A 126,495-nucleotide genomic window follows, 5' to 3' on the forward strand; every position below is an offset into this window, starting at 1 on the left:
GGTTTGCAGCCAGAGTATGGACTGTCTGTACTGATTTACCACACTAGCATTTATAGCATATAATCTATGAAATGCAGCCATAATATTAACTCATAAATGTCAACAAGAATTATCAAAGCTGTTCCTACCATGTTAAATCTAGTGCTCAATAACTCTAGTGTTTCCACGTATTTTAGTTCCTTCTCTGTACCTGAGGGGATACATGTCTCAAGTTGTAACAAACAGCACTATCTCACCCTGAAACTACTGCCTTTAAGACCCCCAAAATACTTGAATCTGTATCTTCTGTCCCCATGTCACAAATTTCAAATGTCTTTCTGCTAACCAAGAAGAATATTTGACTTCTACAGTATCTTCCTCCCACAACAGAACCCTGGGAATCACTGTGTATTTCTGGTCTAAACACCAGCTATGAGGAGCTCATCATTACCTCAGAAATTCCCTTCTGAAAAACATAGCCTGGTATTTGAAGAGCTGGGCTATTTTATTCACCACTGTGTGCTGCAAAAAAGGTACCTTCTTGCCAATCACAGAGCATCTCTTGTGCTTTTAAACCTTAGGGGCTGTCCCTGGGAGTATAGACTCACACTATTAGCTGTAAGTGAAAATCTTGCTTCAGCAGGTTTAATCAGTTTAATAAAGGGCTTATATTTGCTGTAATGCAACTTCAGGCTGCAAACTTTAAACAGACTTTTGTCCAAATAGCATTAAATGCAATTCAAGTCCTTATTCATTGCAATTATTTGGAACAAGAACTTTTAGCAAAAGAATATTTCACATACACATAAGTCCTATCTTGAAAACTCTTTTCTCAAACAGATCTCCCTGAAAGCAATGCTAGCACAGCAACTGTGGTGTTGCTTAGAGGGTGGTTTCTTGATTTGGAAGAATATTGCAGCATCAGCAAGTAACTTATATGTGGATTTAAGCAGTTTCCAAAGAAGCAGATACATTCTGCTGAGTTTGCTCAGTGCCATCCTGGCCACAAATTGGATTCCACATTGTCACCATAGTCACATTTAGCCACAGCAGCCACCATAGGAGGTGAAGGTACAGGTAGCATTGCTCTGTGCCCATCTGCCCTTGTAACAAAGCGGTTTATCAAATAACAGCTGAGAGGTGAAGAACTGTTAATCCAGAAATTACAGTAAAAAAAGATGAGGAAGCATGCAAAATCCAGTCATCACCACTGTTTCCTGTGGCACTTTCAGGATATAAAGCCAAGAAGATTTACAAGACCAAATGAGGGCTAAATTCCTGGAAGCCTAAGGAATGACTGCCTGTATGCTCACTGGGGCAGTCTTCCACAGCTCATGAAAAACAAAGTTATTTACTTCATGGAGAATTACAGTATTAGAGTCTCCATGCTAAAAATCTGATTTGAAGTTTCAGAATGCAGTAACATATCTACTCAACAAGAAGACAGCTCACAACATGCACATTTTCTGCTGTGTACACAATGTTTTAACATTAAATCTTTCTAATAGTGTTTCCATTATATTAGTTTTTTCTGTTCCCAGAAATTATCAGTTCCATCACCTAGTGACTTTATTACTTAAAAAACAGAATTACCAGCTTTTTTCTCTTCAGTTCATCTGTGGAACTAAAGGTACATTATGTCAATATGAAATATTGCATTCTCTGAATTTCTTAATGGTTTTGCAATAAATGGTGTCATGACAACAAATTGCATTTCTACACAGAAGCCTGTTCTTCCTCTTCTGAGTATTGAAAAGAAACTCATCAACTGAACAAAATCTTCCTTTACTCTCACATGAAAGATGTAAGTGTGTCTTTCTGAGCCAGTACTGTGGCTCCAGCTGTTCCATCAGCTCTCATCTGTGTCACAAGCATGGGCAAGGCCACTCAGCTGCTGCAGGCTGATACATCTAGACTGGAGTAACACCATAATAAATTGTGTCTGACATTTTCCATACTCAGCCCCCCAACCAGTTGCACAGACTTCTGCCAAAGGCCAGAATGCTACAGATTTTCCATCCATGCTTATAAAGGTTGAATTTCTGGGAATATTGAAGAAAATCAGTTTGGCTGTCTCCAAGAGAGCCCTGTGTGAGCCAGCTGTCCTGGGTTCCTCCTGCAGCCAGTGGTAAAGCAGGTATTTTAGAAAGGGGAGTCATTTTAGAAAGTGGAGTCACCCAAATCTATTGAATGGTTTTATCTTGGAAAACATTTCTTTTTTCTTTGTGTACGTGTGCATGGAGTATCTGTGACTAACTTTGCATCGAAGATGTCACTCTGCTAAACCCATCCATGAAAATAATAGGAGAGTGGGTCTGTGGCATTCACATTCTCTGAACAGAGAGATAATTCTCTCTCCCATATTTTTTCCTAGAGAAGCAGAGAGAGAAGAAGAGAAAACAATTCTTATCTCTACTTGCTGCTTCTGTTGTTTTTGCACATGTAGAATGTGTTAGAAGATTGTTTACCTGAAGTGAGTTCCTAATTAGATTCTGGTGATAGTTGTTTATATTAATTAGCCTATTGGGTCAAAGCTGTATCCTGGCTGTCTCAAGACAGTCACGGGTTTTTCTTTAATATTCTTTGTAGTATAGTATTATTTAATATAGTATAGTGTAATGTAATATAATATAGTTTTAATAAAATTATGTTGTTCAGCATTCTGAATCAATGGTGTCAGATGCCAATCATTCCCGGGGTCAGAGGCACCTGCTTTTACTATAATGGGTCAGCTTCTTTCTTGCAGGGTCACATGCTGTTATCCAGGTAGTCAAAACTAACACTGGAGCTGAAACAAGCAGCCTGTCTGCTCTGTGCAATGTGTCAGCTATTCTCAAAGTACTGTTCTCATCCTCGACTAATCTAGGATGATTGGTCTGACCAGAAGAGTCTAACTGAAGAGGGTCTTTGCGTGAAGAAGTAGATAAGACTGTCATCTCCTAATGAATTCCACGTTGGTAATGACAGCATGCATGGAAATTGTATTCTGTGTTTTACTGATGCATGGGATTTGCTTTTAAGTTTGCAATAGAAAATGCTTTCTTAAACGTATAAAAATCATGTCTTATAGTTAGATGTCAAACTGCATATGATAGTCTGATTTTTAACAAAAATACTTTTTAAAATACTCTGGAATTTGTGGAATTGTCTTACTAATACATATATAAAATTAAATTTGTCTCTCTGGGCACTTCTTTCAAAACGGGGGGGTTGGTCTTCCCTGAGAGCATGAAGGGTGGTCTAGAGGGATGTGAAGGGCAAATTAGGAGATGAGTCACAGGCTTCTGAATTGATTGGGGTTTTTTCCACTAGGCTCTATTTAATGTGGTAGTGTCACACATTACCCAAGATTTGAACTGATGAAGATTATCAAATCCATCTGCCAATGGATTTCACAGAATCACAGCAGCTTGGCAGAGATCTCCAGAAGCCATCTGGACTAACTCCCTGCTCAAACCAGAACACACAGAACCTGGTGCCAGGACCATGTCTAAAAGACTTTTGAATACCTTCAAGGATGGAGACTCATAACCTCCTCAGGCAATCTGTGCCAGTGCTTGGTCATCCTCACAAAAAAAAGTGTTTTCTGGTGTTCAGAGGGAACCTCTCATGCTTCAGTCTGCACCTGTTACCTCTGGTTTTGTCACTGGGCACCAGTGGGGCCTGGCTCTGCCCCCTTTGCACCCTCCCCTCATAAATTTATATGAACTAATAAGATGCCCCTGAGCCTCCTTCTCTCCTGAACAATCCCAGCTGCCACATCTTTCCTTACATGTGAGGTGCTCTAGTCCCTTCATCATCCAAACAGCCTCACGTGTCTGAATAATTTTGCTGTAGCTTTCCAAGGGTCTTGCAAAATGTATGTCTTGTTTTTTTACTAATGTCACCATTTCTTATAATTGGCTCTGAGGTCACAGGTGCAAACACTGAGTAGCAGAGTCAGGATTACATTCCACCAGTACCATAGGAACAGCCTGTTGAGTAAGGCTTAATCTGTTGACTTAATCTGTCTTAATCTGTTGACTACATTAAGTAAAACTTTTACATGGGTCCATTTACGATACGGCATTTTTACTTTACAGTGAAAATCAATGTTTGATGCACTTGTCAGGGATGACTGAAAGAAGCCATTATCAGTAACATTCCCACTATCAACTGAATGCCTACATCTCTGGAGTGTTATCTGAAGCAGGAAACACATGTTGGCTTCATGAGATCCTGGGGTTTGGCTGGCTGGCCCTGGGGCCGAGGCAGATCAGCTGGGACCATGGGGAAAAGGCTCCCAGAGGCACAGTGGGGAGGCCATGGCCACAGCCAGCCCTGGTCTCGGGCCCTGGCAGAGCTTTGGCCACTGCCGTGTCATAGTCCTGCCACAGGCTGGCTGTGGCCCCTGATCCAGGTGCAGAACACGCCTCCAGGCCAATATGGATGTTATCAGGTGTTTTATGATCCAGGCAAAACCAGAAACAGACACTGGTTTACTTGCAGGATAATGCATTTATTAGTTCAGCCTGCAAGGTCTTGTTATGCAACAGGACAATGTTTTGATGAAGCAATGTTTTGTGCCTAAGCAAAAAGTCCATCCACGAGCACATTTTCCGAAGAAACATTAGGGCTTTGTGCCATTAATTTTGTATTTGTGTTGCTTCTGTTTAGAACATATCTGACTAATTGCATTTACGGTTGTACTCAGAGAAGGGGAGCCAGGTGTTTTAGCAGTTTGTCCAAATGTCATATCACTTCAGGCTCTGCCTGGAAAAATTAATAGTTTTTCAAGTATTGTCCCAGTGTCACATTTATCTGATTACTGAATAAGCATCCTGTTAATGGGATCCTTCCTCTAATGACAGCATTGAGAGTTTGGACACTGAGGGCTCAGAATCATTAAAAATACCCCTATGTAGTTAACTATCTGAGATTAATTGCAAACACCAAAGAACATTGTCACTAAAAGCCTTTTGTTAAACACAGATACAGATTTATTTTTTTTCCCCCACAAGTAATTTATCTAAGTACAATTCAGGTTATGAGAAGACCATCATTTTTTCAGGAGGAAGTAGCAGTACAGGTCTCTGCAATCAGGTTTGACAGCTGATGAAGAAAAAAAAACCTTTTAAATCTATTTAAAATAAATTGGCTGAACACCAGATCCCAGAGGCGATAATCAGTGGCACCGGGTGTAGCTGGAGGCCTGTCACTACTGGGGCCCCCCAGGGTTCAATACCAGGCTCAGTATTGTTTAACTTATTCATCAATGGCTCGAACGAAGGGGCAGAGGCCTCTTCTGTTCCAGCAAGTTCACAAAGCTGGCAGGAGTGGCCCATACCCCAGAGGGCTGTGCAACCCTTCAGAGGGGCCTTGACAGGTTGGAGAGATGGACAGAGAAGAATAGCCTGAAATTCAACAAGGGCAAGTGCAGGGTCCTATGGGGTTCGGCTGTCTGTCTCTGCTCCCACACACGCTTAGGATGGTTCTTGCACGCTGCGCCTCAAAAGATGAGTCTGGACTCTAGGTTTTTTCGGTCTTCAGAATTGTTTATTCTTTCTTATCTACAAAGTCCCTTCTCTGCCCGAAGGATCTGACAAGCATGGCAGCCAAAGGCACTCTGCCCACCCCCAAGGCGGTAGCATCTTTTATAACAAAAACTACGTATATCATATTTACTTTTTATCCCCAATACCTATCACCCTCATCACCAAGTACACTCTCACCCTAGACCAATCCACAAGTGCCAACACCACAACAGAAGATGGAAGACAGGAAGAAGAAAGAAGAGCCTGGTGACACGCCCTGATTCCTCCATCTTGTCTCCATAACGCCCCCTGTACCAAAACCCCAAAATCTGTGATTTACCCTATAATGATGTCTTCCCTTCACCATTCACACCCGAGTGATTCTCACAGGTTCCATCTCCTCATACATCAGTGGCACATCCCTAGATGGATCAAAATCAAGCCACCAAGTGCTTTTGGCAACTTTGCAAGACTCCCGAGCCCCCCAAGGATTCTCTCGGTAGCTCTGGACATCATGAGTGATGTGCTGAGCTCCCACAGGTCCTGCACCAGGGGAGGAATAACCCCCTGCACCAGGACAGGTTGGGGCTCAACCTGCTGGAAAGCAGCTCTTTGAAGGAGGACCTGGGGGTTCTGGAGGACAAGAAGTTGTCCTTCAGCTGTCCATCAAGAATGTGTCCTGAGGTCCAAGAAGGCCAATGCTACCCTGGGCTGTATTAGAAAAAGCATTGCCAGCTGCAAAGGGCTGTTTACCTGTTCCATTTATGATGTTTGGTAGGACAGAACAGGACTCAGGACTTCTCACTGCTCTTACAGTACTGCAGGCTCTTTCTGGTTTTGCCCTCCATTCTGTTGCTTGTTGATATCTTTGCCTTCTCCTTCAGCTAGTTGCTGCCTTCAGGACATCAGTCATATCTCTGAGCTATTTTGTCATCTGTGTGGATTTTCTGGGCTATTTTTCTGGTGATATGCTCTATATATTTATCAGGCACAAATGAAAGAGTAGTCAGTGCTCTGCCATTGCTGCCTTACCCTATGTTACAAACTGCTAATTCTAATTGCCCTGGCTGCAGCTGAAAAAGCTTTGCCAGAGCGTATTTTGAGCTTAGGTTTCTCATTGTGTTTCTGGAGGCTGGCAATGATCTTGTTTTTGTTCAACCATTCTGACCTTTGGAATATTTATGGCAGATTCACAGAAGCAGTCAAAAGCAAAACATACAGAAGAGATAAGAGAGATTTCACAGTTCTGACAGAGCAGTGATTGCTTTGGTGAGAGAAAACCAAAGAACTGCAGCCAGCCAAAGTTGGTGCTTCAATCTTTTAGAATGAGACCTGTCCGTATAAAGGCTGGAATCAATAGATTCAGTCATAACGTGCAATGTGGACATCCATGAGAGATTGTCATACAACTAACATCTTTCTAACATACCTTTATCTACTCCTGCTGTGCAAAGCAGCCCTGTTGGATTACTGCTTTGACCTTGACATCAGTGCTACAAGGTTCTTGTGTTTTTGCACAGGGAACAGCACAGAAAATGAGTACAACAAATGTGTTGCAGAGAACAAATTCTCTGCTTTGTAATTTGCCTGGCTGTTGGTCAGGTTATGCCACACCAGAACCACTATGAATTTGAAATCCTCCCTGTGCCTTTCTGCATATGTATATACATGTATACAGTTAACTGCTCCTCACTTCATTACCACGTTTCCCTCCAAAATGTTTGGGCAAGGTCGCAAGGATCTCTGCCCATACAGAACCATAAACTCAGAAGGACTCAGGTAGTAGGGGACATGAGCAAAAAAGTGGTTAGGAACAGCCATCATGGATTTTCCACAGAGATATGGGGGCTGACTAGCCTGATTACCTTGAAGAATGAAAACACTGAGGAGAGGGAGATTTCATGCACCTTGATTCCATAAAGACTTTCAGCAGTGTCCCAATGCATCCTTGTAGCCAAACTGATGCCAGGTAGATTGAAAAAGACAACTATAAGATAGGTGGAGTATTCACTGGCCTGCTAGGTCTAAGGGGTGATATCAGCTGTGCCAAGTCCATCTGGCAGTGAGTCAGTAGCAGCCCCCTGCAGGCTCTTTATTAACAGCCAAGCCAACAAGTCAGGTGAGAGCATTTGGCACATTGAAAGGGAGGGCCACTATTCACAAGGACAAACAGCTTTACAGAATCTTCATTATTTCCAACCATAGTGAATGCAAGGCCTTGCTCCTGGGATGGCTTAGCCTCTTGCACCTATTCTGCATGTGAGACAGGCAAAGCACCACAGCATTACAGTGCAGGCGCTGACTGGCTGCAGAGCAGCCTGGGTGAAGTGGACTGAACACGAGTTCACTGCACACTGACAGCAATGCAAGCCAACAGCCAGCTGGGCAGGGAACTCTGCATCATACTGGTGTAACACGCACCACCAGTACACCACACTTGACTCATTACATCCCATCCTGAACCCTGCTCCAGCTCTGGGCCCTCTACCATGAGAAAGATATAGATAAGCCTGAACACTTTTAGCATAAAACCACCAAGATCTTTGGGGTTGGCGCACGAGAGCTAAGAGAGACTAAGGGAACTTTTCAGCCTGGAGATCAGATTATTTCATAGACCATGGATACTCCAGACACTGGAGAATATAATCAGATCTGCAAGGGACAACTCACCAGAATTAGGGAGAAAAGGGAGAAATGATACCATACCCTATTCCTATGTTAAAAGACTAAAAACAAAGTGTTCTTCAGTGTCTTTGCAGAAAAGTCTGTTTTTTCTCACTGGAACAAAAGCAGGGCAGATATTAGGCTTACAAAAATTTGAAGTAGGAGAGCACATAAAGGGTAAAAATTAAAATAGGATAAAAATACACATTGGGGTTTTTTAAAAACCATTTTAGTACTCTTGTTTATTTAGGCTTTCATAAAAATTTGTTAATTCATACTAAAAAACATTTGCTTTTATGTATGCTTCACAAGTGGTAACACTTGGTAAATTTTTAATATTTTTGAAGACATCAGACTTTCAAAAATATGCCTATATTTAAAAATATTTGGTAATATTAAAAAATAATTATATATTAACAATATAGTATGACAAAAATGCTGATAAACTTAGGCAGCTTTATGTGTATATTTACTGTTTAGAGGTGCAAATATACAGATTTCATCAAAACTTGAATACAATTTTAAAAATGCAATGTGCAATAAAATGTGTACGAAATTACCCACTTATTTCCAGTAAAAACTATTGAAAATTAAGGTAAAATACATTGAAAGTAAAAAGTCAAACAACTGACTGAAATTAACACAGCTAGCAGAATAATGGCAGAAAAACCTGGTGCGGGTTTTTCTGAGTCAGTGCAGACGAGTACATTCAGCATCACCAGACGTTCTGCAATTACACATTCTGACATGCTGCAAAAGGACTGAGTATTGCCAAAGTTACACAATTCCTGATTGGGAAGATTCCTATAGCCAGCTCCCATTTTCTGCACTTTCAACCACAGCATTCTTCTTTTCAACTGTTCCATTTGCATCGCTTGTTTCTTCTAACACCACCACTAAACTTGACAGAGTTGTGTGAGGATCAAGCAGTTTCACAATGGGAATGTCCACCTTTCGCTCCCGAAAGACACGGTTCTGAACTGTCATGGCTAACATAGAGTCCATGCCCAAAGACGAAAGTGGCGTATTCATGGTTAGTTCATCTGCGTTCACTCCTGTGAGGTCACTCACCAGTGAGGTGATGTAATCCTCAGATTTGAGAAAGGTGGTCTCTGGGACTTCAGTTTCCTCAGACGTTTCAATCTTGTTCTTGAAATCTTCTGACATAAGTGATATGAAGCGACTTTTGAGAGAAGTAATCTGACTAAAAACATGATGATACAAAGTTTGAAAGTTCAATTTGACCACAGCTTGCTGCGGGCTGTTTATAAGTAAGGTCTTCCTGAGACAGTCATGAATTTCATGCACTTGCAGAATGTCTATGCCCTTGGATCCCAGAATGCTCTGAATGTGGTTTTGGTTGAGCAGAATGCCAAGGTTCAAAGCACCCCAGTTAATGGCCTGGCCTGAGAGCCCACAGTTCCTCCTGTAGAGGCAGAAGACATCCTGGAAAGAGTTTGCAGCTGCATAGTTTGTTTGGGTGGCATTGCCCAGAAAGGAAGTAACAGAGGAGTAGCACACAAAGTAGTCAAGCTCCTGGTCTCTGGTAGCCCAGTGAAGATTGAGGGTCCCTGCTACTTTTGGGCTCAGCACTTTGTGGAAGTCAGCCAGCTTCAGCACTTCAAGGTGGCCGTCATGTAAAGCAACAGCACTTTGGAACACCCCTTTGATCGGACTCCCCACAAAGGTGTTGGCAATGGACTGGAAAGCTTTCTCAACATCATTGCTCGAAGCCACATCACACTGCACAGACACTACTTTGCTCCCTTTGTACTGCTGCTGCAAAGCCCTTAACTCTTCTTGCTTCTCACTGCTGGGAATTCTCCTGGACAGAATTGCAATACACCGTCCCCCGTTCTCGGCTATGAATTTCACCGTTTCAAAGCCAAGTCCAGTGAGCCCTCCAGCGACTACATAAACGGCATTCTGCTTGAACAGCTGCTTCTGGGGCTCGTACAGCGGGATATCTGAAAGCACACTGATGTCCTTCTGCCTTCCCAGGACAGCAAGCAGGACAGAAGGGCAGGTGAAATAGGACATCACAGAATTTAGCCCTTCAAAGTTCTCAGTCTGCTGAAAAACAGAACCTGAAAGATTTCTAAACCGTTTCATATCCACGGAACTGATCCAGGCATGTACAGTCTTCTGCACTTCCTTTAGAGGCGCTTTCCGGAAAAGGCTGGCAACAGCCAGGATATGAAAGCTGACGTTTTCATGATCAATTTCACTGACATTCTGGATGCATTCCGACTGTTGACTGCCACACACGATCACCACATCTTTAAGAAAGGACATTTGGGCCAGGTCCTCCTGAGACAGTCTGTTGACTGGAGGAAGAATAACAAGGGCACTGCACAAGTTGATATACTGGAACAGGTTAGGAGTGGGCTTTGCAAGGACTGTTCTCCAACCCATCTCTTCGGCTGCTGCAGAAAGAACGTGGCACAAAACCGAGGATGGCTCTGTAGTAATAATACCCAATGTTCTGCCATGTTTTCCTTTGGGTAACCTCTGAGTGAAGATTTCCCATGCAATGATGAAGTATGACACACAAGGGACATTCTGGAGGAATGGGAATTTCCTTGCATGGAAACAAACTGTTCCTGGAATCTGGACTCTGGATGATGCAGCAGTGGGATAACATGAAACCACATGATCTCCCACTTTCACTTTTTTCACATCACTGCCTGTTGCAGTGACTGTGCCACTGAAATCAAGAGCTAGAAGCCTGTGTTTGTCTCCTGCCTGGGAGTTCCAATACAGTGTATTACCAAAGTTGCAGCTGGAAACACTAACGGGAAAATAATCTTCTGAGTGCAGACAAATTTTATCCACTTGAATTTCAACACTCTGTTTGTCAAGGTGAGTAGCCGGACTGATGGATAATTCTCCAGACAAGTCTTTTGCTGTGTATGGATCAGAAGTGTACAAAGTGAATGACTGTGATTTCTGGAGTGATCTTATGGGTTGGATATAATCTGCATCTACAAAAGGTGTGCGTCTGATTTCGGACACGTAAATTCTTCCCTGGCTGATGCAGACCTCTGGATAGTCCCCACCTTTGTATCTGACAAGAACATCTGCTAACACTGAGATGTCCAGGGAAGTGGAAGAACCGAGGTCAATCAACTGAAAGGTGATTTCTGGAACTTCAACAGTACAGGTTCTGGTCATGCCATACAATGCAAACCCACAGTTAACGTGGTCCACATATCTCTCTGTTGTTCTGTAGGTGATCACTCTGACAGAACCGCGAGACATCTTCTCTCTTAGTGCCACCACTACCTGGCGAAAGGCTTCGCAGCACTTTGCCAACTGATCTACTGCTTTCCTTGGGGAATCTTCATTTACCTTTTGAATTCCCCACAGGAAGAGAATTTCATCATAATCCTTAACCTCTGCTCTCATTTTATTCTGTGTTTCGCCTTCCACGAGGCATTCCCAGCCTTCATACATGACATATCTCGAAGCAGGGTGCAAGTGTTTCTTGAGCTGCTCAGCTATCCCAAATTTGTCTGCAAACACAAGGACTCTGGGCTTAAACCCCAGATGTCCAATTGTCTGTGAAAGAGAGACTTCTTTCCATTTGTTTTGAAACAGAAACTCATTGTCTCTGGAAGACGATTCCTTCATGAAAGTGATGGCAACACGCTTGAGCTCAGCCAACACAGAGCCGTGTTTGTCCACAAAACATCCACAGACCTCAAGGCAGTTCCCAGTGGATTTGCTCATTCTCATGTATATCATCATTTCCTCCTGCAGCGGGCGGAGCACCACCAGGCTTCCTATCCCTGAAGGAAAGCCTGCTCTGGAGTGGAGTGTCCTTGAGGTCAGGACAGCAGTCATCTGCAGAAAACAGTCGAGCAGCACTGGGTGGATACAGTAGCTGTACATGTCTCCGGCCGTCTCCTCATTCACCTTTATACTTGTTATAGCTTCCTTTAGCTCCTGGCAATAATGCACATCACTGAGCTGCCTGAATATGGAGCCATACTGAAAGCCAACCTGAGACAGTGCTTCATAAAGCTCCTCTCTGCTAATCACTGACTTGCATCTTCGATAGATGGCTTGGAAGGAGATGCTGCTTTCTTCCACCACACCTTCAAGCCCCTTTACCACTTGGCCAGAAGCATAAACTGCGTTGGAGGAAGAGAGAACCTCAAAGGTTGTCATGGCTTTTTGTGGACTCAGCTTGACACCCAGCATTTGGGAATTCTGTGTAAGAACACATGGTGCAGAAAAACTGATACTCAGCTGGCAGGTGCTCAGAGGCACTTTAGGTTCTAAGCTGCTGATCACAGAGGCCAGAGCAAGCTCCACATAGAAAGCACCAGGGACTAAGGCCACCCCATTGTTCTTGTGCTCATATAAGTACGGTGTCGTTTCCTGGGACACCAGGCAGCCAAAGTCCAAGCTGTCACTGTTTATGCCATAAATCAAAGGATGACTGGCTCTGACACCTCTTTGGTTTGCTTGCTGATGGATATCCAGGCAACTCATGAGTTTTTGGCGATCAAATTGATATCGAGGAATGGCCACAGGAACACTTTGATACCCGTTATAAAAGTGCTGCCAGTTGGGATTAAATCCCAATTCAAACAGATTTCCTACCAGGGTGAAGAGTGTCTGATATTCTGCATCTGTTTGCAAAGAGGAGAACACCTTTGTGCCTTTCCCTAGTGTTTCTTTTATGCTTCGCTGCAGGGCTCGGTGAGGACTTATTTCCACAAACACCACGTTTTCCCTGCCTCTGGCTGCAGTTTGGATGGCTTGTGTGAAAGCAACAGGCTCACGAGTATGCTGAGCCCAGAATTTGCCCTGAGCAAAGTCATTTCCAGATGCAGCCATGCCAGTCAATGTTGAAATCACTTCCATTTCCCCCTTCTGCTTTTCTAAAGGCTCTATCTGCTTCTCCAGCTCCCTGAGTATCATATCCATGCTGGGGCTGTGGTACGCAGCTGGAACATTTAAAACATGAAGAAAGATGTTTCTCTGTCTGAAAGCTTCAGCTAACTCTCTCTGGACAGCTTCCACAGCCTCTACACTCCCAGACAAGGTGCAGGAAATGGGGCTGTTGAAAGCGGCAATGCACACCTTTCCTGAGTAGGGATGCAGGCGTTCAGCAATCTCTTCAACGGGGATGTTTCCAACCACCAGCATTCTGCCGCTGGGAGTCTTTGCCTGCAGCCTGCTCCGGTGATAAATCACTTTGACCGCATCTGCCAGGGACAGGTACCCAGCAATGTGTGCAGCAGCAACTTCCCCCACCGAGTGGCCAACAACAGCAACGGGCTTAATACCCCAGTGCTTCAGGAGGGAAGCTACAGCAACCTGCAGGGCAAACAGCAAGGGCTGAGAAAGCTCTGGATTCAACAAGTCCTTTGGGCTATGATTCCTTGCCGGCAGGAGGCTGATGGCAGCGTGCTGCTGAAAAAGGTCTTCTATTTCCTTACACTTGTCTCTGAACACCGGCTCTGAGCTCAGCAGTGCCTCACTGAGCTCCTTCAGCGTTACGCCGTTGCCGCAGAACACAAACACCAGCTGTGGTTCCACTTTGGACATGGCAGGTTCTGCACTCGCTGCCAGCTTCAGCTCTTGCTGCAAGTGTTGGAGGGAATTTGTGACAAATGCTTTTCGGTACCTGTAGCTGGCGTGGCTTCTTCTGCAGGCAGAAGTATAGGCCAGGCTTGGGAGACTTACAGAGTTCCTTGTGCTCAGCTGCTCAGCTGTGTCGGCCATTGTCATCTGAAGAGACTTAGGGGATGCTGCTGACAGCAGAACTAACTCCAGAGGCTTCTTAAAGGCAGGAAGAGGCTCTGGCTGCTTCACCTGCCTGACCACAACATGAGCATTGGTTCCTCCAAATCCAAAGCAGTTGATGCCAGCTACTCTTCCATACTCACTGGATTCTTCCCAGGGCTCTACAGCTGTGGCAACTGCAAGCTTTAATTTCTCTGTATCGATGCTGCTCATCTCCTTTGAGTAATGCAAGGATGGAACAATCTTTCCATGATGCATCATCAGGAGCACTTTGATTAACCCGGCTGCTCCAGCAGCTGATTCAGTGTGTCCAATATTTCCTTTCACTGAACCGATTTTCAGAATGGAGACTCGAGAAGACCTGTTTTTGCTAATGACACTCCCCAGGCTCTCAGCTTCTGTAGGATCTCCAGCAGCAGTTCCTGTGCCATGGGCTTCAATGTACTGCACAACTGAGGGATCAACATGACGTTCATAAATGCTGCGCAGCAACTTCTCTTGCTCTATTTGAGATGGTCTCGTGATTGGAGTTGTGGACCTGCCATTCTGATTGACTGCACTGACGTTTATCACACCCCAGATTTTGCTGTAATCTTCCTTTGCCTGTCCCATGAAAAATTAAATTATCTTTAATAAACTCATGCTTTCTCTGCAAAGAAGAGAACAAAACAACACAATACAGCCAAGAACAACCAGAATATGATGCTAACTTTTAAATGTGAGATCCTTTCCCTGTGTTAGGGAAAGTTGATAAATTCTAAAGAAATGCTTCATTAATCTAAAACTTGAATTGGAAAAATTTGTCTGGAATAGTCATTATTAGAGCTGAAGACACAAAATTCAGGCAAGCAATCAGTACAGCAGGCTGCTTCACAAGCAATCTTACCTTTTTCAGTGGTTTAAGGAAAACAACACCGCAGCCTTCTCCCCTTCCATAGCCATCTGCTTTTTTGGAGAAGGGTTTGCTTATGCCCTCCGGAGAGATCATTTTGGCTTTACTGAGAGATACAAAGGTCCGGGGATCAATGATGCAGTTCACCCCACCACAGATTGCTGCCTCACAGTCTCCTGGAGTCAAACAGACACATATTCATGTGGTGATAGACAGAAACAGTAGGAATTCCCATTTCATTGTCCAGCACCTCTTCAGTCCCATTACCTGATTTAATGGCTTGCAAGGCGTAGTGCAGGGCAAAAAGGAAAGACGAACACGCAGTGTCGACAGTCAGAGACGGTCCAGTAAGATTAAAGGTGAAAGACACCCTGTTGGCAGCAATGCTCATTGCTGTTCCAGTACCATCATAATGATTTATTTCACTCACAGCTCTGCTGGTTATGATTTCATAGTCTCGATTCATGAGACCTGGAAAACATCCGATACGTGTCAAGTTAACCCAAGTCAACCATAGGCTTGTACAGCTCAAAACCTGGTGGTGTGGTTTGCTTTTCAGTGTTAAGATGGAACCATAGGGCATCAGGGCTCCTGTCACAAAGCTTTGCTCCAACACAAGTCAAAGGGAGAAGTCACAGCAATTTCCCCTGGACTCAGCAGACACAAACATACATAACACTGGAAATTCCTACCTGCCCAAGAAATGACAGGAAATTCCTACCTGCCCAGGAAATGCCCTTTCTGATGGCTCAGCTCACTGTATCATGCAGCTAAGTTCTCTGTAAGTCTGCTTAGACATGTGTATCTCACTTTGAGACTGAGATATATTTTTGAGACTAACTTGTTTTAGTTTAGCTGTGAGAACATTTAACATCAACAAGTTATAAAGAGGGTAATTCAGACATAAATGTACAAGACATTAGCTTCAGTTCCTCAGATGTACCAAGTGAAAGGTCACAGCACAAACTACATCCAATACTTTGTATTTATCTTTTTTTTCATACTTGCAAGCAATAAGAAATAGTAAAGAAGAGCAGGGCCTGTGAGAGCACTCATGTCCTCCTTCTGAGAACACTACGCTTGAAATATGGTGGATCCCCAAGTCCATGAGCACGTGTGGAAAGTGCAGTAGCTCTATTCAGAGAGCAAGGACTAGTGCCCTCCATGGAAGAAGAGCATCTCTCAGGCTAAAAGGTAATCTAAAGCATTTCCCCTTTAGGTAGATCAGCCAAACTGCCCCAGAAAACTCCTTTTTAAAGAGACACAGATTACACAAGCAATAATGTGCTGATACTCTACTATTGTCTTTTAAATTTCTTTTAACAGCATCTGGTATCATCTCCTCCGTAACTTTTTGGCTACTGACAAAGGCAGTTGGACAAGTGCACTTTGGTACCCTTCTAATGTCCACAGGAGGATTTCTGCTGCTTTAAAATTATATTAATCTGCAGAACACCTTAACTAAAATTATACTGGAAAATAGCATATTGGAGGGAAAGTGTAGGCCTGTGTGGAAGCCCAGAAAATAAGGGGCTAATGTGTACATGTCAAACACTAATTGCCAGATTGCCAGGGAGCAACAACGGATTGTGAGTAATAACCAAGAAATGTTAAAAAAACCAAAATGAGTCGAGACCATGGGGAGGTAGGGCAGCACATCTCTGGGATAAACATCCTTGTTCTGCTCCACAGAGACACAATCACAAAATCACATAATCAGTTAGATTGGGAAAGACCACTGATGTCATTGAATCCACCCTGTGCTCAAATTACACATTGTTGACTAGACAATGGCATGAAGTGCCACATCCGGTCTTTCCTCAAACACCTCCAAGGATGGAAACTCCATCAGCTCTCTGGGCAACTGATTCTCATATCCAATTACCCCTTTCTGTGAAGAATTTCTTCCTAATGTTCAGCCTGAAAATCCCCTGGCACAGCCTGAATCCATGACCTCTCATCCTGTCTCCAGCTGCCTGTGAAAGAGGTTGATCCCCACATCACTACACCCTCATTTCAAGCAGTTGTAGAGGGCAATAAAATCACCACTGAGCCTCCTCTTCTCAGGCTTTATACCCCCAGCTCCCTCAGGTGTTCCTCACAGGACTTGTGCTCCTGGCCCTTCCCCAGCTCTGATGCCCTTCTCTGGACTTACTCCAGCACCTCAGTGTCCCTCCTGAATTGAGGGGAGAGATACAAGAATTGTACCATGAACTTCTAGAGTAGCCTGGTAATTCTTACCAAAAGTAACCACTAGTGCCATAGCAGAGTAGCCTTAGATCTCCAGTGCTAGATAGGTTATGAAGGATTGCTCCAATCTTTGTGAGGTTCAAACACACTTTTTTTGCCATGAAATTTTCATCTTACCAATAAAAACACCTGTTTTGGAGCCACTGATAGATTCCACAGGGACTCCTGCATCCTCCAGGGCTTTATATGTGCACTCTATCAGTAATTTCTGTTGCGGATCCATGCGTTCTGCTTCCATATTATTAATACCAAACAGGTGGTTGTCAAATGAATTAAATCTGAAATACACAGACCAGAATAAAATATGACATGTGTATATAAGATCCACTTACTTCTAGACTCACAATAAATATTTTTTTGGAACTTCATAAAAAGCCAAGGAGTAACTGGTGTTTAGGCCATAGTTCCCATTTATGAAATTCAGAAGAAAATGTTTATAAGCTAAAGATGTTTCATGTATATATCACTTTATGAATGCTTCTGCATTTCAGAGTTAAGAGCCCACTCCTACCCATTTTTATTCTAATGGTTATTGCACTACTACCAACTGGATTTCTCAAACTATGAGATGTGCAGCAAGAGACTCCCTCTGCAGTAATGTGGTCATAGCTTCAACAAGTTATAAACAAAATGAGAATCTCTCCTCACTGCAAAGAATCCCCTACGGAACCTTGGTTTCTACAAAAATTTCAGATTACTTTTAGCAAATACAGGCCAATGCTCTAAATTTAAAACCAATAAATAGAGGATCAGCTGAGATGTTTTCAACCGATACCCATGCTTCTCTAACAACACATTCATAAATACTTTGTGTTTATATTTAAAAACGTCTTCAAACTAGGCCCATGTTTACAAAAGACAAAGTCCAACTTTAATCTTGGATCCCAAGATCAGATTTATATGGCCTTCTATCATTTCTTGATTTCAGAGCAGGGTTCTATATCTAACATGGGACTAAGCACTAAAGTGATTCTGGGTCCTATGGTTCAACCCTGCCAAGTATACATTTCAGGAGGCAAAAAGATTTCTTCTGTGCATGTCAACTTCTCCTTTGAATGAAGTTCTACAGCCAGAGGATTTTAGGTGAATGTGGAATTCAAATAAAAGACACTTACTTTGACCTTACTGAAATTTGCTATTCTTCACCCTAGCACAGCCCCTGAGCAGCTGTACCCATAGTCTAAGTCCTACAAAAGTCAGTGGTGCAGCAGGGTACCAGACTCACTCATCGAGAAGAGCAGCTCGTGTTGTGCATATTTTTCCTGGCTTGTTACCATCTGCATCATACCACTCCTTGGCATCAAATCTCTCGGGGGGGATTTCTACGGTGCAGTTTTTGCCTTCCTCCAGGACTTTCCAGAAATTGTCAATTCCATCTCCTGTTGTACAAAGTTTTTAAAACACATTAAATGATGCACTCCCCCTCCCCACGCAGACTCAGAAATGCACAATCAGCAACAAGGACCTCCCACCTGTAAATCTGGGCTGCTCAAGCAGATCTGCCACAGAAAGAAGTGATCATTCTTTGGTGAGAGGAAAATGAAAAAGCATGACTGATCCCCTCACTGCTTGTCTAAAAGCAAAGGAACCCCACCAAATCCTTAACCACCTTCTCTCCCCATTTCCTGACCATCTCAGTGCATCTACTCCACCTACTCTAATAAAGCAAGAAGCTTTCTTTTAGCAAAACCCAACCTGTTTATTTATCAGCATTGCTGATAAGAATGTCCAGCCCTTCATCTACCTTGTTCCTATGGATGCAGAGTCTTGTAACAATGCACAAACACCCAGCCAGTGAACACACAGAAAGTTCAAATCATCCCAGACCCATCCTGCTCACTTGTATGAGTTTGACCTGCAGCTCAATGCCCTGCCCACAGCCAGCACTGCTGCCTCTTTTGTCTGTCTGTTTGTCTCTTTGTCTGTCTGCAAACAAATTCAAGCCAAGTAGTTTCCACCACAGCACCACCTTTCAAAAAGATCCCACCAGCAGTAAAGTAACAAATTTAACTAAGGTACAAACCAACAATTGTTGGTTTCCTCCATTTCAACATTAATAAAAGTCTCTGCTTTTCAATGTTCACTCACAGCCTGCTTTGCTTTCACCCCAAAGTTACCTCCAGGAAAGTTGCATCCTATTCCAACAATAGCAACTTCATCTGCAGTATCGATCTCCATCTCATGGGCTGCACCAGACAGAAGCACTGTCAGTCCAGTCCTACAATTATGCATTTAACATTGAATAAATATGAGGTTAAAAGATGAACTTCCCACAAACGCACAAACTTGTTCAAAACTTAGTTAATCTGGAATGATCTACTGTTGGTTGTGATGACAAATGACACTGCCCACAAGTGAGCAGAGCTCTGTACTACATTCTTCCTCTTGTCTCTACTTCCAGAGGGAATTCCCCACTTAATTCCCCAAACTCTCTCATGAACAGACACTTCCTTTTTACTGTTTAACCTCTGCTAACAAAAGGTGAATCTTTTCAACAAATTAGATGGCAAAGACAAGAATTCTCTTTGGGGTCAAATCACATACCCTGGGATCGAATTGACTGATGATTTCCTTTTCCTTGATTCTGAGAAAGGAACTTGTCAGATGCGAATCAATTCAATTGAACTAATTAGAACTCACTAGGATGCCCCACTCTAAGCCCTGCACTCCTCCTGGACTTCTCACAAGGAGGAAGAGACTCCTCTAGAAAGGTTTTGTGGGGGATTCTTGGCAGTGGGAAAAGTTTTCTATCCCAGGGATAACACAGCAGGTCCCAACGAGCCTTTCTCAGTCACTGACTGACAGTAGTGAAGCAATGATGAGGCTGTTTCACAGCCCCACACATCGCTCAGAGTTATCACTTCTTGGAGGTTTGCTTTGAAAGGTGAAATTAGGAATAACTGCTCAGATTCACACTTTGAAAAATTTACTTCTAGGTTCCATTAAGAACAGAAAAGGCAGAAACTGTTAAAAAGCCACCCAGCAAAAATATGGAGATGAGAATCTGGCTTTCTAGGAGTAAGTTCTATTTTGCTAATAATGTAAATTCAAAATTGACACAAGAATTGTTTCCTTTACATTCTTTCCAAATTGTCTATGATTTCTATGATTCTATAATTTCTTATTTTAAGATAACTACTAAACTAAAGCTGCAAATTCCAACAAAATATTTTATCACAAAAGTACTTTTAAGTATTTTTCCTAAGTTATTACTTAAATAGCAAGTAATAGAAAATTAATGACTTCCAATCATAACGTAAAATATATCTTTGGCATCCCTAGATCTATGTAACTCTTACCTTATATCATCCCAGTGGGTTGGAGCAATAGCCTGAATCTGTGGAAGTCGTTTATATAGGATTCTGTGTGGTTTCTTTTTTAAATGGGCATGCTAAAATGTTCACGCCTTCCAAAGGAAAAATGGAAATGAGTCATGTGATTAGTCAGCAAACCAGACTAAAGTTCAAAACTAATTCCCTGAAGTAGTAAATTCTTGATGTCATAAGTTTTCACACCAAAGAGCAGTAAAACCTCTGTCTTATCTAACTTTTTACAGTTAGCAAAACAGTTAATTTGAGATATCTTGCCATGAAATAGCTCATAAAATCTTTACGATCCCAAGACTAGGTTTTAAAATACTGTCTTTGAAGTAACAACTCAGTTTGGTTTACTCTTAATATCAATAAATATGAACTAGTTTTAAAGCCCTTTCTCTTTGTTGGAGGCATCATTTGTGAAAATGAAAAATAAACTCTCTAAATTTAAAACCTGAATCTCATGTTTGATTCCTCAGCTGCTTTCTTTTACTGAGCACAACCATTTAAATGTAGAAGCACAAAAGTCTTGCCATAAGACAAATGTCCCAAAGTATTTCTGAGTCTGCCACAACATTAAAGACAGTATTGAACTTTTTTCTAAAAACTGCGACCTACTTAAAAGCCAAACACCACTGGAATATCCAGAAATAACCTCTGAGGGGATCAAGTCCAGTCACTGCTAAATTCCTTTTTCACTCTCCCTCATCTGAATTCATCCCAGCCACCTAAACTCATCTTTCTCCTCTTCTGACTTTGTAATGGATTACATTCCCTTATGATTTAAGCTTTCCTTGATGGTGGGACTCAAGTCTTTCCACAAAGAAAGCAAAAAAAGCATTGTGCTGTGAATAAAGAGTTTATTCTGTTGTATTTTGCCACCAAGAAGCTTCATAACCTGCTCTGAAAAGTTTTAAATTCTGCTCTCCATTTCATAGCTGAATATCTCAGTCACTCACCTGTCTCAGTTCTGAGGGTTTTGGGAGTTATTTAATGATTTTTAAACTTAATTAACCTACTTCCTCGATATCATTACAAGGCTTATTAACAAGATGACTAGTCTGAAAGTGACTTGAGAGTCTCCATAGGTTACAGATCTCTAAAGAGCACTCTTGTTAGTGCTGGTACCACTAACATTCCCTGGCAGAACAGAATGTGGATTCATGAAGTGAAGTAGGAACTCACTGTGGAACCTCTGTTACAGTTTCACAATCAGCACCTGAAAGAAGTGGTTGTTAAGCCATATTTTGAGGTATTGGCTAGGTATTGGTAGAATATTGAAATGAATCCTGCACGCCTGTGGTCATTACTTTCAATGCAAGTTAAACCATTCTGAACCCCAGTGATCCAAACACAATATAAACAGTGTGAACACCAGTGAAGGACTAAGAAAGAGTGTTCACATCATTCGTTCTGAACATTTTTGTTTACAGTTTAGCAGTGTGTTGCCTGAGTGCTTATGACTTGCACTAGTCTCATCATAGTTGGAATATATTGATAAACCCAAGTGCTTGCCCAATCCTTTTGAGCAATGACAGAAACAGAAGTAGGAACTAAGTATGGAAGAAAATGTAGCAATAATGGATTGAGTCTGTTACTAACGTAGGCAGTCTATTTATAACTGAATTGCATGTTGGTTTGTCATCAAGTTGCATGTTGATTTGTCATGCATTTCATCTAAATTTAAAAGTAAAAAGTTGAAAAAGGAAACAAAGACCTGTCAAATGGGAGGCACTACACTTGTTTTGTCTCCCATGCCATTACAGTGTTCACCTCTGAACAAAACCTTTGGTTTCTTCTATCCAGACCTATGAAAAAGAAAAACAAAATACACATGTATTTCCCCAAACAATTACATCCAGCTGACTCAAATACAGGAAAATGGCTATTTATTTTCCTAGTCTTTATTATTTTAATCAAGTTTTTATTGTCTTCTGGTGGGAAAACATGCATGAGTGAAGTATCTGTGGGACTGCATGTCTTTCAAAAACAACACAGACAAAAAATTGAATGCTTTTTGATTTCAAGTAGATATTAAGACTAAAATACATGTGGGTTCCCTGTTTCCATGAGGGAACAACACAGACAATTTTGAATGCTTTTTGATTTCAAGTAGATATTAAGACTAAAATACATGTGGGTTCCCTGTTTCCATGAGGACACAAGAAAAATTACTACACAAATCACTAGATATTATTTCTTCTCTGAAGCAGTGCTCTGACAAGATAGGAGGTTGTGCCACAATTGTGTCATTCTGCATTGTCATGAAAACCTAGTAAGAAAAGGCATCAGCTCTTGGGCAAAACAATTTCCAATCAGTCAGATCTCAAAAATTAGCTTTATATATAATTATAATCAATAATAATTAATTAATGTATCATTGAATAAGGGAGCAGTTTTTACTTTTTTATTTCTACAGGTATAAAGTTTTCCAGTACACTTATTATCATTGTTGTTTTTATTTTTATAGAAGTTTTAATAACACCAAGCACAGCAGGGTTCTGCTATGCCAGGAGCTAAACTGATCCATAGGGTGAAAAAGGACCCCACCACAAAGAGTAATATGTGTGACAACTCCTAGTCCTTTTTATTGGCTCTGCACTATGGGGCTACTCAGGAGGAACAGAGGTAAAAAGAAGAGCAGCTTCTGGCCTCTAAATTATTTTTCTTGGATTTTTTTTCCCCAGTTTAACAGTAATCTCATGTATGATTGCAAAACCAAGCTTTTTATGTGCCAGAAAATGATGCAAAACTGTCTGCATGCATTTGCTGAAAGCCTGAAAAAATATCCAGGCCTTGCCTCATTCAGACCAGCTGTAGATAGTCTGGTGCCATTGCCAATAGTTTGAGCATGGACAGAAGCAACAACTTTCCTGATGATCAACAAGTAAAAGAGAAGACATGACATCACAGTATGAAGATGTTTGCAAAATTTTCCTAAAATTTTAATGATATGGAAAGGATGGAGCACAAGAGGATTTCTCTTAACTTCCTAGAGGTGGAATCTGGAATCTGCATGCCTTGTGTAAACTCCCAACATTGCTGGGACATGGATAGGGCTCCCCCCATTTAACCTGAGCTATGCAAAAGTTATGCACATAGTCTATGGTAACCATCTAGCTTTCTTCTCCAAAGACAACAGAGAAAGACCTGCAGTGGAAAATCAGATCAATTTAGAGAGTTAAAGTTTTATAAAACCACTTTCACTGGAAAATGCAGTAGAATAATCATTTCCCTATACCTATTCAATATTCCTTTTTGTCTATGCAGGGATGGCATTAATTGTTTTCTCTATACACTTCGTCTGAGATGTGAAATAAGATCATTAGTTATCAGGACTCCCAGTTTCCTTTTCAGAATTGCAGCTTCTCAGAAGGAAATAACATATCCTGTCAAATCCCCACTTGCTCTATTCCTGATACATGACATAGCATTCAGCTTTCTCAAAAAGTTCCCCTGAAAATTCTACTATTGAGTAACTGCATCTGGTATCAGGGCTTACATTTAGATGTTTTAGATGCTATTTTTTATAAAAGATGGAACATAACTGGTCAGAAATAGGTACACCAGGGGAAAAAAAAAAAAAAAAAAGTAAAACTAGCCTTGAGCCATATGTAACTTTTATAGTCAATACAAACAAGCATTTTCATAGAATCATAGAATACCAGGTTGGAAGGGACCACAAGGATCACCTGCTGCAATCTTTTAGGAAAAGAACCAGATGGCCGGCACCTTCTCCAGCTGAATCTTAAAAGTGTCAAAATTGGGGAATTCCACTTCCCTGGTGAGATTATTCCAATAACTTCTTGCTCCTGTTGTGAAAAATGTTCATCTTCTGTCCAACTAGAATCTCAGATGCTGTAGTTGACCTCTACATATTCCAGTTTCCCTTATCATCCAGCATGACTCATTTTTCCTCCTCATCCCTACCGGTCTTTACAAAACAGTCTTTTGCCATCCATCATAATTCTTCAGTTACGTGAGCTGTCCCACCATGGCTCAGTTATTCCTGTGATATCATAACTTTCTGACTGATGCATGAAGTTCCAGTTCCTCCTGTTTGCTCCCCAGACAGTGTGCATTAATCAACACACACTTGCTGTGTCAGGTGGGTGCCTCCTGGCCAGGCAAATAAGGAAAATTTGTCACTACTCTGTTGGCTGGACATATTCCACAGTTTGTTGCAATGGTGTAAGTTTTGCCAGTTTGGACCCCACCCTCTGAGTCCTCCTGTTTAAAGCCAAGCTCACTAAGTTGTCCAGCATGCTACTGAAGATGACCCTTCTGCTTCCAGAGAGGTGGATTCCACCCCTCCTGAATAGGCCACTGTCATCAAAGAATATCCTGTTCTCAGGCCAGCAGATGGGTGCCTCAATACCCCTTAGCAGCACATCACCTACTACAAGCATTTGTCATTACCTTCTGTGGCATCCACTGCCTGCTGCTGGTATTGTTTCTCCTCACAGACCTTGTTCATGGGTGTCTACAGCAATTAAACCTTCATATCTGGTTTTGGTTGCAATGCTGGAGAGTGGGGAATGAAGCAGAGTCAGGCTTTTGTGGGTCAAGGGGTCAAAGATGTCACATTCTCTGTGCTGTCTGCCAGAGGTGTATGGTTCTGAAACCGCTTATCTATCTCCATCTCAGCTTCTCTAGTACTGCACAGCCTTTTTACTGTTTCCTGCTACTCAGCCAGCTGATGCAACACCCTGTGCACATCTTCTGCAGACATTTACCCTTTTTCCAGAAGAGTGTGGTCACTCGTTGCAGCCTACTGCTTCTACTGAAGTCTCCTTTCTTACCAGTCCCATCCTCATGGAAGCCTCAAACATATCAGAGGCTTTCTCTGTAGAATCACTGGGTTTATATCTGAGGCATGTGCCGACCATTATGGCAGAGACTTAGAGCACTTCCCTGGGCTGTGGGCCCAAAGGCAGGGTGCACAGCCCTTCTCACATGCCCTTCTGTGCAAACAGCTGCACTCTCTCAACCCCTGTTTGCCCCCTTGATCCCCATCTGCCCATCCAGGTCACATTGCTCCCTAGGGCCATTTCAGTCTCCCGCAGTTGATCCTGGCAAGATTTGAACTGCAGAATCTCTCTCAGGAGAGCTGCTAGCTGCAGGCAGGAGCTCCCTGCCCTGCCTTGGGTGTCCCTGACACCAGGAACCCCCTGGACCCCTTGATCTAAGCTCAGCTATACACCTTACCATTGCCACCCCTGACTTCCCCTAATATTCAAGAGCAAATAATTTCTACTTCTCTCCAGTATTAAATTATTGAACAATTAAGAATTTTAATGGAAAAATAAATGGTGTATATTTTAATCTAGCCTGCAACCAAAACAATTATAAATAAGGTAGAAGCTCTCTATTTGACAGCTGATAAATTGCAGCCTGAGGCCTCAAATAACAGCTCAATCAACTCAAAACTGTTCCTTTAAGAAAAGCTGGTTTTCTTCCTGGTCCCCATAAGCCTGTCAGCAGCCCCCAACTAGAGAACATGTATCAGCCTTTGCAGATTGGCAGGCTGTTACAGAATTACAGACAGCAAACAAGTTTTCACAGTAATTGCATCTTCTAGCAATTCACAAGGGTCTTATGCAAGTGGTGAAACAACCATAGAACTCTGTTTAAATATATAAAGGTATTACTGAAGGGAGCCTCTAGCTGGCCAAATGTACAGGTCACTTTGTCACTCATGTAGGCAGCAATAACATATTTAACTGTTTTAATAAACTTCACATACATTGACACAAGACATGCACACCTCCCAAACATATACCAGGTCACAAAGTGCAAATGGCTAAAGTTAGCCAACAGAGAGATAAGTAAAGTCTAAGGAATTAAATAATCCTTGCTAAAGACAAAAGAATTTTAAAAGCCTTGCAGGATCTCAGATATAGAAATTAAACACATTCATACAGTGAAGAAAAGCAGTCAACATACACCTGGTCATGCAGATAAGTACTGCACTGTAGAGATACCTCTGGGACTAAGAAATGGGCAGACTAAGAAACAGAGCTTCTCACAAACAAAAATATTCCTAAGATGTAATATGTGTTGTAGGCTCCTAGCAAAGTAAACTTAGATCCACCTCAGACATTTGCAGTTCAGAGTACAGTTCCAGTATTTATTAATATTTTTTTACAGCAAAATCACCAACACAGGGAACAACAGGTGAACAACAACCCAGCAGAAAGACTATTGGTGACTCTTCTGTCCACCTGTGTGCTTGCTTCTCTGCAGGTGTGATTAATTGGCATGCCAACAAAAGTTGTGGGAAATGCAAGTTTTCATAGAATCACGGAATGGTTTGTGTGGGAAGGGACCTACAGAGATCATCTGATTCAAATCCGCTGTTCAAACAGGAACTTAAAACTTGTCAGCAGAGTTCTGTGAAAACTTGTAAGTTGAAGTGAGGCTCCAAACCACACTAGTAATGGAAGTAGAAAAAAATTACTAAATAAGGGAAACTGTGCTGTAGATGCCAGCATGCAATGATACCTTTTATTTTCTGTACTCCATGCTGCACTCCAACAAAGATTTTTGTTCTCTCATTAAAAACATCTTACAAAACATGTTTATCTACCACTGTCAACAGGAAGGCAATATGGACTATATCCAAATAAAGATTTCAAGAACTACCTCAGGATTTCAGTGAGTGTTTCGGACTTAATGGACAAATTTGATTAAAAATAAAACCAAATCAGCAAAAAAGACCCCCAAACTTGTTCACCCAGAAGACCAGAATGTGAACTGACAAGATACCTCTATCTTCAACTTAGAAGAACCCTGAACTTCTGCTGTTGCCATCCTGTTAACACCCAATATTTCTGTGCACTGAAAAAGTAACCATCCTGTTCAAGCCTATGAGATTCCAGAGACACAGTAGGCACTCCTGCAAATTCAATCTGGTCTAACAGGCTCAGAGCACAACCAACACATGTAGATTATTTCAAAACATAACTCTGATGACATTAATTTCATTTAGCTTTGTGGGCACTGGAAATGGTGACACATTTTCAGCCTTTAGCCAGAGCTAATAAATTCTTCACTATAATGAGATTCTCTGTCATCTACGCACCTAATCACTAGAGAATCACCAGGAAGACTTTGAACCATCTACACTGAATTATTTTGCTAGTGGAGGCAGTAGCTCTTTCAGATAAAACCCTTAGTCTTGATTCAGAAGCAGAATCAGTCATTTTCACTGTTTCCCAAATGAGCTCCCTATCTACTAGGTTGCGGAGCCAAGCTCCATTATGCTTGCCCTCTTGGCAACCTCTTTAACATCCTCATGCAGCCACTCAGCTAAAGGCTCAACCCTCATCAACCCTTCCTGGACAGTGGTTGCAGGGAATAAGAGGTTATTGAAGAAGTTGGCACCTCTTTACCTGGTTGCTATTTGCTTCTTTTTAACTCCAGGTACACAAAATTATCCATCTGCAGCCTGTAAAACATGGGATGATCAATGTCACCCAGAGTGTTCATTTCCTTTTTTACTGGTAGTAGAGCTTCTTCCCTCCTTAACCTCTGCATTTGTTATTGTTCCGTCTCCTGAGTCTCCCATTTCCTCATCCCACTGGGGGATTACAGCCACCTACCTTTGGCTTCTGGATTCACTGTAAAATTTGTAAGCCTATCAGCTGAGTGTCCACCATCAAAGTCTTAAAGTCTTACCCACCAAATGAGTTTATCCTTTTTGGCTACAGTCTTCCTTATAAATCCACAGCTGATTTCTTCTGAAGGTTGTTGAAAAGTTTCAAAGTGTCAAGTGAGATGACATTTCTTGACAAGGTTGACAACAACCTATGTCATAGAAAATTAGCCTAAAAAGACACATGAACTAATCTTCATCTTCCACATATTTTCTCAAATGACAAAAAAACCCAAAACAAAACAAACAAAAAGCCCAATAAAAACCAACCAACAAACCAAAATAAAAAAACCAAAATAAAAAAACCACCAAAACCTACAGACACACCAAAACAAGCAATGAACCAAGAGGAAGATCCCAGTCAGAGACAAGTATTATGCTCCAAATGAAAGCATCAAGAATATGATGCACACTTGACCCAATTATCCTTTAGCAGATAATTACCCTGCTTATTCCTGAGCAGGGCACTCCCTACCAGGATTATGTTCTCTTGTTTATCTTGCATGACAAGAGCTCTCTGTAAGAGCAATAACAAAACAGAGGAAGGAAGACAGGTAAGTACTGTTGTTCAAGGTGGCTTTGGGAGAGGAACAGCAGTGTTCTGCTGTGCCAAAAATAATTGCTCATTTGGTCTGCCTCTCTGCAAGAGGTTCTGTTCCACATCACCTAACAGACCTCCCAATAATGGTTTCTTGGTCTTCTGCTTATTGAATTTTTTAACTCAAGCCATTCCCATTAAGCAAGAGATCTCAAAGTAATTTGAAATATAATAGTTTGGGTTGGAAGGAACCTTTAAAGGTCATCTAGTCAAAGTCCCCTGCGATGAGATCTCTTCAATTAAACCAGGTTGCTGAGAGCCCTGTCCAGACAGATCTTGAATGTTTCCAGGGATGGAGTACCTAACACCCCACTGGGCAACCTGTTCCTGTGTTTCACTATTCTCATTGTAAAAAATTTCTTCCTTATATCTACTCTGAATCTACCCTCTTTTATTTTAAAACAATGAGACCTTGTCCTATTACTACAAACCCTATTAAAAAGTCTATCCTAATCTTGTTTTTAAGCCTCCTTTAAGTATTGAAAGGACTTCCTGGAGCCTTTTCTTCTCCAGGCTGAACAAACCTAGCTCTCTCAGAGCTGTTTCATTGCTTTGACCTTTTTTGTGGCCTTCCTCTGTACCCACTCCATGTCTCTCCTGTGCTGAGGACTCCAGAGGTGAATGCAGTACTCCAGGACAGTATCACAGATTAAGTGTTACTTGCTTCTCACTTCACCTGTAAGAGAGAAGTAGCAATATGTTTACTGATATAAACAAGCAACTTAATAAAGTCTGTGACAGAGGTTTAACAAGATTTAATTCAAGGTACACTTAGTTTTTGCTGCATAAAGGTCAGAGTCAGACAAAACTGTCAGGGACACCCTCCTGTTGAGTCATGAGGTTTAGGGAAAAAGTTCCTGCTCAAGGGGAGATCCTGGCAATTCACTCCCATACAGGACAGCTCAATGGGCCCAGGCTGTCCACTATTCATGGAATAAGAAGATTGACTTAGAGTCATACTTACATACCAGATGTATTTTGGGTTGTTGCATGCTCAACTAGCCCTGAGCTGTTGGCAGAACTACCCTTGGTTGTTGAGCAAGATTTAGGGCCCTTAGCTATTGGGTTGATATCTGTAAGTCAGACACAGCCCTCACAACCACCATTCGTGGCTATTACTTAAGCAGAAAAAGGCAAGGTGGGGACCACAGTGTCACAATGGTGTCCCACAAGAGGAAAGCAGAGGGACAGAATCACCTTTCTCGATCTACTGGCCACACATCTTTTGATGCAGCCCAGAATGAAGTTGTCTTTCTGGGCTGTGTGGGCATTGCTGTCTAAGTCCACTGCTCACCCACCAGTCAATCCTGAAGTTGTCTCAGCAGGGCTGCTCCCATTCCCTTCATCCCCTAGCCTGCTCTGGTATCAGAGATTGTCCCAAGCCAGGTAGAGAACCTTGTACTTGGCCTTGTTGACCCTCATGACATTCCCATGGGACTACTTCTCGATCTTGTCCAGCTCCCTCTGGATGGCATCCTGTCCCTCCAGGCTCTCACCATACCACTGAGCTTGGTGTAATCAACAAATTTTCTGAGGGTGCACTCAACCCCACTGTCTATGCCATTGATAAAGGCATTAAATACTACTGATCACAATTTGGAAGCCTGATGACACCACTGATCACTTATCTCCAATTGGATATGGAACCATTCAGCACTAGTCTCTGGTTGTGGAAATCTGGCTCTTCCTAAAAATTTGTTTTGGTAACCATGTAGCTTTAGAATGAGCCAGAAGAAACTGAAGAGCTGATCTTTTGCTTTACTGACAGAAAAGTTCTTAAGAAGACATTATTCTTCTGAACAGACCTCATGGAAATGGCAGACAGGCATGTGAACTGCAGATCTGCATATTAATCTGGCACACATAAATTGAAGCCTCTTTACCTAGAACTGCCCACCCACTCTAGATGGTGGCTGTGTAAGGATCTACTTACATGGGAGATTAATGTCTAAGTAAAAGCCTTTAACAGTATATGGTGATCTGGTGTGCTGATTTGGGCTGGTATAATTAACCATCTTCACAGTGGCTGACCTGGGATTGTGTTTTGGATCTGTGCTGAACAGGGCATACACCGAGCCAAGGCCTTTTCCACGTTTTGTACCACTACTCTGGCAAGGAAACTGGGGGTGCATGGGAGGTTGGGAGTAGACACAGCGGGGACAGATGACCCAAACTGACCAAAGGGAGTTTCCATACCATATGACATCATGCTTAGTTTATCAAGCTGGGGAGAAAAAGGAGGAAGGGATGGGAGAGACACAACACATTTGGAGTGATGGCCTTTGTCTTCCCAAGTAACTGCACATCATGTAGCCCTGTTCTCCTGGAGATGTCTGAACACACCTACCTGCCAATGGGAAGCAGTGAATTAATTCCCTCGTTTGCTCTGCTTGTTTGCACAGCTTTTGCTTTCCCTATTGAACTGTCTTTATCTCAGCCCATGAGTTTTCTATCTTCTATCCTTCTAATTCTCTTTCCTAATCCTGCAGGTGAGGGAGGGAGTGAGTGAGCATCTGCCTGGGGCTTGGGTGCTGAGTGGGGTTAAACCATGATTGTCCTTGTTTGGTGCCCAACATGGTGCTTGAAGGGTTTGAGATAATGACAGATCTGATTGGGATGTGCTAGACCAAATTTATATCTGTTAATGCTGTTTAGCTGGTAATGAGTGGACACCTATTCTTGCCATGGGGCTTGCTTTCCTGACTGCATGTTAGAGCCTAGTGCTACTTAGTGACTGTTTTTTGCTTTTGCTGCTTGCTGTAGTGCTCTGCTGCTTCTCACCTTATTGAGTTGTGCCTGGGAACATCTTGATAACAGCCATGGTGATGTAGGCCAGCTTGGGCTGGCAGGTGGCCAGGGTGCTCCTGCTGGTTTTGTGCTGCTGCACCAGACAGGCTGGAACATTGGACTGAACCTGAGCTGAAATTCAGAGGGAGCAAACTGTGTGGTGCTTGGTTGCTGGCTGGGGTTAAATCACAAAACCTGATCAATTAAGGCAATGGAGCACTGAAGAGAGCTGGCTGTTGGACCAGTGCAAGTGGTCACTGCACTCCCACTCCAAGTGAATATAATGAATGTGAGGAATGGCTGGGAAAGGAAGGAAAAAGACTCTTTCAGTCAGAGGCTAATTCCTATCCGAGAAAAGTAAAGGGAAAGGAAGACAGCCAGTGTTACATTTGTGTTTTACAATTAGTCTTGTGAGAGCATTGCTAACTGAACAGCAGTGATTTCCCTGGACCATATTCCAATTGCTGACCAGCGAGGAGAAAAAAAGGAGTGAAGAAAGATGAAGGTACCAGGGGAACACCAAGGTGGGATCAGGATGCACTCTCGTTCATTTATGAAAAGTAATATTTAATGTGGCTGTCAATACTCAGGGATCAAAAAGGGGTTTTTTTCTAAGGATATGAAGTCTCCATGTGACATGCCAACATTCTAAGAAACACACTCCCAAGCCAACAGGAATTCAAGAAGCTGAAATTCTCTAGAGAGTTCTGCTGCATTGTATGTAAAAGCAGGTACTGACATCCCTGCAAATATTCTGGCTCACAAAATGAAGTTTAAAACCACATGTCGATAAAAAAACACGGGCACAGACAGAGCCAGACAAGCAGACTTCCATGTTTGCACCAGCAATAGAAGATATTACCCTGACATGCACACCCGTAATAAATAGATAGATGACAGAAGAGACTGGATTAACCTGACAAGGAGACATCTTCTCTAATATCCTGTTGGAACAGAAATACTGTGGAGCACAAGGGCAGTGGTTACATTAGATGTGTGTTTGGAAAAAAAATTTCCTTGTCAGGGAAGCATGACATTTGCTTCCAGTAAATGAAATGGGGAGGAATTTGAAAGGTCATCCCCTCCACAAATAACAGAATAAATGCTCACATTAGCCACTGCAATATCTTTGTTGTGTTTCTGCACTTTAATAAATCAGAGTTCAGTTCATGTTCAGTATCAGTTTTCTCCGATACATAAATAGACAAAATTATAAGGCAGTGTTTAAAATAAAAGCTACCAAAAAAAATTTCAAGTGGATATTGCCTGATCAAAGCAGGAGTAAAAGAGAGGCACTGTAGTTTTACTCTGTTTTTCTCCATAATAATGTGCACTTACAGCTTCTGAATGAATGACCATTTTATGAGGAAACCTATAAACATATATGCAAAAAAAAGCAGACTACAAAGATAACACGCCCAAATAAAAACAACTGATCAAAGAGGCAAAAAATTTGCAGTTATCATGGAAGTAAGTTGGGAAATCATTCATTTACATTAAGGAAAATAAAATGTTATGGACCCTTTATAAGCATATACAAGCAGAAAAGTTTATTAGGTTCTTTGGTAGAATGATGTTCACGTTACATCATATCATCTTCTTCCAGGGTTTTATGCAGTCTTCTTGAGAAATCTCATTATTATGAAATCACCGTGGAAACAAGCATTTTTTTAAAGTCAGCTGGGAAAGAAATATTCCTCAGAATTAAAGTAATAAAATGTGGCAGCATGCTTGCCTTTCTGGTATCCTACACTGACAAGCTGAAATTCTGTTCCTCGTGATAATGTTCAATTGAAACAGACGGTTTCTATCCGCTGTATCACTCAGAGAGTTAAAATACTTAGGCACCTTCACTCTTCCCAAAAATGAAAAATCAAATTAGTGCAATCTCAACATGAAGCAGAGGAGCCACTCATCCTGCCAGCACCCAGCACGTGGCATTTTCACAGTGTCACTGTGTGCTCCCAAAGGAAAGGAAAGGCAGATCCTCAACATGAATAAACATCTGTTAGTTCTGGGTCCTGGTGCCAGAAAAACTTCTGGGGTTTCTTTGGAATCTTATATTCTAGAGCCACCCTAGAGGAAACCAGGAATTCACCTCCCATTCTGCTGCCCCCATCACCCAGCCACCCCCATCATTCCTTTGTGGGCATTTTCCTGAAGGCCAAGGAAAATGTGATCCTTTCTGGCACGCCGGCTGGTGAAGGCACAGAGGGCACACATCTCCCACTGGCAAACCCCAGTTTGACCATAAAACTGCTCCTTTTAGGCACGGGGCTTTGAGGCACTGCATTTCCCACATGAAAAGACTATGATAGCATAGCATAGGATATAATTTCTCTATCAGGTGCTTTGGAGGCCACTGTAAAGATCAAGTCCATCAAATGTCCTCTAGAAAGGGCACTGGCATAATTATGCTGCATCATGGTGGAAGAAATGGGACAGACGACTTCTTGATGTCACTTAGTTTTACCCCAGTGTCCAGTGCGTCTCACACAATTTGCAAAGCACTTTCCAAGGGCAGACTGGATGCATTTGGAAATGCCCCTTTGTCCTGGCATTCCAAAGAGAGGGTCAGAAGTAAGCCATCTATTCTCAGCTCTGACTGAGAACTTGGAACTACAAACATCCATTCCTGATGTAAGAACACAGCTCTGCATTTTGAAATTAAAATACACTGTGCTTTCTGAGACTTGGTTGCGTCACACTTCACCACAGTCTACGACTGAGCTCAAAGACTTTGTGAAAATAGACAAACAAGACAAATTCAGTCCTTAGCTTCTTGAGAGCTGCACTGGTGTTCACAGCTGATTGTACAACTTTTCTTGACTACCTCTATAGTAAGAATCAAACCAGAAACTTTTTAGAGTGAGGATTCTCAAGTACTAGAACAGGTTACCCAGAGAAGTTGTGGAGGATCCACCACTGAAGATGTTCAAAACTGAACTGGACAATGTCTTGAGCTGAGCAACCTGCTCCAGTTAACCCTTCAGAAGGGCAGGGTGGACTAGATCTCTAGACAGGTCTCCAACTGGAATGATTTGGGGGAATTTATTTTGCTTTACAATTAATTATGATATTTTGATTTCCTATTTTTTCATGAAAGCAGACAGCTAAGAAATGAAAAGTAGCTGAAGAACAGTATTAACATAACTTGAAATAAAACATGGAAAAATTGTCATTTCTCCTGTGTAAACTAAACATTCCAAACAATAGAATATACAAGCTAGAATTCCTGACAAGTTTTTCAAGAAATTGGGAAAACTTACATTAAATGCTATCTCGTGGCATTTTATTTCAAATAACATGGTTGCAAAAGATCTCTGCATTTGTATAAGGAAATTACTTTAAGCTAAAGGGATTTATTGAAAGGACAGAAATCACAAAGATATTTTCTACCTATGAAATACAGAGTAGCTAGGGATTTTCATTAATGTATGCTTGGAAAGAAATACTCACAGAGCTGAGAAAGTAAAAAGTGCTAAGTTTGTTGACATCCCTTCCTCCTTATTACATAACAATCTACACGTCACAGGTTTATTTTAAGACTACATTTACCACCCAGACAACTAAGCATGAGGTAGCAACGCATGAACATGAGTCAACAACTCAACCTTATGGAGGCGACAGCCAACTGCATTGGGGGCTGTGTTAGAGAGAGCGTAGCCAGCACTTTAAAGAAAATAATTATCTTCCTCCTTTCAGCACAAGACCTCATCATCACTGCAGTGCTCAGGGCAGGGCTCCCCAGCACAAGAGAGATATCAGCTCACTGGAATGAGACCAGTGAGTTGATATCTCACCATGATGGGCACCACGATGGTTGGGACCCGGAGCAACCATTGTACCAGGGCACAGGACCTGGATCTCGTCTGGAGATGACCATGGGTAGGAAGCATCCTCTTGCTGCCTTCAGACATGTGATGGGAAGGTACAGGAAAGACACAGCCAGGCTGCTCTCAGAGAAGAGAAAGAACAATCTTGGGAAAGAACAAGGACCAACTGCCACAAATTGTATCAGAGAAATTTCAGATAGATATTGTCATGGGCAAAAACTGTTTCCTCCTTCAGGGAATTTCCATGAATCTAATTTATTTGCCAATTAACAATCTATTAATTACAGATTCTGGTATCACGGGAAACTGAAAAAACCAAACAACCCCGAGGAAAAGTCCTGCTTTTCTTCATACTTCTTCCTCCCCTCTCAGACCTTTTCCTCCCCAGTGCCCTCACCCCAGGCCATGCTCAGCTCCTTTGCTGAGGCAGCGGCCAGCACAGGAGACTGGGATTGATGCACATGGGGCTGATTCCTTCACGGGCAGCAGCTTCTCCAGCCTGCACCTCTCAGCTCCTGCTCTGGCAAAACCTTGGACACAAGCCCTGCCCAGGTATGCTCTTCTCTCTTCCCTCCTCCTGCTCCATTGCGGATTTCTTTCCTCCTTTTCCTCTCACCCTGGCCTTGTTCCCCTTCTGCTTGGTGTTTGCCACCATCACTTTAAGACACTTTTCCAGAGGTGCCACAGACTCCCCTGAGGATGGGCCCAGCCGTGCTTAGGTTGGATCCCGCCGGCATTGACTGTGACCAGCTGAGGGCAGGCCTGGTCTCTCCTCACAGAGGCCACCCCTGCAGGCCCTCTACCAAAACCTTGACATTTATGAGGGGAAAAGTCATGATGAAGCAGTCAAATACTGAGGCAGGTTGCCCAGAGGCTCTGGAATATGTACCCTTGGAGGTAACTCCAACTGATCTGGGCAAAGCCCTGAGTGACCTGGCCTAGCACTCGCAGCAGCCCGCTCTGAGCAGGGCACTTGTGAGATGGGGGCCAAAGGATCCTTCCAACCCAAGTTATTCCATGATTCTACAAAACTGCTGGAATCACTTCCAGACTCAGTAAATGTTTGAAAGACACAAAAATAGAGAGACCAAGCACAAAACGTTTGTTAGCATTACTGGGGACAGCTTTACATTTCAAAATAATTAAATATTACCACAGAGTTTGTGAGCAGAGACAACAGGCAGCCATGGGCAGAGCAGGAGACAAGACAGCTCCAAGTAGAGGGAAATGGAGGCTGAAGGGGCAAACTGAAGAAAAGTTTTCAAACAAAAAAAAAAAAAAAGACTGTGAAGCAGGGAGTTTCACTAACGAGGCACATGTTGATTTTTAATTTCAAACACTGTGCAGAAGGTCACACATGCAAGAAACTGCATTTGCTCTCCCTAACCTCTTGTCTCTTCAGCTGGCTCAGCCCTGGAGCCATTGTGACACTTAGGCCACAACCAAAGTCATGTCTGCTTTTGCAAGCCTGCCTGGGCTGTTCCTGAAAGACACCTGGGCTAAATTATTCTTCTTGGTTCTTGTTTCTTGGCAGGGTAAAAATGCCCCAGAGACAGACAGTGGAACCTGCTGTGGAAGAGAGAAGGTTCTGGTACTGCAGTTTTGGAGTGGGGTTGAGCCTGGGTCTTCTGCTCTCCTGAGAAATGATCTGACCTTGAGTGCTGTGCAACAGAGACACAGCTCAGTCACCTGAATGGTGAACAATCTGCTTGTTCTTTTGCTTTTTAGGTTTTTTGTTACAGCTGCTCTTGACTGGTTTATGTGGACTTCAAGTGGACAGTGTCAGGCATAGTCTGACAACACCTAGAGATAAGGCCATTAGGAATATTAGAAATTAATTTATTATAGGGCCAGGTCCCCACAGATCTTGAAAAGAGGAAAATACAACCCGCTTAAATGTGGGGCACCAGCTATCCCTGTCAGCTCTCAGGCATGTCAAGTATCTATCAGCTTCTTTGACCATTCAAATAAAATGTCCCAACAATGGAGGTCCCCATCTCTCTTCACTTGCACCATCCTTCACTGGATTTTTTCCACATGATGATGAGCAGTAATTGAAGTCTTTTGTCTTTTCTCTTGTATTTGCTTCAATAGGAGCTTTCTCATCAAGGTGAGATTGATTCCAATAGGGGTGGGTTCTAGCTCTTATATATAATTAAATCATAATGATAAGTGTATAATTAAATCATAACAATAGATAAGATACAACAGGAGCTGAATACTAAAATCACATCTTATAATTTCAACAAAGTTACACACACAAATATAACGGTGATTACTTAAATCTATTGTAAGGTTGTCTACAAGTACAAAGTCACAATAGTTTCTCAAACAGGCACATCCATTCCCTCAGAGTATTCCCTCCCATACTCTGTTCTCCAGGGGGTAGGCTGCAGTTCTGTTGTGATTTAATTCTGACACAATGATTGGGTATGTAGTGTATATACCATAACATTGCCCATTGTTAAAACTAAAACTGTCTTCACTGCTGGTTGGGTTATAAATGGAATTAACTAGGTAACACCAAGAGTGGAATTCCTTTATAAATCTACTTGCATTATGTCAAGTTACCTTTTGAATTTCAGTGGGCAAATTGCTTTCATCTCCTTTATAATTTCTGCCACAGTAAATTGCACCCACAACTGAGAAGCACGTGTGGTGCAGAATATTCTAGAGTTGCCATATTGATTAGCACAAATAAAGAAGGGACAGTGTTCCATTCCAATGTGGGAAACTGCAAGGAGTTCTTTTAAAAATAGATGGTCAGGAGCAAAATTAAGACAAACAAGGTAAACATTGTATCTGAGAACCGTTTGTTGGTAATGAAAGAGGAGAAAATAAAAAGGAGTTCCTCTACTAAAGAGGGCTAGAGAAGACACAGCAGGAGAAAGAAAAATGGGAGGGGGAGGGAGAGGGAGAGGGGGAGGGAGAGGGGGAGGAGACAGAGGGAAAAAGGCGGCATTACCACCGGAGGTCGGGGAGCGCCGTCGGCATGCAAAAGGCGGGGACTGCGCACGCTGCCTGCCTGGGGACAGCCCCCGCGGCAATGGGCGACCAGACACGAGGTGCGGGGCGGTCAGGCAGGAGGTCCAGAAGCCTGGACAGGGTCGCGACGAGGGTCACGGTGGTGGGCAGGCTTGGAGGCAGGCAAGACTGGAAGCAGGGGGCTCAGGCAGGGACGCAGAGACGAAGCAGGCAGAGCGTCGGTCAGGGACACAGGGAGGCAGGGCAGACGCGAGGGCGAGCAAGAGCCAGCTAGGGCAGAAGAGCCAAAAGGCAGGACTCCAAAAGCAAGTTCAAAGAGCCCCCAAAGAGCATCAAAAACCAAAGGACACAACAGCCCCCAAAAAGCACCCAAAGCTTGTGATGCAGTTATTTTTATGGCCCTGGCTCCTCCCAAAGACCGCGTGGTGACAGGAGACCACTGGCCCAGTCCAATGTCCCACTGCAGTCCGTTGGTAGAGACCTTTTGCCTTTTGTCTCTGACTGGAGAGTGTCTCCGGAGTACAGCGTCTTCGGAGTTCCCCTGCTGACTGCCTGTCCCATTTGAGACATGACCATGGTTGCCAGGCAAAGTCTCCCCAGAGACAAGGCTTTGCTCCATCTTCTCCTAGCTGCCTCCTGGACATGGCACGCATGCACCCCTCCCCCATGTGCCCCTGAGAACTATTGGTGAGGCATAGCAAAACTGAATTGGCTGCTCACAAAGGGCCTCCACCTTGTGGGTCGAGTTTGTTTATGGGTGAATCAAATTTAGTTCGTGCTGGCAATGATTGCTCCTGTAAGAAGGATAACCAGTCCTTCGATGATTAGCTTGATCTTCAGTGCAGATGCATGGCATCATTACCAGTATCATTCCTGGGAAGAGAAAACAATACGAGTCCAGACAGTGGCTCAAGTTGTTGAACAGCTTGGGCTAGTGACAAAAGTCCTTTTTCCCACTCAGGATATCTCTGCTCTGTCTCTTTAAATGCAGCTGAGCTGAATGGTAAAGATCGTTTTGGTCTGTCAGGGATAGTTTGGCCTTGACATTCCTCAGGTAGAATCTCAACTTTCAATTCATTAAGTTTTGCCATACTACCATTGCTGCTTCCTCCACCTTTATGGTGGACGGCCCCTGTGATTACAGTTACCGTCCGTAAGTGGGATGCTCTCTGAATTTGCCTTACCAGTTTTGCAAAATTTAGCACAGCAGCGGTTAAAGGCATGGAATATCAAAACCCAGAATGTTTTCAATATGAATTTTAGTTGCTTCTCAATACCTCCTCCTCTTTTGTTTTTCCCGATCGCGCTCCGCAAGCATTGCCTCCGCCTGTGCTCACTGTCCCTTTCCCGACCCTGCTGAGCTGCCAGCAGCCGCTGTGCCTGCAGCCTCTTGGGGCGCTCCAAGCAACGCGTCCGCCGGCAGGCTCTGTTCCTTTTCCTGCAGGTGCTCAGCCGCGAACAGCCTGCAGCCTTCTCTCCCTTTCACTATCGCACTCGGCAGCAAGCAACACTTGCTCCCAAAGCCTATTTCTCCTCTCATTTAACTGATCCTGCAGTCCTTTCACCACACCCTGCTGAGATCCAATCATTTATCCCCCTGCCTGTTTGTTGGCATACCTCTCATTTTGGGCAAAAAATAGCAGATAAAACTGCTTTACCTTACCCCTTCCATACCTTTTGTTCACTTAACACCACATTTATCCATTTAAGCCCTACCTCAGGGCTATTCGAATTTGCATATACTGTGCCTGGGGGAGTTGGGCACACCTTATATTCTTCCCATCACTACCTGTCTGGACTTCATGGGTACGGCATCCTGTCCATGGCACAAAAAAAGGGATGGCACACCCTTAATGTGAAGCGAGCAGCCAAGATTCGTAAATGCTCATGGTTGAAAGAAACTACAAAAATTAGAGAGTACACAAAAACTCACTAAATTTTATTATACGCTTGGCATGGAAATTTGAGGATTAGTCCTTGAGCTACTATACAAGCAGAAGAAGGAACGGAAGGAAGGAAGGAAGGAAGGAAGGAAGGAAGGAAGGAAGGAAGGAAGGAAGGAAGGAAGGAAGGAAGGAAGGAAGGAAGGAAGGAAGGAAGGAAGGAAGGAAGGAAGGAAGGAAGGAAGGAAGGAAGGAAGGAATTGGAATCTCATTTTGAAACTTCCAGCAAATGCAACATAACAACAAAGAGAGATTGTGCCTTCATCCAAAAAATACCAGAAACTTTGACTTGCTGGAAGTCCTATGACCAGTTTCTGGCCCTGCCCCAAGGAGAATATTTTATCTTATTAGAACTTTATATAAAGTGCATGAATAGGCCAGGGAACAAGCATTCAGATTCTGGGAGAAGACTGGCATGCACTACCTGCTAGAACACCACTCTGAACTGAGAGTTGGTGGAGCCATCTTTTGATGCTGCAAGGCAGATTCCCAAGCCTCAGAGTTTACCTAAAGGCACTGGCCTGTGCACAGTGGGTACCCTTGACTGGGTAGCTACTGCCACCAGGCCAGTTCCTAGGTTTCAACAAGTTAGGAGCTAAAGGAAATTGCTTCTAATTGTCTGTCTGACATACATGTTTCAGAAAACCTGTGCATGGAAAAAGGAATCACCAGGATCCAACCTGCCCCAAGTGCTGAGTGCAGCAGGAGATATAAACCTTGCTCAGAGCCTCGCTGGCTCTTTTATCCTCACAGGTACCAAGCCTGTCTTCCCTAGATGGGAGAGAAGAAATACCTACAACTTTTCTGCAAGTACTGGCAGGAGAGGAGAGAGTCGCTTCTCTCAAAGGCAAGAAGTGCATGCCTGTGACATATTGTCTGGACGCCTCTCTAGTAATGTCACATCTTAGCTTAATGTTCTCAGCCTGAAACCACTCAAATTACTGTCACCAGTGTCAAGAACACCAGTCTGCAGGACAGTTTTTGGACTTGCAAAGATTCTTTCTATGATTGCTACTGCATAAAGCTCTGGCATATCACTAGTGGTAATCTTGTGACTTGCCAATTGGAATAGCTAACACTTGTTTCAAAGTCTTTTATTTCTTCTGCTGTCACTTTTCTGTTTTCTAAACCAGTACACCGAGAGATACACATCACCACTGTCTGTGTTTTGCTCTCAGATGGAAGAATAATGCATAGCAGTGAAGTAGCGACTGCGGCAGCTTCGGGGAAAACACTAAAAAAGCCGATGACGTCTAGAGGCTGAAAGGAAGGCGCCGGGTCTTGCCGGGAAGCGGCCGGGTCATCACGGAGCCAAAGCCAGGATCAGGGCAGCTGTTCAGCACGGCGGGCGCTGCAAACGGGCTGGAACCCGCGGAGCCAGAGCCAGGGGGGAATACGAAGGGTAGGTGGGACACGGAGGGCAGGAGGGACACAAGAAAGCGGGGCGGGGCGCGGCGGGGGGACCCTGGTCTGCCCGCCCGGCTCCCACTGTCAGTCTCAGGGAGGCGGTGGAAACCCCGCTGAGTCACAGCGGGGGCGGTTCTACCCGCTGAAAAATGCGGTCCGAGGATCTGCCGGGCAGAGGGCGGCTGCGAACTCGTCTCCCTCTTTCACTCCTCTCTCTCTCCTGTCCTCCGCCGCCCGCACAGACCGCACCGTCGGGCCCCGGCGTGGGACGCGCCCGCGGCGAGGAGCCGCGACCGGCAGCCCGTGCCCGCCTCGCCCATGGCGGGGCCGCGGGACCCCGCGGAGCGCTGCTCCTGCCGCAACACCAACTGCGTGGAGCGGCCGCTGCGCCGGCTCTTCGAAGGGCTGGCGAGCGGCGTGGCCGCCCGCCCCTGGCCCTTCGTGCTGGTGCCGCTGCTGCTGTCGGGCGGGCTGGGCGCCGGCGTCGTCTTCCTACCGCAGCGGCAGGCGAACGACATCGAGGGGCAGTTCACGCCGACCTGGGGGCCCGCCAAGGCCGAGCGCGACTTCGTGCGGCGGCACTTCCCTACCAACGACTCGGAGCGCTTCTCCGCCCCGCGGCTGCCCACTGAGGGCGCCTACGCCGCCCTCATCGCCGTGGCGACGAACGGGACCTCGGTCCTGGACGCGGCGGCGTGGGCAGAGGTGCTGCGGCTCAACGCGACCGTGCACGACGCCGAGTACGAGCGGCTCTGCGCCCGCACCGCCGGCGGCTGTGCCAGCCCCAACGAGCTGCTGTCGCGGCGGGGCGATGCGGGACCGCCCGCCCCGGGGAGCCTCCGCTTCCCCGTCAACGACAGCGTCTTCTTGGGGGCCGCGCTGGGCGGCGTGGAGACGGACGGCGGGCGGGTGCTCGGGGCGCGGGCCCTGAAGCTGGTGTATTACCTGCGGGAGGACGGACCCGAGGCTCAGGACAGCCGGCAGTGGCTGGAGAGCTTCCTGCAGAACATCCCGTCCAAAGTGGTGGAGATGCGCCTCGGCTCCATTCAGGTAACGCAGGGGCCGGGTACGGCTGTGCGGAGCCGCCGAGCCCGAAATGTCCGGGCAGCCCCGGCGCGGGATGGAAAGGGAAAGGGAAAGGGAAGGGAAAGGGAAAGAGACGGTGGCAGGAGAAGGCAGGTGAGCTGCGAGGGCCAGGCCAATGCTTCTCTGCCAACTTGGTGTTTGGCCTTGCTTGTGCTTGTGCAGAAAGCCAAAGAAGAGGAAAAGTGCTTCAACGTTTCTTGTTGTTTTAATGGCAGGTGACTTACTTTACCTCATTGTCAAGACAACAGGAGTTTGAAGGAAATGCCAAGAGTGTGATCCCGCTCTTCTCCATAACATATTTTCTGACAATAACCTTTGCAATCGTCTCTTGCCTAAGGTAAAATGTCTCTAAGCCGTGGCTCAATGAGCAGTGATCTCTGCCGTTCTTTACCTCCCTCAGTTGGTTTCTGCTCTTCTCAAGTGAAGGCATTCTGAAGCTGCAGAATTTCAATGACATTTATAAGCAAAATGTATTTCTTTGCCTTTTATTGTCTACATATGTGTATCTCCCAGCTGCTTAGATGGTAGATGAAAACTTGAACGAGTGTTCAGTACTTAGTTAAGGTTCAGGTGGATGAGCAGTGGCTTCATAGATTCCTGCAAGTCTGGGTACAGCCTTAGTTGTTTTGCTTGCTTGTAGAGTCAGAGCCTTACCTGCTGTCCACAGAGAACTTAACCTGCCCTTTTTTTGTGCTGATGGAAAGTGAACTCTTGCACCCTCAACAGCTGTACAGCAGTGTCTGTGTCCTTTACTTCCAAAAATTGGACTTACAGGGTGAGTGGGCTGGTTTAGCGCTTGCATCAAGGATCATACCTATTAGAGCATTTCTTGTGGAATGCTTGAGCCAGCCCTCCAGGGCATCTTGGCAAAAGGCTGGTAGCCAACCTAACTGCTGAGAAAGTTTCTCTACACGGCACGTACTGCCTGAAAGGTGCTTCCACTGATATGCTACAGCAAGAGCTCACGTAAAATCAAAGACCTCCTAGAAATTCACCATTTTTTTGGGTCACCCAAAGTTGCACCGCACTAGTAGAGCTTATGTACCCTTATTTTGCCATCTCTTGTTATTGATGTAAAGCTCAATACACATCCTTACTCTTCTGAATATAGTTGGGCAGTGGTAATAATGTGTATAACACCTCCTAGAAAAATTATTATGTGGAATGCTGACACCTGGGAACTTTCCTAGCATCTTTCATCAGGAGTTATTCTGAGAGAGGGTATCACTGGTATGTGAGTACTTATCATGCCAAACACCTTGGCGAAATATTTGACACATAACTATGATATTCCTTGAAATATTTTCAGACTGAGCTGTATAAGAAATAATATCTGGCTTGCAAGCTGTGGAGTGCTTTCTTCTGGCTTAGCTGTATTAAGCAGCTTTGGATTGATGCTCTTCTGTGGAGTGCCCTTTGTGATCACTGTAGCAAATGCACCATTCCTCATTCTGGGTAAGTAGAAAAAGTAAGATGTATTCAGATACAAAGACCAGAGTGAAGTTAAAACAACCTAATGGTGTCAGTCTTTTATGATGTGAATGTCAAATAATACATTTTCTCCTGAAGTGAGTGTAGGAGCTACCCAGAGGTGCAGCCCCCTCAGAGCACCTACAGAGGTGGGCAAGCCCCTCAGTTCAGCTCGTGTGCCCACTGTTGGACTGGAGATTGGTTCTGGTGCAAGGGCAGCTTTGCCCAGAAGACAAGGCCTGATCTAGATCCACTGCTAGAGCAGGAAGGCTGTAAATGGGAGAGTGGTAAGGTTAGCACTTCTGGCATTGTTCTAGTGTCCCTGGAAGTGTAGCCAGGATGATTAATCCTCTGCAGTATAACATCTATGTACAAACCAGTCTCAGTCAGCTGCACAGCTGAAGTGATGCCCCATTTGGGCAAGCAGCTCCCCCTAAAAACCCAAGGAAGTTGTATCATTGCATCCTTGTTACACAGACTGCTTAACAGCCAGTGCTGAACTTTCCAGGTACTGACAGTGTTGCTGCAATTAGATAATGTTTCCAACTACGTAATGTTGCTGCAAACAAATTACTGCTTTTAAAATCCTTACTGGTCTCCTGTATCATACATTCATCTGATGTTTTCTTGGGCTTGGTCTCGCGCTGAGGAAAACACATGGAGCTCCCAGGTTGACGGAGGCTGTGCATCATCCTAAGATGTCCAGTGCAAATGCTGCTTTGGGCAGGCATTGTTTCTTTATTTCCTGTGTAATTCTAATGCAATTTTTATTTACTTTTGCTTGCTCATCATTTGCAGTGGCTCTGATTACCACAAAGCCCCTTTTGTATACCTGAGAAAGGGCTTAAGCCAGTCTCTTCAGATCTTCAGAAATAATGTGCAGACTTTTGTCTTCCTTGCGTTAAAGCAAACACATTCTCGGTACATCAGAGGATTTGCTTTGAGGGCTGCTTGTTTTCTGAAGCAGTCTGGCTCACTGCCACCCAGTAGTGCCTTTTGGTGTACTGCTTAATTCGTCTTTGCATGTTTACTGGCAATTGCCTGTTCAGGTAGCAGTTAATGATTTCATCTCTTCTTCTGTGCTTGGCTAAATCTCACTCTGCTATTTGCACAGCCTTGCTTTCCCTTTTGTGTGATTACTTTTCAGTGAATAGAAGAGCCCATGACAATATGGCAAAACACTGAAAGGTGTGAGATAATAATCTTGAGAGTTAGCAGAGGTGAGAGAAGCCCATTGGCTCTTCATTTGTGAACTTCAGCTCACTTACTCTGGCATCTTAGCAAAAACCCAAACCCAGGATCCAGTCCTCATAGCAGGTTTTCCCACAGACCAGTCAGGTAATATTTGTGAGCACATCAGTACAGAGATGAGCAAAAATGAATAAATTGTGAATAAGTGCTGGACAATAAACTGGAGAGAAGTGGAGGGCAAAGAGCACAGAAAAAGTAAGGCACTGGAAAACTGGAATCATTCTTCTCCCATGTGGCAGCAACTGCTCTTCCTGCCTTCTGAAGGCAGAACAAGACATTATTGGTCTAAGTTGCTGCAGTGCTGAAGAAGAGATTCCAGAGATAATGGGGGATGCTTCCAGTGGTAAGAATAGTTGAGTATCAGAATATTGATGCTTTGAAATCTGTGTCATCTGCATCATGGACATCAGCTACAAGACACTTGTCAGAGATGCAGTAGGTGTGCTCAGTCCTTCAGCAGAGTCACTGAGGGGTCAACAGCCCATCATGTCACCAGGAAATGCTGAAAGGTAATACATTCAGCCACACACCAAGGATCTGTTTTCCAGATTCTCTTGTAACTTGCATCAGCACTCAAGCAGTGTTAGTCACCCAACTTCCTTTTCCAGATTTTATGCAGAATGAAATGTGATTAATGTTGTAGTTTGGTTGGGTGTTGGTGGAAGCTGCATTTGCAGTGCAGCGTTAACAGTCTCTCCTCTTGCAGGGGTTGGCGTTGATGACATGTTCATCATGATTGCTTCCTGGGAACAAAGTTCAAGGAAAAAAGAGAAATCCAGTATTAAGTCTCTGCTGGCTGAGACTTACGCAGAGGCAGCACTTTCTGTGACCATCACCACTCTGACGGATGTTTTGGCCTTCTTCATTGGCACCTGGACTGCTTTTCCCTCCGTGAGGTCTTTCTGCCTCTATACAGGGACAGCTTTTGTCTTCTGCTATGTATATACCATGACCTTCTTCGGGGCAGTCCTGGTATTAAATCACAAAAGGGAGCAAGGGAACCGACACTGGCTGACTTGTATGCGTGTGGATGTAGATAAAGATCAGGCTGAGAACTCCTGCTTGTACAATGCTTGCTGTATCGGCAGCTGTTCTAGGCAGCCATCTCAGCCAGAGGGTGAGCATCCAATGAATGTATTCTTTAAAAAGTATTATGGCCCTTTTGTTACAAATAAATGGATCAAGGTGCTCATGGTGTTGCTCTACGGAGCATATTTGGGTGGCAGCATTTATGGGTGTACTCAGATCAGGGAAGGCATTGATCTGAGAAATCTGGCAAATGATGCCTCCTACGTTATTCCATACTATGATGATGATGACAAATATTTCTCCACATACGGACCCAGGGTCATGGTTGTCATTACTGAGAGTGTGGATTACTGGAACGAGTCGGTGCGTCTCGGCATTGAGAGCTGCGCACAGAATTTAGAGAACATTTCCTATGTAGATAAGAACCTCTCAGAGTCATGGCTGAGAGTATACACAGAACTTGACAAAAGGGGTTTGATAAATATAAACAGCAAGACTGACTTCTTAAATAACTTAACTGTACTGTTCAGAGTTCATCACAGTTTTGAATGGGACATAAACAAGACTCAGGATGAAATAGAGGCTTCACGTTTCTTCATCCAGACAGTGAACGTGACATCAGCCGTGGATGAGAAGAATCTCCTCAATGAGTTAAGAGAGGCAGCCGAGCAGTGCAGCATTCCACTGACGGTGTATCACCCAGCCTTCATCTTCTACGACCAGTACCTGGTCATAGTGCAGAACACTGTTCAGAACGTTGTCGTTGCTGCTGGGGCCATGCTCGTTGTCTCCCTTCTGCTCATTCCCAACCCCTTGTGCTGCTTGTGGGTGACCTTTGCTATAGCCTCTGTCATAGTTGGCGTTGCTGGTTTCATGACATTCTGGAACGTCAACCTCGATTCCATATCCATGATCAACCTGGTCATTTGCATTGGGTTTTCAGTAGATTTTTCTGCTCATATTTCCTATGCCTTTGTTACAAGTAGAGAGTCATCAGCCAATAAAAGGGCAATTGAAGCTCTGTCCCTGCTAGGTTACCCAGTTCTACAAGGTGCAGTTTCTACCATACTGGGCGTAGCTGTCCTGGCTGCAGCGAACACCTACATCTTTAGGACATTCTTCAAGATCATGTTCCTTGTTATTTTGTTTGGGGCTCTTCATGGTCTTGTTTTTATTCCAGTGTTTTTAACATTTTTTGGAAACTTTGGCAGATCACCCAATACCAAATCTAAAAAACTTGAACTTGAGAAATTATAAAGTTTGTTTGTGACTAAGTTTAATGTATTATAATTTATATTTATTATATGTGGATTCAGTTGTAATGACTGTCAGGGAATATAAGACATGAAGAAAATGAAAGACAAAAAAATAAACATAACAGGGAAGAAAAGGCTTCAGAAAAGCCAGGCAAGAAAAAATAATAAATTAAAACTCCTAAGACTGCATTTGCATTTTTCATTTTTGTGTCAACATGTTAATGTTTTTAAGTATTTTTTTGTGTTTACTGAATGTATTAAAGTTATTATAAACACTGACCACTGTGTCAGCGTAATGAACTACATTACATGTTTGTCAGGACATGTGCACAGTGGGGAAGAGTAACTTCCACTGGACTGCATTTTCCACATGTTTGCCTTGATGCTGCAACTCATCCCAACACTGAGCTGGAAGATAGCTTTTTGCCCAAGAGGCTCAAATCTGGATGTTTTCCAGCAAAATTACAAGAAGTCAGAACTGTCTCAAACTGCAATAACTCATAAGCCTTCAGGAGACAAAATGTTCTTAGATTCCTAATGCAGCACAAAAAACCTTGGGGAAGACTCACTGCAAGCTGACTCCCAATTTCTATTCAAAGCCTTTTCTTGGTGTCCTGTTTTCTAGCTAAGTTTGAACATCTGGTACCCTTAAGAAGTTTGTGTGTAGCTTCTGTTGCTTGCAGTTTGCAAAGGATGTGTTGTAGGTTATTGAACTTGCATGGACCTCCTGAGTATGACAGGGCAAGGATTCTCTAGAGAGAATCAGCCTGATTTGAGACAAAGTGAAAAGGCAACTAAGGTTTAAGCAGATCAGTCCTAAAACTGTAAACCCATAAATTCCATTCTGTTCATCCTGAGGAGCTTTCACTGAAAAAGAGCTAAGAATATATGAGAAGTGGCCTTCTAACTCATAGGGATAAGATGGAAGATAAAAATAAATTCATAATTTGTTGCCAATATCACGAATTACCCATTAAAATAAAATGAATGATGGTAACTGATATAATTCTGGAAAAATTGGTGTAGAACTTATTAAACAATTCAGTTCAAATCTGCTCCCATGGAGGATTTCTTCTGACTGAGCAAATGTGACAGGGTCTGCCTCTGTTTCCTGTGATTTTGGGCCCATTTCATGAGACCCAGTAGACAGGGCAGGATCCTTCTGTTTCCTCTAGAACAGTTACTGAAAGAGTATTGAAAGACTGAAACTCATATTAATCTTAGAAGAAATCTGCTCCTGAACTCAAAGTCAAAACTCCATGCTGAATCTCAGAATTACAGCTAGCAGCATTAAGTTTCCAGGACAGGGGACTAAACACAAAGCTAGATTTGTGAAAAAACAAATGCACTAGAATGCCCACTAGTCCCATTAAATGTTTCACAGTCCATACTAGGGCTATAATGGCATATGTTGCAGCCATTTATGCACTGATGATGCTGTGGAAGGAGCAGATGATGCTCTCATGTTGACCAATGCTATAGGAAAGCCTCTTAATAAACGTGTGAGCGATGGGTTTGGAAAAAGGGAAATCTACTTCTCAGGGAAGTAGAGAGAGCAGCCTATTTAAAGTGTGTGCTCTCACCTCTCATCGTGTTGTTTGGCCATGTTTTAGAAGTAAAAATAGCTTTCCTTGCTTCCAGCCCAGGTTTCCAAGAAGATCTATACAGCAGAAAGTTAGGAATAGCTTGATTGCTCTATCTTCATGGCCAGTTTAAAGGATTAAGATTTAGAACACTCTTCTGACATTTCAGCTGACTCAGGTCATCACAGAGTAAGAAGCAGCCGAAAGGCAAAGGCCACAACTTTAAGTGGAACTTTGCATTTTATTTTAAGCTTGCCAGTAGAATTTGGTCATGCCAGCCTCAGGAATACAGAAAATTCAGAATTATGTTCAAGTTTTAATTCTTTATTTTTATGTGCCATCTGCTTGTGACCACTTTAGAGGTATTTAAAAAGCAAACAGTGTATCTAAGCACTTAGCTCTGCCCCATTTTCAACAGCAGGAGGCTGTTCCTACTTAAAGGAACACCTCTCTGATTTCTGGAAGCTGCTTTTGTGGTTGTGATATGTTTACCCTGGCTGGACAGCAGGAGCCCACCAAAGCCACTCTATCACTCCCCTCCTTAGCTGGACAGGGAAGACAAAACACAGCAAAAGTTCTGTGGACTGAGATGAAGGCAGGGAGAGATCACTTATGAATTACCATCACGGGCAAAAGAGTTTTGAGTCGGTAAAATGAGTTTAGTTGCCAATCAAATCAGAAATAAAACCAAATTTTAACACCACCTCTTCCCCTATCCCTCTTCTTTCCTGTTTTCATTTTCACTTCCACTTTTCTCTACCTCCTCCCCCTCAAGTGGTAAGAGCAGGGTGGGGGCGGGACAGGAACTGGGGTTGCGGTCAGTCCACCACAGGTCGCCTCTTCCGCACCTGCCTCCTCAGGGTGAGGAAGTCTCACTCTAACCCTGCTCCCTCTCCTTCACTGACCTCGATGTCTGCAGAGCTGTTTCTCTCACCTGCTCACTCCTCTCTCTCTCTGGCTGCAATTGCTCTTTGGCAGAGCTTCTTCCCCTTCTTTAAGCATGATGTCCCAGAGGCTTTACCACCGGGGCTGACGGGCTCAGCCTTGGACAGGAGCAGGTCCTCCTAGAGCGGTCTGGCAGTGCTCTACTGGACACAGGGAAGCTTCTGGCATCTTCTCCCAGAAGCCACGCATGTAGCCTCCTCATTACAAAAACCATGCCACACAAACACAACCCAGAGCTCTCCTATCTCCGCCCATAATATGAAAGGAGAAATTCTAGCTCCTAGGTGCTCCCAAGAGCACCAGCCATCAAATCCAATGCCTCAACAGACAAGTTTCTTGGAATGTGTTACACGTTACACATGCAGAACCAACTAGGAATAGCAGTAAACTCTGCAGTAATACTTGTGCTGTTACCTTGGCCAGAAAGCAAAGATACAAGACTAGCCATAAAGTGTAAAGGGTAATAATCTTTCATGACCCAATGATACATTGCTATTTTTTTCTTTTTGATACTATCCTATGCATATAGCAAGAAGCTTTTAAATAAGAAAAGTTGGACTTAAGAACTTATCCCCATAAACAAGATCATTCAATACAGATTTCAGTAACTTCAAACAAGAAAAAGTTTTTTTGCTTCTCTTAAATGCAAATTCACATTATTTAGCTGGAAAAGATCCCTTCCAAGTCCCACTACTGAAGCAGCAATTGAAAAAAGGTGTGAATTTCTAGGGAGAACATTCCCTAGAAATCTCACTTAGAGTGCAATTTTGCCATAATTATTAAATTTATTTACAGTTTTAAATGTTTTATACACCTCAATTTACATACTAGGGAACTTGGTATTACATTTTATAGCAATTTACAGTGAATAAGAAGAAAACCAATGTGCATAATTAAAATTAACCTTTATTACTCCAAAAACAGATGTCAAATATGCATTATACTTCTGTTTCTATTGGCATATTTCCAAAATACATGTACAATTGTAACTAGTCAGCCTAGACATTTCCTATACCATTTTATAATATTTGGAAGTTCTCCCATGTTGAGCGGGATGCCACTATAGTAAGTTGACAAAAAGAGGCAAAAAAGAAAGTTGATCTTGTTTTGAAAGGGAAAAAAAAAAAAAAGCATGTGCTCTTACTAAAAAAAACTAGGTTATAATCAAGCATTACACTCAGAAAATTCTAAAATACTATGTTACTTCTAGTTTTATGTGTAGCTATCAGTTTCCATTCACATTTCTTGGCACCAGCCCAACTATTTTAATGTCCAAATATGGTAACCCTCAACATTACTACGCTAATACATGCCCTCTCTGCAACAGAAGCTTGCAATCCCATAACGCTACAACTGATTGTGCAGAAGGATTATGATCAACATGTGTTATTCCTAAAATCCAGTTCCATGAGATCAGAGCAATACTGGCATGTAATTGCTAGCCATCACTTCCACTTGATTGGAAACTAGTCTTGTTTTCAAAACCTTTTTTATATTTTCTTAAAATTTCCCAAGGTTTCTGTAAGGGTTGAAAGAAATAAATTTATTTCCCTACTCCTACCATAGAACAGAACTAGGAATGTTATTTGAAACAACAAATGCTTCAAACATTTTCTGAATTACTTTTCAGTGAGCGACGTTGTCCCCTTCGAAGAGATTATCTGTTGGATTATCAAACGCCATACACAGTATTAATAGAAACTAGTTCTGTAGAATCTCCAGCAGTGTAAAAGCACTGTCATCATAGCACGGTCATCTGCCTACTGCAGTAATAAAAATTTTAAGAAACTTGTCAGCAGCACATCAGAGGTCACAGGTATTTCTCTTATCCCTGCGATGGTTCTACCCAAAACATGGTCCAAAGAGGCTTAGACACATTTAGCCTGTTGTTTTTGCAATTTCTCTCCCAGCCATACATATGTGTATTTTAACCCCAAGAGTACTGGAAACACGACCACTAACATTTTTGTCTAGCATGTATCTTGTTCATTCTTTGAGATGTTTTGTTCCATTTCTAAATAAGAAGTCTTTAATAGTGGTCTCTAACCTCAAACAGAGTATGAACAATAGCTCATACACAACATACTATTGCTTTACATCTCAGTCTGTCACTCTCCATAACATCCAGAGCACATATTGTGAGGTATCACTTCAAACACACATGTAGCAGCACGGCTCAGAAAGCTGTGCCAACACAGACCAGTGGATCTGCATGTTTTTCTACTCAGCTTCAACACATTTGATTGAATCAAAATGCTGAATTCAACCCTGAGATTTATCCTTCTGAATAACTTCTTGTGCGAAGAGTATAAGGAGCAGAGGATGAGGAACTTGCTTTATTTTGTGTCTTATTCTGATGAGACACAACAAATAGATGAGTAACAGAAGCTCACAAGAGACAGACTAATATTAAAGTGACACTAATGCCATACACACATCAGGAAGAGAAAAAAAGGCTATGCTGCGTAAGACTACTGCATTGCTAGATGTACATTCTTCAAATTATCAGTTACATATCCCAGAAGTTATCATCTTACTTCTAGTTTTTTCCCCTCTAGAACAATTTGGATTTCTTTGGCATCCAAAGTCTCATATTTCAATAAAGCTTCTGCTAAATTCTTGTGTTCTTTTGCATGAGTCTTCAGGATGTTCTTCGCTCGCTCATAGGAGTCCTAATTTGAAGAACATGTAGAAGGAGATTTTAAGACTTTACAACAAAAACAACAGCAAGATTCCACTTTAAAAATGGTTTCCAGGTAAATACAGCTTGAGACAAACATTTAAAGTTGTGCCTTACATTTCAAAGCTAGCATGGCTCCTGATTCACACAAAACTTTAAAATACAGCTGGCATAATTAATGAAAAACAACCAAACACTTTATGCCAACTGTGCATTCTGCACAAGTAAGGCTAAAAACAAAGTCCTGAGATAAGCCTTAGTACTGTTACATATGACTTAGAAAAGACTTACTAGATTTGAAAATTTCCTGATTTTTATAACAATTTTTTTTGCACTATGAGCAAAGCTACAGCATTCACAGATTTTTCCTCAAAGACAAGCATTTTAAAATATTTATAAAACTCAAAACACTATGTAGTTTTAGAAAGCTGAAAGCTACCAGCTACACTAAGCCACCAGCTGCTGCAAGTAGATGAGCACTGCCAGCATTACCAGCTTCAACTTTTAGTTCTACCCTAGTAGTTCTCACAAGGCCAAGGCAGTTCAAAAACAACTACAGCAAAAGTATTACTCATTTAAATGTTACAATACAAGTAATTCTCCTGCCTGTACCAAACTAAATCAGATTACCAGAACAGTGATCAGGAAGTTCAGTGATTATCAAATGTTACAAATTTCCCCAAGCATCTGACACTGATCACTGTGAGGAATACTGGAGGCAACACTCTGATCTGATATGGCCATTCCTGTGATTTTATACAAAATTACTTATCTTGGGAGTTATGAAATGTGAAAGTAACATAAAATACCCACATCTGTTCTAAAAAAATTTGTAGCCCTACTTTTCCTGTGAATTGAATAGGAATCCTGACCAAATATAAGAGAAGGTTTAAAGAGTATATTAAAGAGCCCAACACCACCAACTTGATTTACACTACTTATGCATGAGAATCACCAGTAAGTTTTGATATGCAGAGATTCAAAGTTGCAGCTACATTAAATACTTGGGCATACTTCCACCCACTGGTGTATTTTCACCAGTATACATGACTTAAATGAAGTAATCAAGCAGGTGTTCAATTGATCTCAGAAGTATCAGAGTGGAGGGGGAGAGGCTCTTACCCGTAGAAGTGTCCTCACTTCCTGTTCAATTGCAGACTGGGTTTCTGGGCTGACCTTCCCAGTATCAGTGTAGGTCATAACACCCAGCTAAACAACAACAAGAATATCGTTATCGTTATCATACACATAAAACTCTCTACGAGTTTCAGCACCTATTGGTTCTGCATGCAAACAAAATCATGAGTCAAATGCCTGCTGTAATGCTCTAAGCAGGAGCAAAACAAGTCTATCTATCCATCAACAATGTAGATACTGCAGAATTGTGTTTTGATAGGTCACAGTACAGATCCTAATTAGGTCCTTTCCTACATAAAAACCAAAACTAATTGGGTGCTTTCTTACATAAAAACCAAACCAAAATGCCTAGACTACTAATACTTGATAGAAAATCGACATGACTAAAGAAGCTTCAAAAGAAAGTCTAGAAAACTCATTGTTGTTACCCTCTCTGCATTTGCAGACTCAGAATTATCCTCAATTTCAAAATGTCTGGCTTTATTACAAATATTTCCTGAAGATATGGGTGATTTTCAAGGCATTTTTGAAGTGAAAATCCTGCAAGGTAATTTTTTAAGCTGCCAATATACGGGTTTTCTAGTTGAGCTCTCTGTAGGAGACCAGGTCATAAGGCTTACTCTTTTTGTGATAACTACTTACCCTAAACCTCAGAGATCACTGACAGACAAATAGGCTTTAGCTAGAGAACAGAACTTGGTTTTACTCCATATAAATATTAAAGGATTGATGATACTACCTTCTCACTCATTCCAAATCGAGTCACCATCAGTTTTGCAATTTTGGTAGCATTGTCAAAATCACTGGAAGCACCTAGGTAGCAAAGAGATCTCAGTTACATTACAGAAACCATGTTAAACACACCAGTTCACACCCTTGATCAAAAACTCTTAACTACCAATTAGCTGACCTGTTGTGATGTGATCACTTCCAAATATGAGCTCTTCTGCTACTCTTCCTCCCATACAGACATCCATCTGTGCGAGCAACTGGGATCTAGTTTCACTCCATCTGTCATTTTCCGGGAGCAAAGATACCTGTAAGATGCAGAACTGCGGTCAGCTAACAAAAACTGAAGAAGTACTGAAGTAATCTCATAAATATTCTTGTTTATATCTGAAGTAGATAAAGATTTTATGCAACACTTTGCATGCTCTGGCCTGCCTCTATGCATTTATCACGACTGCTTGGAGGTGCTCAGTGGAACCACTGAAACAGCCCCCTCAGACCCTGAGCACACCATCAATGTGAGCAACTTACATCTACGCCAGAAGAAACAGAACAAAACTTGCCCAGAGGATTCAGACCAATGGTTTTCATTAACTGAACACATTAACTTGAAAAAGTTCAACAGGAAGAGACATAATATAATTATTTTTCTAGTCAAATGCTTGGTAGCTACAGGCAAAATAGAAAAACTTATGGATATCCATGCAAAAAACAAGGCAGGTAACCAATGAAGCTTAAAACAGCCAAACTGGACAAAGAATCCTTTATCGGGCTGTTCTGTGTTAAAAGTACAGTTGAGCTTCTACCTACCAGTCCTTCAGGTGTTCTTCAAAATTTTGCTGTTGGGTGTTATTTCAACTGCAGCAGAATCAAACTTACTTATGTTTCTCTTTCCTTGTACATGTGAACTGTTATACCAGTGCACAGTAATTTATTAGAAAATGAAGAAAGAAAGCTTTTTATCACACAGAAAAGATGACCCTGGGTTTTCCAAGAGACTGCTCAATAACTGAGTATTTCCACAGACTACAATATTCATTTATATTCATTATTCAGCACATAGCATCGTTACAAATTCTTCTGCACCACCAAACCAACATAAAAATAAAACTAAATAAAATTTGAAAATACTAAAACATGAAGAAACACTCACATGTCCCAGTGTTGTTCCTCGTGTCATGATTGTGGCCTTGTTGATCGGCATCGCATCCTTGGTGTAATAGGCAATGATAGCATGTCCAGACTCATGGTAAGCTGTGATGGTTTTGTTCTTCTCATCAATTTCTACACTTCTACGCTCAGGTCCTTAAACAGAGGAACATTAAATTAACCTTTTTGTACAGCTGGCCACCACAATCCACACCCTACATAAACTCAAAAGGGCAGAAAGCAGCGAAGGAACAAAGGGAACCAACGCTTAAGTGCAAAAAGTTTACGAGTCAGATTTTAATGTCTAAAAAATTGACCCAAACATATTCTACAGACAAGCTGCTTTTAAAGCAGTAGATTTTTAAAAATGCAGTCTAAGTATCTGAGAAAACTCCATTTCTTCTCTCAAGCATGAATAGACTAGATTTATAGTGGTTATGTCTAAGATGTGTAAGATTTGTGCTACCATGTGAGAAGTTAAACAGAAGCTCCAGGTTTCTGGTCATAGGTAGGGGAAAGATAAGAAATCAAGCCTGTGTCTCCCTCCAGGCTGAAGTATGACATGCAGCATTTTCAACGTTAAAAATTGTATGAAATTTTAAAGAATGTATTCCAAACTAGAGTTTACACACTTCTGAGACTCTCTGGTCTCAGAAGGTTCTATTCAGAAATAACTAATAGGAAACTTTATTTGTTAAAAAAAATCCAAACAAAGAAATCCCTCCCAACCTCACTATAAGCCCAACCAAACAAAAACAAAAAAACAACAACAACAAAAAAAAAAAGCCACAGCACAACAATATGAAAAACACTACCATAAAAACTTCTCAATTCCCCTATGAAAGTCCTTATCACACAAGAAAAAGTCTGTGTATTGTAATACACATTAATGTCTTTTGTATAAAATCCTACCCATTAGAATTTTGTCCTTGGAGAATTCCAGCTCTTTCATGGTTACCATATCTTTTCCATCAACAGCTGCCTTTAAGGCAGCTTGATTTACAAGATTTTCAAGCTCTGCTCCAGAAAATCCTACTGTGCCTCGTGCAATTATTTCCGGATCAACAGCTGTAGGGGAAGAAAAAAAACCAAAGCAAGACCATTTTGTTTATTAGAGTCCATATTTCTCCTAAAATTTTAAGCAAGAATCATATTCTATGCATTAAACAAAATAAACAAAAATAACAAACAAATCAGTTTTAAAAGAAATCAAGCCTAATTCTCAAGGCACTATGAGCTCCTAGGGACTAGAGAGAAACACGACATATGAGACAATTTTGTCTTCTTTATTGATGCAGGAAAGCCACAATGGCTGATGGAACAAAGGACTAACAAGAGGGGGCAGATCCAGTATAAAATCTGTTATATAAAAAGTACAGTAAAATATTTACTTACATGGGTCATACTTGATTTTATTAAGGTACCACTTCAGAATTTCCGTGCGACCTCTTACATCAGGCTTGGGAACAGTAACTTGCATATCAAAGCGACCAGGACGTATTAGAGCACTAAGGGAAATGACAATTTAGTACATTGACTCAAAAATGCTCCAGTAAACTTACTAATGTATATCAAGGAACAATAATCCATTGCTGGTTCTAAAGATACCTACACACGTATGAAAAGAGTATGTTTTTCTTATCTGCTTGTAAAAAGACAGATTAAAGGTATTCCTTGAAAATTACTTCTGAAGGGTTTTTGGCATTTGAAAATTTTGCACTGTGAACAAGGAATGCAGCTTATCAATTTAGCTTAAAAACTTACAGAAATTTCAAATCTTTAGAAACATATTAATTATTTCTCCATATTTAACTCTGCAACCTATTAAATGCCAAAAACCAGTCAATACACATCCTTTTTAAGAGGGAAAACTCCAGCTCTGACACTGCAGTACTTGAAGATTATCACAAGCAACTTTGGTTTTTTTGCAGGGTTTTTTACTACATGGTCTGTAAAACAAACAATGAATTATACTCACTTGTCTAATGCTTCAGGGAAGTTTGTGGCACCAATAATAACAACACCTTCATTTGGCTTAAAGCTGTGGGGAAAACAAGGTGTGAATTACTTTTTTCTGGACACAGAATTTACAATTTTGTCAATAACTACTGTTACTGACCTCACTGGCCAGTCAAAAACATGCTTTCACACTACAACATGTGATCCAAGAATAACCATGTTTAACACAGCAACTGGTTAAAAACATGGTCTAATCTCTGTGTTGAGCTTCTTCCTTTAGATACATAACCAGGCTAAAAAACTTAAAAATTATTTAAAATAAATGGCCACTGTTGTGCAAATACAACTCAAAAGTTTCTATACTTTTTACAATAAGCCCATTAATGCTACTGTTGGCAGTACTAGAAAATAGCCATAAAAGCATATTAAATATATGCATTTATAGCATATAAATGCATATATTTAAAGCATTACAAAAAAATACACAAAACTACAAAGCTACAAGAAGTACAAAAACTACAAGTTCACCCACATATCAAAATACCAGTCAGTCAAGCACCTTCTGTGCCCTCAGAATTCATATATTTACCCATCCATTTCAGCAAGGAGTTGATTAATGGTCTGTCTTGAATAGGGGTGCATTGGAGATTCAATTCTTTTCCCACCAACAGAGTCCAATTCATCAATGAAAATAACACAAGGTGCATTTGCTTTTGCTTCCCCTGACAAAAGGAAAATAGCAGAAGGAACCTTGAACCACAAAAAGGAACAGACAGTCTATCAGGTAGTTTAGGATTCTACTGCTTCTGTTATTCCTGGATTATAAAGTGTTCTATGAGACATCATAAAAACTGTCTTGCTTTTAGCAAGAAAAAAGGGAAAAAAAAGGAAATAGAATCTTGATTCTCTTTATCTTGCCATTTAAAAAATATATTTCCTCATCAGCTTATTCTTATCAGGCTACAAGAAATCAGTAAAATAGTAAAATAAACTATGAAATTGTTGTATTTTGTATGAACTTCTTACAAGAGTTTATTTATAGGCTTGGGTAGAGAATATTTGCCTATTAAATAAAAACAATATGAAATGTGATGGGTCTCAACACTAACTTATTTTACTAGAACTTGCTTGCTATTTTACAGAGAAGGGTTCACACTCAAGTTTACAGGTATTAAAACACTAAATAAAAATGCTGTAATAAATGTGAAGACCATCAACTGGTACATGCATACCAGGATGCAATTCATTTCACCCCCCCGACATATCTGTAACATGAATATTAATATACCAGTCAGGCATCTACACTTCTGTAGTCAACAGAAGGAAATGCATTTTTAAGGTACTACGTGTACTATATGTTGCACCCCATCCATGTAAATTCACATTTTTTCTACAAATGCAAACTATTTTGTACATTGTATATATTTGACCCGATCTATCTTCCATTTAAGAGGGAAGCTGAATTTTCTCTTCCCCAATAATATTTTCACACTTAAAATAGGAAGTCTCTTCTGTGAAAGCTATAAAGCTAAACATTAGTTTTGAAAGTTTTGTTATATTCTGAGCCTGCTGATGGGTCTGAGAAAGGAAATTTCAGCTTATTACCATGCCATGATACCATAAAGCTTTAATTCAGAGTAAAACAAATCTAAATATCAGGGCAGTAATTGAGAAGGTTAACACAATTTTTTATCTTACATTTACAATTAAAACGTACTACAATTTATATATGACTAAGTAAATTATAATTTCAAATATTCAATTTAGTCTATAGAACATTCAATTCCTAATTAAATTACTACTTCTCTCTGGGACCATTGTAAAATCAGTTACAAGTTTAGCTATAATTTCATGTGATGGTTAGGAAGATGCTACAGTTAACTGATGCTCACAGAACTGTGACATTTACCTACACATTTAAAGCTTTATTTATTAGTCTCATACACAACTTCTTTCCAGTAACCAGAATCGTAACTAATCAAGCCATGTAAACAACACTGAATACTTGATCTTACATGTGAAAAGATTTCAAACCCAGACTATTTAACTTACTGAACAGGCTTCGGATGCGACTGGCTCCCACACCAACAAACATCTCATCAAACTCGGAGCCGGACGCGTAATAGAACGGAACATCAGCTTCACCAGCCACAGCCCGCGCAAGGAGCGTCTTGCCAGTACCAGGTGGTCCAACCAACAAAATGCCTAGAAGACAAACAAAAAACCCAACAAAATCACCACATCCACGCAGTCTTCTTATATGAGTAGTTTCTTCCATGCATTAGAAGAAATAATGTACACTTGACTCCCAAAAGCTGTTAATATCCCATCTCAGGTACTGCTCATTGCTGCCAGTCTGAAGAGCTTCCTGGAACAAATCCAGATACAATTTGATCCATATTTAAACAACCACAAAGACTTGTAAGACCATCAAAACAGATGCCTGAAGTATTCTGCAGATTTACTGTTGAGTTTAGCAGCTGAATTCCTAATAGTGTTTGCTTCAAACTGACATTTTCTGTGGAGGTTTTTTTTTTTTTTTTTTTTTTAATTAAATCCTTCCAAGTAACTGTCTTTAAACAGTGTAGAGCACTAACAGGAAACAGATTTCTCAGGTTTATGCATTTCAGATTTATGTGGATTTCTACTATGATCTCAATCATCCTTTTACATACAAACATTTGTTTCTGAACTATCTAAAGCAGTTAGGCACTAAAGGTGCTAAAAGCCATAAGGAAGAAATAAAGGCCTTTTAAGAGTTCAGCTAATAAACCCTCCTGCTTTACAGGACAAAATACTACTGTTTATTAGTTCAATAACTGAAGAAGGCACAGTAAAATTTTGTCTAACCCCAAAATTTTAATTTACATAATACATGAAGAAATAGTAAGAAACTAGGCTGTAAAGTAGTCACTCAGTACAGAGCATGCCTCACAGCTATGGCTACATAGGTTTTTAACTTCTGCTGAGCAATTAATCTTACCTTTTGGAAGTTTACCTCCTAATACAGTAAATTTGTGGGGGTTTTTCAGAAATTCCACAACTTCTTGCAATTCCTGCTTAGCTTCTTCAACCTATACATGAGAAACATGCCACAAATATAACAAAGCATTTATAAAACACTGCAAGTTTTTGTATGAAAGTTTTGTATTAGAGGTTAAGTTCCTAATTGTGTATTGCTCAAAAATACAAACAGAAAAAGATTAAAGTGTACCACAAATTTGTGTGGTTACCAATATTAGATTCAACTTATCCTAAGCCTGTTTGCAGGACTGAGTAAACATTAAACTTAGTAGCACTGGAGGAATAACCAAACAGTTCAAGACCAGGTGTGACCAAAGAAATAATAACAAAACCAAAAATTCCAAATCAAGATATTAGTATTCTTAATTAAAAAGAGATTAATTCTATATATTTGTCCAAGGGGAAGGAAAGAGGGAGGTCCTCATTTTGCCACTAATAGCCAAAGAACAACTGAACAGAAAAAATAGAGGTATCCTATCAGCAGTGACATGCCCACTTCTTTCTGGGAATCTCCATATCTCCTGTCCCAATAACACTGCCTGAAAGAGATGGTACTAAGAGACAAATGATCAAATGGCATTATCATCTTCATATGCCAATTAGCTTCTGCAAAAGTTAGATTAATATTGATATTTATGGTCTGCCATTTGCTATTACAGTATTTAAAAATGTTATTCAACAAGTAGAGTGCACCTTTTATAAGGTATTCAATTCCACAAAAACGAAGTAGAAAAAGAGTGGTTGAAACCTTCCTTCACCTTGGAGTGGTCAATGCATATAAAACGTCACTTCATATAAAGAAATTTCTTGAACAGACTAAGACATCCATAATGATTATTTAATATCAGACTCACAATGATTACTTAAAACAAGAACTTGCACACATTTTACTTTTGATCTTACCCCTTTAACATGTTCGAAGGTGACATTTTTCAACTGGATTGGATCAACTGCTGCATCAAAGATACTTGATGTTCGAAAGCGTACTAAGAGCAAACAGCAGATGACGAACAACAAATTTACACACAAAGTCATTTCATTGCAAGACTGAGTGCTGCACCTGAACACATGCCAGTAAGACACTGACCTTACACCTGCCCTTTTGACAGGGCATGTGTTCATTTACAACTGTCCAGCAGGAATAAGATTTATGTTTAAAAAAAAAATCTTTAAAATATTTGCAATTAATTCAGTGATATGCTTTTTTAGTCATGTGTAGTACAGAAAGCTCCTCATCCAGAAGCTCGTACACAAAGCCAGAACTTCTCCCTCAATGTTTCTATATATATCCTAACTTTCTTGAGACCCAGGTGATAACAGCATCAAGTTATCAGTTACGTTAGCTCAGCCTTTTGATTGTTCCACTATTTCCAACAGATTTCTCAAGATGGCAATTTAGCAATCCAAGTTCCTAGTTGCTATAAACTAGGCTGTGATTACAGACTGAAATTCAAACCATCTTGCCTATAGCTGATGTAGACAACACATCACCTAAATTGAAAGTCAAAGACCTAACTGCTGGCCAGTCTGACTTCTCTGGTTCCATGTAACTGCTTCACCAAAAGAAATAAAGTAATTACACTGACACAGAACATTTTTGTCTTCATAAATGTTTTGTTACACTGTTACCTGAAAGGCTGTAGCCAGAAGCAGTAAATAACTCTTAGGATAACTTTTCAGTGGACTAATAAAAACCAATCACAATGTCAAAACAAATTTAATTTATGCTAAACCTGCTGGAAGAAACAACACAAGTGAAACAGTGTGGAAAAAACATTAACTAACCAGCATCAGAAAAGGAACCTTTCCCAGGTAAAAATGATGAATATATAGCAAGATAAAAACAAAGAACGAAGAGAAAGAAAGAAAGCAAACGTGATCTTCTTAAGGAATCTGTAAAAGAAAATAAAAACATATTTAACATGGGCTAAAATAAACTACTTTCTAATTGCAAAGACAAGATATGTGAATTAAAACAACTTACCAAGTGTTTTTTGCAGGAATACCTGTGCTTTCAAAAAGCCTTCTGCAAAACCAGTTTTAAAAGCATCCTGGTGTGCCTCTGGGATGTTTTTTGTTTTCATTAGTGTGTCCAAGTTTTCAACATCAATTCGTCGCTTTCTCAGGATAAAACCCTGCAATGTTTTCCAAAGGAGTATTAGTATACACCAAGTTTTCATAAACAGTTAACTTACCACCAGGCTAACATGGGTGATAGGAAAAAAATAAAATTACAAGAGCATATAATTCATGTGCTACTGGGTTAGTTAGAGGGTACAAGCCAGTAGCTCGAGTGTGGAATCCCCATGGTTTGAGCACAGACATTCCCATTTTTACTGAGCAAATCAGTTTTGGAGCCCTCCTGGACCCCAGTTCCAAACTGAAAACACAGCCTAAGACAGATCTGTACACAGCCAACTTTGCTCACTGCATTCAGAGGGACTTATCAGCTTAAGCTTCTTGCTTTATTTCCAATTGCAAAATATCTTCGCAAGTATCGTTTTGATGGAGCTTAAGCAAATACATCTCATATGCCCTGTCAAATATCAGAGCAGCACTGCACAGAGATAGCTCTGGTTTTATCTTCATCCGCAGTACACCTAGTCCACAGATGAAATAAACCACATATGCCTAGAAGAAGGGAAGAGTTCAAAGATAATTTGCACACACAGTTAAATGAAAAGCCTTAGTAAGCCTGACTTCTGTACAATCAGCAATTAAAAGCAAAGAGTACACCCAGGTTCACTTGGTTTTTTTACTGCTTTGGATAATTATCTGCTGACTTGAAAACACACATTCTTGTATGTTAAACTAGCTGTATTTCTGCTTAAAGAAATTAATCTCTCCTAAAAATTCAAATAACCTCATTGTTGGTGATATATGGAACAAATACATGAATTAATAAGAAAAAACAATACACTGCCATTAGCTCAAGTTTTAGAATTAAGAAATATTTTCATGCTAGCAAAAGAAAACACCTATGGTAAATTTTGAAGGTTTAGTCAAGGGAAAGAAATGGTTTGAGTAAGCCCAAAAGAACTTAATGTTACTTATATTTACCTTCAAAATTGAAGAAAGTGAACTTTTTGTTTCTGTGAATTGATCAGATGTTGACTGCAGACGTCTTGCTCTTGATCTCAGAGTCTTAAAGTTCCGTGTCTGTATGTAAACTTAATGTAGTAAGAATAAACAGAAGTTAAAACCTAATCATTACTACCACTACAAAAAAAAAAAGTCTTAAGAAATTTCTGAAACTATTATATGAAAGAATATGGCATATATCTTCCCAACATATCCATTATGTAATCACGAACTCTATTTGTCATCTGACCTTGCAAGCAAACTTTTGTTTCCCATAAATTTTCATGTTAAAATAATCTGGGTTCATGTTGTAAATTATAGCTAATTGGCCAATTCAGGGAAGAGACAATCAGGCAATTAAATTCAGGCAGGCTGACAAAGATGAACATTAAGAAGCAAATGCAAAAGGATGGGAATAATGCTTTGTGAGCTCTGCTGGTAAGATGCCCTGAGGAGAACTGGAATGGCCTCAATGTACTGTTAACTTCATTAGGGACAAAAGAAATGAGACCATTTAATCACACTGAGCTAATGACACTCTAAGTTCTCTCCTACCCTATCAGAAACCTTGTGAGGGACATTTTACACAAGCGAACAACGTTTTTCTTCTTTTATTGCTATGTTTTAAAATAAACAACAACACCAGTCAATTAGATTGGTTTCACTCAGCTTTTTGTTGTTCTAGAAAAGCACCGGATAAAAAGAACTTCTGTAGCTGACCCTGGAGCCCTGCTCAAAAAAGGTCTAACATTTGATCAGGTAGTGCTGGACCTTGTCCAGCTCAGTTTTGAAAACTTTCAAGGATTAAGATAACCAAACTTCTTCAGACAATCTGTTTCAGAACTCAGCCATTCTCAATGTGAAAACTATCAAACAGGTTCTATTTAATTTGCTTTTACTTGGGATTGTTGCCTCTTCTTTAAGGTGTATGTGAGAAGGGTAACTGATATGGCTCCAATAGCAATTGGATCACTCCCTGCCTTTTATTCTGCTAACTAAAACCTCAGATCCTTCAGCTTCCCCCCTGTATAAAATGCTTAAAAATCTGCACCCTTCCTTGTGACTCATTACTGGGCTATCTCCATATTGTCAGCATTTCTCTTTGCCACAGGATACAAACATAGATATACCTACAAGTGGCATCAGAAGAACTGAATTTAGGACAATACCTGAACTTCCTGAACTGTTCATTATGTTTTCACTAAAGCCACCAGTCACCAAACCCCTCAGATAATTCAACTGGATGAGTACTAAATTAAACATATTTATTGATTCAAAAATAGTCAGTTCATCTGTGGTCTTTTGAGATTATGATCTACAAATACTGACATCTTGGAACAACATGGTGATTACTAAATTCTGGAAATACACTACTCAAGTGCAAAAAATAACTTCATGATTTAAAGTGTTAATATTGACCTAAATTTCTTCTGGAAGCTTACTGGTATTTCTTGAGTGATGCCTCTACAACAAATCCAAAAATACTTTTCCAGAACAGACAAATTCTGTAGAGATTAAAACCAGTGTAGTTTAATGCTTTATACCTGGCCAACACCGAACATCTGAACAGAAATTTTGGAGGGGGTGAGGATGTTGTCCGTACAAACAAGATGAACGTAAAGCACTGAAAACATCCACAAAACCTGGAAAAAGATACAACAAAGTGTAAATACACCCTATCTTAAACAGCAAATCAACGTTATTTCTTGCACAGTTTGTTTTTTTAGTTTTTAAAATATTAATTCTATTTTACTATAGTACTCCAGGCATCTTTAATTAAACAAATTACCAGAACATCTGTCAAAGCTTTGAAGCATTTCCAAGTATTTCTTTGCTTTCAGGCAATTGTCACTGAGTTTTTGGGGTTTTTTTCGTATCTCACAATGCAATGCAATTTAAAATCTTTTCTCTAATGGCAGCCCTGCAATATTATTCCTTACACTCCTTCTTTCTAATGCAGTACTATATAGACAGTATGTCAAAGGCCAGCTATATACTTCTTTTTCTAATAAATTCTTAAGCATCTGCAATGGTCTTCCTTCATTTTAGACTACTTCCAACAAAACATCTTCACCTGCAAAGAACTACTCTTGTTTATTTCAGCAATGAAATACTCTACATGGAGCTTTAACAGCTTGCTACCTTGAATTCCTTTCTGATTCGTATCTTTGTGTCACACTCCTTCAAGCAAAAAATTGATAAAAATGTAAACCAGGGATTTCTGTGACATAAGTAGACTAGCAAAATCTAATGTCTTGATGAAACAAACTGGTGGAAATATTCACAGCTCAGGCTCACCATAAGAGATAGAGCTGAGTTCAGAAAAGTTTAACAGCAACCAGATTGAAATCCAAAGAAACAATTAGTTGGATTTTCTAAATTTCTCAAGTTTACAGAGACAAGCTCTGTACAACAAAAAATACATTAATACTCTTTATTAAATACATTTAACTACAAAATAACTACAGCACAAGAAATTAAACTGAAGAACAACTGTATTCACCTTTATAATTTAACTCTCACAAACACTTCACTCAAACATACCATGTTTGTTTTCAAAGAAGGACTGAGCAGAGACATATGACGTGTGCCACTGCGAGGAGACTTTGCTTTCTGTACAGTAGCCAGGAAGCAGCCTGTTCACCAACTCTCTGAACTGGTTAGCTTTCAAATCAGACAATCCCAGATCTCTTAAATTTCTAAATACAGACTGAAAAATAGAAATAAATGTTAAAGATTTACGTAAGATTACCCTAGAGAAAAAATTTCCCAGTAGCCCCAGAAGCAAATACAGACTGAAAAAACCAAGCCAACCAAACCAAAAAACCCCACAAAAACCCAACAATGGAATCATAACACAGCGGTGAGCAGTACAACCCACGCTGATTTCCATGGTTCTGCAGTTACTGAGAAATTCCACAGTTTTCCTCCCAAAAAAGTGTTTACTTACAAAACTCATAAGAAGTGAGTTGAAAGAGAAGTGGCAATATCTAATACTACTTGGCACTGTTTTAATTTTCAGCGTCAAAAGCAAGAGGTACCCAATGATAACGAAAGATATTTTAACAGAAAAATAAAACTGAACATGAAACCATGCTACTTAATCTCTCAAAAACCTTCAACACATCTTAAGTTACAGTTCCCATTTTCTCACAAGTAATAATGACACAAACTTTGCTAGAGCTCAGAATAAAAAGGTAATATAGGGTTTATTAACAGAAAATTTGTTACTTTACAGAAAGAACCATTAATGGTTCTGGAAATGAAAACAAATCCCTTCCTCACTTGCAAAGTACTACTGAGACAAATACCAGCTCTTTTTTTTTAATGAATTATTGTATTTTTGTAGAATCCTTACTGGTAAAACACTGACTGACTGCAGTTCTGCCAAAAGGATACATTCTACATGTTAACATCCTGTTTTGTTTAGTCATATTACTTTATCTAATTACTAAAATTACTAAATTAGTCATGTATTTTATAGACCAGTCAAATATTACATTCAATTAAACTCATATTATTCAGATTCAATATCAGTTAAACCATCACTTTTTCAAAAGGTTTTTTGTACCTCACTCTTCTGAGGATCATGCTCTGGGGAGATGTCCCTCTGGACAGGCTGTATGGATGCTTTGCTGGCAGAAGTTGTGGAGCTTTTTGGTGAATGAAAGGCATTGATAAGGTGACTCAGAGGAACAGTAGCCTGGAAAAAAAAACAGATAAGGACTTAAGCTTGTTTAAACTACTTAAATATACTTCTCTTCCAAACTCTAACTTATAATAGCATATCTTGTACACTGCCTTTTAAATGAGGACTTAATTATAAACCACATGATCTTCAACACCACAGTGTTAGCTGATACCTCTTTTTAAAGAGAAAAAAAGAGAAAGTTAAAGTATATATGACAGAATAGAAACTCATATTTTCATCTCTAAAGCAATACTTTTATAACTTGAATTATCTGTACTTTTTCTTGCATTATTATTAGCCATTGCCATATGTTGCCTTTATGTTTTCTTCCTTAGGATCACACTTTCAGCTTAAGGATCAAAATGAAACTCTACAAAGCACACAGCGAAATCTGCAGTTCAGCAGCATTCAGCCAACTCCACCTCATGAACCAGTACAGAAGCCCAGGTGCACCACGTATCAGGACTCCTTCTCTTGACATGACTCCATCTCTTGTGAACACATGGGACACATAACCCCAGCAGTTCTGAACCTCCTCAAACTCTGTACACACCACTAGGATGGAGCTGGGTACAACCCTGGCTACTGGAATGATCCCTGATTGCAATTCCTGATTGAAGCACAATTGGGTATGTCTATGAACATCCTCCTGCAAGGACTACCATCTCTCTGTTGACTAGACAGCAGATCAAAAGAGACAATGCTGAGAGACACGAAAACTGCTTCATAATTAACTGTACAAAACTGTAATTTGACTCAGAGTTTGTGGTAAAGCCATAAAGCCTCTAGAGGTCAAACCCAACATCCCAACCACTAACCAAACTTTCCAGTCTGCATTTCCCACTCTGGTGAAATGACACCTCCCTAGAAACATACAAACTCTTCCATTTCACTACTCTAATGAAAGCTTTAAACACATTCTCCACGTGTGGAAAGAACAACCAAATCCTATAGTCTATCACACACTAATACAAAACTTAAAAATAAAACCGAAACCACTGGTTCAGATCAAAGTTCATAAAACTCACCAGTCCCATCAGACTCATTGCCTAATTAAAGGTGCCTTCCCGATTTCGTTCGGACTGTTCTGTGTAACAAACTACCGACGGTTTTCCCTCCTCTAAGTCTTCTAAGTCATTTCCTCTTGGCTTTCACAAGAACCCGTTAAAATTAACAGCATAGTTTAACTGTAGTAACACGTCACCACCCTTTGCTTCTGCTACAACAACAGACACGAAAAAGCGCCATCTAAGGCTATTTCGTCATTTCAGAATGCTTTTACTCTTTACAAGCTTTTACTGTACCTCCCTCTCTCCCCCATTTATGTATCTTTTTCCTCGATGCGGACCGCACACCGCCGTAGCCCCAACCCGTTCCTCTCCCAGCTGCGGCCCCGCCGACGCCCAAAGCCCCGGGAATGTGGCAGGCAGGAACTCGGCTCCTCCCGCCACTGCCCGCAAACCCCTTCCGAGCGCCTCCGCCCGGACACGGAGCGAGCCCCCGCCGGAGAGCGGGCCCGGGGCGCGGCGCCGCGCACGGCACCGGGCCGGAGCGCCCCGCCATCCCCTCACCTGGGGCTGCACGGTGGAGAAGGAAAACATCCTGCCAGCGGGGCCGGCGGCGGCCGGAGGCGCCTCTTCCGCCTCGCAGCCCAGCCGCAGGAGCCCGCCCGCTGTGGCCGCTGGCGGCTGAGGAGGCGCCGCGGCTCCGCTTCGGGAAATGTCCGCCCCGCGGCCGCGCCGACCGGGCCGAGCCGCCCCGGAAGCGGCGGCAGCCCAAAGAGCTTCCGGGCCGCCGCCGCTGCCCCGCGCAGCCGCCGCCTCGAGGCGGAGGCGGAAGAAGGGAGCGGGCGCAGCTGGGGCCGGGGGTGCCCGGGCAGGGCCCCGCGGGGGACCTGCTCTCAGCCGGCGGCGGTGCAGCTGCCAGAGGGTCCTGCCCCGGCTCGGTGTCATCGCCCCCGGGTGCTGTCCGGAACGCGGGTCGTTAACCGGCGCGCAGCGCCAATTCACACACCCCGGCGAGATATTTCTAATTTTTATTTTAGTTTGCACAACGTAGGGACATAGGTGGTGACCTATGAAAGGCTGGCTTGCCAATCATAAAACTTGACACTATACATTTTAACAATGACATCAACAGTCATTGGTTACAAATTACATAAGTCTTTCGTTAATTGGCCTTCGACCCCGTATTTGCTAGCTATAAATCTCCCTTCTCATGCTAATCAGTGTGTAGGTGCAGTTCTTCCTTCTATTTGAGTCTGGGGTCCATTTTGAGTAGGTGGTCAGGGTCTCCCACTGCCAGAATTACCCTTACCCAGTTACTGCTCAGTCCTGATTTCAATCCTGGTGGCTCTTGTCCAGACAGCCCATTTGTCTTGGGATTGTCTTTCCTTTTCCTTAAAACAAAACATTAGCCAAGTGTATGATATTTCTAAAGCAATGGAGGATTGGGAGGTGATTCGAGACAGGCAGCGCAGCTCCACCAAGGGAAAATTCTCTCCGACCAATGTAGTGGCCTTTTATAATGGAGTAACTGTATAAGTGGATAAGGGAAGGGCTACAGATGTCATTTATCTGGACTTCCATAAAGCCAATTTTTGTGGGAGTTTATTAGCGTTTTATTTCTTTCACCTGACCACTGCTCTTAACTGAGAGTGCTACCCCACACCAACTTACACTGCTCTCTGGATGAGCACAGCCGCACTGCTGCCTCCCCCTGCCTTTGTGTACATTTCTTCTGTTTTCCACTAGCACTCTCCTGATCAAACTCATGTAGCTCAGCTTGCTGATTTGGCAGAAACTTCACCTGACAACAGCAAAAAAAAAAAAAATCTAAAAGGTGATCCATTCCATGAAGCAGCTTTCCACTTAGCTATACAATGGCTCACACTGCCTCGAGGGAAGAGAGAGAAGGTGTTGCCCTCTCTCCAGTGAGCTCAGGCTGTAGTGGAATACATGCTCCTGATGCACTATCATTGCTGGCACACCCTGATGTCTGCCCAGGGTGCCAGCACAAGAAGCAACCCCCTGCTTCTCTCAGCTGGATTTTTCCACTGGCATTGCAGCCCATGAGACACACCTAAACTAATGTTGCAGAGTTAAATGACACACAGATAAGGATAAATTGTATTTTAAAACCATTACAAAAAGCTAATTTAAAACGTGTTTTCTGCATTTGCTTATTAAATTGCAGGTATTGCTGGGATCTGTGGGACAGGAGCTCGCCTTCACAAGTCACAAGCAAGGTCTCTCTGAGCAAGGTCAGGTTGTAAGTGGTGTATCTTAGAGCAAAACAAGGGCCTAACAACTAGTCTGCTGTGTGAAAGGAGACCTGCTGTTGTACACTGACCTGTGCAGCAACAGCTCTTTGCTGATGCACAGACTGCAACAGAACAATTATGATCGGAGTGAATGAAACATGAACAGCCATGTACATGTGAGACCAACATAAAATCAGTAAGGCAAGGGTTAAAAAAGTGACCTAGAACACAGCTGAGAGCAGTAAGACTGGTAAACACTGTGGGCTGTGCAGTGTAAACAGAGCAGAAGGCCTGTGCTCTGGGAACAGGAGATGGCAGCCAGGTCAGAGTACACTGTAAATGCCATCCCTGCTCCTGCTGTCACAAGAGGGAGGCAGAATGTAGCCATGGAGATACCCAAAATAAGGCAACAAACTGTAGAACAACCGTCTAAGATAAATAGCAGATTAAGTAATCAAGCATTGGTGGGAAGCAACCGACTACATTAATCTAACTCCTGATCAGCACAGACCCGCCCAGGGAGCGGTTTGCCATCGCTAGCCCAGAAAATGCAGAGAGACAGCGAGGCACGAATGGCAGTCGTGAGAACTGGACAGGGTGCGTTCTCTGGCAGACAAGCCCTCCTGGCTGTGCCATTTTGGACACAGGTCTTGGAGCTATCAAGTATGCAAGTGTGAGAAAATTATACAAAAACAGAATATCCTTGAGTTGGAAGGGACCCATCTGGACCATCGAGTCCAACTCCTATCCCTACAAAGGACACCTTCAAACCTCCCATGGGAATGGGAGGACAGTACCTGTTCATCGCAAGTAACAACCTAGAGCCAAGTAGGAATACCTAGATTCCCACCCTGGCGATCAGCCAGCCCAGACTGGCGGTGGTTTGTCACGGGCATGTCCTGAGGGCGGCACAGGATGGCAGCCGCGCCACGGCCGCCGCCTGCCGCAGCCGCCCCGCGACGTCTCGCGAGAGCTCCCGTTGCCGTTGGTGACGGCGCGGGCGGGGCGGGGCCGCTTTGAATCGCGGCGGGCCCGCGGCCGGGCGCGCCATGGCACCCGAGCGGCCCACGGGGGAGCGGGGCGATGCTGCCAGCCCCAGCGCCGCCACAGCCGCCGGCTCGACGCGCGTCGAGGTCCCTCGGCCCCCCTCCATTGAGGAGTTCACCATCGTGAAGCCCATCAGCCGCGGCGCCTTCGGGAAGGTGTACCTGGGCCGCAAGGCAGGCCGGCTCTATGCCGTGAAGGTGAGGCGTCGCCGCCGGGGCGGCAGCGCTGCTGCCGAGCGGCCCTGTGCGGGAGAGGGGCGTCCCGAGGGGGCGGGGAGAGCGGGCCCCGCTGTGAGCCCCAGGGCCTCCCCAGGGAGCGGCCGGTGCTCCGGGACGCGCTGGCCGTGCCCCTCTCACCTCCCTGAAGTCCTGGAGGGTTTGGTCTGGGGACCTCTGATAACGACAGCTGCTTTCGTAAGTACTTTAAATAAGGCGAAATAACGGCAAAAACCTTGCCAAGCGCCAGAGCGCTGTTGGCTTCTCTCTTGTAAACAGTTGCTGTAGCTGAGCCCCCTCAGCTGCTGCGCCTGCCAGGGGGTAAAGCACTGCCTCTGAGAGACAAGGCGAGAATAAATTATAAAAAACATTCTTGCGGAGTAAGTATTTTAAGAAAACTCATCAAAAACCTGTTGCGTTTTCCATGTCATTGTACAAAGGGCTAAAATCTAGGCTTGTTGTTAGTAAGAAGCTTACCAAGTATTTGTGCAAACTTGACTTTGTGATTAAAAGGATTATGACAATCTACATAGTACACAAAGAATAGGAAACATAAAAACAGTCATAGAAAATAGGCGTCCCTCTGCAGAGCTGTATATCTCTATGCAGTTTTATTATGAGCATTTTGAAGTTAAATCATTTGTGTGCTCTGTTTTGTTTTTCAGGTGATGAAAAAAGCAGACATGATCAACAAAAATATGGTTCACCAGGTGCAGGCAGAGAGGAATGCATTGGCTCTCAGTAAAAGTCCTTTCGTTGTGCATTTATACTACTCACTTCAGTCAGCAAACAACATCTATTTAGTGAGTAAAAAAAAATGACTCTGGCATTTTATGTCTTGAAAATTGAGCGTGAATCTAGTGATATCTCAAAACATTTTTGTAATGGTATTCCTTAGTCACTTTTACATCTTTCTCAGAATGGTTGAACAAGTAAACTATTTCTCTTCCTCTGGTGTCTTTGGGCTCTTTCTGCTCATGTTCCCCTCTATTACAGGAGAACTTAGAAAGTCTAAAAACTGCTCTGTCTTAGAAATATGTAGAAATCTTAGGGAAAACAATAAATCATTCAATTCAAGCAGAAGCCAAGTGACTGGAAGATATTCCGTGGCTCACTTAAAGGAAATCTATTTTACTTATTGCCCTTGCTCAAATTTTGTTACAGTTGTTGGCCTACATGACAAGGTGCTAACTGAGTGGCAAAACTAAGTGCTGGTCCACACAGAGCATTGTGGAGCACAGCAGGACTTGTGCATGGGTTATACTGCTTCCACGAAAGGATTCAGACTGTCTGCAAAGGGTCTGGCACAATTTGTGGGGGCTGTTGTAAGCACACCCAGGGAACAGCTTGATGAAATGCTGAGACAAGGTTGCTATGCACTCCTACAATGCATTTTGAGTGTAAACAGAGGCTTCTTTTTCGGGAGTCTCTGAACTGCTGCATGGAGTAGACGACTTCAAGGTGAAGGATTTTTAAAGGAAATGCTAAAATCATGTCTGGATGTGTGTGTGTGTGTGTATATATATATATATATATATATATATATGTATCTATATGGGGAAGAATATTGTATATTGGAATGTAAGTACTGGTCAGATTTCCTGACCAAAACCCCTTAAATGCCTTCTTGACATCAAAGAGTAAGTTTCAGAAACCCTACTGACTTCTGTTTTATTTTGAGTATGACATGGGCCATCATAATGTGTCTGCATAATGGTCTACTGAGTGTGTGTATATTTTTTTTTTCATTCTTTTCATGTGTCTTAAATGCACAGTAACTCTCACTGCATTTTTGATAGTTTGTACTTATTTCACAAAGCTCAGGTCTTAATTTAATATTGTGTATAAATTATTGCAAGATAAAGTATTGAGATACTTTGATTTTTATAGAACAGGTAGTATTTGGCTTCAGGCCTTGAGTTTCACAGGAATGCTTTGCACTTCATTTTCTATGCTATGGAAATATACAATATTAAGCTAAATATAGATTAATATAAGAATATAAATATAGGTTAAAATGCATAATATTCAACATAGAAATATATAACATTTATAATACAGAAATTTTTCTGTAGTTAACTCTCAAAAACTGTAGTCAGCTTTTTAGTTAGCTTCTAAAAGTAATTTAGGCAAATAAAATAAGCAAAAGGTCTACAGAAAAAAAATGTTTCATGTCTGCTTTTACATGAAACTTTGATTATATTATCCAGGTGAAAAGCATTGTGTGAGAAATGAGGTTTGAACCCCTTCTATCTGCTTCTGCTCCTTGAAATCATATTTTTCTAGGGGTGAAAGTTATTTTGTATTTTACTTCCAATTTTGAAATGTGTTTTAAATTTAAAATCCTTGAATGACAGGTGATGGAGTACCTTATTGGTGGAGATGTCAAATCTCTTCTCCATATTTATGGATATTTTGATGAAGAAATGGCTGTTAAGTATATTTCTGAAGCTGCATTGGCTCTTGACTATCTTCATAGGCATGGAATAATCCACAGGTGAATTTTTTTTTTCTTACAAATAAGTATTTGGTAGTTTGTGTTTTTTATTTTTTCACTCTTAAGGCATAACCATCGCTCACTCTTATCACATAACCATCGCCATTTCATTGTGGCAGCTTCCACAGGCACTTCATTTGCTAGAGCTCCTGGAAGCTCTTTTTGCACGTTTGCACTGCAGCAATGCTGTGAAACAATGGCTAAAATCAAATCTGGGCATGTGTGCTGAGCACACAAGCACAGCTTTCCCCTGCCAGCTCTTTCCCAGTCCACTGCTGGATTAGCTGTGATGGTTCAGGAGCCCTCTGGGTACTGCACAGGTGGGCCTGCCTGGAGGACAAAGGGACACTGGCTACCCTGATGCTCCCCCAGAGTGAGAGTTCTTTTTGCATTCAGCAATGCTACAGAGAGCACACATGAAAACTCCTGCTGAAGGTTTGCTTGTCACCTGTAGGAGCTGCACATTAATGAATGTTATAATGCTGCTACTTGTGAAGGACGCTTGTCAAGCCTGTTGAAGCACAAAATACACAACTCTTGATGTGCATGCTGATTTTTACAAAGCCTGAGATGCTTGTGCCTTATTTAATGCTAAATATCTTTGAATCATTTGATGTGTTCCTCAAACTGGAATCTTCTGCTGGCTGGGAGATGTTACTATTAAACAGCTCTAACCAATGTTTTGTATTGTTTCTGGCCAGTGGACTTCCTTGGTGTTGCTCAATGCTCTTTTTGCTGACTTCAGCTGTATTCATATTTTCAGGGATTTGAAGCCAGACAATATGCTCATTTCTAATCAGGGACATATAAAGCTGACAGACTTTGGGCTATCCAGAGTTACTCTGAACAGAGGTAAGAGTTGTTTCTATCCTTTTGGTTGTATTAGAGTGTATTTCTGCATCACATTTCCATATTCTTGAATACTTCACATCCCTGTCAAGGGCACCTTTCAATTAAATAAGTGCAAGTGTTGCAGTAATACCTGATTTCTAATAGGCAAGTACTGATTAGCTACATACTAGTAGGGGGTCTGCTCTCAGCATTGCACTTCAGAAGGTAAAATATTTATTCTTTGGGACAAGGGCATATGAAATATGATCTGGAGCCCTTTCTTTGGAGGGATCTGGATTTCAAAATTTTCTGAAGTCTGCTAGGAGATTTCAATGGGTGAATAAATAATTCTGGCTTGTTTCTGTTTCTCTGACTACTTCTGGCCTTCAGTTCATGTCTCTCAGTTCTGTATAAATTAATTTCCAATAAATTAACAGGAACATTCCAGACATTAGTTTGAGGGTTAAGGGGAAGATCAGCTCAGTACTTTGGCATGTGAATGTTCTCTTATCAAGCAGAAAATGTAGCTGAATAGTCATGACTGTCTGGCACAGGCTGCAGATCTTAAGGTGAATAGCCAATTTCTGAGCTGGTTTGTACCTCCTTAGCCAGATCATCCAAACTTATGCTGCACAGCACCAGTTCAGGTTTTTTGACACAGCTGCTGGAGGGTACATCCTTTTTATATAGTTAAAGGAATGTTGAAATTCAGAGCTGTCTATGAAGTTTGATTCATGGTTTTAAGAATATAAAGGAAAATCCTAGGTATTCTGTATTTGTTATGATATACTGCTTTAACTGATGTTCTAATGGGACAGGTTATTGTGTCTAGTTGAACATTATATTGTGGTTATTGTGTCTAGTTGAACATTATATGAAAGCTTTAAAGCTACTTACCGCTAGTGAGCAAAAAAAAAAAAAAGGGTTGAGTTTTCACCTATGAAAAATTCTTGTGTAGCTTTTTTGAGATGTCTTTTGGAGCAATGGCAGGTTTGGAATCAAATTTAATATCCTATTCCACAAGCCATAAGCTGGAACTGGTGCCTAAAAACCAAAGCTGATATCAAATTAGGAAATGTAGTGCTTTTTACATAGTGTGTTGGAAAAGAAATTTGGCTTCTACAACTTCTGTATGTATAAATGCATAAGACAAAACGCCTTGTGGTAAGTAAGAATGTACAGATAAGTCTTCAATTGGTCTTGGTGGCTTCATTTGTATATTTGTTGAGTATGTGACTCAATTTTTTCTTCGGCTTCGTGAAACTTAAGTAAATGTCTGCAACTTTGCCTTTGTTTAATATCAAAATGAAAACCTGATCTATTTGATTTTGGGTTTTCTTTTCTTCTGTAGAGATAAATATGATAGATATCCTTACTACCCCATCAATGGCAAAGCCAAAACAGGACTATTCACGTACTCCAGGACAATTGTTGTCTCTTATCAGTTCTCTGGGCTTTGTAAGTAAATTTTCACTGTCTTTGAAGTATTTCATTTTAGTTTATTTACTATCTTAAATTCAGTAGGTGGCATGATAAGGCTATTCTTGCATCTCTTCTGGTAGAATGACTTGTGATATGTTTAGAGTACTTTAAAATTCTGGTGTGATTATCTTGAACTTTTGAATTGCTGACTTTTTAATAGGCATGGCCAAGCTCCAGTGCAAACATAAAGAATGGGTGAAGTTATACTCTCAGTCCTGGATTGAGAATTTGTTCAGACTCATTAACTTTTAACTGTGCTTCTTTCTGCTTGTTAGTATACTCCTCCTGTCGGAATGAAAGTGCCAGGGAACAAATCGAGTCCAACATCTGACAGTCCGCATGGAACGGTTTCTCCTGTACCTATGGCCCAAAAGGAAAATACCCCTCTTTCAACTAAATTGTTCAAAACACGTGAGTATACCAGGCCTTGTGCTGAGGAATACTCTGGCTGTAAGGTTGTGGTCTTTTAATTTTATGTGAGTAGTTTGGACCCGCTTCAGAAAAGGTGTGATTTTGTTGGTGTCTTGCTCTCCACCATTTCTCCAGTGCTTTACATGTGACATGTTTTCACCTTCACTACTTATGTCATCTTCTAAAGTGGTTTTGTTTGGGTTTTTTCAAATCATGACCCCTGAAGTCAAAATCACCCTTTAACATTTTATGGAAATAGTGCCAGTTCTTTACATACTTTCAGTGGAAATTGTTAAATATAGCAATGTATGCTTTCATTTAAATTGTATTTTCTTGCTGCTTTCTCATTTCTAACCTGAAATGAGAAAGAAGGCAACTATGCTGCTTATGTTTGTACTGCTTTTACATGACTTTTTTGCTTGGCATGTTCCTAATTCAAAAAATGTGTAAATTGACTATGCAGGAAAGATGACAAGAGAAATTGTTGTCAGCATAGCTTTCCTTATCTTCCTTTGATGTGAAAACTTAACATACTGTGAAGTCAGTCAGTATATGTTGCCTGTTTGTATCAACATTTGAATTTCTTTTTCTCTTAAGATCTGGATAATTCTCAATTAACACCTGTGATGCCAGCAAGGAGTTTAACTCCTACTCTGCTTCAGTCAAGAAACAGGTTTGGTACCTCCAGTGTCAGTAGTCAGTCTCACACACACCTGTCCAGTGTGGAATCAGAAACCTGGAGCAGCCCCAGGTGCGGGAAAGGTGTAGAGGTCAGGATTGTTCCATCTTCCCACTCTAAATTAAAATTAGTTTGTACTTGTGTATGCAAATGTCTTCTATTTACTCTACTTGCCTCAGTTATTTCAAGTGTGGAGAAACTTTCCTATAGTAGAAGGAGCAGAGGTTGTAATTTATGTTGAGTAGGATTTTGGGTCAAACCAATATAACCTTTTCATTCAAACAAATATTAGTCCTTTGTAATATAATAGGAGAAGCAAATGCTATTGAGCCTGCAGCAAAGGAGTGAAAGAGAAGGCTTCACTGACCATCACTGGTTTAGCCCTATCCTGCACAAGGTGGGCACTGCTGGGAGCAGTGGCTTTTTGGAAGCTGACCTTGTCCCTGTAGCTTTATTTGCTCAGTATTGTGGGTGAAAGAATTTGTTTAAAAGACAGAACTTGGGAAAACAATAAAATCCACTTCAAACTTCTAGTAGCTATTTGACTGAAAAGTTTAAGGTTTTTTATTACTGAAGGGTTTTGAATCAACTAACCTAACACCAGTAATTATAGCTGGTAATATTTTATCCTAAAATGCTTTATCCTATTTTAATGTGTTAATGAAATTCCACACAAACATAAAAGAAAATGCTGCTGTACTATGTAGTTCCTTGCCATGATTCCTATTTAGAGCATACAGAACACCTTACATTTAATACATTATTCTGTACCTATCTGTTTCTTAGGCCTTGGTTTTAGTATTGTGTTATCAAAACATAAGGAATATCAGATTTTTCTTTTGTATCTCTGAAGTGTAATATACCACAGGGTACTGTAATGGGGGTTCTTTCCTTTGAACTTTCTTGGAAACTGAAAACTTCTGTAGCTTAACTTCTTAAAATAAAATCACAAATACAACATCAATTGCTCTATTTTTTCATCCATTGGCATTTAAAAATATGTCATTTTTTTATTGTATTATAGTACGCTTATTTTATGTTCTTAACTTGGTAATTTGACTTCTCTTATGCCTTATTTGGTTTTGGGTTTTTTTATATTTTGAAGTATGGTTTTTCACTAGTTGTAGTTAGAATCTGCTAGTTGTAACGCTTGCAAATCTGCATTTCATTATGGAGGCTGTAATAAAGTATTTCAAATTAAATGTTTCTGTAATGCTGTAATCATATTTTTCTTGATACTCAAAACTTAATGTGCTTTTTTGCAGCAAAGTGAAGATGAACCTCGTCGTACAACATGCAAAACCAGTAACAGTGGGTCAGCTGTCCTTTCAAATGCTATGTTGCCAAATAGCAAAGGTGTTGAAGTTTTAAAGAGGAAAGAACTTGAGTCTGCCATTTCTCCCATTGCCAGCAATGAGTCTGGCAGTAGGCAGAAGCTGGGAAGTGAACGTTTGGATATAACAGATACTCCCGTGAGCACTCTGGATGTGAAAGGCGTAGTAAGAAAGTGTATTTCTGAAAACAAGATTTGGAAACAAAAAGTCTTTGTAAATAAAAGAGATGTGACTTACGAAACAGTGGAGACTTCCAGATTACAGCAGTCATTTTCAAGGCAGAATGAGCCTGTCAAAGAGGAAGTAGTGTTTGAAAAGCCAGGTGTAAAAAGAAGCTTTGAATCAGTTGACACTAGTCCTTGTCAGGAACTTAACTATGTTAAAAAAAGCAATGCAGAATATAAACGTGGCTGTCAGATCTCAGAATTTCCAGCAAACAAAGGGACAGGTTTGACAACAGAAATTCAGTCCTTAATGCTTTGCAATGATGGATGCCTATGTGACGCCTGTGAAAGCAAGGAAGAAGTTAAGAGTTTTATTAGTAACCAGGAAACAGTAGAAAGATCCCTTACTCCAACTATAGCTAAAAATCTTATGTGTGATCTGGATGCAGACTGCGGAAAGGATGATGAAAAGGAGTACATGAACTCAAGCTTTTTAGTCACTGATGATGAAAAACCTTTAGATGTCTTCAGTGCAGACTCTGACTTACTTCCTGAAGTGTCTGTTACAGAAAGCCACCTAGAAAAACAGCTTTTAGATTTGGACAGAAGTGTTAAAGACCTCTCCTTTGAGGAACAAAAACCTGAAGGTGTGCTAATAACATCACCAGAGTCCCGAGATGCCTCACAGTATGGGGAGGAGGTGCATACAGTCCAGGACTGGAAGCCATTACATCAGAAAAAGGATAATGACCAGCAACACAAGAAACTGGAAGAAACTTACCTTGACACAGTATCTTCTCCTTCAGAAAAAATGAAGGAAGCACTGAGTCTCTTTAAAAAAAATGCTGTTGTTTTTCGGAGTTATAATAGTCCAATCAATCTATCCAATATATCTGAGCCATGCAGCATGGCTTCCTTAGATATAATGGATCTTTCGCCTGCTTGCAGTGGCTCTTACCCAACAGCTATCACTCCATTACAGAAAGGAAGATCATATCAGGTCTATCAGGTAGGTAAGGATGCAGATAGAAACTTTGTACATGCATTGGACATTAGGGACCTGAAATTATTTCACTGGTAAATTTAGGGAAAGCTCGAGTAGTTTGAGGTAGTCTGTCAAAATGACCTCTATTGACAGGGTTTCACTTGCTGCGCTTGTGTGGCCAAAATTATAATACCTGTAAGAATTTAGAAGTATCTTTATGTTCACTGGTTTGCCTTGTGCTCAACATGCATTGACTGTCCATCACTGAGAAATCTTTGCTGTTACAGTGAATTGATTAGAAAAAGCCTGTGCTATTTTGTCTTGCAGTGTTGTATTTTCTATGAGCAGTTATAGGTTTCCTAATAATGGGAAGTCCTTGGTTTTTGGTGTTTTTTTGTTATCCTGCACTCTTCCCAAGACAGTGTGAATGCTGTTCAGCTGCTGGTAACTGCCATTGTACCGGCTACTTTTTTTTTTTAATCCTGTTAAAAGTGATGGTGTAATGTATTCTGTCAAGTGCCAGTTACAAGAATATACAGAGATTGATGTGAACGGTGATAGCTGCTGATGTGACACTGGAGGAAGAACTCAAGGAAAAATTTCTCAAAGAATAGGCATCTTTATGCTTCAAGACACTTGAGATAAAGCAATGGAAGCACATTTCACACATGCATTTCAGGGAATGTTTTGTGACTTGTTCTTGGCTTGAACTTAAGTATTAATTATTACATCTGTGACTAAACCTGGAGCTGGGAGTTTCTGAGCTGGTTTTGTTTGACATCTGAGTCCTCGTCCCTTCTTTTCAGACCCCTTATCAAGGGGATGCCGGCACACCGTACAGGACTCCAAAGAGTGTTCGAAGAGGAGCTGCCCCCGTAGAAGGTGAACGCATCCTGGGGACCCCAGACTACCTGGCACCTGAGCTGCTTTTGACACAGCCTCATGGTAAGGAAAAGCAGCCATCTGTTAGTACTTGAAAGGTGGCACATTATATTTCTAAATGTCTGTAGAACTGTAAACCCTTCAAGCAATAAGATTGGGAATTCTTCAAAAATAGCTAGTGCTAAGCTTCTGCCATCCTGGGTGGCTGTGTTTGCTTCAGCTGCTCCTTCCATTCCTGTACTGCTTTCTCATAACCAGAGGTTTTTTTTGTCCATCACAATCTTGCTTGCTGCCAGTCAAGCAAGACTGTGATGGACAGTCTGAATGGCAGCCTGAGAATTGCATGTGGCTTAGGAGTAACAACTTGGTTATCCTGAGTGCCCTTAAAGATTCTTTGGGGTGGGAAAGGGGAAATTTAGTGAAACTTGAGAGTGAAAGGCTTAAGACTTCAATTATTTTTAGAATGTCTTCTGTGTTTATTGATAATTAAGTGTTATGTGAAGCCAGGCAATTGTTTGAAGTTGCCTTAAAATCATTTATTGAGTTGAGTGACCTCATGAAACACTCCAGACATCTGACAGGATCTTCTGTGTAAAGGTGCAGTAATAGCCGTCACATTTTTGGAGGTTGGTCTTTTGGGTTGGTTTGTTTGTTTTCAAAATACTATACTAAAATAGCACAATTTTGAAGGGCATAAATTTATTTGTCTCAGATTCTGAGATCCACTGAGATTAATAAAAAGTCTGAAATAGTTTTCTGCTAAATTGCAAGAAGCATTAACAAAAATTAAATGCAATGTATATATCTCTAATACAGTTGTTGATGTATAACTGCATTTTATTTCCACCCCAGAAGTATACTACTATTTTGTAGAGCTGCAAGTCTTGGGAAAATAACATGAGAGAGAGACCTTAATTGAGAGGTAGTTATTACTATCCTGTGGAGCAATAAAATTCTGCTAATATAAATTAACTAAAACTCTATGAATAGAGATTTCACAATTTAGCGGTAAAAACTGAAAATGCTAAAACACATGTACTTGTTGTTTTGCCCTTCCATTTAGAATTCCTGGATATCTGGCAGGTGTTAAAACTGAATAATATTTTGGAAATGTAATCAGGGCTACTTAGACAATGTGAAACTTGGTCACAGGGGATTCTCTGTGGTTACTGGGTTTTCAGGACTTTGGTGAAAACTTGCAGAGTCTTGAGTTTGTGTCAGGAAATTACAAGTCTCCCATTACCTTCAGTGAAGCTAGGGTTTTTTGGAGCTTCAAATTTTCCCTCACTAAATATTTCACGTGTTGAACTGCTTGTAAATGTAGTCTTAATCCTAAATTAATCATGTAACAAAATTATTTTATTTTCATTTCTAACTTAGATTTAACATTGCTATCTTTCCTTATTGTGTAATACTACCTTAGGGAAAAGAAATCTTCATTCCTATGCCTTTGGAGAATCATACTTGATATTTAATGTTTGTATTTGTTACATATTGGGGGCTTTTTTTGCAATAATTGTAATATTTTTACTTCATTGTCTTTTCATATGCAGGGACTCTGATCTCTGGTGAGTTTTCTATATTCTGTGCAGAACTGAAGTGTTCAGCATAACTGAACAGTCAAAGTATAACCAGATCACAGTTTCTGAGAACATTAGGTGAACATTATTTCTATACAGAAAGACATGTCCAATATGCCTCCACATAAAAATGTGTGGTGCTCACAGAATCAGGAAACATCATATCAGTGTGACTAAGCTATCTTAAATCACACACGTAAACATGTACTTCAGAAGGAAAGTCAGCATTCTTAAATTGTTTAACGTGAGGTAAAGCCAGAGACACTTTCTCATTGCTGCCTTTCACTTTATTGCAGTCAGTCTGATTTACTTTGGCTATGGGTGAAGAAGGTTCAGGTGCTCTAGAGCTTGTGCTACTGCTTCTTGCTTCAAATCACAGAATCGTAGAATATCCCAAGTTGGAAGAGACCCACAAGGATCATTGAGTCCAGCTCATGTTCCTGCCCAGGACAGCCCCAAGAGTCACAGCTTGTCCCTGAGAGCAGTGTGCAAATGCTTCTTGAATTCCTTGCCAGGCTTGGTGCTGTGACCACTTCCCTGGGGAGCTGTTATAGCCACTCTCTGGGTGAAAAAACTTTTCTTAATGTCCCACCTCCCCAGCACAGCTTCATGCTGTCCTTAGGTCCTGTTTAGCAGGGATATGGTAGGAGTTAATCTAATTTTAGTTAGACTTTGTGTGGGAAAAATTGCTGCTGAAACCTGGTTATTACACTGTTCAGGTTGTGATCTTATTAGACTTTGACTGGAGCTGGGAGATTTTACTGAACATCCAGATACTCTTAACAACAGTGGATGTGAACTCACTGCTTTGATGTGCTTAGCTTGGTGGGCACTCTTACCGCTGTTAGGAGCTGCTAAAAGTGTGTTAGATTACTGGTTAAACACTCTGGTTTTCAGCATTTCTTAACTTCACAGTAGTCTTTGTGAAATGGCTCAAAACATTCATTTGCTTGGAGGTGTCTTAGGGTTTTTTTAATATGCCAAAAAAGCCAAGAACAATTTATTATCTTTCAGAGTTTGGTTGTTTTTTTTTTTTTTTTTTAACAGCAACTGTGGCGTCTATTCTTTATATGGTGCAGTGGGCATGGCTTGAAGATGCAGGAAGCTTAGGATGCATGCAGTGGTGTCTGGGATTGCTTTTCCTGCTGGTTTCAATGTACATTATTGGAGAGATTGGCAAAAAGACACAACCCTGGAATGTGGAAAACCAGAACTATCAAATAACAAAGCAGAGATAGCTAGTAACTGCACATTGCCCCAGTCAGTTCAGTGTAATGGAAGGAAATGGCAGCTTCATGTGTGCTGGCTCCTTTCTGCAAGCTGTCTTCATGACGTTCATCATAATTTAGACAAACAAAAATGAAGTTCAGTATTCTGAAGTTTTGGAGACTTTTAAAGAACTGAGAGAAGGGCACAGATGGCAACATGGAGCACTCATCCAGGCTCTAGTCATGAGGCATCTATTTCTTATCACAGAACAATCTCTTGGAGAAGTTAGCTCCTGTATTCTCTGTGATGGGAGTTGATAATTAGATTGTTACTAAGAGCCTTCTTGGTTTTATCAGTAAGCCCCAGTGTTACCTATAATGAATTAAGAAGCAGAGTGGCTATAAAAAAACTTTAAAAATATTTTTAATCTGCATGAGTATTAAACAAAACTAGTATCTTCATAATTTTCAAGAAACTTGCAGAATTTAAACACTCCTCAGCTTTTGCTAATCTCAAAGTCTTTGCAGGTATCATTTCTGTAGTGTAATTACGTGGATTTATTTTACCAGGTTCTGCTGTAGACTGGTGGGCCCTTGGAGTTTGTCTATTTGAGTTTCTAACTGGAATTCCACCTTTTAATGATGAAACACCAACGCAGGTCTTCCAAAATATTTTGAAAAGAGGTAATCTGTTTCAGTAATCAGGGCAAGTATGTATTTCCAATATTTGTTTTATAGTTTGAGTTACCAACTCAACTCTTATCTTTGTCTGTAGATATTCCCTGGCCTGAGGGTGAAGAAAAGCTGTCTGATAATGCCCAGAATGCAATAGATCTTCTTCTAACAATTGACACTACTAAGAGAGCTGGACTGAAGGGTTAGTATTAAAATTGTTCTTTGCAACTTATTGCAGATTTTTAAGTGGTGACCTCCTCCTCCTAAAACTTAGGCTGATAAACTTCAGTGCCTCACTAGGTTCCACGTATAGTACCACAGCACTTAACAAGTTGTGGTATTTTCTGTATTTCTTGTGGGGTTTTTCCTTTCTGAACAAGGTAATTCTGGGGCTGGATTGTTTTGTTGGTTTTAAATTTTTTAATTGAACTTCTGTTTTGCTTTTCTGCTGTTCTGCAATGCATTTTTAGTGTTGGACATCTGATGTACCAAAGTTCTCTCTTATCTAATGGGTATTTGGAATTTTTAACCTAAATGACATTGAGAGCCTTGATTAAAAGATGCTATTTTGGGAGAGAAGCCTCCTACAACAAAGAGCTAATTCAGAGAAAGCGGTTTTTTCTTAGGGATCAGTCTGGCTTTGTTGAATGCATAGGAGAATACAAAGTTGAACAATATATACTGTACAAAGTCTACTTTTTTTTCCCCTTGTTCAAGGGCTTAAACATCTCCTATTGTTAATAGTGACTATGCTTTTTTTTTAAAAAAAAGCTGATAATGGAAAGAAATTTAGAGTGAGATATTTTGGAAATAGAGAGAGAACTCTAATGAGAACTGTTCAGGAAATCACTAGAGAAGGAAATTACTGTGGAAAGGCTTACACATAAAGAGACTAAATGCTAGAAGCTGAAATCAAGCCAAATTAAAATAGAGAAGGCGCAAGATTATGAATGAAGATTATTATGTCAACAGACAATTCTGTGGCTTTGATACTTCCCAAAAAGCAATTTGAAAGTGTTTTAGTTAAACACAAGTTACTGTCTTTATTTCTGGATTTTTAGAGTGAAATCTAAATTGCCTGTCAAGGGCAGAATTTTAAAACAGATGACATAATGGTGTCTTCCTATCTGAGCTTCTTTGAAATTCATTCTTTGTCAAGATTTACAACTGTATCTGGCCTCTTTGTCCAATTTACAGAAGTGAAGTTGGATGAGTAGTTTTCAGGACAACCATTAAGTTTTTCTTACTGTACCTAAGTTTCCATCACTGTCATCTTCTCTCCCCTCTCCCAAATTTGTGCTCTCCCTTTTATCACTATAGCATGAAGCCTTTGGTACTGGGAAATCCCAGTTATGTTGTTGCAGTGCTGTGCTTCTCTAAATTTAATCTTTCTGGGTAAGAGCAGCTTTCAAGCTGCTTTTGGCTCAGTGGAACTGTATGGAACAGGTTCCCTGGATAGGGGTGGCAGCTACTTGTCCTACCAACAGTTTGATCCTACTAAAGTTGGGGGTAATCACAGCTCAATTGCAATTTGCACTTCTATGAACGTGTAGAAAAGGAATATAGAGCAAATCTACTGACAGTTATAGATGAGGGAACAAAGTGACTGGAGCTTGGGCATAAGGAAGTTTCTAATGCTTATATGAACTTCTGTTTCAGAATTGAAGCATCACCCCCTCTTTCACGGGGTGGACTGGGATAATCTCCAGAACCAGACGATGCCATTTATACCTCAGCCGGATGATGAGACTGACACCTCTTACTTTGATGCTAGAAACAATGCTCAGCACCTGACTGTGTCTGGATTTAGCTTATAGCATCAAGATAAGTGGACATTCTCCATGGTTTTGCACACTTATAGGTTGTCTTGTAACCCTAGTTTGGTCTTGACTAAGCTTCTTGCTGAATTTAGTGTGTTCCAAGTTACCAGCCTATTTTTATTATAGCCTTCTTTATTCTAAAGTGAAACTACTGTATGAAACTGGTATCAAGTGCCTTCGTGCTACTTGTTATCTCTGCACCTTACTAAGAGGCCAGAGCATTGTGTTTCTTGGACCTAAAAACTCTTGGCAATAATGGGGCTTTTTAATAGTAATTAATTATTCCAGTTAGGAACTGTGGCATTATTTCCCAGCTAAACATAATAGGGAAAGGATATAAAGGAATTGTATCTAATTAATAACTTAGCTATTGGTGGTTCAGTGTGGTGGCAAGCTGGTTTGGGAGCAGTCCTGTCTGAGCAGTGTGACTATATATCCACTGTGCAAAACCGGTCATTTCTGTTCAAGGTGGAAAATGGAGATCTCAGTGCAGCATTGCAATGTCTTGTGTTCTGTTTGTCCTATTCCCAAGAAGGGAAGGGAAGATACAACCGTATTCCAAGTTAACTTGGCTGCAAGTGACACATGAGACGGGCAGGAGACTATCCTGTCCTAGAGAAATGGGACAGGGAGAGGATACTTGGGGCAAGTCTGTTAACCAAATGCTCTGCTTAGGTTGTTGTTTGGGCTGAAGGAAGCTGGACTGAACACACGCTTTAGCAGTTACTGGTTTGATATAGAAAGTGCCCAGTGTGTGTGTCTGTTCCCTTGTGTCAGGTGACAAGTGACTGGTTATTTTTTGTTTTCTAACAAGTAGTATTCATACTGAAGCTGCCAAGTATTAAAGACTGTAATATATTGTAGGCTAACAGACTGTTTTGTAAACTCACAGCCAGAGCTTGCATTTTGACTAGAATACAAAATAGAAGTGTATGTTCTGTATAAACCTAAATTAGGGGGAAGTATATTTAAATTTATCTTTAAATGCAATACAAATCTCGTGTCTGCTAGGTTTTAGAGGTTTATTTGTAGATAATTCTGCTTAAATAGTCTTCAGTATTTTTCTTGCATATGTATCTCTAATTTAAAGAAGATTTTAATGTTTCAGGTTAATACATGTTAGATAAAGATCATATGTGCTAGATGGTGTTACCAGCCAAGGGCCATGTGCCAGAAGCCAAGCATTTTGCCAGTGATTTTTGCCAAGTGCCTTTTGGTTTCATGAACTGACTCTTTTTGTGGCAGCAGTGAGTTGTCCCTTCATTACCTTGCTTCCTGCAAGACAAGATTTATTGATGGAATTCTGAGCAAATAGTCTGCCAGGCTTTCTGCTGTCCACTCAGGTTGCTGGGAAAGGAATGGGAATGTGAAGAAAAAGGAAGTTTCCTAGAAAGACCTGATTTTTAATAGCTCAGAATGACCAATCCCAGCTCTTGTTGTGAAAACTCAATTTTGTGAAACAGAAATTTTGGCAAGTTGCAAAACATACAGTGAATTTCACTCCTTTGCTAAGGACTGCATTTTCAGAAAACTTCTAAATTGTCACACTGCAATTGTTACATGATGGAAAAGGTGCAAACAAATGAATGCACTACTGAAGCAGTATTCATAGACAACATTCTCTGAAAGTAATGAGAAGTTCTTTAGTGGTTTTCCTGTGTACTGTTAGAATATATACACTGGGGTAGGAGGGTACCTTAATCACTGGTATTTTATGCAATTTCTTCTTCCATTTCTAGTAATCTAGTTGAAGAAAGCAAATCTTAAAAGAATTAACTATGATTACATGTCAAAGAAATAAGAAACTGAACATCACAACAGCGCTTTGTCTTCAGCGCTTTACAAGTGGTTACACCTGTCCCCATTTGTCAGTGTAACACATTCCCATCAAGGTGGAAAATACTTGTTGCACTGGTATAATCTTCTTGAACCCTTCAAAATAGTTCTTAATCATCTACAACAGTCACGTAAGCTTCTATAAAAATCTTATCCTAAAAGAAAATTGTGGCGTTTCTACCAGTTGATTAATGCAAAAACACAGAGTTAATACAAAACCAGCTGATTAATACAAAAACATAAAATCTGTAGAACATTATACTGGCCAGTTGACAAATCTGAATGTTTAATATAAAGTTATCACTACACTGCTGTTCAAAATTTAGATTTCACACAACTAGCCCTGAAAATATTGCAATATCCTGTTCTCTTAAATATCTTGTATTTATCCTGGTTATAGCAAACATGGAGTTGAATGTCAGATGTTGATTGTTGAGATCTGTGATGTGGTTTTGTTTGTTGTGGGGTGTTTTGGTTAGTGGGGCTTTTATCTTTTGTAAAAAGGTGAATCCTAGGTTTATTGTTCAACATGGAATTCCTTGTCAACTTGATCCTGCTGGTTTTGTCCCACTTGTTGCTTGACTTGAAATACTACAGGTAAAAGTTTAAAAGGTATAATGTAGTAGCTGGAAGATGTCTAGTGTTATTAGTAAAGATCTACAAATAACAGTGTAGGCTGGCAAAAGTTTCTGATCCTTAGAAGCTGTAGAGTACCACTTGGCAAGTCCTCCAGCTGTTACATGGTGCTCCCTGAAGGCCTAAACTTTATGTGCATAACCTACACATAAACTCAGTAGCTTCCAGGTTATCTTGGGAGACAGTTTATCAGCCATTACATCTGAAAACTACTGGAGAGATAAGTGTTGTACTTGGTTACACAGAAGCACCAGTTTTGGATGGTTATTCCCAGCCCTTATGTGTTGTTGGGCACACCTACATATGGGGCAATGTCTGGGGGCCAAGGTGCTGAAGTGCTGCCATGTGTTGTTGAGCTCAGAGATTCCAGTTTTGGCATGATTTGGTTTACCACATGCTCACTCTGGCAATAAAATGCATTATTTTCCTCTCTGCTTCATTCTCCAAAAGTTCACTTTGCACTTAATTCAAAAATTCACTTTACTTTTGTGTAAATATATAAAATAAAATAGTGCAGTTGTGCTGCTGCTTCTGCATCTTGTTTTTCTTTTATTGTGTTACTTTCTCCTCTGCTGGGAGTGTGGCAGATGGATTTTTACACAAAGAAACCCTGAGTGCTTCCCACTACCTCAGCAAAGGCAGTGATTTTACGTAAGGAAATACCTATTACTTTCAGTACAGGTCTGTATGCCCTTCAGTTAGCTCATAACTTGCTAGGCCCTGCCTAGAAGCTTTAGTACCAGCTACATTTGTGTACTGAAATGGCAGGAGAGCCAAGTCCTGAGTGGTAACTCCTGCAGGGTGTGAGTCTCCTCCTCTGCATAACTCACATGAGTCAAGAAAGGATGGTGGCTCCATCTCCTCAGCACCTGCTGTGCTGCCACAGCACCAGAACAGAAGCAGCAGAGCCCTGAGGATGGAACAGCTGCACCAGGCACACACTCAGACCTGGCTCTGCTTCAGTGCTCTCAGCTGAGCAGCTCTGAGGGATGGAGTGTCTAATCTGCTTTGATACAGAGCAAGCTTCTGCCTTTCAGGTGAAGCCTGATTTGCTGTAGAAAACCAGACTGATGTTTGCTTCACAAGTGCAGTTTGGGACTGGGTCTGGCCCTTTCCAGTGCTATGCAGAACTGTAGGCTCCCAGCCCTCCTGCAGAGAGCACAGGCTGAAGCTATGTATCCCAGGTCTGAGCTCCAGCCATCTGCTTATGCTACTGCCTCCACATCAAAGCTGTGTCTCTGCACCTGGGCAAATGATTAAAAAATAAAACAACCAGTTTTCCTTACCTTTAAGCTGAAATACCTACCAACTAGTAACCTGTTCAAATTATGGTGAGTCTGAGATAGAACCAGTTCTGAGTTACAAGTGAATTGTTACTCAAGTGATGTTGTTTTGTGTTACAACTTGCAGGTTGTGACTGATTCTTCATGATACAGCCAGCAGGCTCTTGTATAGACAGCATCTGGTGTACAGCATTTAGGAAATATTAAGTCTAAGATAAAATACAAAATATTAAGGGATTGATTTATTGAAATATGAATAAATAACAAGGATAGTACAAGCCTACATTTATTTCAGGGAGAGGTTAACAATTAAGTACCTTTAGGAATGTCTGTCCCATCTCTAAGAGCTCAACCCCTACAGGTGACACGAGCTGTGGGAGGCACTCCAGGGTGGTTTATCCTGGCAGAAGACATGCTGCTTCAGGAGGCTGGGGTTTCATGTGACCTTCAAGCTTGAGTGTCCTTCCTGTATCATTTCTATCCCTTATGATAAGAAATCAGTCACTTTAGGAGTTTTAAGCTCAGGCACAATGGCTTCAGGTCCCAGCAGAACTTCCAGGATAAGCTTTGTTCAAACCTGAGTTTTCAGTACATCTCATGCCAAAACTCATATCTGGCACATGAAACCATCTGCTTATTACAGCAGTCTTCAAAGAGGTTGCAGCTATTTTATTTTTTTAATTCAGCTTTACAATAAGAAAATCAGAAGAGGGGGAAAAGTAACTAAAAATTTTTTTCACATAACTAAAAAACAAGATTAAAATTTCTCTGGTAAAACCAACATTAAATTCTGTGATTACATTTTTATACAGTATAGCTTATATGAAAAATGTTTTCCAAACTATAAAATATTTTCAGGAAGGACCAAAAAAAACTTTCCTTAAAAATTATTTGTAGGATGTAGTCCCGGTGGAAAATGAAAGCACATTAATAATGGTGAAAATTTTGAAGATTTAGAGCTTAACCATGGATTATGTTGTGATAGGTTTTTTCATAGCAGACTGTAAGTTTTCTGTCAAATCTAATTTTAGTGCATTTGCATCTTCCAGAGATTTATACAACTTATATATTAATTTATTTTAAAATTAAGTGTAAAGCATGCTTTTGTCAAGCCAACTTCAACAAGGTTGTACCTCTATCTCTATATGGGTTAATAAATATTCTGTGGGGAAAAGAAAAATATCAGCTCCAAAATCAGCTGAAAAGGTTTTTTCTGACAGGAAGTAGAAGGATAAGAAAGACATACCAGAAGTGATATGTTTCATGATGTAACTTGGGGAAAATCCACAATACATTAAATCTTACTTTAACTGCCAACAGAAAACTTACAGTGCACTGAGCTTTTTAAAAGCTTAAAGCTAGACTTACTGAGCTAGTTCTCATCTCATTTTAAAGCACCTTGTGCCTAAACTATGCATTTCAGTTAAAATAAGCTGTTGTCAACAAGAATACAGTTATGAAAGTTAAAAAGATAAGGTGCAGCCTCTTTACATGGATCCCTTGTACCACATGCTGTTTCCAAACTTGTATTTGACGGTCCCCCTGTTATTAATGGCTCTAACTTTCAGGATATATACAAATTCCAAAATCTTCTTTACAATTTTACAGAATAAGTGAAGGATTCAACTTAATTTCTGACCAATTTGTATGGAAATTGCCCCACACTAGTTTAGCAGCAAAAATAACAAGTTGAATTCCTCAGAGCTATATTGTATTTTTCCAACAGCTTACAATGTATTGAATTTATACTTTTTTAGAGCTTTCACCTGGTAATACGTAATGCTGTGGAAAAACAGGCAGGGATCTTGAGATTGTAAAATTATTTCAATGTTAAAGTGACAGTTTTACATATTTTTCATTTATTCTTTTATAGAGATGTAATTCTCTTCATCAACTGACATTAGCAGGCCAGTAATTACTGAAGGCCTATCCACAATCACATTCCAAAATAATTATTCTTCATATGGTGTTGAGGATTGAATTATTCAATTGATTTGTTACCTAGGAGCTGTATTCAAGTTTCAGTAATATTAGTCCTTAAACATTTAGCTCAAAGGTAGTACAAAATATTACTGTAATATAAGGAAGATCATCCCAAATTCTGAGATTCTGTGAGAATTCAGACTTCCTTTGCTTTCCAGGGCCATCTTCTCCTAGAAGTCCTTAAACATAGTCATGAATTCTCAGTTCAGTTTTCTAGAAGAGGAAACAAATAAATTGCTTTAATATACCTTCACATATGAGTTGATTTTTCATTTGTCTGAACAAACAAATCAATTAAGGTTACATGTGAAAGATTTCCATTCCAATAAAACACAACAGGCTTCAAGACACCCAAAAATTTGTCCTCTTACATCAAGGAGTAGAAAATTCACTAAGAATTTGGAACTGCAGATGGAATTCCACAGAAAAGTCCCTGACCCTGGGTCAGTGGTGTGCTGGCTCAGCAGAGCAACACTTAAGAGCTGTTTTCCCCATGACTCCATAAAACTTATAATTAAAAGGTTCTAAAATCATGAGCTGAACCTAGACAACTTTTACTATTATGAAAATATATTTCTATCTTAGGATAGAATCCTTAGGATTCAGGTTTTCAGGCCTTCTTGGTGAAGGCTCCAGTACAAGTACCCAGATTTTCAGCATTAAGTTCCCCATAAAGGAACAGGGGACAGGTTAAGAGGTGCTGAGCTACCCCTGCCCAGGGACTAGAGCTAGACACAAAGCTCTTGGTTACAGAAGGCTGTCCCTCCACCAGGTGCATGGAATTTGCTACACTGTGCAGAATAGTTTAGAAGTCAAGGCTCCACAGCTGCAGCACAAGAGAACTTTGCATGGTAGCAGAGACTTGTGGTTTCTGCTGCAGGGACAGTTCATGTAATTCAAAACTAAAAGTACACAGACAGGGTCAATGCAGGCACTGTGAACAGCTATTGCCTAAGAGCTCACACACCTTGCCTAAGAGCACAAGCTGAAACTGGCCATGGGACAGGAGAAAAGGACTCATTTTGTAATTCTGTTTTCTCACTGAGTGTACTTGATCAGCTTCCTACACATTGTTAAAGGAGATGGAACTCCAGATAGAAATGTGCTGCAGCACATACTCCTTAAATTCTGCCTATGAGTAGACTTCAGAAACGGAGAGAAAAGCTCAAGAACACAGACAATTCTTAAGTTGCTTCTGTTATTGAAGTTCATCTCAAAACAATACATGAAGGAGTAAACAAAACATGGGGCTATGCTATCTCTGTGTTTCACACTGACACTGGTATTACCACTGGTACAAATCCTGGTGTCCAAAACTCAAAAAGAATGTTGAAAAACTGAAGCATTTGGCAATGAGCCACAAGAATCATTCTAAGACTGGAAAACAATTTTAAAATGAGATTCCAGTTGCTCTATTCATTTTGTTTAAGCAAGAGATTATGAGATGACCTGGTGACAGCAAAATGTTACCATGGAAAACACATTACAGGCCCTTTGTCAATTGCATAAAGATACAGGAAAATCCAATGGATGCAAACTGAAGCTGGTCAAATCCAAACTAATGTACCATGTGTTTATTCAATCAAAGCACTGAATTACTAGGACAATATACTAGAAAAATTGCTGGAAAGGGTGCTTTTCTAAAAACTGATTTCTGTCTGAATCTGGCTGGATTGAGGGTGCTACAGAGGTCAGAACAGATGATCAAAAAAGATTTTCAAGAACAGCACACTGTTCAGAGAGAGGGAGAAACACAGCCATGCAAGAGCAATTAGCAGAACACTGAAGTTCATAGAAGCTTCAAGTAAAATACTTAAATAGTTTTGATATAAAACACCCCAACTTTGTCCTTGCTGACTAGGGGAAATTTCTATTTGATGGTGCAAGGAATGAGTAAAATGTGCTTAACTGCCTGAAAGCCTCAGTACTGCAATCTCTGGTTTCATCAGACAGTGCAGCAACACCGATGCTGCTGCTGACAGCTCTGAGCCAGGGGAACTCCCTGGCAGATTTGCAGCCTTTGTGGTGCTGTATTGTTTACAAAGCCATGGGCTGGGCCCAAAGAGCAATGATCAGTGACAAGAGTGTACTTGGAGGCCAGTAATTAGTGGTGAATGCCAGGGGTCCATACTGGGGCCAATCCTGTTTAACACTTTTAGCAATGGCCTGGATGACAGGCAGAGTGCAGAGTGCACCCTCAGCAAAGCTGCAAATTACACAAAACTGGGAGTGGCTGATATGCCAGAGGGTGGTGCTGCCATCCAGAGGGACTACAGCTGGCTGGAAAAATTGGCTGACAGGAACCTTATGAAATACAACAGGGAGAAGTGCTTAGTCCAGCACTGGAGAAACTATTCCAGGCATCAGTATGTGCCAGCTGGGAGGCAGCTTGGCAGAAAAGGATCTGGGCATCCTGGTGGACACCACGTTGAACATGAGCCAGCAACATGCCCTTGCAACAAAGGCCAGTGGTGTTACAGGCTTCCCTTCCAACATTATCCCTTCCAGCTTTATCCCTTTGGGGGGGAGCAAGGTGATTCTTCCTCTCTATTCAGCACTGGAGAGACCACACCGGGAGTGCTCTGTCCGCTTCTGGCTACATGAGAGACGTGGACAAACTGGAGAGAGTCCAACAAAGGGCCACAAAGATGATTAAAGGTCTGGAGCATTTCTGAGGAAACACTGGCACAGGTTGCCCAGGGAGGTGGTAGAGTTTCCCTCCTTGGAGACAATCAAAAGCTGCCTGTACACAGTCCTGAGCAGCCAGCTTCAAAGTGTCCCTGGCTGAGCAAGGATGCTGGACCACATGACCTGCAGAACCTTCCTTCAACCTCAGCCACTCTGCATTTCTGTGATTTACCACGGGAGAGAAAACTATACCATTAGAGAGAAAACTAGCAAACATTAAAAAGCTAGAGCAAATTCAGCTAATTCTTCTAAGATCCACACACTAGCAAACTCTGCAGTCTGACAGAGGAAAAAGATGTAAAAGCCAAGAGAATACTAAGCTCACAGAACCAGGTGTGAGGCTGAAGTAAGCAGAGAGTAACTAGAGAACACTCACTTGATCTGATGCTTAGAGAGGTGAGAAAAGGCAAAATCAGAGTTCATCTGCCCTTCAGCTGAAGGAAGTCAAGGTAGATGTTACAAAAATATCATAGTAAGGTGCTAGTAAATGTTAAGTATAGGTGACAGATGGCACTCTATAAAGGATATGATAGGCACATCTATAAAGGATGTGATAGGAAATAAAATTCTCATGGCACAACGAGACTAGGGAGTCTAAAAGCAGTGAAAATTGCTCAAGTAAATATGAGGAGTGGGAGGATCAAAGAATGTTATGGAGACGCTTCCAAGCTATCCAGCCTCACCCACTTGTGTATGCTCAAAATTATTTATCCTGCATCACATTTCATAGATTTAACATAAATTGCCATAGATAAAGCATACTACATATAAAGTCAAATTAACCAATACTTTCTCATACTGACAAACGTTCAAGGCAAAGAATTTTCTGTCCTGTCTAAATAACATGATAATATTACCTATTGGTTTAAACAGGTGACACACACTGTATGTGTTCAATTGAATGCACATCTTTACCTTCGCTTTCTTTGGTGATACACATGTACCAACCACTGGGCAATAAATGGCCAAACAATAGCAAAAGCTAGAATACCAGGAGAAATTTCAAAGGGCCACCATGATGGTTTCTAAGGAAAACAGAAAAAAATTCCAGTGAGCAATATGTGTGCACATATTGAATACCACCTGCATACTTCTCATCACTTCAAATGCTACAGTACCAAAGAAAATAATAGTAAGACTGCAAGAAAAGATTAATCTATGAAGTAATTTCCTCAGACTGATTATTTTTTATCTCCTAGTCAAGGAAGAGACAATACAAAAAGCACATAGCAAGAGCTAGAGATAAAATATTCAAATTAATCTTTTTTTCACAGTTCACACTTTATACACATCATAAAAACAGTATTTTACCTTGACAGAGGAGGCAGGCTGGTAATTTGACTGTAGTGTTGCAGATTTTGCCTTTAAATACAAAAAAAAAGCTTTTAAGTATAAAATAAGGAAACTGTAATTAATATTTTTTTCTTCACAAAACAAGAATATGAGGTTTTTCATCTTGTGATGGCTTTGCAATCTGTATATATCACAGTTTAATGCACAGAACCACCCCCATGTGATCCCACATAGCTGCTAACTTGCCTCTCATGTTTCCACTACTCTTTATCGTAATTTTATCACTTCTCTGTGTCTTAGAAAATGAATCAGTGTCACTTACTGGACCTCTTTACAGTTTTTGAAGGCTCCCATGCTCAACTTGTCATTGCAGCTTTCTCAGATCTGGTCTAGTCCCAGTTCCAGCCCAGAGCAGAAATCGCAGCAGCTTAATTTGCCTGCTTGCATGTCTCAACACCAGTCTATATTAAAGTCAAAACCACTGCTTTAGTTTGCCTGGGCTACAGCTACAGGCATGTCTATCACCATAAAGGAAAGAGAATACTCTGTTCCATGTCTTCCAGGCAATCCTGAAAATGGAAGTATCAAAATCTTTTCAAGACTATTCCCATACATTATTGTGGTGCTTCCATAAAAGCAAAGCAGCTGGTTTTCTAGGTCTTTCTTAATATACATAAACATGAAACAGAAGCTTCTGTTTCTCCTTAGGGATGGACAGCAAGCACAGCATGAACTGTTGGGGATGAATCTTATACTACTTATATTGCTCAGACAAAGATGGAAAGCAAATCTGTATTTAACCAAACATTAGATTCTTGACTATCTGTGATGCAGCAAAATTATAGTTTTAATAAATCCTTTTCTGTGTCTGCCTTAGATTTGGAGTATGTGCATCCCATAGGATATTGCTTGTACAGCTTGCTCATTCTCATGCAGATCAAAATATATCAGCAAGTCAAATAAAACCAAACATTTTCAGGTTTCTGGTTCAACTCTATTCACAACATGTTCTATTGAAACAGAAAGAAAAAAGAAACACTGTCTCAATAATATCTACACTTGCTTAAGAGTTCTATTGGCTGGATGAGGACATGATGTACAATTCAAATAAAGCTGGATTACTTCACAAGGAAAGATAGCTATGAACAATCAAGTCTTTTGCTATCTGAAAAATGGAATCTGAAGTTCTGCCTGTGAACATTTACCATCTGAGAGATTAAGATAATTTCTCACTTTCTTTGAAAATGCTTTGAATTCTGTGGGATCATGCACTAACAACATTAACTGCAGAGTGTCCATATAGAGCCCATGTAATGTGTATCAATAACTATGGCTAAGATCAGTCTGATCAGAAATCAGTGAAATCACATATGGTTAATTTCTAGGTAAAAAATGCATGGTTTTGCTTACACGTACCAGAGTTACGAATTGTGCTCCTAAGAGTAGGTACCAATAGGAAATTTGAAGTTGGATTCAACTATGGAATGTGCCTGAAATGTCTTTACAGTTTAAGAAAATATTGTCCAAAATTTTAATGAAAATCCACAAAAATATCCAAGGACATTTAATAAAAGGTGATCAAATAACTCCAAAGAATAGTACCTGTGATGCTGCAACAGCCTCCAGCATATGCAGCCTCTGCAGGACATTCTGCATGTCCTCCTGCAGCCGCATCAGCACCACTGCAATCTGCTCATTGAGGCTGCCCGGGGGGCCTCTGTCGGAGCCCCAGCGCTCGCCATCCCCTCCACTGCCCATCTGGCCACCCTGGGAACCATCTCCTAAAGGCTGAAGTCTATGCCCTGTTGGGAGGGAGGAAAAACAGAAACACGAAACACACATTGGGCTACAGCTCTACTGAAAATGTTTAACAGTTCAGTTTTCTCCCTCAGTTTTCACCCAGGAGTGTGGTAGTCCTCGTCACAGGCTATATTCAGACAGTTCAGCAGCACTGCAAGGTCACTGAAATGTCATCTGAGATGTTTCCCTACAGCCTTAGTGTGACAGTATCATTCATTCCTAGAACTAACAAGAACATTTACAAAAAGCTATTAACACAACCAGTCAAGTTCAGCAGTAAATTCTGCCCTAATAAAAAGTAAGATCTGTCTTAGTATGTGTTTTAAGTCTGGCAAAGTCTCCAGCTGGAAAACAAAGATCACTGGAATACAGTGAGAAGAAAAGATAATTATTTGAAATCGGCAATACTCCCTTAAACTAGATACAACTACAACTAACTAACTAACTAACTAACTAACTAACTAACTAACTAACTAACTAACTAACTAACTAACCAACCAACTAACTAACTAACTAACTAACTAACTAACTAACTAACTAACTAACTAACTAACATAACTAACACTAACATAACACTGTCATGTTTCTGCCTGTAAGTCGCAAAGTTCAATAACACGAGAGAGAAGAGGAGATAGTTAACTATAGTATGTTATTTATAATAGTTTTCAACAGAAATGTTTAATTTGGATTTTCTTTTTAATTTTTCCATTTGATTACTTATAGGTGCTACACAAAAAGGCATCCTATATATAAATAAAATGCTTTCAGCCTTGTTTTGGTTTTACAAGAAAAACTGATTTTATCCTTGACTTTACAGATCATATCACTGGAATATGGTGCTGCTTTTAAGTGACTATTAGAAGTGTTATGGAATTAAAAAGGGCAGAGGTCCAACATAAACTGAACATCTGGGCAATTACCTGATTAAGAATCATTAAGTTTTAAGAATCATAAAGGATAGTATCAGAATCACTCAAAGGTGTGGCTAACATTCCAATTACATACAAAACAATATGTCACTGGTATCCTTCCACGGCATTCCATGGTTTCAAACAAGCCACCAGAGAGATATAAATGCATATGTATTTTAACAATAAGTATGTAACTTCTTAAGAAACTCCTCTCAGGTACAGACTGGTTTTGAGGATTAAATTTCCAAAACCCAAGTGCCATAAGCAGCAGCTGGAATATGTTACCCACTGTAACAGGTATTTTGTTATCTATTTTTATTGTGAAGAGCAGAAGCACTATACACATGACTGTCCCACTGGACAGTCCTGACAGGTGCTTCTCCGACACCAGTAATTTATGGCAGTGAGGAGAGTGGGGAACACAAATGCAGGGCCACAGTACCTCTCCCTCTTCTGACACTGTAGAAATCTGCTTTTTCTCCACCTTTTTTCTCCTTGTGAGGACCCCCATTACTGGCTTTGCCATCTTCTCCTCCACATTTGACTTCACCTTGTTCTTCACCTACTCCCTCTCCAGTATTTCCAGGCTGGAGATTCCCATAAGTCATGCAAGTTCGCCTTGGAAAATCCGTATTTTCTAACAGAGGACTGTGATCTACATCCAAGAAATGGGATGAATGCTTTAAAGATCCTTTAGCTGATGTGATGATCTCCAAGGGCTACAAATTAACATTAGCAAGTAATTAAATTCTGTAAAATATGACAGTTAAACATTAAAAAGAAAAAAAATATCATCTTTACTTTCACATTAAGAAAATACTTTGCCCAGAATTAAGATTTCTTTTAAGGGGAGCAGTTGTTTTCCTGTAGAATATACTTACTATTGTCTCAATGTTATTTCCAGATTGAGAAGGCATTTCAGGGAAATCTCACAACAGTGATACCACAGGAATTTCTTTAGACATTTCCAACATACATAAATACTCAATAATTACTAAAGTAGAACATTAATGTCTGAAACCATTCCATTTTCCCCTGTAAAACTGGCTTTGCTTCCTAGACAGTGAAACGTCCTCTTCCCTTGAATTTGGGAGGCACGGTCAGAAGGCTCATGCTGTCAGCAGCCCTGGGCAGGCAGTGTTTGTTCTCGCAGCAAAGAGAGCACACAACTTACCATCAGCCTGCTCCAAACAGCTTGGCTGCACCTGCACCTCACAGCAAACAAAGGAAAGGCAGAATATTCTATTGATTTCTCACTCAAAACTGGTGGTACTGCAGGAAGACAGTAAAAAAGGATGACACGTGCTGTTCAGGTTCTGCACGGGGGCTGTCTTGGTGGGTGGTTCAAGCAAGCCCCTGGCACAAGGCAAGGACAGGCCCTTGCACAAGGATATGCTGGAGCAGCTTTGGGACCGCAGTTAGCTGAAAAAGAACTTCATGGAGAAGTCAAAATAACCAAAAGGAGGGGCAGTGAAATGGAAACTGCTGCCAAAATTTGTAAAATAGCAGTTCTGGATCATCAGAACTGAAGGGCAGAGTGCTGGCTTACATCTTTTCCAAGAAACAGCTGTATTTACTTCTCTAAGTGAACCTCTTCTAGTTTGAACTGATTGACCTGTAGTTTTACCTGTGTATTTATTTATACACAGGTATAAATACCTGAACATTAGTTATTTTGTGCAAAACTGGAACTTTCCTCATGCAGGTTGGGAAACTCTGACAAATTATTCACCCGCTTCAATTAAACAATAGCAAACAAGCTTGAACGACACACAAGGTTGGGAAATCAGCTAGATAAGACAGCTTGCAGTACTTCTATCAAATTACATTTCCCAACATGCTTTATTACTGGGCAGAATTTTGATTTGTTAAAATGAACTCCCTACATACTCAGGAAAGAGCCAGATGAGAATGATGCAATATTTGAGTGCTTCTGGCCTTTCTGATCCCAGGCACAATTCACACATTTCTCTCCAGAATCAGGAAATTAGGTTTCTGAGTACAACCTACAAAGCCCACACTTAACCTGGGCCTCTGAAGGAGGTCTAGGCCAGAAAGCCAAAAAAGAATACAGTTATGAGTAGTAATCAGCAGGAGCACAAATCCAGTCAAGACTCTGGCAGCACAGGTGGTGCTCACATTTCATAGGGAAGCCAGAGGTGTACATTATGACTGAAGAGAATACAAGAGAACACAGAAATCCTTGTAATCCCCCACTTCTTTAGACCTAGGCCACTTGCAGGCACTGGCCTACAGGCCACCTGCTAACACTTATTTCTTTCTTCATTCTAAGAAACAAAAGCAGAAGTCATCAGGCCAGAAAAAAGACAAGCAAAAAGTGAATTGTTAAAAAGATACTTCCCATTTGTTAAAAATAGCTGAATTCTGGTCCCCACATGTTATGAGACCCGACATTAATTTGTGGGCACAAACCTTAGTTTCTTTATACTGATCTTCCTTTTTTGACAATTGTTTCTTTGTACTGTTGTTTTTGAAGCCTTCTCCTCACATAAATTCTCTGAAGGCTTCAAGGCTTTTAGATTAGCAGTAACCAAGTAGTAAAGTGCTGGCAATGAAAAGAACAAACCCCTCTAGTTCCAACAGAAGGACAGCATACATGAGCCACATCATTCATCTCTGCATGCCCAAGTTCACTTGATTGAGAGGAACCTATTAAAAAATAAGCAGCATACCAGCTTCAAAATACACCCACTAATACTAAACCCCTACCTCTTCTAGTCCAAGCTGCTCCATAGAGTCACAATAAACTTCACTGTCTGAATCACTGGTTAAGTGCTGAGCTGCTGAGATCTCTTCAGTACTCTCTTCACTTGCAACTGCAGGGAAAGAGGGATAGCACACATGGTTTGTAAATGTGAGCCAGTTGAGCCAACCCTGGCAAAGACTAGAGTAATGAAGTAAAATGTGTAGGTGAGCATCAGTTCTTGATTCTTCTATCTACAACTGTCATCCTAAACATGGATTCTGAATAAAGATGTTACATCAATTTAGGAATTATAGAAAACTTTTGCTAGTGGGAAAACTATACTTCATATTGGCATTTCTACATTATAAATTTTAATTCTGCCTTTTTCATTACCCTCTCCTTCCTAAGCTCAGTATAAAGCAGTTTTGCCTAAAGTTACGTTAGTATTAAAAATACATATTCAGATCCCAGTTTCAACAAACTGGCATTTATAAAATGTTCAGCTTTTCAGAATGATAAACCAGATATAGGTGACTTTTGTTTTACTACAAATTCACTTCCAAAGGCAAATAGTATTTGCATAGGTAGCATAATGATATTACAAGAAAACACTTCTATTTGAATTCCCCTCTATTTCTATAAGAGATACTAAAAAAAAAGCTTTATTTTTAACTGGAATTAATTAATTTGTTTTAGTATTCTGTCTTCAGATTTCTGCAACTGAAAGACACCATTGCTAGTCTCTGAATCCTGGGATTAAGCTTCGATAAAAAGAATATTTTTCATGAAAAACATGTGCAAATGAAAACACAGTCTTGGAAGGACAATACCTTTGTGAGCAGCGTTCTGAGCTATTTCTAGGCTTGGCTCCATTTTATTTGTTTCTTCCTCTGGGCTTAAGCCATTTAAGGCAGATTTGGTCTGGATGCCATTTTGCATATCTGGGATAAAGCTGTCCTTGTAACAGCCATTACTAACAATGCCTTCCAAATCCTTAGCAGCTGCTGATTCAGGTTTCACGTTCTTATAATCTGTAAAAGAAAAGAAAACTTTGCAAAGAGAAAGCTCTATACCTAATAGCTCCAACCATATCTCTTCAAGCAGCTACCTTACTGATGGACTGTATGTGCAACGTATCTGCAGAACAAAACATGTAAATGCCCCTATATTCGCATTTCTGTAGATTGTACTGTTCCTGTAAAAAGCATAAAAAGCAAATACTTAAAACATAAGTAAGTAAATCTGAAGTAGGTATTTCTTCTAAACTAAATAATAAACAAAATGTCCTTGGAGGACATCTGTATAGAGTTCTAAATATGTCATTGCATTTTGTATTCACTAGATGCTGTTATTTCGGCATCCAGTTATTTACGGACCCTCTAAATTAATCTCACTGAAAATTCTGTTTTATTGTCTCTGAAAAAAAAATAGTAATTTTCAATTCTACTCTTACAGGCCATGTAGCCATTCATAACTCTTACAAAAAAACACTGGCAACAAAACCCAAAACAATGCAGGGTATAGATATTTAGATAACCTTTTGACAGAACTTGCTAGGCAAGTCAAAAATCATATGGCATAGCTTGCAAATTTCTACTAGTTTTAATTATTATGGCCTAGGTTGAAACACAGACATCCTTCACATATGCATTCACATATATTTCCATCTAATTCCCTTGAAAAAGCATTCATGATACTTTGGTATTTTCTAACACTTAGGTGGCTGAGAACTCTGGGGCACACACTGATCCAGAAAATTTACCTTTTCCATTTATCTGCACTTCTTTTTCTTCCTCTTCACGAAGCCCATCATCTTCTGATTCTGCTCCACTATCGCTGCTTTCAGCTTTTCCATTTACAGCTTTTATATTTGGAGTGGAATTCATAACATTACTAAGGTCTAAGAAAAAAGCAAAGAAAAAAAATATTTTAAAGAAAACAAACACACACCACCAGTATCACCCCCAAAACTATCAGTCACAGTTCTACAGAAGTACGTCCCTATTAGAAGATCAACCAAATAATGGCAACTTATTTCTGCAAGCTCTTTATTAATTGGTTTAATGTTTTTCTTTTGTGGCCCATCACTGAGTGCCTGACTGCTGGTGCAGATATTCTCAATGACTCTGTGCAGCCTCCAGGGAAGTGACAGCAGCCACTTTCAGAAGGAGTCTCAGACCAAGCCTGTTACTGTATTTAGGTTACAGCTGCAGCTGGGACTGATGTGGCCAATGTTCTTTTAAACCCAGAAATCACTGTTTTAACAGAATTTCCCTTTTGGGCTGAAATGCTTCAAACCTCCTCACAGTTCAGAGGCAAACCTTGAAATATTATATTCAATTATGTGAAGAACAGAATTCTGAATAAGGTAAATACAATATTCCACACATCTGCTGTAATTTAGGCAGATGCAAAACATGGTAAGATGACTCAGGTTTATGCAGATATTTACCTAACAAATGACACATTGAAGTAAATTCCCTGAATTCAGTGAAAAACTTGATGAAATTAATATATACATTGAGCATTTTTTTCATAAATATTTAAATAAACAAATATTGTAATAGACAAAGTAACTACCAAATCCTTGTTTTCCACATGTTTGGTCACTCCAAGGATCACAATTTACTGTAACTGTACAAAAAAATTGAAAGGTAAACATTCATTAAAAAGATGAAGTATATCAAGGACAATTCTACCATCTCCTGTAAAAAAAGTTACGGTCAAATACATTCTGATGATCATTTAAGCCTCCTATGTTAGGACAGAGTACAAAGGTACAAAGAGGGGACAGTTTCTGTGAGACACTCAAATAGATTACATGTTGGCTCCAAGGCTGAAATCTGACTGTTTTAATTGTCACTCCAGCATTTCATCTGCATAATATCTACGTTCCCTTGTCAGAACCTTGACAATATTTATTCTCACATTTAGGCTTAACATTAAACTGCAAAATAATATCCAATTACATTGGAGTGGTCAAACCAGCTTCACTACTTTCTCTGCTGCATGGTAATTTAAAGCTAAGGCTTTTTTCTACTTTAACCGTCCAGTGAAGAGCCTTCCCACATTTCTCTACTTTCCAAGCTTATCCACAGCACTTTGAAAAGAGAAAAAAAAGTAAAATAACTTCTTGTACAGTAACAATGAGTATGTTAAATATTAAGTTCAACTTAGTTTTATTGCAAGGTAATGTTTCTGTGGGCACTCTGCATCACTGCTCTGAATTGATTTAATCCATCTCTTATCTCAAGATTAAAAAACCCCTACTTTATTGTAAAATGAGAATTGGAAAAGCAATTGTCTATCTTGTACACCACAAGAATATAAGCACCTGCTCATTTTCTCCTCATAGGTCACTACTTATTTGCACAGAAATTTGCTTCACAAAAGAGAAATCCCAACATAGTCCCATTTTTTTTCTCACAAGTGTGTTTCATGAATTGTGAACCCCAGTTCTCAAGATGTTTTTCTGAGAAGCAGCAGCACAAGAAGGATAAGGCAGCAGTTATGTCCTCACAGCATGAGCATTAGGCACAGACACAGCCCCCTTGGCACTGTAAGGCACACATCACCCTTCCCTTTAACAACATGGGGGTGGGGACATAATCATCCATGTGTCCTACCCAGCCGTGGGAGTAAACAGGAAAGACAAGACCAGGAGGAACATTGAGCTGTGAAAGGGAATTAAAACTCTAAAGCTCCTCACCCTACCAAAGATACTGCAAAAAGCCTCAGCTACACCATAAGGCTTTTTCTAAGATTTATTTATTTTCTTTTTGTAAGGAACGTTTTTGAACATTCAAGCACGTTCTTTCTTCACTTACTTGCAGTAAGGAGATTATTCATTTGGAGAAACTTCTAAGTGATCTATTACATACATTTAAAACAAGAGGAGGAACTGGGAGAATGTATCAACAGTTACAGATTTATGGTATCACATCACAGGACACCTGAATAACTGAAATCCATCAGGATCATATTTCTTCCACTAGGTCATTCTTAGCAACAGTGCTCCCAAAGACCATAAAGAGGCATTGCTTTGATGCAGACTCTAAGAACACAACCCTGTACAGAGTTTGGCCACCTGAAATGCCAGGCCTAACTGTGTGCTTTTCCTCAGAACCCTTACCCTGCTATCCTCATCAGCTCCATCCCCAATTGCTTTTACTACATAGTAAACCCACAGCTGCATGCCTTTCTCATTGCTCTGAGTATCTGCTAAGGAACCAGACATGATGGTCAATCATCAGTTTAATCCTGGGGGTGACAAGTTTAAAGACTAAGCAGAGCCAACTAGCAGTGACTTCTACATCTCCTGCCAGTAGGTTAATGGCTGTTCCCTGAGGAATGTAAATTCTCAGTGTGAGTGACACAAGTTAAGCAAGCCTTACTTAGCTTGAGCTAATCCCATCCAGCCACCCCTCAACCCTTTATTTCATCTACTCACTTCAACTGCATGCAAAATGTTAGAAGCTTTTTCTGTTGCCCTACTTTAGATACTGTAGAATTCCTTTTGGTTCATTATTTTCATCTCACTACATACGACATCAAAATGCGAGATTTGTGACAATTTTTTAAATCAAAGCTGTACTGTTTTTCAGCCACAGGAGTTCTATTCAGTAAAAGCCTGGGCTGAGGGTTTGGGGTTTTTAATGCTAAATAGTAGGAGCTGTATAACAGTAACAACTTGAAATAGAAAGAAAGATTTGACCAAAAAAAAAAAAAAAAAGGCAAGATGGAAAGGATGTGAACAAACATGCAACTTCTCTACAAGCTTTCACCAGGTGTTTATTTTCTAGTATCAGATCTATTAAGGGATTTCCTACAAGTCATTACTAAAAATATTTCTTTAAAGGCACCACTACAATTCTTCACAATGGCCTGTATAACGGGGCTTAGTTTCTCAGTAAGTAAGTATGTGATTTTTAATTCTTCACATATATCAAGGCTGTTTTTGTTACCCAGATGGGAGTTCAGAACTTAAATGCCTCTGTACATCTGCCCCAGCTTGAAGGTCATTTGACAAAGAGAACCTTGCCTAGCAGGTTTTTCTCCAATGCCTTGTGTTTTTGTTTTATGAACAGGAATGTAATTCTTATACGAAATTAACATGCACTGCTGGAGCTGCACTGATGGTTAGCCCAGTACACCACAGTATCATCCTCACACAAGTTCCACAGCCTCTCACATGCATTGAAACTACCAGTGATCAGGAGCCAGTCTGAACCAGCACATGAAAGACCTGCTAAAACATTTAGCTAGCTGTGTACAACCTCAGTGTTTAATAAAAATTACGTGTTTTCATTAAATACCATAACATCTCCTCAATAGCAGCAAAATCTTAACCACTAAGAAGATTATTTGCATGACCTACACTTGTATCACTTTGTGTAGGGATCTCCCTGCACACCTGTGCTTATGTTAATTCTCAAGGAGTCTATATGCTGTACAAAGTTGTTTTCATCATCAGGTAACTGTAATTATTTTCTAGGCATCACCCCTTGATGTTTCATGCTTGTTACTGATCCAAGTAGCCTCCCTACTTCAATTCCAAGTTTGTGCAACTATGTTCTGCTGTTTCCAATACACTTGATTACACAAATCCCCACCTCATTTTGAAACTGATGTTATCAAATACTGCAAGGAGCCGGGTCTGCACGAGGCACGAGTAGTACATGCAAGCATCTGGGAGCAATAAGCTCTTCAGCTAGAACAAGAGTTTCTATTCCCTCATTTCCTTGCATTCTTTTTAATATAGGACACTATATTAAAAGATATCTATATCACTATATTAAGAAGATATTTTCTTCTTTACAAAGAAAATTTCCGAGAGCCCAGCCTGCTCTGCAACATCTGTTCTGCACTACTCAAACAAGCAGCCATCACAAATAAGAAGAGATTTTAGAAGTCTGTCAGAAATACAGACTGAAAAATCTAAAAATCATAACTTTAACTACCATGGTTTTATTTCTTTTAAATTTAAGTGTGTTAGGTGCAAGTTCTCTGATGAATGTACACCCTAAGCACACATACTGGGGCAGCCACATCTTCCTCTATATAGTTTTCCTTTTTTTTGGTGGTTTAGTCTTCCTAAACTTTACTATAACAAAAAAAGCCTCTCCTCATTTGTATTTTTCTTTTCATATACTCCAAATGACTACAGCCTTGTTTTGTCAGCATTCCTCTCTCTGCTTATGTGCCTTTCAAGCTGTTACACTCCAAGAGATGACTCTGTATTTAATAAAAAAAATTTAATCAACAAGACTCACATTTTTATTTACCATTGATAAACATTAAAACAATAGTCTGTGGATAAGAACAAACACAGAATACAGCAACTTCTCAGACATTCATATTAACTTGCAAGTACAGTATTTAGGATAACTGACTAGTCATCCCAGACCTTTACACTTTTCAGTATCTAAAGAAGTTTCTCATCTCCCTCCATATTGTCAGTACCTTTTCCCAAGGATTTTCACAATATGTGCCATATAAATAAGGATATCAAGTTTTGGGGTTGACTTGGATACATTTCCCTCCTCCCTGATGCTCCTCAGCCTTCTGCAGTAGAGACAACATGCCTGGCAGAGAGAAGCCCAGGCAGAAGAGCAGCTGCTCTACAGGCATTCCCAGCACTGGCAGGTAGCTCCACAGAGGCCCCCAGATGTCCAGGGCCACCAGACACACACAGCTCGGTTACACGGCGTGTGTGCAGCAGGACCAACGAGCCAGGCTTTGCCAGCACTCTGTCAGCACCTCAGCCAACGTGTGAGAATGAACATGAAGAACAGCTGCTTCTTAGATGTTGTAACTTGAAAGCACAGTAACATCATTCCAGGATCCAGGATGTCCCCAAGCCTGGGACTACTTCCCTCTGGGAGGAGTAAAACTTGCTAAGCTCTTCTCTGTGCAGAAGAGATAAAGCCATCATTTGGAACTTTCACTTTGCATGGCAGCTAGGAAGGAGCATTATTCACTCTTGAGTTTTGTCCCAGAAAATACAAAACGTGAGAACAGTGAACTCAGAAGCCTATAAAGAAAACTGAATTATACTTGAAAACAACACAAGGCCACATAGCTGAGCTGCACATTGTAGCCTTGAACTGTAGCAATCAAAAATTGTTTTGCCCTGTACCAGAAAAAAACAAAAATGAAATACCATTAAGGTCATAGTCTCCTGCCATCTGCACCAAGCCTACCATCTGAACTGCATTTTACAAAGCCCATATCAAACGCAGTCTCAGAGGTAAAACAAATGGCCTTTCTATGCATCTTAAAGGCTATAATTAATTATTTTTGCTACACAAAGTTAAATACAAAACGCCAGACTGTGTCCACTGGGCACTTTTCTGACAGCAATCAAGATATGACTACCTATATCTGACCTTCCCCAGCCTCCCACACCCCTATCCACTGCCTTGTAGCTTGTCTTTGTAGAACAGAGCTCTGAGAAATACAAATTCCAGCTCTTTTGTCACAAAATCTTTACAATAAGACAGCTAAAATATAAGATACCAGAATTATCTGGAAGTGGGTACATCTCCTAAATTATGAAACCTGAAGAGCTTTTGACATTTACTTTCCCTTTTGTAGAGAAATCTTGTCTGGCTGGAAGGAAAAAATCCAAGTTCAACAACGAATTATGCACCAAAAGTGTTACTGTTGACTCAACCCAGCCTGAATCACAATACAGACAGGCTTTTCTTTCCATTGAAGAAAACATCTCATAGCTCCCTCCACTTAAAAAGAAACAATTTTTAATCTTACATTCCACCATTTGGATACTTTGCTGCTCATCCTGTGGCAATATATTTTCTGATCACTCTGTATGAGAGGAGCTGTTGAAATACTCAGGCTTAGAGCTACACTGATGCTCTGCCCTAATTTCCAGCACTGTCAGACATCACTGACATAAAGCCATCAGCTTGAAGTCGAGTTCACAAAGGAGGCTGAGATTTGGTGTGTAAAGCATGAAGCAGGTATAGATTGCAACAGGACAAGACATGGCTTGTTGGGTCACTGATTCCACATCTCACTGAGACTCTCCACGGACTGGCACTTGCTGGCCCAGCCCTTAATCTTCTACAATAATCCTATCCTGCAGCAAATGCTGGAGAGAATGTTCTAGACACTTCTGAAGACTAAACTACTGAGATTTTAACAAAAAGTATTTGTACAGTAAGTTTCACAGTAGCCTTTCTGAATATCATTTGTAACCTTGATTATACCTGTTAATTTATAATTGGAAACTGGAAGGGGAGAAAAGTTTAAAAGATAAGATTTTAAAAACCTCACTCACCCACACACCCAGCAGCTCCTCCTGCCTCAATGCAACTCCTCATTGTGGTGCAGCCACTAACAGAACCTAATATAGCCCTGCAGTTCAGAGCAACAACGATTTTAGCTCTTTTCCCCCTTCTTATGAATGACTAAGAAGATTCACTGACATTGAGCTCTGTAAAAATCCTAGTGAAGAAAGGTGGAAGGAAAGGGAAGGAAATCTGTTAAGCAAGTATCTTTGAAGTCAAAGAGCCATGAAAGAGTGAGCTTATGAAGCAAACAGGGTGTTTCAGAGCAAAGGCTCACACACAAGCAGAAAGAGCCACCAAATGCCCCCCTAGAAAGCAAAGACACTGAAAACAGCCTGAAAAGGTCTTTGAGAATACAAAACTATTTGAACAGATAAACTACTCATACGCAACCTAAAGAAACACAGTTGGAAAATATATTGCATTTTAAGAGTAAGAAAAGTATTTCTACCTGGAAAATAGTAATTAGGAACAGACACTTTTTTCAAAGCTGATCCTGTACTAACTACTGCCTTTGAAATACAAATGTTTACATGTATTTGCTTGTTCTAAAAGTACACAGACCTCAGTGAGTATTGTCTTTTAAACCTAGCTCCCATATTGAATGCAAGAAGACACCAAGCAAATTGTTAAACAGTTGTGTCTGCCTGTGAGCTGGGCCAGCTTCTGCCATTTCACACAAGCAGTGCCCTGCACGCGTTCCTCCTTCAGAGCCTGTGCTGCCATCAGCACTGCCCCAAACCAGCATATGCAGCACTACACAGCACCTTGCTTCAGCAGACCTTCATCTGGTGCAACTGCAATGCAGCTGGGAGAAAAGTTTTCAGGAGGGAAATGGTCCTTAGGAAGCCAAGGTAGAGTATTATAATGCTGAAACTTCCTACAGCCTCTGCAGTACCTAACCTCTTGTTACTGGAGACAACATTTGGTTTTCACAAAGGTTTACTAACACCACTACTACTCGGCATGCAGGCGAAGGGTCATCTTTATTTGGTAGAATTTTAGAACAGATTAAATACCTTTTCACAAAGCAGAAAGATTATACAGAAAACTGCTACTGAACAACCTGCAAACAACTTCCAGATACTTTGCTGAGTTGTTCAGATACCTTAACTTAGTGTGGAAGCCTGTCAGATAGGGATTTCCTTGCTCCCCTTTTAGATTTACTCTCATTCTGAAAAAAGAAAATATTCACAAACATTCTCAGGAAACATTCTGAAGGATGAATTGGTTCTGAAACTCTCAGTATTTTCCACCCCGTATCAGACCACTAGGTACCAGTCCTAGCCCACCTCTGGCTTCTTCAGCTATTATAAAACAAGAAAACTTGAATGGCCATTCTAAAAAATTCACATTTACTGAGCAATGGTGTTTTGAAGCTTCTTTGCCTTTTAAAGGTTGACTTAGACATCAGATTTCTTGTGCATTTACTAGCAAGTGCAAAAAAGTTAAAATGTTACTCTTCTTAAGCACCTGTCCACGTTATGTGTCACTCTACTCTTCCAGCAGCTACAAACTAGAGTCTTTTCTAGAATGCTGCAAGAGTTACCTCTTCCCTTCCACAGTGCTAGGTCAGCTAAGAGCCCACTTTCTTCTTTGATGTCCAGTATATCATGTGCCCAAAAATAATTTGTCAATGACTTTGTCTGAAAAGAAGCACTTCATACCTGTCAGAAAGACACTACTGACACAGCTTTCCAGAGAAGTCAAGCTGCTCACACAGCTGCAGGATGACCTTTCCAAACACTACCGAGTTTATATGCTTTCAAAATAACTCTTAGATTTGCTCAGCCTATTGGAGTGAATTCTCTATTTTTCTTTCTTTACCAACACATTCAAGTCTGGATATTTGTAACCCATGGATCCAGTAAGTTCATCCTCATTTTCTGGTAGATGTTACAAGTCATTGATTTCAATGCTGGCATGTCAGACTTCTGTGTTCTTTATTAAGGACTCACAGGCTCTATTGATTCAGAAAGGCAGTATTTCAATGGTTTGTATTTAACATTTTCAAAGACCCACAAAAACTAGAAATGCAATTATAAAAGGCTATACTTTTCTGTTGAGGTCAATCTGCTAGAGACAATACACAAGCCATAACTGATGTACACTGAGCTTGCAGACAATTCTCTTTCACTAATTCAAGAAACTGTTGATTTTGAGGCAGTGGCATACAATTCCTAAACAATTAGATAATGATCTGCATACGGATTAAAGTTTGATGGAAGAATGGAAGGCAAATGCAAAACAGAATGGACCAGAGGATGGGGGCACAGTATGAAGCAAGGTAGTCAAGAGAAGGGTCCCAGATTTCAGAAGATACCAACTGCCTGCCCTTGAAAAGCATATCTTCCACAGCAGAATTTACAGACTGTAGGAGTTTGGGGGTGAGGAAAACAAGACTGGATAAACTCACACAGCCAAAATATAACCATGTGTTTATTTTTAACAGTATTGTCACCAGTGTTTACATCATCTCAGACAGACTTGGGCCCTTTGGTTCTATTCTTTAGTGTGTATCTGAAAATCTGAAGGTAATCATGCTTCTATACTTCTGTGGAATATTTTGCTACCTGTACTGTAAACAATAAAAATTATTTCCAGCTTCACTTTTAATCAGGGAAGTGATAGGAGTACCAAAGAAAGGGCTTCAAAACCTTAAATGCAATGGTAAAGTTGTAACATACAAGGGACTTTGTGAAAATCTGTCCTAATTTATTGTGGCATAATCAGATGTTGCACCTGTAAGTGGTATGAATGACGACATATCACCAGAACTACTGCAACAATGACAGAACAAGGTAAAGCTGAAATCTGCTGTTCTGTTTAACTTACACTGCCTTATACTTAAACTGGCTCTCTAAAAAACAAGTATGCTGGATTTGTTATGGAAACAGGTACAGTTCAACTTCCATGATTCTCTGTGTCATTTTTTAAAGAAGTGGCTTCTGGCACTGTGCCACAGACACCAAGTCCAAGTAAATCCTTATTACACAGATCACTGACCTGAATCTACTGATACTCTTACCCACCCATCAATCCAGCTGTCAGACAAACCTATTGCATCCCACACATGAAGTATACACAATTTCAGTTGAGAAAAAAAGTCACACCCACTTTCAAAATGGCCATGTAAAAACTTCTACCACTGCTTTTCCCCCCAAAAAATAAGAAATTATTTCTGTTTCTCTGAGGCTTGATAATAAAACCACATTCCCTTTAAGGTAGGGAGAAAAAAAAACACATACAAAAGGCAATTTAACCAGTTGACTCATGCTTCTTAAAGACATTAACCAATTTATATGTGCAATGGATTTAGTTTTTAAAAACAGTTTCAAGTTTTGCCCTGTTGCATTTCAGTTTTTAAATTTCATTTTAAGCCAGATTTAAACAACTGTAAGACTTACACAACAGCCTTATGAACACATTACCTGTAACATAATAATTGGTATTATCAAAACATTCTCACAATGGTATTACTAAATAAAAATCAACACAGATTTTTATGCAGCTGAGATACCACTAGGTTTGCCACCTTTCAGTAATTTAAAATGTTTAAATATTCCATTCATGAACTTGAGCCTCAGAAAACTTGAGAAGTCATGATTTAAAAAGCATGAGGTTTGATTGTCAAATTTTTTTTAAATTTTAGATTAGATGACAGAGTTGGATTACCAGAACTGTATTCATTTTCACAATCCACATCTACATCAGAACGTATCAATACACATTAGTTGTTCAATTTCTTAATGGAAAGGCACAAACTAGACTTGCTTGGGGGAGTTGTTTTGTTTTAAATACTCTCCTTTCTTCAGGCTTCCTTCAGCAGCTCAAAAAGCCTGTTGACAAAGGCTAAACATGCAGCTTCCTGGACCTAATAAATTCAAAAGTAAAATAAAACAAAACCCAGCCTAATGAGGTGGCAAGCCCAGAAGTCACAAGTGTTAGCAGGAAGTTCCTACAGCACCAAAACAATGGAAATGATGGTTTTACACATAATTATTCCTACCTTCCAAATACTTAGAGACTTTCTCCATTCGAACTGCCATATGGTAAAGAGAATGAACAAAGAGATGCAATATTTAGCTTTTAAGTCATTTACAGAAAACAAGCCCCAAAACCATTGAGTTATGATTATTATTAGTACAAAGAAAGTTATTTGTCCGAACCTGATGTTAGGTCAGATCCTCTGTTCTTTTTATCTTCTACTATTTCATAGAATGGGCCTATTACTTGGAGTAACTCTTCAACTTTGTCCGTCATTGGCATACTCTCAAGAATCTGCACAAGTTCAAGACATGAAGCATCTTATGAAACAGCATTTCAATCATTCATTCATTTCAACTGATTTTAACAACGGCTGATTATTGCAAATGCAGTAACATTTCACTAAGTCATTAAACTAGTTATTCTGATTTTTGTTTACTTTTTTTTAATTACAGGGAAAGAACATAAAACTAAGTTATTGAATAAGAATCTTATATTAACTTTCTTCACATGAAGACGAGATGAGAGAGCTAATACATTTGCCAACACTAAAACACAGCCTTGACACAGTATTTATTAGCAGACCGTGGAACCCACTATTTCTTCAATTTTGAACTAAACCATCTCAAAGTTCAACAGGCTGCTGTTAGCCAATATAATTATTTTATAGACAAGTCTTTCCACAGAAAAAATAAAATGGAAATACTTTCTTGTCTTAGAGGATTCTTTGTACTGTCAACCCTGCCGCCCTCAATGGAATGTAAGGAGCAGATCAAAAGTGCTCTACTAGGTCCTTCTAAGCCCAAACAAAGAAATGGACACAATAAAGCAAAACTGAAACAGCACAAAGACCCACTTAGAAAAAGAAGAAACTAGAACCAAGTTCTGCTCTTGAAGTCATTTGGAGCATTTCTTCATTTTAAGTTACAAACACAGTATCTTTGATCATATGACAGGAATGCAAAATCTTAAATCTAAAATAAATTACACAGAAGAGGTTCAATAGTTGGATACTATTTTTAAAGCAAATTGCATTATTATCCCATTCTAGTTTAAGTCCTTTCAAACAAGCTTTTTGCCAATAGCTTTGTTCCTCTTTCATCCCCTACACTTTTAGTTACCGTATTTTAAAAGTGGCAATAGCTATAGGTAAAAACACAGGCTGAAGCAAACTAACAGCTACAGTGCACCTCCTCCTCCTGAGGGGCACCAAGAAAGCAACAGATGAAGGTACATGCTACCCCAGAACATGCTGCTCAAAGGCACCAAGCACACCAGCATGCAGTAGGAGCAAAAGCTGCAGCATTATTGCACAGAGCAGGAGCTCCAGGCAGGCTAACACCTAGCAAGTCAACACCTGCAAACCAGTCAAGGATACCAAGAGGCAGCAATTCTATTGACCTGCAGTTTCACTGCCACTTTTCTGATCTGCTCAGTGTACGTAATTCATTCTGTCTTTGTTAGAGAGAAATACTCAGATACACAGAGCTGGATATGAAACAGAGATTGAACAGTTTTGTGATTGCTGATTTTTTAATTTCAATAACATTGAGAGAAACAAGAAGCCTTTTCTAGAATAAGGCTTGTATTTGTTTTTATTTCTATAGTCACCTTTGTAAACTGTTTTATACATGCTTTTCTGTGACGTCTGCACATTACTGCTCTCCATGTATTCTAAACAGACCTCAATATATTCTGTGCTACTCCTAGCACTTAGAATTTTTTCTAACTGCTAGCTTTTTGGTGAGCACAAAAAGAGAAAATACTTTCACCAGCAAAAGTAACTGCTTGCATATTATAGCCACTAGGCTTAATAAGCAATCTCAAAAATTCAAAGTGAAAAATAAGTTATGTATCCTGATTTACTGTCTTCCTTGGATGTCACACAATTTATATATACTCATGTTTTAAATTAGAAATACCATATAGTGTTAACACTTCATGCTAAGATATCACTTATTTGTAATACATAAGAAAACAATATATCTGAAATGTAAACAAATTAGTTAAAACAGCATTGCAAAATAAATTTCAGAAATGCTACCTGAAACAAACTAACCTTGAGTCTGAGCTCAGGTGCATTTTGTTTAACTAAAAATAATACATTTGTGTTCATCTCTCATCAGCATATCAAAAGCTCACCCAAACACATTCCTCAGCTGTGATTTTCAAGGTTACCACATTAAGGAGGGAAAAAACCCCCAGGCAAATTTGGAATTTTGTGACAGGGTCATCTGATGCTTGCACAGCCCAAACACAATGTGCAAATGCCAGGGAATGCCCCAGGACTGGGAGAATATGGCAGGCTTATACACCCTTCAACACAGTCCTGGGATATCAGCATACAAGTGGGTTTTTGCCCCCTCAAACATGGATACCCGCACAGCAACAGCAGACTGCCCACAGTAAGTCCACGAGGATTAGTGCAGTATGTGCTGATAGAACAACCCAGTGGATCCATTTGAAATGCACTTCCATTGACATTGCAAGTAGAATCAGTTGGGATGGAAAAGCTGAAGCTAGTATTCCAAATATGAGAGCTGAAACAGCACCAAAGCAGGGTAAACAGATTCCCCAGTTTCAAAGCTGAGCAAGGCAGGAAGTCATCTGCTCTCCAATCCCTATACATAATCCACACAGAAGCAGAATATTTTTGATTCATTAGGGTCAAGGAAGCAGACTTCCTCACAGGAGACTTACTAGAGTTTTTTTAGAACAAACATTGCAGTTTCACTTGGTTTTAGTGTCTTGACTAAATGAGTTACTGCACTGAAAAAAAACCATAAGGTAATCTACTGAAATATCAACACATATTGAATTCAAGATTTGAAATGAAGCACTAAATCTTGTAGCACACATTCAAAGGAATTGTTAAAATTTAGTGGGATTTTTAATCAAAAAAACCAGTATTTGGCCTTCTGTGTTTTCTGGAGCTGCTTATTTTCCAGTTCAGAGCAGATATAGTAATAGCAGGAGGAACTAAATTACTAGAACTACTGACAGGAAAAAGAACAGTAAATCAGATTCCAGCTCCTTGCCTAGTAAAAAATTTTTGTTGTATCACCCATTAAACAGATTCAGAGTTTGATGTCAAGAGAGTGGCCCTGGAAAAAAGCAAGTGTATTTGGAGTAGAACTTTTTCCCTTTGACTCAAACCTCATTATAATAATAGATTACAATTATACTTTTGTTCAAATTGACAGCAAATAATCATTAAACTGGAAAAGTAATCTCTAACAGTTTCAGTGAAAAGACTGCAGTGAAAAGGGTTAGTTAAGAAATGACATGAAACTTTTAACTGTTTAGTTTAGTTAATGCTGCTATTCCCACTTCATATGATAACTGTGACTGATTAAAAGTTACATATCTATTTAAAAACAGAGCACATTACTCAATGCTAATAGTTTCCCTGCAACTATAATAATCATAGAATATTTTCGTAACAAGTACAGAAAATTCAGGTTGCTGAGTTCTTCCTGAAAAACAGAAAATTATTAAGTTTACATATTTAATTATATTCACGTCTTCAGTCATGAGAGTGAGACCTTTTCTCCTAAAGTCCTTCTGGAAAGTTGTTTTAGTCTCTTTTCCAGAATAAGGATCACTTACCTCTCTCAGCTCTAAGAACTGAGGCAGTGTGCGGTACAGGTTTTTTTCCTTAATACCCCCTTTACCATTATTTCAGTATTTCACTTTCTTTAGCTCTGTCATTTAAGCTCTGAGTCAGCTAGAGCTCTCATGTTTCACTGAAAACAACACAAATTCTGTGTTTTGAAGGAACTTTGTAATTTTCTTTTCCCCACAGGCCAAACAGCACAGTACTGAAATGAAACAGTTCACATAGGGGATAAGTCATTTGGAGCTTTGGCAGCAGTAGTCAGCAAGACCCCCCCTCACATTCCTCTATTTCTGGAACATTTTTTCTAGAAAATCCCTTCATTAGCAAACATACCTTTTTCATTTCATCAACATAGGCTATCATGGCTTCTTCTTTGGACATGTTTCCCAAGGCACTCCAAGCATCCCTAGGAAAGAAAGTCACATACACCTTCAGTATCTTCAGGGCGTACTGGATTTTTTCAACTTGGCCTTAAGTAGGTCAGTTATGTAATGTCCAAAGTTTCTCTGATACGAGTAAAATGCAAGAATGATTCACATTATTTTTTAAGTACAAATATATAATTTGCTAGGATAATCACAAAGTGGAAGAAGAAGCAACAAACTGAACAGACTAGGGACTGAAGAGTTCCTCACTGACTACCTATGATTATGTACCCAGTAAGTTGTAAATAAGCCCAGATAAAAGACACACACATTACCCTTTTGACTAAGTTGAGCTTAAGATCCTCTGCTGTATAAAACAAACAGGCCCAGACACTTCAGCCAGCACTTACAAACAGCTGTCACTGAGGTAGAATAAGCTACAAGAAAAATCTCTCCTTTTTGAGTTTAGCAACTGGGGAAAGACACATCAGTCTAGAAGGCAAATAGTTACCACAGCAGCTACTTATGATCTAAATAAAATCTTCCCCTCTCCAACTCTGCAACACAGAAAACTCTAACCAAATATATCAGTATTGCACAAGGCATCTGTCAGAACAAAGAATACAATAAAACAGTTCCTCAGTCTTGCATGTTATTTGACATTCCAGAGTATTTGTCCCACTCATAGAAAACCACCAAGGTTGGTGGCTCACATTCCAGCTACAACCAGCCAGGTGGATGAAAGCTCCCAGCCCTAGTCTATCCCCTGCACTCTGGCTTGGGGAGGCTGAGGAGGAAGGAAAGAGGGAAAGTCCTAGGAATCATTTAACAGATTCCCAAGAACACCATGACCACAAAGACGGCAATAATATTTGTTCTTCAGGACAAATCATCATTAAAATATTATAAGCAAAACATTCACATTGGCTTTTCAAAGAGAACTTGGCAATTTGGTGAATCAGAAGTCTTCCCAGGCCAAGGCAAACACAGATAGTGGGAAGACCTGCCACTGAGCAGACAAACCAGAAAGACATAAACCCAACCTCCCCACCAAGAGCTCAAAGCTGTATCAGTGGTTGACAGTGAGCACTTATTTACTTCAGGCTCACATCACACAAGAAAACTCAAGAAGGAAGAGCTCCAGACACTCCTCCACAGCACTTATTCTTCAGAGCACCTAAGATTTGATTTTACAACATGGGATAAACACTGCAGAGGTACCATGATAGTGGTTGCCCAAGAAAAACCTGCCCACCTGCATAATCCAAGGGAGTGTTTCCACCTGCAACTCTGAGAAGTGATCAATTATCTGAGTTAGAAAGTTGGAATATAACAGAAAACTAATTCAAGCATCAAAGGTTGTAAATGTTATTTTTATTTTAAAAATAAAGTATTTAGAGAGTTTCTTTCTCCAAGTGCTACTCTTCTAAACATCTCCACTCCAAACATTAAAAAAAAAAAAATCCCCAAAACAACAACTCATGAAAAGTTACCATTTGTATCTACCAATTGGATCCCAAAATCCAGGTCGAGGAATGTTACAGGGTCCTTGGGTTGCTTGCTTATAAAAGCTATAGAACTTGAGCATCATTTCATTCGTTGGCTGGAATGAGCCTAGTGAAAACATTTTAAAATACAATTAAATTGTCATCGAGAATATTAGTGAGTATTTTACAAGCCTAATGGTTCTGTGAGAAAACAGCCAGCAGCCTGTTACAGCAGTACAATATAAGCCAACAGAGAATATCATCTACCGAGAACCAGCACCACTGAAAATATTTACTGTACAAACAGCAAGTTTCAGATGGAGTTTAAAGGACCTTTCCTACTGCTAAGGTCAAACTACACAATTAGAATAAAAAAAGGTAATAAGTAACATCAAGCTGATGTCCTTTCACTCAGTTTAGAGGGACAGGCTTAGCTCTAAGTAAACAAAGTATCGTGCAATTCACTTTACTGTTAACAAATGGTAACTTACTGCGAGTCTCCGGAATTAAAACAAAAAAAAAATTAAAAAAAAAATCCTAACAAACACAATTAACCCAAAACACGGCCTTCTGCAGTGTTTTCGTTTACCTTAGGTATTTGACAACACTTTCAGTAAAAGTTTCACAGTATCTCCTGATTTGGTTTTCTCTTCTTCCTTTGTGGAACACATTTTTGTAGAGGTAAAAAATGAAAATATAACACTCTAACAGCTAGCAGGGAAGATTCATAACCAATCCATTAAATCAAGTAGCTTGAGGTTGGATTCTAATCACTAGAAGTTTACAGTGACATTTACCTCAAAACCTCAAAAACATCCGATTTTACTTTACACCAGAATTAACGACGTACGTAATAAATAAATTTATTTAAAATTATCACAACTTTTATCAAAAGATAAGTTCTGGCTTTTTTTTTTCTTTTCCGTTTGGTTAACTCTTTCAGCAGAAGGGAACTCACGGTAACAGCTTTGTTAAAGCAACTTCATGATTTCAGGGAGGCTGAAATCGTGGGCAGCTGACAGGTCCCCGGGCGCCCGACTGAGGAGCTCCTGGCAGGGCTCGGAAGGCCCCCGAGCCGGCGCTCCCCCAGAGAGGCGGGGAGCAGCACTAATGCCGAGCTTCCCAGCGGTTCTGCAGCCGTTGCCGGGGCGGCCCGGCTGCCCCGACCCCGCCGCGGCCGAGCCCCGCCGCCCGCCGGGCCCTGCCTGCCCGGCACCGATGGCGCCGCTGCCGCCGGACCCCCCCCGCCGCACTCACCATTTTTGGGCAGGCTCTGGATCACCTTCACGGCCGCCTCGAACCTGGTGGCGTGCAGAGAGCCGGTCTCGGCCATGGCCCCGACCCCTCACCGCCTCCTACTCGGCTGCCGGGCCGCGTCCGGCGGGACAGGCTCGGCTCAGCTCAGCGCCTCCGCCGCAGCTGCCTGCCCGGGAGCGGTGCCGGGAGGAGCCGGGCCGTACTCAGCCCCAGTAGCCCCGTTCGCGGCCCCGGCCCCCGCCCCCGCGCCCTCCCCTCCGGCGGGGCCGGGACAGCCCGCCCAGCACCTCGGACCGGCCTCGCCCCGCACCTCCGCCCGGCCCCGCGCTCAGCCCACCCCGACCTCCGCCCCGGCCTCAGGCGCCCATGTTACGTCTCCCACAGCGGCTCCCTGCCCTTCCCTCCTCCCGCACCGCCCCGAGGCCGCGAGGGCACGCCGGGAAACGTAGTTTCTTTGTCTCTCCTTCCTCTTCCTCTTCCTCCCCTCTCTCCCGTCTGCCTGTATTGCTGCAAAAAAAAATTCGAAAACGCCATTGCCATACTCCACCCGTTTTACGGACCTCAGTTATCTTCAGTTCGCCTACCACCTGACAGCCTGCTGTGCTGCCGCCTGCCCTCCTCACAGCCGTCCTCATACCCGCACCTAGTCACGAACAATTCGCCTAAATTACCACTATAGACACATTTTTTGAAATAGTTTTAATAACTCCTATTTACATTAAAATTTTAGGCATGCCTAGAAGCCAGGGAGCTACTATTTCCATGGTATCCAGAGATGTGGGTGAATACCAGCACAGCACTACCAGTTAGCTCGGTAGCTAATAAATGAATGGCCTTATTCAAAAGCGCTGCGCATCCAGCACTCTGCAAAGTCAAACAAAAGTATGCTAAACGAACTGCTTTTGTAACAAATGGAATAATTTACCCAGTGAGCAACAGGATGAATTAACAGCCCCATTGAATGGAATTGAGTCCAAAAACTTGGCATTTCAGTCAGTTCATTTATCTAGTACACAATATGTATTTTAAATTCCTCTGAAGGCACTTGTGTGCTCACAGTGTATGCCCTCTGGTGGGAAAGAAAAGCTCCAGAGAGAGGGAATTAGAGCAGATCAGCCCCAGCTCTGCTGAGCTAGTACATTCGACAAGGTCAGCAGCCAGCTGGCCTGGGGAGAGCTTTGCTGGAGAGAAGCTGACACTTTCCAGAGGTGTTCAAATAGGACTCCCCACACTGGGCAAATGATGAACCCGTGTTTTGAGCACTGCTCCACTTCCAAATGTTACAGAATAATTTCTCTGCATTTTTCATTTTGAGTGTTAGATTTCTAAAGTACTTGTGCGCTTCATACTAAGATCTATCATCTTTTTTATCCATGAAGGTAGGAATGACAGAAGCTCAGATCAAAGGGAAGTGTTTTTTGAAGATAAATGGGTCTCTGTATTCTTTGAGCATGCAAGGAGTTAATTTCAAAAGTAATACAAAAATTAGGAGCCTTTTGTGAAGCCAGCTGATGTGTAAATTCTGTTTATCTGAGACAATGTATAATGATGTTTGCCTTTTAATTGATTTAAGAGAAATGCAGTCTGCATTTTTATAATGAATGTTCCCAGACTTTCACTGGAAGTAGGCTTTAGAAGAGATGCAAATGACAACCTATTTAATGGCTGTGTGCAGAAACAGAAGCTGCCCTCTTTGAACTAAAGATATGTGAGGGTATAAGATCTGCAGATTCAGAATAAGGTAATTGAAGTAACCCAAAATAATCAGTATCATCATGCTCTGACACAAGCATGAAATAGTAAATGAGAGGCAAATTTTGAGCACAACAAACATTTTGTGAGAACATATCACAAATGACTAGTTAATTTTAATGATCATATTTAATACTAATTAGCATTGTTAATAGATGTCTTTAAGTATATTTTGCATCCTTGGTGCTGTGACTTCCATGAAGAGTTAACAATAACAACAATAAATGTGGAGTACAGGTAATTAAGGAGACCCTCTCATCTCTCACAGACAGCCAGGAATGGATCTGCAGCTTTATCTCAAGGAGGACCTAGGCTCCATGCTTTAGGGAACACAATTATATTACATGCTTGAAAAATCTAATTATGATGTATATGTTAAACTGGGCTGTGTTTCTATTGTTCCACAACAGCAGTTTCCAAAGTAATCATAAGTATGACTTGCTCTTAATTTTTTATGATCCAGTGTATGAGAAGCCAAACTTTGGGAACTGTGACAGAAAGAGTAACCAAAGATGCCCATCAGCTGGGATGCAAGAGAGGACAGACCATGGCTGGCTCTGCTACCAGTGTGATTTGGCAGCAAGTGCAATGTGTGACACTTGACATGTCTGAGTGATCTGCAATCCTCATGCTCCTCTTCACTTGGTCTTTCACAAACTACTTATGCAGAGCCTGTGAATCACTAATATGAGGCACTCCTGGCAACGTTGAGACACATAAAATCTTGTATAGAAGCATACTATTGTAGCTGCTAAAAGAATACATTTAGGGGATCTCTGAAAAAAAGGCAGACAAGCATGATTTTGAGTGTAACCCAGGACATATCCTTCACAAGTGCATTAGGGATGGTTATTGAGTTCAGTGCTGCTATGCCACAGGATAGTATATCAAAGTCTGATGTGTGGACCTACCTTACAATCCTCATTTTGTACCATTTGTGAGCTGCCACTGTCCCTTTGTATCACTTTCATTTGTATCCTACTGCATTAGTTTTCTAGCAGTTGCTTCCAGTGCTGAGCTATACCCCAGCCCAGCTTGAAGAACACCTTCATTTTACTTGAGGGACAAAGGAGTCAGTTAAATTATGCAAGTGAAAAGCTGAAACTGGAACCAATTATGCCTATTGCTCCCTCAAGGGTCTGAATCACAGCAGTGTATTTTACAGAATACTTTAAAAATGGTTCTCAAGAAAGTGGACCATAGTCTCATATGCATTATGAGCAAGTTCTGTAAGCTACCAGATCCAAGAGCATGTAATTTTAGCAAGGCTTACTTTTTGAAGTATGTAATCCAGCAGGGAGGAAAAATGAATTATTTAAAACCTAATAGTCATAATTATGAAGAACGAAATTAGCATTACAATTTCTCAGTCAAATCTACATGTTGATGAAGAATGGAAAGATGTCGTCTAAGAAGGGAAGAGTTTTTTGTTAGGAGCAACTTTCTATACTGTTTACAGTAGAAAGGCTAATGTTTCAAATAACATTTACTTAGAGGATTTTTTAATGAAATCATGAAGGATATTTGTGTCAAAATCGCCAGCTCTGGAGAAAGAGAATTATTTGCTTACCATGAATATGGCAAAAACAGCAGCTGAAATTTGTTCACTTATGTAGGCCTATCCCTGTTCCTCAGCAAAAGCCCTTTGGGCAAAGGACTAGTTTGACACAAACAATAATGCCTTTGGGGACAGAAGTTCCTTGTGAGGTTCAGTTACACCCCTTAATAACTCAACTACAAATACCCATTCATTTCACAGTTGGGGATTAAGTAATGGAATTATTTTTAACTGTTATTAACAGCAGCTTCTCAGCCTAAGGATTAGGTAACAGATCCCATTTCAAGTCTTTTTTAAGCTATTCAATTCAGGTATCCCAGGTCTTTCAGTGATCAATAGAAATATTGTGTTTTTGTTAGAAATAGAAAATAGAATCAATAGAAAAATTTGATCAATAGAAAAAATTGATCAATAGAAAATTTTGTGTTTTTGTCAATAGGAACCTGTGTTTTTGTTTTCCTCCGTGTTCTTCCACTTCACACATATTTCAAAAAAGCAGATGGAGTAACAAGAGTATAAGCTTAGATCTGTTTCATAAAATGTTCTTTGAAGAACAAAATATGATCATACTTCCAAAAAATATTCAGCAGCATTTGACTTTGCATTGAAGTGTACAACACTTGTGAAGTCAAAACCCTTTACAGGTTTATATTGTTGTTCTAAAGCACAATGCAGTGCCATATTGTGTCTTAAGCCCCTCTTTTTTTTTTCTCCAAGGCTTCTCCATCTCTGATGAAATTTTTAATAAAGTTCAGTTTTCCTTACTGCCTCAAGGTATTATTCTTGTAGAGACAGCATATAGTTATAACAGAATTGTTCAGATTTTGCATGTTCTAGAAAGAACATTCTAAAAATCCCATTTCCTTACAGAGCCATAAACTGAGCTTTGAAAAGTATGTGGTTTCATCTTGCAGCAATGACAAACTGTGTCTTATTATAAACATCAGAAGACAGCTTATAATAAATACTTAATCCTTTCCCTTCAGTAAAATACAGAATTTCTGGAGGTCGAATTGTGCTGTCATTTACAGTGATATAAATTTGGAATTATTTGATTGATTTGGGAATATTTATGGCATTACACATTTTCATAATGTAAATGAGTAAGAATTTGACTCTGAAAAATCGAACTGTGTCTGGTATATTTTTCCTGTTTTGACATTTGTGCTTCTTGTCTTCACAGCTACTCCTGCTAAAGTTTTAGCAGCCTATCCCCGTGTAATTTGCCTCTTGGGAACAGCAAACAAAATACTTGACCGTATCATATTAATGTGCTTATGCAATGGCATATTTATAGCCAGACAGCTCTTGTGATATTTTCTTTTCAGTATCTGGAAAGGGGAAAAAAATAAAACAACCTTATTTTATGCATGTTCTTTTAAAATTCTAGCAAAATAATTTTATTATTCTTTCTAGCAAGTCTGAAAAATGACTTTGTGAAAATTTGATGATTTTAATGACATTGTTCATGGAACACATTTATCAGTATGCAGAGTCTGGAATACAACTGGCAAACATCTCAAGTACTTTCAGGCCTGTTTTCATCATTGTGGATATTTATCCAGCAGAAAATATACCACTGTGGTTTTGGTCAATGGCTTTCAGCAACCTAATTCAACAGCTAGGTGAATTACTGGAGTGAGTCCTCCAACAAGCTCTCAGAAGGATTTAAGACTGAGTTTAATTGGAAGTCTCAGCACTGGACCCCCACTTCATTGCAAGCCCCATAAATACCCATCTTTTTCCTGTACCCGTCACAGTAAAGATCAGACTTCTGTAGAAATCAGTGCCAGCTAGTCCCAGTTATGAACCATGGATTTTTCACTCTCATATTCAGATCACGTTTGCAGCAAGACATTTCTAACAAAATTTATCTGGGAAGCTTTATTGAGAATGAAGTTTGACATTCAGGAGCTATTTCAGTTTATACTGTTAGATCATTTCTGCTCAACTGAAATAAAGGCATTGTCTTTGCTTCACAGTTTTGGGATGATAAGGCCTGTCCAGTTCACTTAGATGGGGTAAAGTGAGGAAATGAAGTGTCTTAAGTGTTTTTTTACTTTTTTTTGCACTAAAGTATTCTAATTACTATAAAATATGTTCAGCATGAGTAACTTAATATCAAAGCTTCTGTAAATGATAGGTTAATGATGAAAGATAGCTGTCTAGTTTTTGTTTCTGAAAAACTAGAAAAAAAATCAAAGAACTTGCTGAATAGATTTCCAAGTAAATTACTGTTGGTTTTTAAAAATAATCCAAGAAATAGAGACAATTTAGCTACTCAAAATGAAAAT

The 126,495-nt window shown here is 40.6% G+C and overlaps 5 protein-coding genes across 11 annotated transcripts; 2 read left to right on the forward strand and 3 right to left on the reverse strand.

Annotated features, from left to right (window-relative positions):
- Window positions 1-4,935: 4,935 nt before the first annotated feature.
- LOC132324745 (uncharacterized) lies at window positions 4,936-21,380 on the reverse strand. 3 transcript variants are annotated; one of them, XM_059841220.1, is made up of 7 exons: window positions 20,358-21,380; window positions 19,176-19,244; window positions 18,284-18,437; window positions 17,176-17,336; window positions 15,076-15,279; window positions 14,803-14,984; window positions 4,936-14,519 (listed from the first exon to the last, which is right to left on the reverse strand). In XM_059841220.1, the coding sequence occupies exons 2-7, from the start codon at window positions 19,234-19,236 to the stop codon at window positions 8,961-8,963; spliced, it is 6,321 nt and encodes a 2,106-aa protein (XP_059697203.1). In that variant the 5' UTR covers window positions 19,237-19,244; window positions 20,358-21,380; the 3' UTR covers window positions 4,936-8,960. The 3 variants fall into 3 exon arrangements, with proteins under 3 accessions (XP_059697203.1, XP_059697194.1, XP_059697189.1); XM_059841211.1 differs by having other exon boundaries at window positions 19,176-19,276; XM_059841206.1 differs by lacking the exon at window positions 20,358-21,380 and having other exon boundaries at window positions 19,176-19,290.
- A 20,347-nt stretch (window positions 21,381-41,727) lies between these two features.
- On the forward strand, window positions 41,728-47,956 carry LOC132324761 (patched domain-containing protein 3). The gene is made up of 4 exons (XM_059841229.1): window positions 41,728-42,635; window positions 42,887-43,008; window positions 43,981-44,126; window positions 46,099-47,956. Exons 1-4 carry the CDS (start codon window positions 41,904-41,906, stop codon window positions 47,676-47,678), a joined length of 2,580 nt encoding a protein of 859 aa, XP_059697212.1. The 5' UTR covers window positions 41,728-41,903; the 3' UTR covers window positions 47,679-47,956.
- Window positions 47,957-51,091: 3,135 nt separating this feature from the next.
- YME1L1 (YME1 like 1 ATPase) lies at window positions 51,092-69,411 on the reverse strand. Of its 2 annotated transcripts, none has more exons than XM_059841242.1 (19): window positions 69,227-69,411; window positions 67,536-67,667; window positions 66,509-66,674; window positions 65,509-65,607; window positions 63,944-64,053; window positions 62,868-63,018; window positions 62,669-62,776; window positions 61,787-61,869; window positions 60,843-60,933; window positions 59,912-60,064; window positions 58,449-58,581; window positions 57,879-57,941; window positions 57,296-57,408; window positions 56,813-56,968; window positions 55,905-56,056; window positions 54,933-55,059; window positions 54,762-54,835; window positions 54,008-54,094; window positions 51,092-52,877 (listed from the first exon to the last, which is right to left on the reverse strand). In XM_059841242.1, the coding sequence occupies exons 1-19, from the start codon at window positions 69,254-69,256 to the stop codon at window positions 52,734-52,736; spliced, it is 2,172 nt and encodes a 723-aa protein (XP_059697225.1). In that variant the 5' UTR covers window positions 69,257-69,411; the 3' UTR covers window positions 51,092-52,733. The 2 variants fall into 2 exon arrangements, with proteins under 2 accessions (XP_059697225.1, XP_059697233.1); XM_059841250.1 differs by lacking the exon at window positions 69,227-69,411 and adding an exon at window positions 68,684-68,716.
- A 2,539-nt stretch (window positions 69,412-71,950) lies between these two features.
- MASTL (microtubule associated serine/threonine kinase like) lies at window positions 71,951-89,735 on the forward strand. 2 transcript variants are annotated; one of them, XM_059841261.1, is made up of 13 exons: window positions 71,951-72,161; window positions 72,845-72,982; window positions 74,537-74,676; window positions 75,440-75,528; window positions 76,859-76,965; window positions 77,265-77,400; window positions 77,998-78,170; window positions 79,345-80,586; window positions 81,369-81,507; window positions 82,998-83,012; window positions 84,803-84,916; window positions 85,008-85,109; window positions 86,567-89,735. In XM_059841261.1, the coding sequence occupies exons 1-13, from the start codon at window positions 71,967-71,969 to the stop codon at window positions 86,722-86,724; spliced, it is 2,748 nt and encodes a 915-aa protein (XP_059697244.1). In that variant the 5' UTR covers window positions 71,951-71,966; the 3' UTR covers window positions 86,725-89,735. The 2 variants fall into 2 exon arrangements, with proteins under 2 accessions (XP_059697244.1, XP_059697251.1); XM_059841268.1 differs by lacking the exon at window positions 82,998-83,012.
- A 974-nt stretch (window positions 89,736-90,709) lies between these two features.
- On the reverse strand, window positions 90,710-121,136 carry ACBD5 (acyl-CoA binding domain containing 5). 3 transcript variants are annotated; one of them, XM_059841281.1, is made up of 13 exons: window positions 120,892-121,136; window positions 119,641-119,761; window positions 118,116-118,188; window positions 114,346-114,457; window positions 114,186-114,218; window positions 103,627-103,764; window positions 102,695-102,895; window positions 101,888-101,994; window positions 99,600-99,876; window positions 98,049-98,248; window positions 96,465-96,515; window positions 96,069-96,178; window positions 90,710-92,678 (listed from the first exon to the last, which is right to left on the reverse strand). In XM_059841281.1, the coding sequence occupies exons 1-13, from the start codon at window positions 120,965-120,967 to the stop codon at window positions 92,666-92,668; spliced, it is 1,512 nt and encodes a 503-aa protein (XP_059697264.1). In that variant the 5' UTR covers window positions 120,968-121,136; the 3' UTR covers window positions 90,710-92,665. The 3 variants fall into 3 exon arrangements, with proteins under 3 accessions (XP_059697264.1, XP_059697282.1, XP_059697273.1); XM_059841299.1 differs by lacking the exon at window positions 119,641-119,761; XM_059841290.1 differs by lacking the exon at window positions 114,186-114,218 and having other exon boundaries at window positions 120,892-121,134.
- Window positions 121,137-126,495: the final 5,359 nt, after the last annotated feature.

This window comes from Haemorhous mexicanus, chromosome 1, assembly GCF_027477595.1.
Source record: "Haemorhous mexicanus isolate bHaeMex1 chromosome 1, bHaeMex1.pri, whole genome shotgun sequence".
NCBI classification, from domain to species: Eukaryota; Metazoa; Chordata; class Aves; order Passeriformes; family Fringillidae; genus Haemorhous; species Haemorhous mexicanus.

What these genes read in the sequence shown, in the direction of transcription:
- LOC132324745 (XM_059841206.1), bottom strand. Translation starts at nt 19,290, where the DNA reads ATGCATAATTGTAGGACTGGACTGACAGTGCTTCTGTCTGGTGCAGCC. An exon ending in AGGATGCAACTTTCCTGGAG is followed by an intron (nt 18,438 to 19,175) that starts GTAACTTTGGGG and finishes TTTGTACAACAG; the next exon opens with GAGATGGAATTGACAATTTC. An exon ending in TCCTTAAACCACTGAAAAAG is followed by an intron (nt 14,520 to 14,802) that starts GTAAGATTGCTT and finishes TTCATGGGACAG; the next exon opens with GCAAAGGAAGATTACAGCAA.
- MASTL (XM_059841261.1), top strand. Translation starts at nt 71,967, where the DNA reads ATGGCACCCGAGCGGCCCACGGGGGAGCGGGGCGATGCTGCCAGCCCC. An exon ending in AACTAAATTGTTCAAAACAC is followed by an intron (nt 77,401 to 77,997) that starts GTGAGTATACCA and finishes TTTTCTCTTAAG; the next exon opens with ATCTGGATAATTCTCAATTA. An exon ending in CCAAAATATTTTGAAAAGAG is followed by an intron (nt 84,917 to 85,007) that starts GTAATCTGTTTC and finishes CTTTGTCTGTAG; the next exon opens with ATATTCCCTGGCCTGAGGGT.
- ACBD5 (XM_059841281.1), bottom strand. Translation starts at nt 120,967, where the DNA reads ATGGCCGAGACCGGCTCTCTGCACGCCACCAGGTTCGAGGCGGCCGTG. An exon ending in AGTGCAGATAAATGGAAAAG is followed by an intron (nt 102,896 to 103,626) that starts GTAAATTTTCTG and finishes TTTCTTTTACAG; the next exon opens with ATTATAAGAACGTGAAACCT. An exon ending in AGCCTGCCTCCTCTGTCAAG is followed by an intron (nt 96,179 to 96,464) that starts GTAAAATACTGT and finishes TGTTTTCCTTAG; the next exon opens with AAACCATCATGGTGGCCCTT.
- LOC132324761 (XM_059841229.1), top strand. Translation starts at nt 41,904, where the DNA reads ATGGCGGGGCCGCGGGACCCCGCGGAGCGCTGCTCCTGCCGCAACACC. An exon ending in GCAATCGTCTCTTGCCTAAG is followed by an intron (nt 43,009 to 43,980) that starts GTAAAATGTCTC and finishes AAATATTTTCAG; the next exon opens with ACTGAGCTGTATAAGAAATA. An exon ending in TGCACCATTCCTCATTCTGG is followed by an intron (nt 44,127 to 46,098) that starts GTAAGTAGAAAA and finishes CTCCTCTTGCAG; the next exon opens with GGGTTGGCGTTGATGACATG.
- YME1L1 (XM_059841242.1), bottom strand. Translation starts at nt 69,256, where the DNA reads ATGTTTTCCTTCTCCACCGTGCAGCCCCAG. An exon ending in CTTCTTTGAAAACAAACATG is followed by an intron (nt 65,608 to 66,508) that starts GTATGTTTGAGT and finishes ATCTTTTTCCAG; the next exon opens with GTTTTGTGGATGTTTTCAGT. An exon ending in TTCCCTGAAGCATTAGACAA is followed by an intron (nt 57,409 to 57,878) that starts GTGAGTATAATT and finishes CATTTCCCTTAG; the next exon opens with TGCTCTAATACGTCCTGGTC.